Genomic DNA, 142,719 nt, shown 5'->3' with positions numbered 1-142,719 from the left:
TCCAGGAATTACCAGGGGATTGAAAGAGATGATCTAGAAGAAGATGAGCATGCACAGAGTGCACGTGCCTCCAGCACACAGTGCTCACACCCACAGCACCACTCATGAAAATCTAAGTTAAGGAGGTTGTGAATAACCCTTCTGTACAAATAGTATTATTGACTGAAATAGGTTCAAAAGGCTTTTTTACTGCCTTGGAAAGCCCAGCCACATGGGTGTTTTAGACAGATAATTACAAATCAGATTTCTTGGGCCAAGATATTAAATTCAGCCACAGCTGCCCCACTGGCATCTCATGACTTTGTTTAAATTTTTATGAGCTGTTCAATGGTTATTAAACTCGGCGTACTTGCTATTCAGTGCAAAATTGTCCTAATATGCCACAAGGAGAGAGTACATAAGAAGAATAGACTTCTGCAATGTGGGGGAGGAAGGAGCCACCCAGGTCTCTGCAGCACCCGTTGTGCCAGGGAACTGGTGCCATCCTGAGGGTCACCACCTGCAAGGGGACAGCCATGGCAATGCTGTGGTGGCACAGCTGAATCAGGGCAGCAGAAACCAAGTCAGTTTTCTGCAAAACCACATTTTATTTTGATCCAAAAATGCCATGGCTAAGTCACACACTTGGTTCAATGTCTTACCTCTCCTTGGCAAGGTTTCTGAGATTTCTGCTGAACAAATAGAAACGTCAAGGTGACCCATAGACTCACAAACCCATTCAAACTACCCTAACCCCAAGCCCAATCCTGGCAATCTGGGATTCTTCAACTTAATTAACTTTAAGTGCATTAATTCCTCATGTAACCAGCTTTCTGTTGTGCATTGCAGCTCTGTCCAATATGTTGTCAGTCACTTTACATCATCTTCTTTTGTTAGAGTCCATTTCTTCTCATCTTTCCTTTCCATTGAAGTTGAGACATTTCTGCAACTGATGTTTCTATCTGGGCATGGGGCTGGGTTGCCTTTACTCACTTTTAAGGTAATATTTTCAGGCCAGTTTGGAAATAGACTTTCACATTTCACAACCCTAGTTTATTTTAATTGTTTGTGAGTTCCTGTATAGATTTCTTCTGTAACAAGTCAGCTCTGTCATTAATTTTGTGCCTGAATGTTGGCTTTATTCCAGTGTCTTTCTTAGCTTAGCTTTTCTGCTCCAACAGTATCTTCAAAGTCTTCCTCACCACTGCCTTCCTCAGTTGTTATGTGGCCAGCTTGGATTTTTCTTAGAGGATTTGTGTTTGATTTTCAGAAGGTTGGGTGACAGGAATTGGGATGTCACCAAAATGTCTCTTCAGACATTTTGCATGCTACAAACTGCTGACTTTAAGTAAAAAGATGTTTTGTAAGCTTTAACAAATTTATGGAAGCAAAGGTTCTCTGACAAGGAGGAGGTAAATAACTTTCTACATAAGCAGTTAAATGTCCCATTTTAAAATCTTACACCCAAATGTCTTCAGTAAGAGCCTGCTTGAGCCAACATGTGGTTTTGAAATCCCAGTCTCAATACTGCTCTGGACATAGGTAATGAACCTATTTCCTAATATTGCTTTTTCCGTGTTGTAAATACTTGAGACAGACACCAGAGAAAAGGAAATCAATCCAACATGGACAGAAGAGAAGATGAAACCTTCCCACTGCAACTAGTAAAAGGTTTGAGATGAGTTTGGTCTTGCTGGTGGGTCCCACGCAGTACTGTGCTTTGTTTATAGCAGAGAAACTTCTCATGAACCCAAATATGTTGGTAGCGATAGACACAGCATGGGGAGCCTATTCAAATATTCTCTTCCATGTATCCTTTGCTGACATCCATCATCATTTAGCAGAGAGAAGATTAAAATTCCCATTAGACCTCTTTGTTTAATTGCTCTTATTGCTTCTGTCACTTGACGCGAGCTTGAGCGGTGCGTGCGCTGATCCGAGCTGTGCGGGATCCATCTCGCTGTGCTCCTCCTCTCCCACCCCAGCCCCTGGCACAGCCTGCCCATGCCCTAGGACAGCTCGCTGAGGGCTTAGGGTGGCTGTGGGATGATGGATAGTCGTGGTGCAGTCTGCTGGTAAAGGGAACAAAACCCTAGGTAGGAAGAGGGGCTGTTGGTGGTCCTGGTTGGCATGGCACAGAGGAGCAAAAATGGGAATATTTATGGGGAGGGAGTACGAAACACAGAGCTATTCCTTGGTGATCAGCCAGTTTAATGCAGAGTATCAACCAGCATTTATTTATAGGGTCAAGAGCCTGTTTGTGAGACTACTGATGCAGAAACAAAGCTCACCATTTGTTTGCCATTAAAATTCAATTTGTAATCTGTCATTAAAGTACTCTTCCGCTCCTGAAACAACTGTTCCCAGGAGCTATGTGAAGGTACTCATTCCTACATTAATTTGTGTGCCATGGTGGATGTCTGCAAGGCCTGTGGGCACAGCTGTGTGTCAGGGGCAGCAAAGAAGCGGCGGTGTCTGAGCCACAGGGGCACGACTGCCTTCCTGAGGGTGGACAGGGTGCAGAGCATCCATCCCTGTGCCACCAGAGGGATGCTGCTCTGGCGCTGGTCCCCACAGGAGCCAATCTCAGCCACATCTCATTTTCTGCACTTTCTGGATGGTGACTTCCAGGCAAAACACGCATGAAAAATAATAGGTAGCTTGGAGGCCGGGCAGTCCCACGTACACCTGATCTATATCTGATGCTCTTTTAGGTGTGCTGTGCTGCATGCTAAGAGCTTCTTTTGGAAGTCACCGTAGGCACCGTGAATGCTGGCAGAGTAACTTTCCCAGCAGGGTGGAGGGCCCCGTTATATATTTATTTGCTTCAAATAAAAATAATACTGGATTTGACAGGCAGTCGGTGTGGTTTGTGCAACCATATGTCTCTTCTGCTTTGTTTGCTGGAGGCAAAGATCATGATGACCCAAAGATCGTGATGACCCAAACCCCCTTTTGTCAGCAGGAATACCCAGAAGCTCTTTCTGGTGGAGCCACCAAAAGCCACCCTGAAAGACACATCTCTGAGTGAAGATGTCTCCACCTTGCCCTCCTGCCACAGCTGGGAGGGAAGGCACTGCCTTGCCCCCTCTGAAGGAACAGAGGCGATCCTTTCTTCTGCTAAACACCAGCTGAGGTCTCCAAGGAAGCTACGATGAACATGTGGTTTTGATTTTCTCTGACCTCGTTCTACCTAATCAGCTAACTCAACCTGCTGAAGAAATGAAGGTGGGCCTGGCAGGTAGGAGAAGGGGCACTGCCTTTTATTTTTTAATACAATTTGGGATTTGGATCCGAATTATGATCTCTGTGAGTGGATAATCTCCTTCCCCAGGAGGAAAAAGGAACAGAAAAAAACTTTGAGGCTGAATTTCTACCCAGATTTCCAGACCAGCTTAGGTAAGCATTTCTGGGGAGTGACAACAACCTAAGTGACAGGGGTAGCTGTGTGTGGGACAGATTCTGACAAGGGACGGTTGTCACACGAGGACACAGACGGCACTGCTACTGTCTGCAGTGTCTTCTACGTGCAAATGCATCATCACTCACAGCGTAACCTACCCAGCCGTATGAGGAGACAACATATGCCAGCCTACATCTTGCAGGGCTTTTGAGGCTTTCCAGCCCTGCTGTTTGTCAGATTAGAGCTGCTCCCTCTTAACCTCTTCCCTGCTGGTCTCCTACGAGCTCAGCATCAGGATCTCCTGGCAGGCTGAGGTCCAGGCTAGAGCACTGGGGGGACTCATCCAACCAAAGATGTGCCTTCTCGGACCAAATTGCTGGCATTTCCTAGGTGCTACACACTTTCTGGGGAACACATTCCCTATAGTACTCATGAGATGTTCAGGTACTGTTCTTCTAGGTGAAAAAGACAGGTTGGGAGACAGAAATGGTAATTTGTCTATGCTGGAAATAAGAAAAAAAAACACCACAGTGTTTGACACCTGAGTGTTTGTCCTTGTTTCTTTTTTAAAGAATCCTGTCCCTCTGTGTACATCTCCCTGTTTGATTTCTCTGTCTGAGAAACAGAGCCCCATGCAAAGATACATAACAGGCACCAGAAACAGAGCGGGTTTGCAGCAGAATTGATGTCTTCCAAGCCTGGAGCAGATATCACCAGGACCTGCTGAGTGACTGCTGCATTCATGTGGGAAGGCTTGTGCCTGACAAATGTGTTTGAATTCTCTGAGTACATCAGGGCATTGCTAGATAAGTATGTAATAGAGGACATCATCTATCATGATTTCAGGGAAGCGTTTGACAGTATGCCACAAAGGGAATATGATTTACAAAGTAAGACAAAAATGGTATAAGGAAACTATTGATATCACTTACAAATCAGATTGGCAGTTCGAGGGAGAGGACAGGGATGGGACATGGCGTAGCAGCAGAAGGCTGGGCAAAACCTGGATTTCTCCTAATAATCCTCAAAGTAACCCTAATCTAATCACCCTGAGAACTTGGGACAGGGAGAAACGAGAAAGCAAATGTACAGAAGCCAAGCATGCTGGCCTGAAATGAAATTGTGCTCCAATGTTCAACAAGGCAGGGGAACAGGAGGCAAAAGCAGCTGGGAACCGTACCCCACACACCACCACTAAAAACTAATTTGAGGGTGACTCAGCACAGAGGCTGCCCCAGGACTCTTCAGTCACTCCTTATCCGAGGCAGGATGCTCTGACCCTGCTGGGAGCAGGCTGACCCAGCTGTGGGCAGGGAGGGTACATCCTGATGGCAAAATACTCTGCCGCTGCATTACTCAGAGGTGCACACAAAAACCTTGTTACAAGTGGGCTTTGTCAAAGTATCTGACTGTCAGCATCGCGTCAATGCTGGTCCATTTTTATTTTTTTTTTAAATCAGGATCACTGGGAAGAACGAAGCAGAGAACTGTCCATTTCCTAGGACACTGTCCATCAGGGCAGGATGCTCTTTGGGGTGGGACCAGCTTCTTCTGGGGAGTGTGCTGCAGTTTTGCAAGTGGTCCTCATGGCCCTCGTGGCTACTGAGCTGCTACCAAGTAATGCCTTCCCTGATGGGCTTGGGAAGGTCCCTGCTGGCTGTCTGCAGCTCTGGTTGGGAGCGATGCTCCTCACCTTGCACAGGCTGCTTGGGCAGACAGCAAATGTCACCCATACCAGCAGCATGCAGCCCAAAATGGCAGAGGGAAAGAAGCAAAAAAAAAAAAGTATCTCATTTTCACTCCTGCAAGGCTGGGGGTGTAAAGCCTACAATTTGTGCTTGTTTTCTGTTTTTTTCCACTGCCTGATTATTGCCAAGTATTTCATATAGACACAGCAATTTAGTTAGATTGATGGCCCTTGTCTCCCTAGTGACAAATGCAATGCCTGCCAGACGCTTGGCTCAAAACTGTCTTTACAATCATTCTGCTTTTTTAAAAGTTTAAATGCCCACTAGAGAAAAACTTAGTTTGTCATTTAGATTGGCCTTGGCTAAATTAGTTCATTCCTGATCAACCATAAGACTCAAAACGAGTACAGTACTCCTAGAACCAAGGGGGCTCCTCATAAAAAGCAGCGACAGGGTGGATTTAAATTTCCATCGGGGAGAGCCATTAGAGAAGAATATGGGGCAGGAAGATAATACTGAGATGCAGATATATATACCCCACAGGTGTATCACAGGAGCACAGGCTGCATCACAAGGACAGGAGAGACAGAGGCTGCTGTTGGTGCACCAGGGAAGGATGAAACCTTGGTCTTGCTGCAGTCACTGGGAGCAGTGTCACGGTGTCACAGTGTCACAGTGTCATGGTGTCACGGTGTCACAGTGTCTCAATGAGGTGTTGTGTTAACATCACACTCTTGTGGAGCTGCACAGTTTGCAGAAGAACCATCTCCTTGGTTTAGGGTATGGCTCATCTGCAGTGATGAGCTGGTTTTGGTCAAGCCCTTGGGAAGCGAGAGCAATGTCTCTGCCTTAAATAAAAACAACACTAGAAAGCTCCCTGGGGGGCCTGAAAATATTTATTACTTGAAATAGCATAGCAGCCCATCAACTTTCAATTCCCTTTACTTTCGTGCAACTTAAAAAAAAAAAAAATACAAAAAAACAAACAAAAAAAAAAACAGCCATGCACATTCAGAAATACACTACAGGAATTAATTTCTTCTCAGTTGACGCTTTAAATGTCAGCCCTGAGCCCGGAGTAAATTTTCACAGGCAAGTTATAAAACTCTGAAAACAGGATTTAATAATGGTAATGCTGACAAAGCCTCAACCACAGCAAACCTAGTAGGTGCCTCTGTGTGTACCTTCCAGCCAGATGGGCTGAAAAACAGACAGGGTGGGAGCTAATTTATTATTATCTTGGTGCACTTCTGAAAGTGCTATAATTTGGAGATCTTCCTTTTCAGACTGGTAAAAGCCTGGATCTAGAGGCAGATTAATATTTCTAATTTCTCCACCTGCGTTATTTTATTTGACTGTATGGTGAACTAGCATTGTCATTGTTGGTGGGTCCTGCAAGCCTATTTCTTTATGCAAGGCATGCAGAACGTGTTCCATTGTGTCCGTCAAAATAACTTCGTTAGAGATACAGAGGCTGAGCCTGCTGTGCCTGTTAGTGGAGCTGAAATGAAAAATATCTGGCAGGAATGGAGTCTGGAGCAAACAAGAATTTACTTAGACTGAGGAAGAAAGTACGTTCTGATTTAGCGCTCAGCTCGGGTGCATGTTTTATGCATGTGCATATAGAAAGGGAAAATTCATTGATTTGCTTCAGAGGTAGTTTATGTCTTGATGGAACAAAGCGTGTAAGTGCCTGCTTAAGTCTGTTCCTGTTCAATAAAGTGTTTAAGCAGCTGCCTATGTCCCACTGATATTAATGTAAGATTTAAGCGTCTGCTTAGGGTGAAATGTTCTCAGATGCTTTGCTGTACCGGGGCTGATGCATGCTGCTGTATTCTGGACACGGGCTGAGGATGCAGAGATGAAGGACAGAGTGGTAGGTACTGCGTCACCGCTGATGGCTTCTTCAGATGTTCTCCAGATGCAGCTCTGGAGGCATATTTTAGTCTTATCAGCACACATACAGAGGGATTTATTTTTAAATGTGTCGCAAGTCCTCCCTCATGCGAGTAGTTCATACTCATGTGGGCAGCAGAAATGTGCAGGATCAGGACTGGTACAGGATCTCGCCCCATCGCAGAGATGTGCATGAGAAAGCTGACACCAAACCCCCAGATCCAAGGAATTTGTGTGAAATGATCACACACACCATGTCCCCTTGAAAAAAAAAAAAAAAAAAAAAAAAAAAAAAAACACCAACAAAACACAAACCAAACAAAAAACAACCAACAGTAAATTGGAGTGCTAATTCTGAGGATGAAAGAATTGCAAAATTACAAGAAATGTAATAATTTTCCTTGTAATTTCTATTAATGAAATTTCATCAATGACGTTTTCAATGTTGAGTTCACTTTTGCAGCTTAGAAAGGGCATTTGGGGTTCCGTCCTGCCTGGGGCACCTCACATACAGTCCCCCTGTTTCTTAGTGACTCCAGGAAATACCCCCAGGAACCAGCAGCTCAGCAGGAGCCGCAGCTCTCAGGATTGAATCCCCACACTGATCTATGCAATACAAAACCTGGAATCGATGACCAAACCTAGCTGTTTTTCCAGGCTTTGTAACAGCTTTGGGAAGGTTCTTATTTTTGCTTTCTCCCATGCAATCAGCTCAGAGATTAAAATTCACTGTTGCTGCTATTTCCAGAGAGGAGCTGGGAGCTGAGCTGAGGTTTCCTTTCTTCAAGAGGTTTTTAGTGTTGATAGTGCAGAAGAGTCATCTGTGACAATTACTTTATTCTGTCAGTGTAGCTTCCTACATGGGATTTATTTTTACAGACAGGATCCTTCAGATTTTATTTTTTTTTTAAATTCCATTTTCATTTAGCGAAGTAGCTTCTGTGGGTTGTCCTTACACAGACTTTTTTATACACCCTAGATAGATTAGTTGCTTTGCTGATTCTGGATATGAATTGCCACCTTCTGTACATTTCAATGGGATTATTTTAAATCTATATTAGTGTTGTGGATTTCAATAGGAATTTTGCCTTGGACATTGCCAATGTCAGTTTGTACAGAGGTTTGAGCCTCACTTAACAATGAGATTTTTTTCTGAGGCACGAGATCTATGGATTAACTGACCACAAAATTTCTTTATCAGATAAAACATCATTGGTGCTTCTCTTTTTTCTGGTCTTTTTTCTTCTTCACTTTTTTTTTTTTTTCTTGCTCATTTTCAATATCTCATCTATGTTAAAATTGTAGATAAAATGAAGCAAAGACCATGTTTTATTAGCAATATTACAAGTCAAATTGATTAGAATTTATGTAAAAATGTAAATCACTACATTTTAGGGAAAGGGATATCCGTGTAACAGCAACTTTAAACATTCAGCTGTCCACAGATAGGCTCATTAGTCTTTCCCTGTGCTTCCCTAGAGTCAAATTAAATGCCGATCACTGCTCAGCCCTTACATCATACAACAAAGCTTTCCACAGGGCATGGGATTACACAGTGCCATTTATAATACCAACCCTCTGGTGTGGATATTGCCATGTCTGCCATTATATTTCAGATACCAAGCAAACAAAAACATGTATTTCCATAGAAACTGTAATGTGCTGCAGAGAACTGCCCTTCAGCATGCAAATATCTCTTGTAGTAGACTCAAGTGAGGCTGTTACTATATTCTAAAGAAGAATTGGGTGCCATATGCTGATAAGTATGCCAATCAGTCACATATATCCCAGTGTCTCTATCGCAGCTCTCACTTCTACCTTTGCATGGTGCTTGACGACTTCTGCACTACGAGGAGGACTTGATTAGCACAGGTCTAACACTGCTCCGGTCCCATGAGAAACATGAGAAACCCGGGCTGCTTAAAAGTGAAGATGTAAAAAGGGATGTCAGTGTGGAACCGCTAAAAGCCACAGAATTAAACGCCTCATGTAAGAAAAGCAGAGTGCCTAGCAATGTCTGCTGTAGTTTCTTGTCTCTGTCATTCCCGGGCAGATCTCTAATTTCAAACGTTTGCCACGTCTTTTTATTTTCCCTCATAGAGCAAGTCCAACTGCCATGTGCTGTGCCTGAAGCCCTACAGGTTGAACGGGGACACTCTGTGTGTACTTCATCCCAAGGGCAAAGACACTCAGGTTTAACCAAAATTGCTTGTGTACAGCTGACACTTTTTGTTTGGCTTAGAATTACAAGATCTGATTCACTGTAAACAATTTAATGAATTTCTTTTGTCAATCAAATCAGACTTTAAAAGAAAACAGCTATTCTTTCAAATGAAGTGTCCAATAGCAGTTTGAAAGCTTTGAGACAAAATGCTTCACATTTCCAAAAACTTTGTATTTTAAAAGCTAGACAAAATGTCATATTTTCCCCCATTTTATTCCCTTCCAGTTCTCTTCAGCTGCAAGTTTCACACTTGGGAATAGTTTTGTCCTTCTGAGATGCCTGTTGTGCAGAGATGTTGATAGTTATTTCAATGAGTAAGATCATTTTCAAAAAAAATTATATTTGCAGCATGCAAAATGTTAAAACGCTAACAAAACCCAAAAGGAAGCATGGCCATGGTTTCCACACTTCACTGCCAGGCAACAAATTCTCCATAGGCAGGGACCCCAATCTGCTGGTCCTTGATGCTGCAGTGCTGCAGGTGGATGCTTTTCCTTAATGATTAGAATGGCATTTCCAAATAGTTTACCCTCAAAACTCTTGGGAACACAACGAGGATAGAAATAAATTGCTTGTTGTATGTTTGAGAACTTGCCTTTAAGAATTAAGACAAGAATTATGTTGTTTACTTGCTTCTTTCTAAAAAACTACATCTGTTTTGAAATGATGTTGGGCTTAAATAACTTGAATTTTTGAGTTTGCTTCAGTTCCAAAACCTCTGATTTGAAGGCAGCATTTATAATTGATGACAATGAATAGGCACAGCATGTGAAAATACTCACCAAAATTACACCTTCAGCCACAGTGTTTTAAAGCACCCCTGTTCACACTGCTGCATCACTTCTGGGAGACCAAAGCCAGGGAATCACCCCTTATCCCTCTCCTGTTACTGGAATATTGAAAAGAAAATAATGAAACTCTTACAAGAAGGCTTAGAAAATGAATAGTCAGAGCCTGGACTGCGTGCCAGCTCTCTGTGTGCCATTTTTCATGTCATTCTGGCTTTTATTAACTGTTATAAAATTGGCCTTCGGTGGCAGTTGGATGCTTCAGCCCTGCAGGTCCAGTGGCAGAGAGAACTGGCCTTATTCTCAGATGTAAATAGTGCTGCAAGAGGCTCAGACTAAGAGTTTCACCTCAGCATCGCTCTGCTGCACGTTAAAACTGAAAAAATCAATGTGTATTCTAATAGACAGGAACAAATTGGGTCTTAAAGTGTAAATAGGTCTGTGTGAAATACAATAAAGTAAATTTAACTAGTGAACTGTATTAACTGTGGTGATTATTCTGCATTCAGGGAGGATAATTTATGTAACGTTCATCAGCACTGCCGGAGTTTCCACCATAGATCTTGAAGGTCATCGCCTGAGCTGGGACCTGAACCTTTCCAAAGGTAAAGAAAGTGCTTTCAATTAGATTAAGCCTCATTATTATTTTCCGAGTCATCTCCCCTCAGTCACAGAGCTGACTTTTGGGAGCAGGGCAGGATGGTGCTGAGTTGTCTTGGAGCATGCGAGGCGTTTGCTGGGTCCCTAAGCCAGTCCCGGTGCTGGAGCTGCAGCTTCTGCATCCACGGCTCCTGGGCTTCCTCAGCTCAGGGCTGCTTCCTCCAAGGCAGATGTAGGAGAAGAAATGGTCTGGGAAACTCAGCTCCCTTCCTCTAGGCTGTGCGTGCAAAAGAAGGCTACGATTTTGTGTGAATAAATAACAGTGAATTCATTTTCAAAGGAGTGGTGTTTTTTTTTGTTTTTATTTTGCCTTAGAAATGTTTTTGTAAAGGAGCTTGGTTTTGGATGAAGTTTTTGAAATCTGAACTGAACTCGTAGAGGATAGAACAGAGAAACTCATTTCTCTATTATGTCAGAATACTTTTTTCATAATAGCTTGAAGCTGTTTCACCTGGACTTTGATACAGTAGAATATTAGCTGTAATAACAGCATAAGTACCAGACTATGGCTGTTCTCATGTTATTGAAACAAAAGTTAGTGTTGTATCAGAACTACGTGATCTAGCATGAGTGAAAAGAAACACTCCCATGTTCCCAAACCAAATAAAAAGAAAAAAACATGTTTACAGGAAAATTCTGATACATATCTTTTTTTCATTTAGAATGAAAACAAACCTCAGGATTTTCTCCAGAGCTGAAAACCTGACCACCATCCCCAGTGACTGCCATAATCACAGGTTCAGCTGCTGAAGTCTCACTAGATGAAGTCTTCAAATGCAGAGCACCTCGCCAAGCCCAGCACTAGCCTCCAGTCTGAAGGTGATTTGGGGGCCTTCACCCAGCATTGAATCTGATTAGTGATTTTCATGAATTTATGGCATTCTGTATCACATCTCTCTGACTGCGTGATTGATGTGTAACACAAACAGAAAGTAGGCTGGTAGAGAAAAAAATATTGCATTAAGGAATGTTTATCGTTTTGTTAGCAATATGGGTAGCATGGATAAATACTCAATTGGTTTGAAAATAATAAACATTGGGAGGGGCAGGGGGGGAACTCTCCCTTATAAAATAAGCAAAGGAAATAAGACAAAGTCAGTGACCCCCAAGAGTAAACGGCAGGTCTGCTGTCCTTGTAAATACTGCTGGGAATGGTCCCTGGGGTTTCTAAAAAGATCCACTCATTGTTGCAAGCTCAATATGGCCTCTACAGTTTGTTGATCTTCCAAAAAAAAAAAAAAAAATTAATTAATTGATCAGATAGTATTTTTGAAACTATCTCAGTAACTTCCTTAGACCTGAAGCAATATCTGTACATAAGTAGTACACGCTGTATGAGTAATGTTTTGTTGTTGTTGTTTTGGAATGGTCCTCCAGCACTACTTCTTCACAAAATAAGGACTGCTAAAGGGATTTCCAATTGATAGATCTGACTGCATTTTAGGCATAACCATTAAACTAATTAAAATCCATCATGACCGGTATCTTTCAGTTGAGTTTGATCATAAATATATTCAATTGAACTGTTTCCATTGCCAGCTCTGTAATATCATCCTGGCAAATAGTCCAGCTGGGTTTCAGTAATTTCTCCTACATATTCTTCTGTACAGCCTTACTGTATTATGGTGTTATTTAGATGTATTCTCTTAGGATAAGAGAAATTTACTCAGGGCCATATTCTTGTCTGGTGGCATCGCCCATTTGAATCCACTGGAGTCAATAAAAAATAAAAAAATAAATAAATATGAAATTGGGAGCTTACAGGTGAATAAGAAATTTTGGGGTGAAATTACCCAAGGATTAAGTACTTCCCCTCTGGTAGCTTGAAAGAAGGGTTCGGTTTCTATCATCAGTGTGCTGCCTAGTTCCCCCAGACTCTAACAGAGTGATTAGCTGTATCTTAAAGTAATAAAATTCAGGTAAAAATACTTTTAATAGGTTTGTTTGTAATGGTTTTCTTACACAGGAAATTACATGGGAGCTTGGACTAGCCCACAAAGGTAAAGAATAACACCAGATTTATTTCCATCTAAAATGATGTGCATGTGTTGTACAAGTAATGTCCTTCTTTTAACTATTGTATTCCACCACCAGGATTGCCAGTCAAGGCAAAATCTGAGAATCATTAAGGCTAGAAAAACCTTATTTTCCAGATATCTGTTTTCTTGTTAAAATGTTAACTCAAATCTATTTTTTTCAATCATCTTTTGCATTCCCTCAGTGCCTGAGTGCCTTTGCCAGCAGCACAAGATGTGCCATGCTTCAGTGTCTTTGGGCAGCAGGACCGAGGCCCTGGCTTGGTACAAATCTCATGTTATGGCATTTTTTGAGTGATTTGGAATGAAAGTAGAAGGACCCAGACAGATCCAAGGAGTGAAAGTCAGCATTGTGGGGAGGCTTCAGCGGATAACTGGAGGATCTTGGCAAAAATGAGATGCTTTAATAACAGATGGCAGGGAGCAGGCTTAGCCCGTTCTCCTTCCATCCTTCTCCTGTGAGAAGATCCCTCCACATGACATCCTGCACTGTCTGCTTGGCTCTGTAATTACACAGCCTCCCAGCACCCTGGCCAGAGAAACAGCATTGGGCCTGAAGTCCCTACAGCTGATAGCATCCTGCATCCAGATGGAGCGCCTGGAATAGTAGCCATGCCCTGTTATGCCAGAGCTAAATCTGGGTCCTGGGGGTTGAAAAATCCAAGGGTTTTGTCCTAGCAGCAAGTGAAGGAGAATTTCTCCATGATTTTTAATCCTCAGGTTTGAAACCTTGAAAGGAAATGTGCCAGCCTTGAGCTGGAAAGGACTTAATAATGCCCCGGCTGGTGAGAAATAGCCCATATATTGCTGTGAAAGGTAATGCAGCCCTTTGTGAACGTCTGCACGCAGGAAGGTGATTGAAGTGCTGCTCCACAACTGCTAGTTGCTGCAGGCAGTAAGCAGAGGCTGCACCGTGAGAGCTGTGAAATTCCACTTTCAGAGGAATCTGAGAAAAGCAGGTTTAAAAATAAGCGATCAAGCTGATTTCCTTTGTTAATGACTCAGTGATTCACCCAAGATAAAGCCTTTCACTTTGAAGGGTTCCACTCCTGGGAGTAGCTTTCTTTGGAACCAATTGTTTTGAATGAAAATGGGAGCGCAGCTGAAACCAGTACTGATGAGACCATACCCACTATGTCTAACTTCATTACTTCATCTTCTTTGCCCCTTTTTCTCCTCCTCCTCCTCAACCATAGACCTCCTCAATCACTAACAGCTCCCAGCCCGGCTAAATAGACCTTTTGCTCTTGGCTGACCATTTTAAATGCTGACAGCCACCATCACCACTATGCTGCCTGCTTCAGCTGGGAAATGCAGAGCTCAAGTGATCCCCCACCCTCCTGTCAAACAAATAAACTGGTGAAACAAACTGCAGCTGGGGGAATTTCATGGTGGCTTTTCTCCTGCAGCTAGCACAGGAGCAAGGCTGGAAGGGATGAATGTGACGTGCCAAACTGCTGCATACTTACTAAGCTGTGGTCAAGAGAAATTTGGTAAGGAGTGGTAGTGCCTGCCCTGGAGCAGCTGATACAGCTGGAGCTGTCAGGTGTTCGCTCAGACACACAACCCATTCTGGGCTGAAGATTTAGCTGCAAAGTCCAGTACAGGAACAATGTGAGAATAAAGGTTCATTTAAGGTAGGTTTCACTTCTACTTTTCTGTATTCTCCTTGCAGTGCTCAACCCACACAGCCCTCTATCAGGAAGATTTTAGAGCTGAAAAAGAGCTCTCGTTGGCTCTTTATCCAGCTATTAGAGATGATGTAAAGCAAGATGTAACCTCTTCCTAAAGGTCTTGCCCCTTTCATGTCCTTAGAGAGTTAAAACACAGGAGACCCAGGTACTTCACCCTTGGTCATTGCAATAACCAGCTAAAGGAGCAAACGATGGGCTAAAATCCAGATGGTGCTGAAGTCCCTCAGGTGGATCTGCTGTACCAAAATCCAGGGAGCCAGCAGCCTCTAGGGCTGATCCCTTTGACAAGCACCATGGTCTCACTCTATTTCACGTTCACTTTTAAAACCGTCTCCCAAGTTTCCGCCCACAGGGATCTCACCCTGTGATAATGGAGGAAATGCAGAGTTTTGCAGAGGAACGGTGATGCACTAAATAACCCCTGCCAATAGCAGGCTACTTCACTGCCAGCTCCAGATGGGTTTTTTAATCAAGCAGAGCAATATTGATGGCCTCTGCTTGAGCTCTTTCACTAATTGCCTTCCAACATGAACTCAGCAAAAGGTATGATAAATCTGAATTCCCACCAAACATAAGGCTGGGATGAAGATGTATTTTGCCTGCACATAGGCAGAAGTCAGCAAACAGTGAATCTTTACACTTAAGTCTTTCTTTTGAAGATGTTTTCACTGACTTCTCTGGATCTTGAAATGCATAATTTAGCATCTTATGTTTTACCTCATTTAAAAGAAGCTGCCAAGTCCTCACCTCCTTACCCGCAGCTTTAAGGCAGTCTTTAACACTTACAAAGGAGCTGTATTAAGTATTCAATGTTCTCTGCTCATTTCCATTATGTTTACTAAGCAGTTAGTATTATTAGGTTGCTGCTATTTCTCATACTACAATATGTGCTATGCAAGTTCTCAGATCTTCAGTGCTCATCTACAGAAATATCTAATGGGTTTTAGCTTCAGGAATTTGTGTTTAAATTGGTATTTAAGAGGGATTATTAGCATAAATGTGAACATAGCTCTAAACTGGTGAAATATGTTCAAACATTACAGAAGACTTGGAACCCGCCAGCAGACCTTTTCCAACTTACCTGCTGTTTCTAATAGGAAATATTCATTAAACATCGACCTGTTGGTGAAAAGGAGGAGATGTTTTAGCTGATATTTTTACCAACTGAGTTAACTCTGCTCTTTTCTCTTACTGTACTGAAGATGACGCTGTTTTCAATTATGCTTTATCCTCTGTTCTTGAGGGTTATCACTAATCCACTGTGTCCTTGCAGAATTTTTGCCTTGGACTCTGCTGCAAGTTTGGGAGAACAAAGCTAGCAATTTTTTATACCCATTTATTCCTATTCTTTGACATTTCCACCCAGGGACCTTTTCGTGTCCTCTCTCCATTACCTTCAATATTTCAGCCAGGAAAGAGTAAGGCCCTTTCCTTTCAGCAGCTGTAATCCCTTGCATAATTTCAGACTAAAACTGCTGATGAGTTGAAGGGTCAAAGGAATGCTTGCTCTGCAGAGAAGGTCAGAATGGGGTTGGGGTTCAGTGCTGCCTTGTGCCAGCTCCTTCCCTTTTTGAGGAAAAAAGAAAACCTCATTCTGCAGCCCCTCAAATAAAAGCTCATTCTGCAGGTCCAGAAACAACCCCAAATGCATGGTTGTGTGTGCTTTTGTTCCAAGGGGGAAGATGCCATCTCTGCCCCATGACAGAGGGAACCAAACACATCAGGGCCTCCAGGGGCTGTGCAGGGATTGTCACCTCCTCACACCTGATCATCACCCTTCTCCCACCAGACTCCATCAGACAAATGAAAGGAGGCTGAGCTGGTGTTTTGGATGTGTCTGTGACTCTGAGCAGTCAATGATTCACTGGCCAACTGTGTCTGTTTGCGTTGCCTCTTGAGAAGTGCTTGAGCTAGTCCTGAGCATCCCCTTTCCAAACCTCCCTGTGCTCAGGGCATCTACAGTGCTCTGCCCAGCCGCCTTGGGGCCAGGCTGCCTAACTGTGTTAGGGGACAGTAATTTCCTGTTGAGACAGCCAACAAGCTCCCTCATTTCAAATTTTATGCTTAATTTCATTTTGAGCTTAAATTAATGCAGTTTTCTCTGTGCTCCTCTCAGAGCAGTCTCCCTCCCATAGAGGCTCTCTGGGATTTCTGCCTTGGGCAGGCTGAAGGCACCTCTGCAGCTTTTGGTGTGCTCAGACACCAGGTCCCTGGGTGACGCTGCTAGCAGGGGGATGTGGAGGTGATGGCACCTCCCTACCTTCCACTCCTCACCTGGTCTGGAGAGCCAAGGCACCAGGCCCTTGGCTTTCACCATGCAAGAGGCTGATTTTGACACAGACCTTGGGCATGTTTGAATCCTGCTGAGCGCAGGCAAAGCACACTCTCCTTCCTGGCACGTCTGTGTTGTGTCCTCCCAGCAGCTCTGCTCTGCCTTTTGGTTCTGCAAATCCTGGTTTGGGGAGCAGAGGCCTCAGCCCTCCCACACAGCAGGGATCTGATTTTCTTCCTGCAAGTGGCCCTGAAACCAAGACAATACTGCAGAGCCCCTTTGGGTGCATTTCCCAGAGGCTCCCAGGTGCCTCTCAGGGAGGTGGTGGCACAGATGGTTCCCAAAACACCCTGGTTTGAGCTGTCCCACAGGTGAGTGCCTCAAGGCATGTGCATGCACCCTAGCTCTCCTTGATTAAACCAGCAGCTGCCACTTCTTCCCGAGCAGAGAGGAGAGCCTAGCTTTGTACATCTTGCCTGCAGCCTCTGATGATTTCCTCATCAAGGAGAACCTCGGTGTCAACCCATCTCTGTAAATATCCTGAGATGTTTGGCTACAATAGGAGCAGTTAGATGCAGGCACCAGGTGTTTTCATTAAGCACTATGTGGTGCTATAATTTTCATTATGTAGAAACTGCTTAAATGACTCTGCAAGGAAGAGAATGCAGTGCCAACAGGGCTTTCAAAGAGTGACAATTTATTAATATTACTGAAAGCCTTGGAGGTCAGCCTTCCATTGCTCTTGATGTTCCATGGCACAGCTGCAAATACTGGGTCTCTTGCAGGTATTTTCCATTTCAAGTTACTGGCAGAGAAAAGTGGGGAAAAAAACTTAATGCACAAACAGTAGAATGGATTTGTCGCACCATACCATTTGCTTCAGCAATCTGAACAGAGAAATAAAATTTCCAGAAGACATTTATAAGCATTTCTTTGTGTTTTAGGACTAACAGGTTTATGTGGGATGAGTCACGGTGCCATATTCTGTTTTTAAGAACAGTGACGCATCCAGCGTAATTCTTTCTGAAGTTGCAGCTCAGGACCTGTCTCAGGAACCCAATGCCACCTAGTGAGGCAGTCACTGTCTGCTGTGTGTACAGGCCAAGTTCCCAGACAGCTGGGCAAGGCTCCCTCACATATATCCCCTCCTGGTCTGCCCACTTATTCAATCTCTTGCTTAACTTAATGAGATGAAGACCAGCTAAATCATCTCCGGATGTTTTCAACTGATTAATCAAAAGGAAAACCTACAGTAAGGAGCTTTCCAACAAAAATAATGATGGTTTTGTAGTTGCTTCCATATTGCATTTGGATATTCAAACTACAACCTTGATTTTCATTTTAAAACAACTTTAATTCTGTAATTTCACATAATTTTTCACCTCAGCCTTCCCTATGCAGAGATATTTTTTTAAAATGATTTCTTTTTAGAGAAAACGAATTAACTTAGTTGCTCTGAATTGATTTGTGCTTTCAGTTTGACAAGCCAAAAATGTTTTCATTTGGATGAAAACCTGAAAAACATCATGAGCTGGAGCACAACTACTTGGCTCTCCAAAATGGGAACCACTTTGTCCATCGATTTCCCTCCCAATAATTGCTGGGTGAGTCAGAGTGAGGTCCACCTCAGACAGATGACAACTAGGACAAGAGAAGAATTGATCAAGTAAAAAGGTAGGAAAATCCCCAATACTTCCGTATTTGCAGCAAGCACTGGCTATTCCCACAATAAACATGCCCACATCCCTTAGAAGAGTTTAAAGACATAGTAAGCATTTTTTATTAATAAGGGGTCATCCCAGAATCTTTGCTGAGCAAATGGAAGATGCGTTTGGATTTCCCATCACTGTCCGGTCAGGGTGAAGGTCCCACCAGGAGCCCCAGGTACCCACTGGTGCTGAGGGAAGCTTCAGGATGCTGAGCTGGGCCTCTCGCTGCACAGCGGGGTTTTCTCTCCCACACGCCAGCGCCAATGAATCACAAAGCCTATTGTTTCTTACTTGAGATTCACCTCCGGGGAATTCAGATGAATGCAGGCGTGGAGGAAAGCCGTCTCACTGCCGTGGGAGTGTGTCAGCACTTCACTGCCACTGGCAAAGATGAGCTCCCCCAGGTTAAACCTTCGTGGTGGGGATCAGCCCATGCCCTGAGGCAGGGTATATGGAAAGTACACAAACCTCGGGTTCCTTTCTTTGCAATAGAGGCATATGAGATCTCTTTGGTGTTAGGAGATGACCTGTTGGTTAAAACTAGGGTGCCCAGTCAACCAGCACCAGGCTCAGGGCAGCTGCTCCTCTCTTTTCCCCTTCAGGTATCCCTGAGGCTCAGCTCCTGCAGCTGTTTCAAATGTGCCAATATGATGTCTGTCCTATGAATCACGGCATTACATATAGAATCTCATTCTGTTTGACATTCAATCCAGTCTCTAGGCCAAAACATATGGCAGCATATCGAATGCCTTAGCATGGTCCAAAAATTGAGCAGTGAAGGGCTTTTTGGCTGCTCAGGGAATTGCTCAGATCTAATTGCAGTGACAACACAGCAGTTGTTTACCTCTGGATATTTTTTAATTCTTTTCAAAATAGCATGAAGGCTGGTAAGAGGTGGCCAAGGAACAGTAACATGCAATGGTCCAAGTATGTCCCATAAGCAAGGTACTTCGTTTAGCCTAGGGCTTAGCAAGAGACCTTGAAAAGAACAAGCAGCCAAAGTACAACACTATTTTTTTTTCTTCTGTTCAGGACTTAGCCATGTTCTCAAATATTGTAGAGCTGGTTGGAGCTTGGAAATACTTTCCTGGGCTTTCAACTTGTTCTTGCCTGCTTCATTATGTCAAATTATCCAGAAAAGCTACAAATGACTGAGATGCAAGGAATGGTCTTGGTACCAGTAAAGACTGAGCAGATGCTGGTCTCCTTCCTGTTGCTGCTCATACATGAGAGGTTCTCCTGGCTAAAGGTTAAACAGCCATTACCTCCATGTTTCTTAATCACCTCATTTTTCTAACAAAATTTAGTATTAGACTTTAAAAAAAATCTGTGGAAAACAGGCCTAACATTTTTTTTCTTTCCTTTTTTTTTTTTTTTTTTTCCCCGCATCATCTCCGTTTTTAACAGAATTGTCTCAAAATACTGCAATGAGCACCTGCCTCTCACAACCACTGTGAAGATTGCCTAAAGTTAGAGCAATGCCTTGAAGACAAATCGTATGTAGGAAGGCTAACTATCATTGCTGTGTTGCTAATAAGGTTATTTTAAACTCAAAGTAGGTCACTGAAGGAGTTTCATAAAAAAAAAACCTGCAAAACACAGTATTTAAAAACATTATCTGAGAACAAAAGACGAACAGTCTCAAATGAAAGAAACAGACCAGGAATTAAGCAGTGCCTTTTACCAGGCAATGGTGCAGCAGCTGCCACAACCTGGGTGCTGTGAACCCATGGGTGGCACAGGGTGCAGAAGGGTTTGTATGCCCACCGAGGGCATTTTGTCCCCTGCAAGCCGCTCATCCCGAGATGATCGCTGGAGTGATTAGCAAAGAGTTGGGATGAGGTACATTACTGACGTAATGATAATAAATGGAGGCTTTCACTAATCTGCAGGGTGCAGATTGTCCTTCCATAAAACGAGCCAGATGCTGATGGTATGATTTAAAAAGGGGAAAAGTACAGTTTTTCTGTTCAGCCAGGGTTTGCAGCAGGACCCACCTGCAAGACATGGGATTTTTTTCCCCCAGTAGTAACCTATCCACAGCAGGCTGCTCGATTATATTTTTATTTATTTTTTATTTATTTTCCCACAAAAGCAGTGATTGCTGCAACATCCCTCTCCTGGAAAGCACGGAAATGTCCTTACTGAGCCAGAGCAAAGGTCCAGCACACCCAGCCATGGCTGCAGCAGAAAAGCCTCCTCCACTGGAGCAGCTAGTCCCATTTGAAGCCTTTCATCTTGGGTAATCAATGACTATTTCCTTATGAAATATCTGAAGTGGAGCACAGAGATGTCACTAACAACTTGCTGAGTTAAATCAAAGTGACAGCAGACAGCTAAGATGTGAGTGCAGCTCCCTCTTTTCTGTAAGAAAAGTTTGTATGTGGAGTTTGGAAGGCTTCCATCCATGATTCACGTTGGCCTTCCAATGCTCTAATGCTCCTAATACTTGCCCGTGAGTGTACCTACCTGTAAATAAATTAGGCTGAAATATTAGACTGCACCTGAGCCAAGTAATTTCTTTCCCGGCAGTGAGATCCTCCAGTTCTGCAGCCCAGCATTTCCCGGCCAGTGCAATAATCACCATATTTTACAGGCTCAGCTGAGGTGGCTTGCTGGGACTGTTTGGTATCCACTCTTGTTTTCACTCACTTCAGCTCAGTGTCCCCCAATTTATGTCAGAAATGGGAACCCAAAACTTCAGCAATTCCTCCTCTGAGTTCTAATTTACAACTATTCATGCAAGAGGGAACTCAGATTTCTTATTTCTGTAAATAATTTATTATTTTTTTTTTTACGTTTTTTATTTTTATCTCCATATATTGTTTGCAAACCAAAATATTGTGACAAGTTGGGAGCTCCTTGTTTTATGATCAGCATTAAGGAAAACAACTCGCAAAAACCTTGTAAAACCAGAAAAGGGTAGACTTCTATTTCATCCATTCCTAACAAATCTGTGCAATGTAAGTTGGTTTTTATGTAATATAATTTTTAACATAATTTTCATTTTAAAAAGCAGTAATTAAGAATAAAATCACCACTGATTGGTGTGGCAGCAGCCTGGGTTAGGCACAACGAGGATGAAGTGAACATTAGGAAATGCCACAACAAATTGGACCTAAATTCCACGAAGCTGCTAAAAATACAAACCTTTAGTTATTATCTCATAACGCCAAGTGAGAAAAGAAATTACTGCTGTAGTGACAAAGTGCAACACCAGCACATCTGCACGCGGTAATCATCCTCCTTAATTACGGTGGCACACGGTGAGCATGCATCACACAGATGGGACCTCATTTTGTTGGTTCCAGCCCTCGCCAGCCTTCCCCATGTGCATGAGGGCTGGTGTGCAGGCAGGTGGAGGAGACCACGGTGCCCAAATGTGCCCTGGCTCCTCTCCTGCACCGTGGGGAGGACCTGGGGACCTTGCAGAGCCACCTCCTCCAAGTCCCTCAGCGAGCAGGAGCGCAGGACACTGCCTAATATATACCTGGAGAATTTCACATTTGCATTTCACACTCCTCCGTACACTCAGATGGACGTATTCCCAATTAGCTTAACTTCTGCTCAAGCTGGCAGAACTGAGACAGGAGGAAATATTATCTTTAATGTCAGGGACTTAAAATATAACCTTTTCAGAGCACGGTCAGACTCTGACCGCATCTGAGGCCTCTAAACGATACTTTAAAGGAGATAAATAATATAATAATAGATAATAATAAATGTCAGGTTTGTCATAACTTGGAAATGCAATTTACCTTCTCAGCTGGAGGGAATATAAGCTTCTATGTTGTTCTTTGCCATTAATGTTCTGCCTGTTAATATGCTAGGTTTCTATAATTATCAACCCTCCGCTCATTATATTGGTGGTTGATTGAATGTTTGGAGATACGCACTTGCACCTCAGCCCACATCTTGGCCCTTGATTTATCAAATCTGAGCAGCCAAGGCTCTGTCTATTTAATAAAGATGGAATGGCTCAGGGGAGCTCTGGGTATTGTTGCTGTTTGCAACAGAAAAAAATGAATTACTACAGCTTTGATCTGCAAGGTTACCCCTGTCCACAGTACAAACATTAATTACATCTAATGATGGGGTGCTGCAGACAGATTTTAAGAAACTCCTTAATAAAGTTTGGGAGACAAATGCTTGTAATTGCGTTATCTGTGCGCAGGGCTGAGCAGCTCCGGGAAGCGTTGTGTGTGCTCCTTGGCACTGCCACAGGGTCCGCAAGGTCCTGGCTCAGCCGAGGGCAGGGATGGTGCTGGGGGGGTACAGTGTGTTGGCTGGGGTAGGAATATTGCCTTCACAGAACTTCACGTGCAGTTGTGTCTTATCTCCTGCATTGCCAAGAAATCTTGTTCGTGCAAGGACCTCAGTTATCGTGAGAGCTCAGAAGATAATCAATGGTACAGATAAAACCAGTGAACAAATTGATCCAAGGCAAAAAGACAGGGGAGATGTCAGCTGTCAGTTAGGAAAATACCCTGCTATCTGCAGGCTTACGGGAGAGCAGCTGCAGTGCTTTCAAAACAAGGAAAAAGGAGACAGAAAACCACTAGAGAAGCATTAAGGTGGTTCAGCTGTTAACTGCAGCATTAATAGCCCTTTGAGAAGCAGAACTTAAAATACAAGATTAAATATTTTAACTGTGAAGTCTTATAATCCATAAAGTGGGATGTAAAGGCACCTCTGAAAGATAGGAGCCCTCATAATGCAGAAAAAGCAGTACCTAATGAAGAAGGCCTAGCAGGCAGGTCCTATCTTCAGGAGGATTGTCTTCACAGCACTTCATGTGCAGTTGTGTCTTATCTCCTGCATTGCCAAGAAACATTGTTCGTGCAAGGACCTCAGTTATCGTGAGATCTCAGAAGATAATCAACGGTACAGATAAAACCAATGAACAAATTGATCCAAGGCAAAAAGCAGGCAGGTCCCATCTTCAGGAGAGCAGAACCCTGCCTCACAATTTTTACAAGTGATTTGAAAATGGCTATACTCAAGGATTCGCTCCGGCAAAATAAATAAATCTAATGAAGCAACTTCTCCAGAGCGTGTCAGCTGCTTGATAAAATAGTTTGCAAACTGTACATCTAAATGGAAATCGAGGCCAGCCGTCTCACCATGCTAAGTGTGACAATGAAGAGGTCTTCGTTAGCATCCAGCACGCTGCCAGAGCATCTCTTGCTCACAAGCGCAATCTAGAATACTAAAGAGAGTGGAGTTTGCATCTGATGAGGCACAGCTAACCTTACGTTTCTCCTGAAATTCGGATGATGCAAGATTCCCCATCTGTTCGTATTTGCCCTGCTGAGAGACTTGCTGCATTTCCTTGAGCAGGCAGACAGGCACGTGCCCCATTGCAGGCATCTTGGTGGGGAGAAAGGATGCTTGATGAGGGCAGGGCAAGGAGGCAGAGCAGGGCCCTGCAGCCTGGTCCTCGTGCCTATCCATCCTCGCGCCCTCCTCCCGATGCGTTCCTCATCTGGATAAATAAATTAAATATGAATCGGATCAGAGAGAATCTGTTTCACAAGCACAATGGGGTTCTGGAATGAAATCCCCATTTTTCAGTATTAAAGCCCCATCCGAAGATTATTGCCAGTAGTGGCAGAGCTTGCATGGGTTTCAGCAGCTTGCAGCCTGGGTGTTTGCTGCTGGAAAGAGTCTGCAGCGTCTCCCTGCTCCTCTCACGTCTCCCAGACAATTCCCAGTGCAGCCAGTTGGTCTGAGCACACGGCTTCGATGGGGAGCCGGGCACGGCGGCTGGGAGCCATCTGGGTGCACGGATATTAATGATGCCTGTAACGTCGCAGGGTGATTAAGGCAGAGACGAGGAGCAGCCAGCACCACTGCTCTGGGGGATGCTGCGGCTGCCAGCGGGGAGATGCAGGTTGTGCAAACCCCAGAGCAGCCACCTCGTGTCTGCCCCCTTTAGGGACCCAAATTCTGACTCCCAGGGGGGTGCAGACTTAGAAGGAGACAGGCAGTGAAAATCAGCCTCTGGGAGACATTACATCTTCTCCTGCAGATTACAAGGCATCTGGTCTATTCTGGTTTTCTGAAACGCTGCTAATATTGGATATCCTAGCTGCAAATGAGGGTGATCCATCCATTAACATGAACCTTCGGCTGCGGCGGCTCTCAGGCTTTCAGATACAATTGGTTCATTTTCACCTGCAGACTTTTGAAGGGACTGCATAATCTTTCCACAGGCATCACAGGCCATTTTGGCTCTTTCAGAGATTGTGGGAAAATGGAGCACGGAGCAAGCTGAGGCCCCTGCATTTTAAGCACCTGATGTAACCACAGAATTCTTAAAATGCCATGTACATGGTGGTGATTTTTTTAAGCTGATTCAACAACGCTGTCCATTCATAAAACAGCAGCTATCCAGCTATGGCTATTTCTAGGAATATAAAGTGTAAAAAGATGCACTTTGAGGAAAAGAAATTTGGAGATACAAAGAGAAAAACACCAAAATAAATCAGAGTGTTTTTTATAATTCACTGCCCCTCGGTTCATTCTGGGCACCTAATCCTGACGGATGCTCACAAGCTGACAGGCAATCTCTGGCACAATTGTGGCCTGCTTCCCCTCACGCTGCCTGCAGGGTGACGCAGGGGGTTCCTGTGGGGACCTGAGGAGCACCGTGCTCAGCACCCTGCAGCAGCAGCACATCCCTCACCAGTTCACAGATTTAGAAACAGCTCGTGTAAAGGAATTACCACCTGGAGCCTTCTGCCTCCTGAGGGTGGGATCTGGGGAAGCCTGAGCAGCACAAGTAGGTGTGGGGAGCAGCACGAGTCGGGTCTGGGCTGGGACCAAGCTGATCTCTTCACTGGGTCATCCAAAAAGCATCACCATTGAGCTTCATCTCTCCAGTGACCCTAGGTGCTTCTGTACGAAATGCCACGTTTCCCTCCCTGATTTCCTAACCGCACAGCTGTTCTGGCAGCGTGTGTGTGCTGGGACAGGGGAGGGCACAGCCTGGGTGCTGCTGATGCCAGGCTGCTCCCAGGTCACCCACATCTCTGTGACTGCCTTATGGCCAAACCTGCAGTTTCCATAAGCTAAATCCCTCCCCCTGCACCTCCCAACACATCCTCGGCTCAGTGGGGCTTCCTGCTCTGATAAATCATGACTAGAGAGAAAGCTGAGCCTGCTGTCAAACCTGCTCTGTCCTTATAATGGCATTTCCTTGAGGTGAACTGAAAACCTGTAAGAATAGGAACCTTCTAAGATGTTTGTTAAGTGTAGAGCACTGAGATGACTTAAAGGCACGATCACCTTCTCTTGTCTGCGCAGACACGATCCGTGCTGAGCTCACTGTATCAGCCTTCACCAGACCCACCCAGGCCGGTGCTGTTCCACACGTGAAGCTGTCACATCCCTGTCACGTCAAACACAATCATCCTGTTAAGGGGGAACATTTCTTCTAGACACTGATGACAGGCACCAACCCCCCCGTAGGTCTGAAAACGGAGGCTGTGTGTTTCTGCATTATGTAAACTTCTGCCCTGATGTGCACCCATCATCGTCAGCTCGCAGTGCCAGCTCACACACTTGCCAGCACCGCTGGGCAAGCAGCTTCTTTCTCCCCTCTTTCATTATCATATTCCCCCTTTTTCCCTTTTTTAGAGGCTCTTGCTGTCTCATACATCCTCATCATTTTTCAGAGTGCCTCTCCCCAGTTTTTCCTCCAGTTGTCTTTCACGTCGCAGCTCATGTGGCTGTAGCAGGGTGTGTGTCTCTCCATTTCTCTTTCTAACCCCCTGCAGGTTTTAGGGGTGGTATTTCAGATTCTCTGAGTTGCCTTCTCTTTGTACTGCAGTGTTTCATAAGGAATCTTGGTGTTGTTGAAATTTGTTGAGAGAGAGAGAGATGAGTGAAACAGCTTCATGTGCTCGGGAGGGCGATGACAGCACACAAGAACCAAGTGTTCAGAGAGCCTGGGGATGTGAAAAGACAGAGGCACAGAAATCTCAGGTCAGAAGTGAGGTCCCTCCTTCCCTTGCTGCGGAGGCTTTTGTAGCATTATGTCTTTCTCTGCAGTGTTGCAGAGCCCAAATATATCTGAATAAGGGATATTGGGTAACAGCCGTTTCCCTAAGAAACTCCACTAATGCTTGCTGAACACCTGTATGTATCAATAAATATAAGAAAAACAAAGTAAATCAAAATTTCACAAAGAAGTTGTGCTCTGAGAGGAACAAATGTGTTTTGTGGGAAAACAAAGTAAAAAGTATTTTGCTGTGGATTAAAGTTTGTAGGCACCCTTTGAGCAGAGGGCCCATTTCAGATGAAGCCTTGGTGGTTCTTCTTTTCCCTCTCCTCCCCAGCTGTTCTCCTGCACTTTTTCAAATACACTACACCAGCATTCCTCTGATGGCCCCTCACTAATACATCATGGCTTGGATTAGTCTCTTTGCCAATACTGATGGCAGCAGCAATCGTTCTTAGGCTGTGCAAGGTAGTGAAATGATACCTCTTGCATAATGTTGGTCTAATGAAGGATCATTACTTATTACATGGGGGGAGAGAGCGGAAGAGAGCCAGAAAAGTCTTCTAAGCAAAAAGGGTTTTAATTAGCTTTCCAACCCTCTAAGCCAAAGGAGAGCTTTCAGATCGCACGCTGCATGCTGTTCTTGTAAATTACACCGGACCTTGTTTCAGCCCTGTAGCAGCAGAGGGCATAATTGAACCAAATCTGAATTTCCTGAGCTTTCCTTTTGCATTTTCTTTCTGGTAAGAAAAGAAGAAGTTTGCAGCTAGAAGGCAGAGAGACCCTCTCACCTCCCACCTTCAGACTCTTTCTGTAGCAAATCAGCGTGTTTAAAATTAATGCAGCCTCCTTACGGTCAAAAGATTTCCCCTTCTGCTCTTTCTGGAGAGAGAGAAATCCCAGCAACCCTTCACAAGTCCCACGGTCCTCATTTCTCCGTAACAGCTACTGAGAGGTCTTTTGCAGGGCTTTTAGGCTGTATTTTTGTGGGAAGCAGGCACAAGAAGCTGTCTGGCTGCAATGCTTCCCATAGACAGCAGTCTCGTATGGGAAGTTCAGACAAAATGGAGAACTGATCTGAAACCCACTTGCCTTGTCTGAACTGAGGTATGGACCTGCCCTGGATACATTTTCTAGGAAATTTGTGCAAGTTTCCATGCAAAAAGGGCTTTTTATTTTATTTTTTCCCTCTCTCTCTGAACACAGGCAGGATCTCACTGCACTGTACTGGCAAACATATATAGCCAACTCTAAAGAGCTGGCAAGTGTCAAGAGGTGGCTTCTGACAGACGAGGGAGCAGGAGGAAACAAAACAAAAAGGAGTGGGGAAATAGGTCGTGCTGCTGCTATTTTTGTATGCATAATATTGATTAACCAACAAACTCAAGCAGTGCTTAAACCAGCTATGTGCTCGAGCTCCCTTGACTATTCAGTGATGCTTCACTAAAACAGTCAGGAAAAAAAAGGGAAAAAAAAAAAAAAGGAAAAAAGAAAGGCATTCCTGTATGAAACTCAAAGCCCTGAAAGCCCAGACAATTTGAAGCAAGTGCTCTGTGACCTAACTTCAAGGCTGGCAGCAGGAAAGTTTGTGCAAACTATAAACGAAATTGTGCATTAGCCTTTTACTTTGTTAAATTCAGCACAACAGTACTGCAAAGACTTGGACAAGGTACCAAGACACGTACCAACGGCTGGCCAGGCACCTGGCTCCTGGCCCCTGGAACAATGTCGGTGTGCATTTACCTTTCAAAATGTCTTTATTTCCAGCTCAGTCTGGAAAATGGTACAGTGAAAATCTGTGTGTATCCTAAAATATCTAGGCAAATCCCTTGTTTACGAGACAATTTTGAAGGAGAAAATCGGAAAAAAAATAAAATAGAGTCTTTATTTCAAAGGGGAGTCCTCTGCTTGTGCTCTTAAACCCACAGAAAGTCAAAGCGCTTGGGGCGGGCTGAACACGTTGGGCTGGGAGCTGTGCTGTGCTGATAAGAGCCTCTCCAGATCTGCTGGCAGCGCTGCCTGTCCTCGTGCTGGGGCTCCCCGCACCCTCCTGCTCCCAGCCGCGGTGAGGAGGAGCGCGGGAGGAAGGCCAAAGCCAGCGGCACCGTGGCAGGGGCTTTGCTTTCAGAGCCCCACACACACTGCTCTCATGGGCTGGATGCAAACATGCTCGGATAATTTCCCTCTCTGGGAAATCCCTGTGGGCTCACGCAGGCTCCCTGCAGGTGACGGCGCAGTTATGTGACCCTGCCATGTCCCCATCCCGTGGGGACAGACACGGGGGGTGTGGATGAGGTGCTGGCTCTGCCCCTCTCTGCCGAAGCTTCAGCTGCAGCCATCTCTGTCCCAGAAAGTTAATCAACCAAATATTGTTCTTTGGTAGTAAACCTCCAGCTGCTTGTTTTTGACAATTACCCTAATTTCCCCAGTGCTGGCAGGCAGCCACGAGCCTCCCCACGGGACACGCAGCCCCGTGGCCAGCAAAGCCCCCGGGTACCCCACAGAGGTGCTCCCAGGCATAGAAGGTAGGGCAAGGTGAGGTGTTGTGCCATGCTGTGCCACCACTTCTGTCCCCTGCTGAGGCAAGGAGCCCTTTTTTGAGCTGAGCAGGTCCCATGGGCACCGTCCTGCTCGTGGCCAGGACCACTGGGTGAGCTCAGCTTCGGTTTAGCTCAGCTGAACCTCCTGCAGAGATCTCCGTCGATATCAATGTCAGCATTAGAAGAAGCTCTCAGCGACTACACGCCTGGATTCCCGTTTCCCTGATCCCAACTTCACGTCTCCCCGTCTGTCAGCAGCTGATACAACGAGAGAAATTGCTTCCAAATAACAAGCTCTCAACTTACGGCGGAGTTGCTTGTTAAACGCGTTACCTGGTGCTTCGGTTCTGTTCAATTACATCCCACGTTCATTCCCCAGCGGGCAGACCTTCTCTGTGGTGAGAGTGCCTCCAGCTTTCTTTCCTTGCTGAACTTTGTTAGCACACGCTGCCTGCAGAGGCTGCCAGCACACGAAGTGGGCTCAGTCCTGGCCGGGTCTGTGAGGAACACCGCCTCTGCCCCCCCTTTGGCCTGGTGTTCTGCTGAAAGGGTGCCGAGTTCTCGCCCTTCCTGAACTTTTGGAAATCGTCTCCCAGTTTCCACAAGCCCTTTCTTAGCTATCAAAACTAATAATTTCCCCTGGGGACACCGCAGCAAGTGATTTGCTGATGTCCAAGCCTGCTAAGCCTGCCGCACTTCCCCTGGTTCACAAAACAGCCATTTATTTGACTGACAGAGATGACAACCTCTTTAATGCCTCTTTTCCCCAGTTCCTCGGAGACTTCAGAACAATTCACTGCTGAGTAGTTCAAGGGAATAAACTTTGGTGGAAGCAATTAGAAGCGCTTGGCTGCAAGTAGCTGATCATGTAGGGAAGAAAAAGGCCTGTTTGCTCCAGCCCTACGTGATTCTTGGCCTGGTGGTACTGCTGCCATCCTGCCTCGTCCTTCCCCTTGCCTGGTAATGAGCTTCGTTCCCCGTGCTCATCACACAATGCTGGTTCTGGTGCTATAAAAAGAGCTCCATGGTTTACCTGATATTCAGAGCTGATGCAGTTTAGCACACTCCTTTGCCTGCCAGCATAGAGCATGCTTGCACAATAGAAGTTTTGTTTTGTTTTGCAGACAGCAAAGCATTCAGGCTGTGATATGGGCCCCCTTGGGTGGAGTGCTCCGAAAGGGATGCCACGTAACAAGCAAGGCGTTTGAAGCCCTCCCCCTCAGCCAGACCATGGATGCAGAACGGTAAGTCAGGAACATGGAAAAGCCAAAAGGGTGTGCGAAAACATTTTGTTCCTCTCCCAAAGCCAGTGCATGGATACTTGTCTAGTTTCTTTTTCCTCCAAGTCCTCACATGGTTATTCTTTATTAACGGATCCTATGATGGCCATACATTTGCCAATTCAGCCAAGGAGATAATAGGTTAAAGCACATCTGGTGAAATATTGGCCAATATTCCAACAACATAAGGAAATAGTACCAGCTCGGAGTTATTTCCCAGTGCTGTTAAACCTTTTCTGCAGTCTGCTTGCCTCCTTCAGCAGAAAACAAAGGATCGTGATAACTCAGAGTGCCTCTAAGTTGAGAAAATGCCCCCCAGCCCTCTTGGTACTTGAGGGTGGTCCTTGGGGGTGCCCGCTGGTGGAGGGGATCACCCCAGACCTCAAACTGAGGGGGGAATCTGTGGCACCACTGGGAATAACGAGGGCAGAGGTGGAGCTGCATGCCCTGGGTCAGGCAGGCACCTGGGGTTGGTCTGTTCTCCTCCTCCTCGTTTGACACTCACAGCTTTTTTCAATGGGGGAACCCAAAACTGGGCCATCTGTGCCAGGTGCATTGAGGGGAGGGGAAAATTAACTTCCCTTGGCTGCTGGCTGTTTTCAGATGTGCTTACCCACATTTTAGCGAGCAAAGTCACTGCTGCTACTGTCCTTTTCCTGGGGCAGAGCAGAGAGATTTAGAAAGAAATTTTATCTGCAACCACGGATTAATGCAGAAAGAGGCAGAGAAATTGAAAAAGGGTGACAGGCTCGGGAGCAGGGACTCAGTCGGGCAGAGGGGGGTGAGATGTGGCTGCTGCCCTGCCTGCCGGAGCCTCCCCAGCGCCAGGGCCTCGGGAAGAGGAGGGCAGGATCCTACAAAAGGAGACGGGCGGCCCCATCAAGTGGCAGCTCGGCAAATTGCAGGGAAATGCAACTGAACGGACTGTGCTTCAGGAGGATGGCTAAATATTGAGGTATTTATTTTTCCCATTGCACTGAAACAGTAAGAGTTATTGGTGTTATACTCTCTTTCGAATAAAGGGCGTGCCGCCTGTTTTTAGCAGCACAGATTTAAGAGGTTACACTTGCTAAGGGGGGAGCTTAGAAATGGTACGTTTCTGTGCAACAAGAAATTCAGTTAATTTTAAAAGTATTAAATTCTTTTTTTTCCAAGTGCCACCATTTATAATAGCTGCTCTTCATTAGCAGTGTCATCAGGTTTGTAAGATTGTGTATAATACGCATGCAATTACTTAGCGCAATGCTTAGAAATTTGGCTTAGATTAAAGTATGTATCTGCATCACACATAAGAGCCCAACCGCAGCGCGTGCTGCATAAGCAGGTTACAAATGAGACACTTTTGGTGAAAAGCAAATGTAATGCTGGCTTTTAGCTCCAGCTGGGGGTGCAAACCACCACATTTCCAGGCCCTGCAGCTGCAACCCCCTACCCAGGGAGGGCTCTGGGGAGGTGTTGTACAAGTGCAACCTTGCAAACACAGTTTCCTGCTATTGGAAATTGCAAAATGAAATGTGGATTATTAGATCTATTACCTACCACATGAGCTTAAGAGACCACAGGCATGTATCTCAGCACTGGAACGTTACCACAGCAGTAAAAAGAAATGAAATGTTGCTGTTACTGGCATTGAAGTGTTGTCCAGGGTTATGAATCCTATGGCTTGCAGTGAGCTAACAGATATTTGAGATACTTGATGTCCTGATTTCTAATGCTGCCTACATGGGTAGGGAAGAGCGGAGAACAGGCTCTGCTGTCAGCACAGCCCTATGTCTCAGCTCCATTTCAAGTGCACTTAAATATTCATAGGACAGAAATTCATGGGAAAAAAAGCTATGAAACTTGCACATGAGAAAAGTTTCTAGTGGCTCTTGCTGTGGCTCACGAGGCATTCTCCTTCCTCCACATGCTGATGTGCCAGTAAACAATAAAATGGCTGCTTGGCACTGCTCACAGCTGGGAAAGCTGCTCCATCTCCAGCCAGAGATCCCTGGTTTAAACCGAACCAGTCTGAGACCATTTGTGATTAACATCAGCGTGCTCAAAATGTTCCCATCAGTTGGGTGCTTTGCTTCTCTAGTACCTGTGAAGAGCTTTGAAAGCAATTCTGTGATTGAATCTGCTAATCATTTTCTCTCCTCCTCACCTTCTGTTATGTTCATTTAAGCAAATATCAAACTAAAAGCTACTTCTTCTGTGCAAATTAATGCAGACACCTAAAGGAAAGACCAGCTGATTCGCATCTACCTCAGCATGAGGTATCCCACAAGAAAAAACCTGCAGCTCCGCTACCGAAAAACAAAAATCTAATTTCTTTGACTTCAGAAGCAGCACTTCGCTGGTGGAATGGGCACAAGGAAGGCCACCATGCAATCCCCTGGCTATAAGGACACTTGCTGATGCCTTGGTCCCAGCATTCCCCCAAGTAATTCAATATAATCCCAATAACTTGCTGAAAGGTCACCACGTAGTAATTCAGCGCGCAGCTGATAGCGAGATGATGGCGGTGCTGGCACACGGCCCATGAGCTCTCACAGCTAACTTGCTAAGTGAGGCCATTTTCCCTGAAAGACAAAACTGGGGCTAGAAACACAGCCCTCACACTGGGAGCTGGGCTTTTTACTTTAATTTCACGATGGAGGATCTCTAACTCCCCCAAGGCACTCAGCTGGATCCTGGAAAGAGAAAACTCGTGGGTGCGGAAGCCCAGCCGGCATGTCAGTGAGTTTCAGTGTGTTGGAAACAGCAGCCAAAAAAAAACAGCATCTCTGGGGAAGTCATTTGTCTGGAGAAAGGAAGCAGAGACCCTGTTTTGGAGTGTGCTTGTGTAAAGGAAGTGGAAGGTGTTTTCGGGGTGCTGCCTCTGGATACTCCCTGTGCCGTGAGTCCGTGGCAAGGAGGTTTGCAAAGTGCCTGCTGGCTGCTCCCACATAGAATCATGGATCTCATGCTCATGGCACATCCACCTCTGGGGGCTCTGGGTCACCCAGCTGCACCCCTGTGTCCTTCCTGCTGGAGAGCTGCGTGCTGGCACCTGAGCATCAGATTCTGCACTCATGGGTGGTGCATCCCCAGTGCAAGGGAAAGAGGATGTGCCCCAGCCCAGCCAGCTGGCTGTATGTGAGGCATTTGGGGTCGAATTCTTGGCCAGCATGAAAGATTTCTGCTCCCGAGGTCGGTTTCTGAACAAGGACTCATTTCAGCCTGAGAAGACAGCTGAGTTTTGTGTTGAGGCAGGAGAAAATATGCAACTGCTCCTTTGCTCTAACAAACTCACTGTTCTTTACATTCCCAAGGATCTCAGACAAGACCTCTGATCTACTGCAATAAATAGAGCATGAAAATCAGGTTTGGGCTTCAATTTTATCCATGACGTTAGCTCTGCCGTCCCTTTTTTCCTCCTGCAGGGTGAAGTCCTAATGAAAAAGGCAAAAGTCACTGCTAATAATCTGGATAATATTTCTCCCTTCCTTTCTTTCAAACCTGAGCAAGGTAGACTTCAGTAAGAACGGATTTGCAGTTGGAGCTCTCCAGCAGACCTTCACCTCCATGCTGGCCAAGTCACTACTACCTTGGTGTCTTCTAACTGCAGGAGATGAAGTTCCACTTCCCAGTGCCAGCAAGGATCTGCCTAACACACAACTTCTCACCTCCTTCTGCAGAGAACAGGCCGATAAAAAGTAAAATAATTTAAAAAATAATAATCATCATCATCCATGGATCAGCTTCTTTCCTATCAAGAAGCCCCATTTTCTCAAAACAGTAGGGTTGCACAGGAATTCTTGACATTTTGTACTTTTTACAAGTTTCTGGGACTTGGGAGAGCACTGATGCTAAAGGCCCCAGGTCTGCGTCACTCACACAGGATACAGGACGTGTCTCCTGCCTCCATCCCAGCAGGGCAAGGATTTTACAGTCTTGTATCAAGGCCAATAGTCCCTGGGCATCCGCTGTGGGAGGCAGTTTGCAAGAGAGCTCCTGGCTTAGGGGTGCACTGGGAGCATCCCCAAACATGCTCAGCTGCTCAGGAGTTGGGTTAAAGCAGCAGCCAGGCCTGTCCAAAGCTGTGAAAAGCCTGACGGACGTATCTTGCTGTGTATCGTGCTGTACTTGCTTGTCAAAAACAGAGCAGAGCGCAAAGGCATCTTGCTCTTGAAAGGGCCTGGCAGCAAGCGTGGGTGGAAGCGCAGCCGTGGCTCCGATGGGGTTATCAATCATCCCTCCACCGCGTGGCCGCTGGTGCCACCCAAACGGTGCCCTCCTGAGCACCCAGCATGTGCCAGAAAGCCACATGGCCCGGGCAGCTGCTGAGCAGTCAGCCCAGCAAATGCCGGGGAAAAGCAAAGCACTCAGCCACTTCTCCCGAGGAACTGCGTGTAAATTTGATGACAGGCTGGGTTATTGCCCCCGGTTTAATTGCCTGGGTTGGATGGCTGCTGGTTGGGGCTCCATCCTGGGAGACAGCTTGGTGCTTGCTTGCGGTCCCTCTACCATGTCCCTGTCATGTCAGGGAGCACTGCAGGGCCACAGGCAGCATCCCAGGGAAGGGACAAGCCGAATGTGACCCACATTTGAAGCTCCCCGAGCTCTTCTGGGGCTGGTAAGAGTGAAGTGTGGTGTGACTGCCTGTGCCCAAGCAGGCAGCAGCCTGGCTTTTCCAAGAGGCTTGCTGTAGAGATCAGAGTTATCTTCTAAGTCAGGAGGTGAGAAATAATCGCGTTGCTTAAATAATATTGCACAGTGGTGAATTAATAGTGCCTGGATTGTAAAACACTCCCAGGCTTGGCAGAAGTCTCCTCTCTGTGCTCATTTAGAGGAAAAAATACTTCCCAGAAATTCATGAGCAGCAACTCTTTTGCATCACAAAAGTCTCCTGTTCCTCCAGTAACATTTTCCAGGGGATTATTTTGGAACACCATGTGGGATCAAGGCCTCTGTGTGGCTGCATGGTCTATTTGCCAGTTATAGTCCTATTAGCACTTCTTTCAGCTCTGCTTTCTGTGGGAAATCTTGCCTGTTGCTAATGCTCCTGACCTCCCGAAAGGCTTCGAGATCCAGCGCTGACAAACGGTGTGCAAGAGCAAGATGTTACCACAATTAGCCAGACTCGTTAAGCATATCCTGGCAGGTAACGAGTACATGCCATGTGTTTGTGCAATAATTCAGCAGCTTAAGAGTGTTGGGGGAAAAAAAAAAAATGTTTCTGTTTTCTAAATGCCTTCGGTTTTGAAGGAGGGAAGGAAGCCACAGCTGCCTTTGCAGGGAGGAGCCACGTGAGGGTGAGGCTGAGAGATGCTAGGGCTGTGTGAAGGACAGAGGGAGCCCAGCATCCCTCTTCATTTGCAGACATTCAGCACCCTTCTCATGCAGAAAACCTAACCGGGGGCTGTCACACGGTGAGCTTTGGCCCTGGAGGTAACTTTCAGGCGATGAAACCGGCTGCCTGCGGAAGCTGGGATGTCACCACAGGAGGGTGGCAGAGCACCCATGTCCTGAGCATGGCCACAAGGACTCACCCAGCACAGCGGGGCTCAAGGTGGACTCCTAAAAGCCCCAGGACGGAACCATGATGTGAAGCACCCCCAGCTCCTGCAGCCACCACGAGCTCCCTGCTGGCCCTACGCTCCCCGTGTCGATGGCAGGAAACCCTCCTCTCCTTAGCTTTCCTGTCCAGGCTGATCCCAGCAGCAAACACACAGCCCAAGTGTGAATCAACGTCGTGATTCATCCTGCCTGCAATGTATCCTTTCACTGTGATTAAACAGCTATTCTGTAAGACATGAACTTCACTTAAGACTACATGGTTTATTTGGGTTTGGGAATACAGATGCGGTCCTGTTCAAACTGCCATGCCCGGGAGCCAATGACAGAATATAAAAATAGCTTATGCTGTCAGCATGGCTTTTTCTTATTTGTATTCTGAGTATCATCACTTTGGCAGGCACAGGAAGCTCTTCTTGTTTGCATTTTATTTTGCCTGCAGAAAATTTACAGTTCAAATGACTTCTCTATGCTTCATCAGACTAATCGGATGACAAATTGCTTGAGCTACAGAGAAGAGACCTCAGACAACAGAAAACTGTAATGGAAGAAAAAATTAAATGCATGCTTTTGGTAGGAGCAAAGATTTTGTTTCATGGCACTCTCAATTTTCATTTTTTCCTTCTGTGTTAGTGCGAAGATTCGTGAAATGGAAATCAGATAATTTAATCTGATTACAAGGATCTGCAGGCTTGACATCATCACTTTCTTCAGTGACACAAAACCTCGAAAATGCCCTTCTTTCTTACTTAACCAGAAGAAACAGCTATGTTCTCTATTTATGCTGCGTCTCCTCCTTCCAGTGAAGCCTCATAAAGCATCAAGAGAGAGGCTTGTTTTGTGCTCATCTTCTGTATAGTTTTTGATGGCTTGCTGCTCCCCAGGAAGAGTGTTTTAACAAATACCCAAAGATCTATCCCTTTTTCAGAAGGGAACGGGGAGATGGGATGGGTTTTCTCTTCCTTGTCGTGCTGGCTGACCTTGCCTGGAGTGACACAGAGCAAAAGCAATAAAGATACATTGCCCTAGTTTTCAATAAGAGCCTTAACACAGACTAAATGTCAGTTTTGGAGCTTTGAGCTGCCCTTGAAAATAAGTTTACTCTTAAATTTCGATGAAGTATTATTTTCTGTGCAAGGACTCTCTCTGGTCTGGCATTCATTTTACAGGCAGAACTGTGGCACCATCTTCTGGATGACTCTTTAGACAATAAAAAATAACCCACCAAAAGCGATGTTTCTTTATCATCCCTAACAATGAGAACAGCTTGAATATTCATTGACTGTGCACTCCTGATTACAGCAGGCTTTAAATCATTTAATTATGCCATCCATTTTGGAAACACGAAGAGCTAGTCAAACTCTTGATTGCTGAATATTGTTGCAAGGGAATACAGATTTTGCTTCTGAAAAGAAACTTCTGCCTACAGGGCTGGGATGAGAAGGGTCCCATATATTAAACACGGGCATAACACTCCTGATGTGGGGTTACGAGCTCAGATTATTCTGTAAGGAAACAGTTGTGAGTTCTTCTGTGTCAGAGTGGTGTTTATGAAAAGTTTACATTTTGTGAGAGGAAAATTGAAGTAAGAGGTGCAAAAGGAGACTTGAGAAGTAGCCTGGGACTACCTGTGAATGTAACGCACAGCACAAGCTGTAAGAACCTGACACAGGACTAAGGAATTAGAAAAGTGTTTTCCTGAGCACAGCTTTTAGACCAGTATTTACAGTTAACCCCCTAAAGCATTTTACTACCTCAGGGCACGGTTCGCCAGCAAGTTAAGCAAGCAGTTTTACAGGCACTGAGGAGTTTGGGGAAGATGCTGAAGCACAGCAGTTCCCCTGGCACCACAGCTCCCCCTCAGGCTGGCTGTGCTGTGCTCTCCCCCCCCCCCAGTGCAAGAGAACTTCAAAAAGTATTTGTTACACATGTACTTTTGTGGTATTTTCTTTTTTCTTTCTTGTATTTTTTATTTGGTGGGGATCATTGGGAACTCTGCAGCAGGTGAGATTAGTGGTAGGATTCCAATTAGTGCCTGTGGGGGCATCTGTCAAGTTCATCCACTTTGATACTTAGGACACTTTGATGTCTTTTTGTCTAAAATAAAGAGCTTTTTGGATTGTGTTTTGGCAGGACATAAAGGACAGAGGGGTGCAAAGGCTTCTCACCCCTGTTGACTTTTCTTCTTCCATTGGAAAGATTAACTAGGTGGGCTGCAGCTCTCCCCTGTGCCTCCCCCAGACACCTCCTGGGGAACGCATTGTACCAGGTATCCCATAAATCTTGTGTGAAAGGCAAACCCAAATGTTCACAGCCTAGAAGCTGGCACAAGAAATCATTTTTGGGCCTGACACTCTGAAAATTATCTGTAGTCCGAGATTGTACAGTACCTGGTGATCTCTGTCCCTTATCCTCAGGTTGTTATTGATGCTTTTCCTAGTGATTTAAATGCATTGGGGATATTCACTTGCAGCACTGGCCCTCATTCTTAAATCCAGAGTACAAAGGCCCATTCAAAGAATAATTTTTTAATTTCCTCAAAACCATGCTCTGTGCATGGGGAAGCACAAACACAGGGTACTTTTATCAGGATGACTGTCCACCTCACGGGGACAGAGAACCTGGGCTGTGAGCTGTATTACCTCCTGCCTTTTGATAGCTCCTGTACGTTATACGTGATAACAAGTCATGCTGTTTATCTTGGATGAGTGATAATTGGGTTGCTCTTCATAGGTCAATATCTTGACAAACAAAATCATGATCAGTACAAAGGAGAGCCATGACTGGTGCACCCTGGCATTTTTTGCCATCAGCCAAACCTGCTACAGTTTCCAGAACCAGCAGCATATCACCACATCAGATAAGACTTCTGGGGTCAAACTGCTGTAAGTACAGGAGGTGACTTAGGTTGTCTCCTTTGGTGGCAACTTAGAGGTGCAGTATCTTGCTTGAAATAATGCAGGAGCTCAGAGCCCCAGCCTTGCTCCCAGCAAGTTCATGGGAGCCCTGTTGCCAGCAGCATTTCTGGGCTTGTGCTCACCCATCCTGCAGGGAGGTATGCAGCCACTCGGGCTGCACATAACGCTTTCCCTCCCTGCCTCATCACTGCAGAAATCAGCAGCTGGAACTGCCCAGCTCACCCTGGCATGGGGAGCAGGACCATGGCACATCCCCACCAAGCTCACAGCCCTGCCTCCTTCAGAGCTCAGCTCCTGGAGCTGCTCCTTGGTCCCCCTGGCTCGCTGCATGCTGCCAGCCCTGACCCCATCAGCAGCAGTTTTCCCATTCATATGTCCAGTAATTGAAAGCACTAGGATTTCTGACTTGCATGCTGGTTTATAGAAAAATACTGTGCTTAGGCATTACACTCATGCTGTGAAATACAACATATGCCAGAGGATACACTAGATATTTCTGCTCCTTTCCCCTCGAGGTTGTGCATGATCAGGGTACAGCAGGGACTGGAGGAATAGGGGTAAGGGTTGACTCTCAGCTGGCACAGTAGGTGGGAATTTTCAGAGAAAAATCAATGCTTTGGTGTCCATTCTCTCTCCCCCAGATTAAACTCTGGAGCTGTAAAAGGGAACGCAGACCTCTGCTCCATTTCTCTCTCCTCAAAATTAAACTCAAGCTATGTAGCGGAGCACAGATGTCTGCTCTGTTCCTCTCTCTCCCCAGAATTAAAGCCTGCCTGCACAAAATAGCTCCAAAGAGAGGTTTGCATGCCATGCTTATAAAATGCATTAGGGAAAGCATATGCATGGTGTGATTAGGGAGTCTATACAATGAAAAATGAGGTATACTTTAGCTACTTATTATCTCTGGTGTTATTTTGATGTCTTTCTATGTCTGAACCGAAGCAAAAGGGAAGTTCATTTGACATACAAGTGCTTTGCTCTTCAAAGCCTCTGAAGAATACAGGTCCAGATGTTACACTGGTGATTAGAGCGGGACCAAGAGTGTGGAAATGACATGCAAATGTTTGCAATCTCTAAATCTTGATGATATCCGGTCACGTTTACATCACCTTCTCTCTTGCTTTTCTCCCAGAATGTGCATGTCAGGGTCTGACTGCAGAGATGCTGAGCAAGGAGCTTTTCTCTGTGCAGATTCAAAGGCTTGTTCGCAAAAGGGTGCATTCCTCCTACAGAACCATCTCTCCTGTCTCAGCCACCACACAATCACCTGTGCCAAAAACAACTGAAGAAAAACAAACAGCAGATCTGCTAAAAGTCCACTATGTACTAGGCTTTCTAGGCAAGGCCTTCTAACAAAGCATTTTTTGTTCTCTGTTCCTACAGCTTCTAGCACATGACCAGGGCTGTAAATTACTCTCGAGTACCAGTAATAAATCCCATCTCTGCTTCTCTCAGAGTTAAACGCAGCCAGCTTTGAAACTGGTATGCCCATGCAGATTCAGGCAAGGTTCTCCTTTATTCGGGAAGGAAAGATGACTTGTACAGGCAGTGGCTTTGGGTAGCATGAGGATGGTTTTGCTCATGTCCTCCAGGAGAGGCAGAGCGGTGCTCCTGGTGGGAGCTGGGGCCTTGGGTTGGTTCCCTGCTCTCAGAGGGTCTGCTCAAGGGGAGAATGCAGCTTTGTGCCATTGAGGCCAGCACCACAGCTAGTTAAAGCAGATGAACTGCAGTGATTGTGTTTGGCTGAGTCAAGGGGGTGTTCTGCATGCTCTGGTGCTGATAGGTCTCAGGATTTAATCAGAAGCTTGGCAATATTTGTTATTGTGGTGGCTCAAAGAATAATTCAAATCAAAAATGTTGATCCCTATGCATCCTAAATCTGACTGGGAAGAATCTCAGCTTTATTTTAGCAACTCACATTTTAATGTGCCATAATAACAGTTACAAATAATGAAACTGAGCTCCTGGAAAATAAGGTAGAAGAACAAGAAATGGCTGTGAATTCTCCCGCTCTGAAGCTAAGGAAAGTGCAGTAAAAAGCTGAGAAAAGGTGCAGACAAGCCATGCCCCCACTGTACAAGAGCTGTCAGCGGCTACAGAAAATGACATCTGGCCTGGGATAATCTGCCTGCGCACACAATGGCTTTATGCGAGGGAAATGCCACTGATCTCAGAGGACTTGTTCCAGATTTAGCTCCAGGATCAGGAGAGTGGCTGCAGCTCAGCCTCGCCGGGGGCAGCTGCTCCAGGCTGCCTGTCCCGAAGCCTCGAGCATCCTCCAGGCTGGCTCTGGGTTTCACGGAGCAGGGCAGCCTGCTGGCATCATGCCTTGTGCTGCACTGAGCTGGAGGGGGGCAGGATAGGACCTTGTGTTGGCTGAATGAACCGTCTCCTTCCCAGAGCAGAAATCTGGCCTGCTCCAGCTTCTTGACACGTCCCAGCCTGGTGCTGATGGCCAAAATATTACCAGTGGTTTTGCACTAAACAGCACTGAACAGACTTTGCACTAAATGTCCTGCTTGACAGTTGTGAAAGATCTTCCTAGGAATCTACTTCTTCTTGCTATGTGAACATCACTTTCAACGCTATTAAAAGTTGTACCAAAAATAATTTATCCTTTAAAAACAGAAAGAACAGGAATCTGTTTGTGTTTAGTCAGTGGCTAATTGTTTTCCTTATTTTGTTGCATGGTTGTTCATGGTAGTAAGGATTTCAACGTAAAATGGAGCAAGTTGTTAAATCAATGTGCTTTGAAAGAAATTTTAAAAAGCATTTTCACTGCCTGAACTGTATCTTTTTGCATATATCCAAATATTTCAATTGTTAGAAGGATTAATACGACAATGTAAAGGCTTTCTGGTCTTAGGTATTGCCTTGCTTTTAGATCAGTATGTCCCAATAACAAGACATTTAACATCAACAGGTAGTCTGTGTTAAATTCAGGAAGAATAGGAGACTCAAGACTCTTTTGCTTTATTTATATAGCATCCAAATCCAGATTTTTAAAAACTCTGGTGTTATATTACCTATCCAAGGATGTACTTACACAGTAAAGGCATCTTGGCCAAGGTGCTTGGGAATAGCTGTTCCTGGCAAAGGAATCAAGCTTGAGCCCTGAGCCTTGAGGACTCTTGCATAGCCAGGGCATGCAGATGGGCACAATGCTCCCTTCCAGGCCTTGCTTTGCTTGGATAGGCAGCTAAACTCTTACACTCTCCTTTCTACACCTTTGCCTATGATTTCACTTCTCTTGTTCTTGGGTGACCATAACATCACATGACATCCCAAATTAAGTAGTGATACGAGCACTCCATTATCCCCACTGAAAATACCACCCTTAAGAGGGTTCTTCACTGCATCTGCCTTTTCATGGCCACATCACGTGGCTGGCTCATAGCTCTGCTCTGATGAATACCCAGACCTTGGCCTCCTTTTCACACATGCTGAGCTCCTTGCTTAAGGCCAGAACAGCTGGATTTTGTTCTGTGATTGCACATGTCCTTACAGCTCACATCCCTATGCGGTGGCACTGCCAAAGCCACTGTTTCTATAAGGTGCTAGGACTGTCACCTACTAAGGCATGCACACACGCTCACACAGGACTTCTCTACAGATCTCCAGGCTCACAAGGAAGCTCTGGTGTACATGGGTCATTAAAACAAACTAAAGGGACTTCATAAATATCAGGCTGCTTGGGAAGTTGCTTCTGCCAAGGCAGATTCTGAGAAAATCAGTACAGTGCCACTACGTGAACTTTGTTGACAACAGCCTGGGGGCAAAGGAACCCTCTATTTTCTTCTCTATCTGCCCAGCCTTCCTTAGGCCTACCAAATGCTCTCAGACAGCCGGAGCTCATCATTTCTCCTGGATAAGTTATTTCAGAAACTCAAGCCTCTTTTTTCCCCTCCATTCCCCAGACTGATTCTATGAGAGCTACCATAGCCCCCTGCTCCTTCTGCACCTAAAGGGAAGTTCTTGAAAGATTTCAAATACTTCTGAAAACTGTAGCAGAAGTGTAGACAAAACCCCAAAATACAGAAGGGAGACAATAGGTGATAAAACTCAAGGAAGAAAACAAAAAAGATACTGCAGAACTCCCTTCTGCTACTCTCGTTTTAAAGGTCTCGAGATCTCTCATATTTCTAAGAAAAATGAACTTCAGCAAGAAAAGAAGTTGTCTTAAGAAGTATGCAACTATAAAGAAGAACGAAACAAGAGATACTCTGCAGATTTTGCCAGACTTTAGACTCACCTAGTGCTTTACTGTACTGCTGCTTCAAGAAAAGCCTCACCTGTCTCCTCTTCCCCCAAACCCTCAACCTCTATCAGACAGAACTAGCCATTAGAGGGCTATACATAGCCTTCCTCACCCATCCCTAATTGACTTAATAATGCCTCTGGGAGGGGCTAACTCAATAGAAACCCACCCTAATTACAGCTACTTGATGTTCTTGCTCTGGGCTGTATTCTTTTTCTTTTTAATTGATCTTTTGGATATTTTTTTTAAGTTGCTTTTTTTTTTTCAGTTTAGTTTTGTGTTTTAATTTGTATGCTAGTTCTTGTTAGTCAGCATCCCTTTACTGTGCTTTGTTTTGATGTTAGTGGTCTTTTCCTGCTCTCTGTACCGCAGGGTCTTGAATTGGTGGTAGAGTCTCTTAATACTTCAAAATAAAAGGTATGTACTTTCGCTGTTGTTCCAGGGACTTGGAGCTCTAGAAGGCTATTTTTAATCAGTTTGGAGAACTAATTTATCCTGATGAGATCTAGATATTCTTTAGTAAGCTTCCATTATCCACAAAGAAAGCAGGTAGCTTTCAGTGGTGCTATAGCTGGTCTCATAGTGTAATGATAAAACTGAGCGGGGGCGAGGGAGACATTGGCAAATGCTGGATAAGGAATCTCTTCCCTTCCTGGGAGAAAAGACAAATCTCGAGTTTCTTGATGAGATCCTATACGATGAAACAGAACTTTGAAAAAAGTGGCTTGGGACGAGGGAACCAATGTTGATGTCTCAACAGCTCTACAGATACGTCGTATTGGTTGCTGATGAACTGTAACAGCTTAAGCCACATCGCAGAGCTGAAGAAAATTCAGGGAAAGTGTAACATGAGAAAGGGATGTTGAGATACTTTTTGGTGGTCAGCTATTGTTTTAAACAGTCTTCTTTGTGATGGATAATTTTGTTTTGAGGTGCTACTGGTAATCTGATTTCAGCACGTACATGCAAATTACTCATATTTTTTTTTAGAAAAAAACGAACAAACACACACAAAAAAAGATAAATGTAGTAAAGCTTCTTATGAAAACCTGGAGGTTTGAAGCACTGTTACTTGCTCAGCCCCATAGCCTGAGAAGGCAGTTGGAGAAGCGTAGTCAGCATGAGGAAAGCAAAGATATTGTGTGAATTGTCTGCAAGTAGCAATGGGTGTGACATTAAGGGATGTTACAGGCAGTCCCTTGCTGAGATCTTTGGGGTTTTGCTTCCCCATAATTTACACTTGTCCGTTTTCTGTTTCTGATGCCCAAAAAGTGGGATAGAGAACTGCTTGCTCGAGTTTCTCAAAATCCCATTGCAGATTACAGGAATCAGCACCACTCTCAACTCTTCTATCCGCCCACCAAGTACTAATGAGATTTCTCTTGCAAGAACATCCAAGTGGGTCACAGTCTTTAATGTCTGGCATGGCCAGGCTTTCCCCAGTGAAATCTGCTGAGTATTTCAAGTTTATTTGGAATATCCTGCTTGCTGCTCTGACCTTGCTGGAGCTGCACAGTAGGTGTTTTGCATCTCAGCCTGGGCTTGTCTGCAGCCCAGTGCTTGGGGCACCCTCTGGAAAGGATGATACAAGTTTGAACTTTCCCTGAAGAAGACTGAAATTTCATCCCATGCTTTGTCAGGCAGCAGGGTAAAAAGCAAGCAACAGTTTTTAAGGAGAAGGAGATATTGCTGCTGTCTTGCTCTAGATTTTGGTTGCATGGGGAGTTGGTTGGCATGCCTTGAGGAGCAGAGGTGTTTGAGAAATTTACCCTTCTCTGCTTTTTCTATTAGCTATCTTACATAGCCAACCATTAAAAATTCCTTCCAAATTCCAGAACTGTCCTAGTGTGCGTTTGGGAATTTTGGTGAGTTGTTTCCATATTTTCCACTTCTTTGGGCGATTTGCACCTGCTATGCTGCCAAATTGCAGGGCTTTAAATCCCAGAGCAAGGGAGGCAAATAGATGTTCACCTAGAGAGGGAAGGAGAAGGGAAATACTTATTGGGATACAGGTGTGCATGCAGTATACCCACCTCATCCTTTTCTGAAGATGTAAATCGTGTGTGTCTGCTTTACACCAGCACTCAGAGACAAAGCTTGTGGTAATTCTCATTCAAGCATCAATCCTAGAGCTGGCAAGGTGGTGGCTCTTGCTCTGGAGCCCTGTGCAGGGGTGTGGATACAGGGCATGGACTCATCCCTTATGGGTCTGGGGCAGTTGAGGGCATTGTTTCCATGCAGGGCTGAGAGCAAGCCCCTTCCTCTGCAGTTACCTTAGCACAGCTCTAGCTTCTGGAGCTGTACCGTGGAGGCAGTGCACTGACATTTTCCCCTCTTCCTTTAAGAAAATGCAGCATTTAAACCTTTTCATTGGTAAAGGATGCAATGGAAAAGTAGGTCGTATTTGAAGGATCCCAGCCCTGACAGCGTCCCTTTTAGAGCTCCAGACCCAGGTTTTCGGAGAGAGACAGAATCTGACTGCAGCAGTGCTCCTCACACTTGTCTCTGCTGTTTGTGTTCCTGTGTACAAATCACCCGTAAGATGCCCAGGATAAACTGCATTCCTGTGCTTTTAAGGGAAGGATTTTGTTGCCAGCAAAATAATTATGAATTGAAGCTACCCCTGCTCAACTCCTCTGACACTCAGCTGGGTTTTACCAGGAAGCAGGGCTATTTTTCACTTTTAAATAGTCTAAGTTAAATTAGCTGGAACCTAATTACAGAATGCTTTTGATTAAAGTCAGACAATACACTCCGGAAGTCAGGATCAAAAATGACAAGACTTGATGTCAGTGAAGGATTAAGACAGAAAAGGAAAATGACTGATTAATTTTTTAAATCAAACCAGAATTGCTTTGTACCCTGAACAAAGGTTTCAGCACAGTCAGACAAGCCTTTTGGACTCAGGAAAACTTGACTTTCAATTTCATTTCAAATGCACATATCTGAAATCCAAGAAGACGCCACAGATGATTGCTACAGCCACTCTTAGAGATCATGAGAGAAATAATTGTAAGTCTTGTGTGAGATCTAAGGACTTCATTAAGATAGTCTGACTTGTAGACATTAATACTTCGGGGTCAACATCAGCCATGCAGCTAAACATCTGGTGCTTGATTTAATCACCAAACCTTTTTAAGGTGCTCTGTAATTATCTGCATCCCACACTATGAAAATGACCCCGCTACCTGCTTAAAGGAAGTGTGTTACTGGAAAAACAGACGCTGATATAACAAAATTAATTTTAAAGAAAAAAACACTTTTGTATCTTTAGCGTAATAGTGAACCATTTTAGTCCTGTAAACTTTGCATTGTATATGGCGATGTATTTAGGCATGTCTTTTCTGAGCTATTCTGCTCTGAAATGATCACACAGGGATTTCTGTTTGGGAGCTTTTTTCAGGTTCTGAGGGTGGAATATTCTCCAATACCATGGCCTTTTAGTTCATTGACTTTAACATGCTGGGAGGCATTGATGTCCCCACCTGGTGCTGTTCTATGGAGAAGAGGAAAGGAAGTTCATTGGGAAACAGGGTTTCCTAGAGACGATTTGTATGCAGGGATGGACACCTAGAATTTGGAAATGGGCCAAGGCTTGAAGATGCTGGAAGATGGGCTAGAGGGAGCAGTCTAGGGCAGAGATGTTTGCTGCTTTTCCCACTGTTCACCCATGTGTGGTTTCTGGTCACTCGGGAGGCAATTCTTATCCCATAAACCCATATTTTATTGCCTAACTGTTAAATTTTAGAGTGGAAACATCAAATGAAGTAAAACCATGAAATGTCTGGCAATTCCCATTTGGATGGGAGAGTGGTCTCCCCACTGACAGGAAGAGGTTAAAAGCTCCCTGGTGCAAAACACAGCCGCGGGGAAAAATATTGTAACCTGCTCCAAGGGGCTGCTAGCTTTAAAAACAACAAAGATCCAAGAGACAACTCTCCCTTCCTGGGGATAACGTGTTGTGAACAAATTTGATGGGGACCCCGAGAGGATGAAATGACCCTCCATAGTGTGGATCTTGGGAAGAATGACAGGTAGAGTGTGAGACTGAGGCCTGGCTGGAGCTGAGAAATCTGGTGTGCTAAGCACCATATGGTCCTCCTCGCGCCTGTGCGAGACCTCCTTTCCACACCCAACTGCTCACAAAAAAAAATAGTGCTGGTGCTATCACCAGTTGCCTTCAATCCCTTCAAATGGGGTGACCCCCACCGTCTGGCCTTCACTGCTGCAGCCTGGATGGGCCCACGGGCCGTAGGCTTTGTGCTCTTTTACTTACAAAGAGAAACGTATTTTCAGCTTTTTTGTTGTTGTTGTTTTGTTTTTGTAGGTTCTTGTTTTTGATAGGTGTGTGTGTGTGTGTGTGTGTGCGCACTTTTAGTGTCCAGTCTAGCAGAACGAGAAAAACTTCCCTGTTAGCAGATGGTTATAAGATTTAAACCAAAGATGTCCCAAGCAAAGCTAAAACCCCACTGTGTGGCAGTGACTGCAGCAGAGGCAGTGCCACCAGGTCCATCCCTGATGTTGGTGTCCCCCCTCTCACAGTGGCCACTGCTCAGCTCCCGTGGGTATCACTTAATCCTGAGCCACGTGGAACCTCTTCCAGGAAAGGGAAAGGTGAGAAGCTCCTGTCTTTTGGGAGCATGTGCATGGTGTGAGATCTCGTCTGGGGAGAGCAGAAGTATTTTATAGGGACAATTTTTCATTCGTGTTGTTTTCTAATTGCACCTTTTATAGCATTTTTTGATTAATGCATGCCAAGCACAGTCATCCAGGTGTGAAAACAATGAATAAAATTTAGTAAAAGAAGTAGTCTTAGTGTGCAGGTTCTTGCTGTTTCTCAACTAATTGCAGACCTACCGTGTCTGCTGGTTTGAACATACGTTTCAGTGTTTTATATTTTACCAAAAAAAGTATGGATCTCTAAAAACGTCACATGCAGAGCAAGTTGTGTAGTGTGAGGCTCAAGAAGTGACAAGAAGATGCTCTTCTAAGCTAACTGGGACTGCATGCAAAGAGAGCAGCTGTGAAAGCCAGAGAGACACGTTTTGCCATACTGAAGGACAGATGCTAATAGTCATCGGGAAGACTTACTGAAGGCTAGAAGAGGCACCGAGTGCTGAGTATAAAATCAGGTTACTGCCACTGTTCTGCAATGATTTCTGGCCAGGGGGGAACTGAGGTGGGGATGGCTGAGTGCTGAACAGCACCAAGCCAAAACTCAGCTGGGATGGTGGAAAGGGGATGGAAAATGCAGCACAAGGAGCTCCTCAGCTCCTGAAATGTGCCAAGTTGGAGAGCAACGGGGAAACCATAATGGTTGTCAAGAGAGACCGTCCTGGTGGTGCTGAGGGTCTTCAGAATGTCTGCTTTTGTGTGTCTGAGACTAACAGTTTCTGAAAACAGAAGCTCAGGTGCTCCTAAAAATCTTAGGATTAAAAGAAAAGGTAATTAATGAGAGAGTAGGTGAATAGGCTTATGGTCCTTCGTGGCAGTCAATGGAGATTCAGCTTTCATTTCTACCAATAAAATTAAGGAAAAAAAAAAGCCCACATCTTCCTGGTCTGCTGCTCAGTTATAACTTTACTAAATGTTTCAGTATTTTGTGTGGCTGCACTTTTTGGGCACTGGACTGGTTTCTGGTCCAGGTGTGTGAGCTGCAGGCAGGTGGCTCACAGGGACCTGGCCCTGGTTCTCTGCAGCAGTGGGGGAAGCTGTGGCTGAAAGGCAGAGGGTGGCTGGGTGTCACCTGCTTGTGCCCTCTGGAGATTTAGGGGTGCTCTGTCCCTTTGCCTCAGCCAAGGCAGTCTGCCTCCCATAGCACTAAGCCACCTCCAGGCAGTTACTACAATTGCTGAAAAGTGTTGTGGTACCTTAATATATATACAAGTGTAATTAAAAAAAATATTCCATAATACTTCATAATCAATTTCTTTCCTGATTCTTATTTCAAGGGCAAGAAGAAAGGAGAGCTATAAACTACAATGGCTGTGTGTGTTTCTTGTTTTTGTTATTTTTTCCCCTTGAAAAAATGAAATGTAATTTTGACCCCAAAGCTATTTTTGATGTTTTGTTTTGTTTTTTTTTTAAAAAAAAAAAAGTTGGGTCCACTCCCTTTGCTGTCATAGGATGTGGCTGGGTTCCTTGCAGTTCCATGATTCTGACACAGAATCTTCTACATCAAACTCCACTTAAACCTTCAGAAATTCACTACCCCCACATGCCTCTTGTTTGCTCCTAGAGCACATATGGATTTTTTAATTGAGCTTTGTTTTGAACAAAGCTAATTAATGTAAACTCCTGCAGCTGGTTGGTTGCTTACAGAGAAATCTTCAGGTATTTTTGTGGCAGGTAGTGCTGTCTCTGACCTACTTAGGGCCCAAATCCTGTTAGAGCACTGGGGTCCTGGTGGCAGAGCTGTTTGTCAGGGTGGTGGTGAGTGAAGTACGTAAGTGCTTGCAGAACTGGGGGCTAGATCTTGCTGGACATGTGCTGTCACGTAGGGCCATGGGTTTATGCCCTCAGTGCCATCCTGAGCCCCTGCTGGGCAGGATCTGGCCCCATCACAAGCCTCTCATGGTGCTGTTTAAAAGCCACAAGGAACTGGAAGAGCTGTCAGCACGCAAGGGCAAGGCAAACACGGACCTACGCAGGGAACTGCTGCTCCTGCCAGGCTGTGCCACCCAGGATATATTCTAATACTGGGGTTACGTTGGGAAATGAGGCCAGCACAACGACAACACACATGGAAAACGCTGCTCTGCTGTCAAGGAAATGCTACAAAAGCACGAGGGAGCGCTTAGGGAGCGGGACAGCAGCGGGGCTGCCGCGGGGGGCCGGGGGCGGCGGCAGAGTTTGCCTGGGGAGATCAAGAGGGGAAAGAAGGACACGGCCCTGCTGCTCCTGCACAGATACGAGTAGCTTCTTGGCAGGTTGTTTTTTTCTTCCTTTTTTGCTTTATTTTTTATTTTCTTTCTTTATTTTTTCTTTCTTTTTTTTTTTTTTTTTTTTTTTTCCAACGTTTTCCTTCTGAAATAAAAATGTTTAAAAATTAAAACAACTTTTTTTTTTATTTTTCTTTATTTCTTTTCCCAACGTTTTCCTTTTGAAATAAGTGTCTAAAAATTAAAATACATATATTTCAAAATAATAATAATATGATAAGTGAGTGGTGGAGTGAGGGGCGAGCATCAGCCTGTGCATCAGCCAGCAGACGGAGGTCAGAGCGGTGCGGGGAATCTTTTACTTATTTAACTCTTTCCCCGACCTTTTCCTTTTGAAATAACAATATATAAAAATAATATATACACACACACATATATATATGTGTTTTAAAAAAAATGATAACAATAAGTGAATGGGGGAGTGAGGGGCGAGTGCTGTGCACATCAGCCCGCGGATGGAGGTCGGAGTGGTGCAGGGGCGCGGGAAACCTATTAATTAATTAATTAATTAATTTTAACTCTTTCCCGACCTTTTCCTTTTGAAATAAAAACGTTTAAAGATTTAAAAAAAAAATAGAGATTTATGTTTAATAATAATAATACGATAACAATAAGTGAGTGGGGGAGTGAGGGGCGAGCGCAGCGCGCATCAGCCCGCGGGCGCAGGTCGGAGCGGTGCGGGGGGCGCAGGGAGGTGCGGGGGGCTCGGGGCGGTGCGGGGGGCTCGGGGCGGCTCCGCGGGGCGGTGCGGGGGGCGCGGGGCCCCGCCCGGCTGCTCCGCCCGGCGTGCGCGGGGGCAGCGGCGCGCAGCGCATCCCCGGCTGGCGGGCGGCTCCGCTCGGCTCCGCGGGGCTGCGGCGCCATGGAGGCGGTGGACCAGGTCCGCGGAGCTCCGCGGGGTGCGGTGCGGGGCCGGGGGGGGTGGAAGGTGCGGAGCGGAGCGCGGTGCTGACCCCTTCTCTCTGCCCGCAGCTCGCCTCCGCGGGGACTTTCCGCGTGGTGAAGGAGCCGCTCGCCTTCCTCAGGGTGCTCGAGTGGGTGAGTCCCGCGTGGGGAGGGATGGGGAGAGGTGGGGGGGTCGCCGTGGTGGTGGTGGTGGGTTCTGGGGGGGTGTCCCCAAGGTGAGCCCCGCGGAACAGGTGGGAGCCGGGCTGGGATGGGGTTGCCGGGCTGAGGATGGGGACCCGTCGTCCTGCGCTGGTGGGATCGGTGGGACGGGCTGGGGGGGGTTTTGGGTGCTTGTTATCCTTGTGCTGGGTGTAAACAAATTTTTAAGAAAAGGGGGGGTAAAAAAATCCTCGTTATGCGTTGAGCAAACTTGTCTCTGGGCCGAGCGGGGAAGGAGGCAGATAATTGGTTTGCGGAGCAATGTCACTGTTGGTTGCTCTGATGCTCATTCGTAGTGAAGTCTGCAGGTCAAATGACATTCATCGCCAGTAGGTCTGCGGGAGGAGAGAGCCTCTCTGAACGGAAAGTTCAGAACATGTCATGGAGGATTAATCACATTCCCCTAACGCCGACTGGCTGGGGAATTATGTAAGCCGCGTATTTTGGGGGGCGCGTCCGTGCGCGGGTGCCATCACCCGCACGTTGGCACCCGCTGCGTGCAGCCTGCCTGCGGGGTGCTGCTGAGGGGGAGTTTTGGCATGTGTGGGGCAGCTGCTCTCCCCGGAGCCAGCTGCTGGTCCCTGTACACCGCCAGCAGCTCTTCTCCACTCTGAGAGCCCCAAAGCCCATGGCACAGGGTGATGGGGACATGGGCTCAAGGTGGCCCTGCAGCGGGGTGACCTGTGTGTGGTGGCTACGGAGGGTGGACAAGGTCCCCAGAGCTTCTGCAAAGGCAGCTGGTGCTGCTGCCCCTGCCTGCAGGAGAGGTCGGGGTGCTGAGGGGCTGAGCACCAGACACGGCTCTGGGGGGCTTCAGCCACTCTGCAGCACGCCCTGCCACTCATTGTGAAACTGAACGTGAAGCAGAACGGGGAGCAAAGCTTTTTTCTTGGCAAATAGCTGCTGGGAGTGTGGTGTCTTCAATATCTGCCTGCTGAAGCTGTGCTGGTGGTGGTTGGGCAGTGAGCACTGGGGGGCACAGACTGAATCCTTCCAGGAAACTGTTCCATCTCTCCAGCACGTTGGCGTCTTTGGGACACGAAGTGTGGACTCTCAGGGCTCTTTTCTTGATGATTTCCTAGTTCTGTAACTTTTTCCAACACCTGAATATAAGTCTGCCTTTGTCATGGTTGAAAACTACATGTGAAACTCCTGTGGTTGTCTGTCTGTAAACACGTGTGTCTGTGTGGGAACAGCTCTGGCACTGCTGGCGTGGATCAGTCCCTTGGGAAAGGGGAAGGAGGATGCAGAGTGCATTAAAACTTAAGATGGTCTCAGAAATTACTCTTTCCCCCTTTTGAAATGTATCTGCGAGTAGAATTAAACACATCTTAGTGCAAGGAGTGTGTAGGACTGTATCTAGCTATACACTCGACAGGTTTTTTGGGTTACACAAATTTCAGTTCTCCTCAGCTCCTCGTGCTGCTCCCATCATCCTCCTCCTCTAACCATGCCCACTGACTGCCATCCACCTCTCCCCACCGTCTCTGGTCTCAAATAAGTGGCCATCTTTCCCTCAAACTCCTTTCTTTTTTTTCTTTTCTTTTTTTTTTTTTTTTTTCCAGCCTAATTGTCATTTTAAACTTTACAAAAATCTCCAGCAGATTCTGTGGCAGCTTTCACATCCCCCAGCAGCCTCGCAGCCTTCAGTGCACTTGATCAGAACAGTCAAATTACACCACTAATTGCTGAATTTACAGCTGTTTCATTTCGGGTGTTAAATGATGTGTGAGTGGGGTTTTTATGCAGAAAGTGCTGGTGACAGAGGAATTTATTAAACCTGCTCTTGTTAACGCTGATGAGTTTCTCAGAGGTTCGCGGTAATCACCTATGGGAAGGTGTGACCGGTGACGTGACAGCTGAATCATAACACAGCTTTACGTGGAGTTTTGGGGCTTGGGAAAGCAACAGCGAGTGATTGTAACATTGCCTTCTCCTGGCTTATTTACCATCTCACAGGGAGGTGTTAACTCGTGCTTTTGGAAAACTTGCGCTTTTTTTATTCATGTTTCCCAGAAAGCCAAGTTTTTGATTTCTAGTGTGAAATCAAGCAGGTAGGATTCAGGAGTGGGGAAAGCCCTTTCCACAGTCTAAGAAGGAGAAAAACTGGCACTGCTCCCCTGTTGCCTGTGTGCTGTAGCCCACGTGCTACTCGTGGCACCTCTGAACGCCTCCCACCTGGGACCTAGGTTGCATTTGGAGAGAAGCAAAGCTCATGGCCCAGCTGGAGACACGCTGGTTATGGATGTTGGGTGGTGGCATGGGCAGGGTTACAGCACAGGTGGCAGGGCTCCTCGGACTTCCTTGATGACTTCCTGGGGCTTCCTTGGAAAAGTTGGTGACCTGGAGGTGGTGTGGACCAAGAATGTCCTCAGCTGGTCCAAGCAGTCCAATTTTGGATGCGTGCTTTTGGGCAATTTGGGTAGGCCCATGGAGGAAGTGACTCAGGGGTCCACTTGTCTTGTTATTAAACCTCTCATATGCCAACTCCAGCAGCACTGTTGTACAAGCAAGTGCAAATATTTGCAGGTCTGGAGACAACTGGGGTGGCTGTAGGCTTCTCAGGTATGAAAGTGTGACTGCTGCAGGAGCAATCTGTTGGTGTGCGAGTTGCAGCTTCTGTGCAGTCACTGACTGGTGTCTTGAGGAGCAGGGACTCGGGCCTTTTTCAAGCTTCTGTTTTGATTATCACCCAGAGAGAAGATGCCGAAACAGGGCTGAGTCTTCTTAATATTCATGGTACGGTAATATGTTTTCATTTGTATTTCTCATGTACGTTGCAATCTTATTTCCAGCCAAGAAATTGCATTTGGAAGCCATGTAGAGACAATGTTGGCTCAGGCCCAGGAAAGGTTAAAAGAAAAAAACACGGGACTTGTAGCAATTAAGCCTCAGAGTTGCATATTTTTTTAAAAAATCCAGAGCTCTACCACTGTAATAGTGTACTTACAGCATACAGATCACAGTTCTGGAGTTGGAAAATTGCACACAGCTGTACAAGATAGGCTCGGGGTGTTCCCAATTTTGAGTCAACTCTTGCTTCATGGCACACGTTGGGGGCAGGGGAAAGCTGTTTAAGAGCCAAGTTTGTTCTTCCTCCTCTTCGTTTCCTTGTCTCACTTGAAGGTCCATGGAATAACAGACAAGGATACACTGCTGAAGTTTATTTCTCATGGCTATCTACTGTGGCACTACAGTCCTTTGTGACCAGTTGCAATGCCATGGACACTATTAAAGCTCTGCTTGAGAAATGACTCCCCTATATGTGCACCTGACAGTAATGAGAAAGGAAAGATGGAAGAAAAGAAATATGTTCATCTTCCTGGATTAATTTCCATCATGTAGATACCTGGATATGCTTAGGTTGCTGTTATTGGGTCCGTGAAAAGTAAGTAAGAAAAGCAAGTTTATCGAGTGTGTTATATTTGTCCCACAGTTGTTGCCTCTCTGGAGCCCTACAAAAGCAAATCAGCTGAAAAGCAGGGCGTTGTGCATCTGCAGTATGACATGTATACGACATACTTCATATAGATTCATGGGGTTACCTGCAAAAAAAAAAAATATATATATTTTTTTGTAAATATGGATACTTTCAGTCATTAGGCTGAGGTTTTTAAGGACTTTGCTGCTACTTCACAGTGATTAACCACAAACAGCTCCATTCCTGCAGATGCAACAGAGCCTGGTGTTTGCCCAGTGACCACATAAAATACCAGGAGCTGCGGTGATGTCCGTAATGCATTTCCCTGGAATCCTTGATAAATGGCAGAGGTGCAGAGCCTGCACTGCTCTGCAGGTGGAGGGGCACTGGCTTAGCCCTGATGACTCTGCAGGTGCTTTACAGCTCCTCATCACAAGCTCCTTGCTCTGGGCAGGAGCTGACCACCGCCCTGCCCAGGCATGGGCACAGCCAAGGGGGTATTTGGGGCACAAAGACCATACAAGGAGCTCTGTCTAAGCCAGTGCTGCTTTCACTGGGACAAATGGGAGACATTTGTGTTGCAGGACAAGCCTTATGGATGCATTCACAAGAGTGAGTCGTGTGTGCCCTCAGCTCTGGTTGCTTACAGGACTGTCCTGCTACTGTGTCCCTTTCATGTTGGTGTGGATGTACCTGGGAACAGTTTTATAGCTGTGGTTTTCATCTACCGGTGGTGTTGCAGTCTGAAGAACACTGCTGGAGCTTTTCTTCATAGGTCAAGTTGGATGTGGACATTAAGCCGTTTAACAAACCTGAATCTGTGCAAGTTGTTTCAATACTTGCTTTGTGCAGAAAAAAAAAACCTACATTCCAGTTTTTGCATGACTGTAGGTACTCACCACACGTGGTCCTTCATGGGATGTACTGAAAGTTTTCAAAGCAGTGCCTGGCATTTGGACAACAAATCCCCATTCAGCTCTGATGGAAACTGGACAAGTGAAATGCCAATGTGGTTTCAAAACTCTGTGTACGTGGACTGAGCTGACCTGGCTTTGCTTCCTTGCCTTTGCAACATGATCACTTGACTTGGGAGATGAGAAGAAGGTCAGGCTGTTATCATCTTGGCAAGAATCAAGCTTGCTTTGTTTGTACTGCCTCTGAAAGGTTAGCACCCTCGTCTCACAAACAGATGTGTACTTGGAAGGCAAAGGGTCTCTCAGTCTTAAAAGACTGATAATAAGTCTTGTCTTTTGCTCTATGCTTGTCTGGCCATAGAGTGCTTTTGTTGGGTTATATTTGCATGCATATGAATGGGCTGAAGTAGCTGCATGCTTCCAAGTGTGTCCTGGAAAAAACTAGAGATCTTGGTGATGACAGTAAACGGGGGGGGACAAGGTGACTCCTGCATGAGGCATTTGTGATCAGCAGTTTGCTCTGTAAAGTGTACTATGGGCCAAGGGTGTATTAAAGTTGTTTGAGCCACTTTGTCAAGTTTGCTTGGTTTTTGCTCAGCCAGAAGGCTGCTGTCTGGCGTGGGCAGACAGCGATCCCTGAGGAGTACTGCAGGTGATGGAGCAGGGCAATCCTGCTGGACCTTAATGCTCCTTGTAGATGCAAGGCTGGAAGATTGGAGTGTTTGATCTTCCCTGACCTTGTTTTAGGAGAAAAGACTTAATAATATCTTTGTATTGTTGAAAAGTTGACATTGCTTATGCTCATGCAACACCAGGACCAGACTGTGCGTTCTGTATTGGGGCTGTCCGTCTCCATGTATAGGATACACAAAAAATATTAAATAAATAAAAAAGATTGGTTTTTGAAAGTCTTCCTCGTAAAGCAGGCTGTTTTTGCAAACCTGGCCCAGTTCCTATCTCACAGACCTTGTATGTAGAGTGTCAGATCAATAAAATGTGCTACTTAATCAAAAAACTGTAAATCCATTTCTATGGTATTTTAACGTTAGAAAGGTAATTACTGTGTAACTAACCCTTCTCAGTTAAGCTGTCATTAATTGGATGATTTCTTATAGGCAGCTTAGCATAATGCATCCAAAATACACTGCGGTTCAGCACGGACAAAACCTGCCACTTCAAAACAAGGGCGTGTGAGTGGCTGCGAGCAGCGAGCCCTGCAGACGGGCCCTGGAACTGGAGGCACAACTTCTGGACACGTACCAGGGCACTGCTGCTCTGCAGGCAGCAAACTCTGTTGGAGAAGTTATTCTAATTAGGAAGAACTGGGAGGTGGTTTTTGCCGTTAGACATCAGGCTCTGTTGCACATGGTATTTCACAAACGTGAAATTTAGGAAAGATTTGGAAAGTTTTTGCTGCAGACAGATGTGAGAGCGTATGTCACTGTCGGTGGGACTGGGGCAGAGGCAGCAGAAGCTCTCACAGTGCCTGCACAGTGTTTTACCTTGTGGTCCTAAAGCCTCAGCTTCTGGGAGCCTTGTGATTTGGGAACCTTTGGCTCCGACAAGCCATATGCTGCCATATGGTAGCAGGAGAGAGATGGGAGCCCTAAAGACTGCAAACTCGGAAGACAAGTGGAGGAGCAGGAAATCTGTTCTGTGATCCTGTGTTTGTGCAGATTGTGCAGAGCTGGCCCTTCTGCACGCTGCTCACATGGATGTTTGTGTGCATAGATCCCATCAGAAACTGGGAATCGTGTTGATCTTGTTTCTGGAAGTTGTTTTTAAAATGGTACAAATGCTGGCATAGGCAAGGAGGGAAGGAGAAAATGTCAGTAATGCCTGAACACGTTGGAAGTAAATAGCGTCTTTCCTTCAATATGTGCCTCATGTTTCCATTTGGGCTCGTGTTATAGTCATGGAAGTATCAATTGTAAAAGTCACCCAAGTATTCATTTAAATCTTGATAATTCTCAGGCAGGTTGAGCCCATACTGAGTGGGACCAGGCACGCAAGAGTTACGTGTATGTTGGGTTAGCGCGTGTGGTTGAGGAACTGTGCTCAAGGAAGCGTGAGTTTTTGGAGTTAGAAAGAAATCCAAGTGAAATTGGTGAAATCTCCTTATGGTAAGCCACCTTCTTGATGGCAGAATCAGATGGTATTATCTGAGCGTGGCTGCTCAAAGCATTAGGAATAGAAGATGAGGAGAGAGACTCATTAATGCTAAATTTGATTATATATGCAAACCAGGTTTCTATGAAAGGAAGAACAAAAATGATCTGACTTTCAAACTAGCAAGAAGATGCACGGAGATAGAGGGCTGTGCCATTAGACATACACAGTTAAAGGCTCCTTGCCAATTTTTATGAGGGAGATGTTTCAGTCATCACTCCTGTAAATCAGCATCTGCATAATTGGAGCCCCGGGTAAAAGCCCTGCCTGTTGCCATCTCCGGATCCAAATGTTGCAGGCAGGGAGGAATGTGCTTGTGATAAACAGCTTCCATCCTTCGCATCCTGTGGTCCCCACGTGAACCTGAGCTCGTGGCACCCCACGTGGTCCCCAGGGGCACGAGTCTTCCTGATGATGACCCGAAACCCATACTCAGGGAACCCCCTCGTGCTGCGGGATGAGGGGTGCAGAAGGGTGATGTTGAGCCCTGTGAGGGCTGGCCATGAAGGGCAGAGCACCAAACCTGCACCAGCTTTCTCCCCTGGCACCGAATGAAAGCAGTTACACGTTTTATAGTCATGGGATGCCCAGGGGAGAACAGCACTGGGCTGTCTGTCTGTCCAGCATCTGGCCAGAGGGCTCTTAAAGGCTGCGACCCCCCAGGGGGATCCACAAGGTGCTGTAAAGAACATTGTGGAAAGGAACAGAAGGGTGGAGGTGCTGCTTTTAAGGTGTTTGTTCGAAGTGACATATGTACTGCAAAGTGTGACATAGTTGCTAAGGTGACAGCTTGCTTTCTTTTTGGCAAAAGCAAGGGAATACCGAATATAGACAGACTGCCAGCTTTTGCATTGTTTAATTTGCACAATTTTTTATCTTTTGGCAGAAACTTCTCAGGTTTGCCTTTGGAAACAATGTTTTTTCCATTCAGAATACTTCACTGCTCAGCTGGAAAAGCTAATATTGCTGCCTGTTTTTAAGGAAATGCTTAAGTAATGTGAAATGATGGATTTTTCAATGGTTCTAACTGCAGACACAAATTATGGCATTAAAAGGGTTTGGTAATGGCATTCAATCAATTAGGGAAGATTTCCAGAAGAGAAATCCAGGAGATTTTTGCGTGTTCTAGTTGTATATGGTAGCTAATTGCTCAAAGCTGAGCTCAGACACCCAGAGAGGTGAGAACTCCTGGTGGCCATGCTCGGAGGCGGTGGCTGTGATGGGAAGGAGTGATCCCACACCAGACAGCTCGGGTACTGCCAGCACCGAATGTTTTTATAATATTGTAATGGGAAAAAGCTCGGCAGAGGGTTAGCCTAATGTGAGCCCTCGAGAGAGGGGCTCTCCAGAGCAGCAGGCATCTGCAGTGTGAGGCAGCGTTGTGGTCCTCAGAGAGCAGAAAGGGCTCAGGAACCTCGTGCCAGCTTCAGTCCTAAAGCAGTGGGGAAGGTGCATGGTGCAAGGAAGCTGCCTGGGAAAGGCTGCAGCACTGCGCCTATTGCTTTTTTGTTACACCTTTCCTTCTTCTGTGATGTTCTGACGGATGGATAAGCCTTGCTGTGAGCAAGCTGTTCCATCTGTGCCTCTTCCAAGATGCCGTAACACCTGGGAGAGAGCTGTGTTGGAGGTGGTGCCTGTGGGAGCTGCTGAGCTCGTGCCCTGGGGAGCAGAGTGTGAGGCAGCTGGGGGCTTGTTGGAGAAATTGGGGGAGCTCTGGGGGCCGCCCAGCCTCTGCTCAGAGATGCCATTACACAGCACAACTCTGTGTGGGTATTGTCAGAGTCAGAGGTCACCACACCCTGTATAGAGGGACTGGGGACACCTCTTCGCTAAGGTCCCAGCGGGCATCCTAGGCACTGAGGAGACAGTTTCCCATGCCTCTGTGTTAAGGAAGCAGGCAAAAAACTGGAGCAGGAAGATTTCAATAGCATGTTATAAATGTTCACATGGGTGTATGGTCCCAGAGCCAGCCACTGCCAGAAATAAATCTGATTTGACTGTCCTGCAGAACTCCCGGCCTGTCAGCTTGATCCTTATTCCACAAGAAGCACCCACTGCAAGCGGCCTGGCTGAATATTCTCTGGAAGTGCACAGGAACCCGAAGTACCAAGGGTGAAATTCTGCCCAGAAGGTCTCTGAAAACAGTGCTGCCTAACAGCTGTGTGGTCACTGCTACCTCAGCCACTGACTTAGAGTAGCAGCACTTCAGCAGCTCTCTGAATTTCAAGCAGAGGTTTGTGTCTGTCCTCAAAATTCATCTTAGATGTCCATGCTCTGCCCTCCTGTGTTATTCCTCAGGTAATGAAAATGCAAAGTATCTTTGGTTTGAAGTGCTAAGCCTCGGCTCAAACCCTTTGGCATTTGCATGTTGGGTGCTGGTAGTGGTGCCCCATGTGTGACATTGTGTTTGCTGATCTCCGTGATGCTAGGGGAAAAGTCTCTCTGGCACCAGAAACATTACCATAGAAGTAGCAAACCCATCCTTGCAGAGTTCCCAAAACTCCGTGTTCCACAGAGGCACCTGGCCTCTTGGTTCAGCCTGCCTTTTGGGGAAGCTGGCAGATGAGCTGTGTTATGGTCCATGGCTGCTTTCAGCATCCAAGTCAAAATTCAGGATTTAAGAAAATATCTCAATTTAAGAAGCAAACTTGAGCCTTGCATGGAGTGTTTTCAAAGTGATCTTCTCCCTGGGTGTCTGCTGGGGGTATGCTCAAAGTAAAACAAAAAGATAAAAAAAATAACAAATCTGTGAGCAAATTTAAAAGCAGGTGGCTGCTTCCCCTGCTACTCCTCGTGTAGATGCACACAAAGAAGTGCCGCTGCTCTGCATCAGTTTTTCCCCCCCCATTGAAACAGTTTTCCTATGGAGCTGGCTCTGGGGGAGACTGAAGAGGGCAAGGTCACAGCTCCCATTTGGGACTCTAAGGGGGAATTACACCTGGGTATGTATTATACATATGGGGTTACAATGGGGTTAGGTTTGATCCTGGAAATTGCCTTATTACCACAGAGTGTGTTCACTTGCATAATTACCCTTCAGAGTGGAGCAGTTTCTCTGGGTGCTTTCTCTGAAATTGTGCTTTGAAGCCTCTCCCCACCAAACCACAGCGAGCACAAGACTCCCCTCCCCACCACATCCCGTGGCCAGAAGCCCGCAGAGCTCTGCTGGTCGCCATCTCCAAGGGCAGCTGGCGTGCTGGAGTGGAATTAGGTTCTGCTTTGCAAGAACACGCCTGCCAAAAAAATTAAACAATGGATGCCTTCCTGTTTAATTTTAACATTTTAATTAAATTCTGTGCTGCTGTGTGCCTTTGATCTCAGCGAGCTGATATGCACAGTGTCTTTTGTTGTGTCCTAGCAGCTTTTTATTCTAATCTTGCACGCGGATGCAGGAATGCATTTGAGTATGAATAAAAGTGCAAAAGCTGCATGCTGTCAAGTAGTGAGTGCATCCCAAACAGACTTTGCCAGCTGGTGACCAAAGGCACATGGACCAAGAGATTATTTGGGAATATTTTAGTGATGTCTCAGTAGAGCTTTTTAAATGTAGTCTCTCTTTTTTTTTTATCTACTTCTGTGAATGGTATGGGAAGAAAAAATGTCATGGGTGGAATTATCCACTGAAAGATTTGAGGCTTAGAGTGGTTTATTGCAAAACAGAATCAGCTTCAAGCAGGATAATTAATAAAAATTAATAAAGTTTGATCCCTCCATCAGAGCAGAAGCAAGGCAGCGCTGCCTTCCTTGTGCTCAGGGCATGTTCATTGACTCGTCCCAGCCAACTGCACAGTGCGAGAGTGTTTGGCAGGCTGCTGCTTCTCCGTACAGAAACACGAAACGTGCATACCGAGCGGCACGTGGCCAAGCAGCCCCGCTGCGGCTGGTCTTCAACGTGTGGCAAAGCCCTCAAATAAAGATGTGGTTACACGTTGCTTCCTCTGCGCTGCTGGTGATGGGACTTTGGTGATGACAGGAGGTGAGTGAGGTAGGAGCACGTGGTGCTTTTATGACAAATGTATCAAAGTAAGCTTTCTGCTGTTCTGTCGCTTGGGGGTGATGACTGAGGAGCTGTGGAGTATTTGGCCTTTGTGATTCGGGCTGTACCTAGGTGTCAGGGAAGCAATGGTCATTGCTGCATCAGAGTTGTTGGTAGAGCTGGTTGGAGAAACGAACTTCATGTCATGGGGGGAAAACATTTTTTTGTGTAAATTTCCACAGGAATCTTGGGCTTTCTGGTGAGATAGCAAATAAAGAAATATTTTTTGCCAGAAGCTACAATATTTCAGTTCAGAATAATTCCATTAAGAAGCAGCGGCTGGGTCATGTTCTCCTCCTGTCCACAGCCCAGAACGATGTGCCAGGCTCACTCCTGGTACTGCACCATGTCCAGCATGGCCTCATGCTCCAAAGCCCTTTGAATTGGGACTTGCAAAGGAGAGTTGACATTTTTGGAGCAAAGACAACAATTTTTTTGGGGAAAAAGGTGAGTAAGTGTATATGCAGAAAATGGCTTTGGAAAGTTTTCAGCTGGCAAGCACTGAATTTTTAGACAGTGTGTGTATCGGTGCCACAGTTTATGCTTATGCTTTGTGCTTAGCCCCCCCCCCCCCCTTTTTTTTATTTTTATTTTTTGGTCAAAAATGAAGTTTTTCAGAGCTGCACCGTGTCTGGCAGCCCTTCTTCTTTTGCACCTTGGCTCCCTGGGTGCACACGCTGCCGTTGCAGCCTGTCGCATGTGGCAGGCGGCTCTGCAGAGGGGTGCCCATCCCAGCACGAGATCCATCCATGCCTGCCCAGGTTGTGATGTCCTGGCAGGCAGCAGAGGCTGGCTTTGCTGTGGCTGACATATCGACATACGCAGGGGATGCGGGGTGGGCGCAGCAGAAGGTCTCCCTCTGCTGCCGAGCACGGTGCCAGGGTGCTGTGAAAATTAGCTCCTTGCCTGTGGTGCTCTGCGGCTGGATCAGTGCTCTCCCCACCACAAGGACCAAGTGCTGGCAGAGGTGGTTATTTTTGTTTTTGCTTTTTTTTCATCCCCTCCATCATGGTTTTCATGGCAGAATGGCAGCAACAGGAGACCGAGGAGGGGCTCGGAGCAGAACCGCGCCAGCACAGCTTGTGCTGCTGAGCAGCGAAATGGAGAAGCTCTTTCTGCCACAGCATCAAAATGCTCTGCTCTTTTATACAAATGCTTTTCCATCTTTTTGTTTCTGTGCTCATTAGCACTGGCCACTGTGGATGTTGTATGGGTTGCTAATGCAGCTGAAGAGGATCTGACAAAACTAACAAATATTTTTTTTGTGCAGCTCGGTGCCCAAAAAGTAGTGACTCAGCAATGATCCAACATCCCTCATGGGACGAACAGTTCCCAGCTATTCCCAACTCGCAATAAAATCTGCGTGTTACAGGGCTGCCGGGAGGCAGGGCTCCAAGTACCCCACATCTGTACCGCTCCTGCACAGAGAGATTGCTAAGCAAGTACTGGGTGTTAGGACAAGAGTACTCTCTTAAAAAGAGATTTTCTGGGGATTTTTACACTCCATCCCGTGATGCGCTTTGGGATGCATTCAGCTTTCTCTTCTGAATAGGGCTCCAGATGATGGAAATAAATTATCATAAATTAGAATAGATTGCACTCTTCAGCATCTCTACATCTGTCATTATGTTTCTTTAACAGTTCAGTTTAACATTTATACACACTCTGACAGCAGCTACTGGTGTGTATGCTATAAATATTGGCTTGCAGAAGACATTAATGGAGTTTAGGTAAACGTTTGATGACGCTGAGATTCTGTTCCATATGGTGGCACGCAGCAAAATCGAATGCAATGCACCATGTATAGCGCTTCTGTGTTCCTTAGGCACTGGCCTCCCGGCATTTTATCGGTGTTCCTGTGTATCGGTCTACCAAGAAATGCAGGTGCCCCCAAAGAGTTTCCTGCAATCTGTTCTGTTGTTTATCAGCTGTATTGTTTGTGATGTTTGAAGCCAGCACGTGGCATGTACGGATGGGAAGGGCCCAGGGAAAAGAGATCTCGGAAACAGCAGGCAGGAATTAGGTGAGGAGCTGCAGGAGCACTCTGCTTTGAATGCGTGGGCAGAAAACCCATGAGATTTTTCTGGCCAAGATGCTATTTTATTAGTATTTGAGCGAATCCCAGAGGCAGGGCAAAATCTTTGCATGTTGGTTAGTCATAGTTGCTAAAACACTCTCTGAACAAAACTGTCCCCAAAACCACACGTGACTGGAGAGTCTGACTTGCATCCCACTGCCTGATGAGAAGACATAGCTGAGGCCATCGTGGCAAAAATTAGGGAGAAAGATATTCTGTGCGCTCTGATGTTCCTTGCCATCATTCAACAGAATTAGGACGTCTCCAGCAACTTTTTTTTTTCCCTCCTCTAATTGCACCACCTTGATTAGTGCAGCCTGATGATGTGGCTGCCTTCTCCGCAGCGTTTCTCTGATTTATCCCGCTTTGGAGCTCCAAGGGTACAAAGCGTTTTGTTTGGCTCCACAATGCAGAGGAGCTGGGCAGCCCAGATGTGGGGCCCTGGGAAACATCTGGCCAGGGCTGGCCCTGGGCACGGCTGCCCCGGTGTAATGCAATGTAAGTAATGGAGTGACCGTAATGTACGGGCTGGCTTGGAGCAGGGCAGTCTGCAGAGTGCTCTTCACACTGTAAATTGCTGAAGGTCTTCATGATGCCAGTGAATTAAAAATCCGAGGAGAAAAAACCCTGCAGTGCTGCATGTTCAAGACACTTCTTTTAAAAGCTGCTGGTGGGGAGGGGAAGAGATAACTTATCTCAATGGAAATGTATTTAAATTGTGTCTCTGGCAGCGCACTGGGTTATTGCAAAGAAAACTGTGCTCCCTGTCACTCAGCTGCAGAAATTCTTGTATAGGCCAAATGGGTAATGTGGTAATGTTAGCTCTTGTGAGCGGAATTGTTAGTGAGTTTTTCAGGCCCTTGCAAGTTGTTTCTTTTAAAAGAAGCTGCTTCAGATGTTTGGTGAGGCACTCATGCTTATTTGCACGGGCAGTTTGGAGGAGCCTTGTGTGCTCCTGAGCTCCATGAGGGACGCTGCTTCTCTCCATCCTGGCTGGGCAGAAAACCCTCTCTTACAGTTTCTCAAATTTACAGTTTTTGACACTGTTCTGACTGGATGTGTTGTTGTTCTGCCTCAACTTTCCTGTTCTTGCTGCTTCCTGCAGAAAGAAATGTGTTCACGAAACCATTAGCAAAAAACCTCTTCCCTGACAGAGTGAAATCTTGCCTGTGATTTTCCTCTAGGCAGCTAGTTGTGTCTGTCGGAGCTTGAGGCTTGTGTTTGTCTTTTGAATGATGCTATAAAGCAACTAAATTGTGTTTAAAGAAAGGCACTGTTTACATTTGCCTGCTCTTAAAGGCGTTTTATCCTGAATATGATTTCAGTGAGCCTTGATACAGTGGGGACCCACTCAGCTCTCTCGAAGCTGAAGGAGAACCTGGACTCCAGGGAGTATTTTCAAAGCCTTTAATTCCTCTTATATTCCTGTTTCTTGTATTTATTTTTGGGGACTTTTGGCCCTTTGAGACCAGCAGTGAGACTTGTAATTTCAGGCCCAGAGGCTGTGGGTGCAGCCCCTACCACACAGCAATGGCAGGCAAAGGTTTCTGTATGATGCCCTCATACAAGCACAGTGAATTTGAGAAGGGATGCACAGCAAAAGAATATTCATGGGAACAAGCCACGTGGGTGCATGCATCTTGAGAATATCTCCTTAGATTGGTTATTTAATTACGTTTTTTTATTTAGCTCTGATCTCAACTGTAAAGATACTCTTGTGTGGAGGGAGAGAAAGGAACCCTTGTTCTGGCTGGATTTTTTGTTTATTTTCCAATATACATGGTGTTCCCATAGAAAATGGGTTTATGTGCTTCTTCAAATCTGCCAAGTTTTAGCTTTCACATGTGACTGATGTTCCTAAATGGAGATGACCCATTCCCAGCTCCTACCGTCATCCATACCTGGCTGAAAGACCCTTTAGGGTAGGATGGGAGAAAAGTTGCACTTTTTGCACTCAATCAGCGCGAGTTCTCAGCTTTTAAAAATATCACAAGTGAAAAACATGAATGTGAGTCATACAGGCAACCTCCATTTCCAAGAAAATATAAATATCAGAGAAACACATTCTTCAGATGTTTGTTCCTCCTGACAGGTAGGAAACATCCAAGGTTTCCATATGAAGTGTTCAGTCATCGACATCGGTTCCCTGCTGTCAGAGTGACCACTGGGTACAGGAGATGCCTATTAAATGTTAACAGCTAATGTTCTGCAGGAGCTAAATTAGTCACAAGGGTCTGAGTGAGCTTTGTGTGAAGGCAGAAGGCAGAGCAGGCTGTGACTCCCCTTCTTGTGGCAAGGTGCTCCAGCATTATCTCTGCAAATATACCTCACTTCTGCATGGGTTGGTCCTCACTTTGGACATGAATGCTCATACACATCTCACACATCTGGTGCTACACCCCAGGGCAGCACATCTGCAACCTTTTTGGGGGGCGAGTCCCCAGCTTGCCTCTCAGCAGCTGGAAAACCAGGATTTTGTATCATCCGTGCTTACTGGTATTTTGATGCCAGCATGTGTTAAAATGCATATGCATTTCCCTGTATTTTAACAGGATTAATATTTTTCAAGGCTATTTGATCAAAAAAATCCAGAAAATTATTTAAAACTGAGGCATGCTGCAGAGATCAGAGAACTCTTATGAACTGTTGAGTTGGTAATGTCATATTAGATATGAGAAAATCCTTTTCGGCTTAAATGGTGAATAGGCTTTTCTCAGAACTTTTTTCCATGTTTAATATCTTCATTCATCCTACTAATAAATGTTACAGATTTGGTTTTCCCTGTGTGTACGTGCAGCGGTGCACAACAGACACAGTTCGGGCCCTGATCCGTTCAGCCAAACTGCACATCCCTAAGGGCGTCGGGGAGCCCCAAAAAACCCATCTCAGGGGTATGTTTTCCTCCTGTGGGTGCTGAGCCCTTCATGGCCAATTTCATGCTTGTATTTGAAGACCCTGCTTGTGCTGCTGTCTGAGAGAATGGAGCCCGTGAGCACTCTGCAGTGCCGACACGTCAGCATTGTCTTCTAAGAATCCTCCAGATTTGAACTAGAAATACCATTTGTGTAATATTTTGCGAGGAAGCTACCACGAGGCTCTGCAAGGGGAATTGCAAGCATTACAGTATTACAAATACTGCTTTTTTTTTTTTTCCTTAACTTTTGGAGGGCCCCCTCGGTAACAAGCTGCTGCGATAGCTCAAGAAGGCAGCGCGCGTCCTGCTCGCACCAGATGGGGCTCGTTTGTGCTGCCACTCGGAGTCGGCAGCGGCAGCAAATGGAGTGGAGCCCGAGGCAGTGCTTTGCTGCCTGAAGTTGGTGCCTGATGAACTACAGAGATAAAATAAGGCGAGAGTCTGCCTCCAGCTTTTCCCTTTGAGTGTGCGCGTAAGTGTTAGGTGGCCCGTGTTTGAAGAGACAACGTGAAATGCGCTTTCAAATATTTTCTTGAAGTTCTGTTAATTATTTCGTTATAATGGTGAGGAACAAAGCAGGAGAATCAATACGCCTAATTATTACATCTAAATGCAAGAGAAATTAGCCAGTGAACTCTCTCTTCTCTGGGGAGGATTAATCTTCCTATGCTGTATTTCAAATGTCTTCCAGAAAAATGAAAGGCTTATCGCCTAGGAAACACACGGCCCTAAGCGCCCAGGTCCGGCCCTTGGATTTACGGGCAGTGAGGGGACTCTTACTTAGTTGGTCTTCCGAAGCACAAAATTAGATTGTTTTGCTTGCGTTTAACCATTGTAGTTGGAGTTTTGTGGCTGGGTGATTTGAACGACAAATGTTCACAGTGCATGCACCACGAGTGATCTGGAGATGCCTCAGCCAGCTCTGGATGCAGTGGCGGAGCTGCATGTCCCATTGGAAGGGGACGGGATGGGCCTGGACCTGACCTTGTCAATGGGGCATTGCTAATTAGGTGAGCTCAGCAATGAAGTTCTGTGTTGATGGGTCTATGCTGCATTCAGAATGGCAGTAGAGTCTGGTTCTAGCTCTTCCCTGTTGATGTGGACCAAGCCAAAAATATTTCATGGTATTTTCTACTAGGTTGATTATAATAATATTAAGCTGTAAGGTGATTTCAAATTGAGTGTTAAATGAATAAATGCATTTTTATATGAAAGATGTTTAACCTCAGTCCCCCAGTGAGGTCTGGTTTTCTGTAGGTTTTGTTATTTGTTGTCACATGTTGTCCCGGTGGAAATCCAAGTCTGGAAGCACAAACTGTACTTGTCCAGAATATCACCACATTCGTGCACATGCAGATCATGCTCAGGAAGAGATGGGTTAGGTTTATCCCTTGCCTGAAAACCCACCTTAAAGTAAAGAAGATGAAGCAGCTAAAAAAAGGAGTCTAAAGGACAAAAAAAAAAAAAAAAAAAAGGTCAGTTCCTTTGCATAACACGGGGGAAATCAGCCTTACAATTCACAAACCAAGATGACAGCTTGCTGTAGGGAAATACTTCAGTCCATCAATTATTTTGCATTTTTGGGGTTGCATTACTCATGGCAGTTTATTAATTAGTTTCTATTTTGCACTCTTCTTTAAAAGAAAAAAGATTTCAGCTCATTATGTATCACCCAGTACCTTTCTCCCTTCCCAAATTACTCTCCAAATCGCGGTCGGTTCCCATCTTTCCTGGCTGTCAAGTTGATTAACTGGGCGATGCTGACTGGAGGGCATGGGATGGGCCACTGATGCACCACCTGATTATGTGGTCATGGAAACCCCCCGAGGTAAGACCTCTGTTATCAAAATAAATTGGGATTTTCTGCCAACTAATGGTTGGCGGAGCTTGCACTAATGCTAGATTCTGCTGGATGATGCACTATGGAAGCCAATTAGCCTTTGCTGTGATAAGCTCGGCTTTGATTAAGCTTTTCCAGGCTTTCTCATCGCAAGAAACATGTATTACTCATTGAACATGCAAATGCATTTGCAGTGTGTAATTACAGAATTTTCTAAAGGAGTGACCTATTTTAAACCGGGCTTTTGTTGCACACTTATTCCTTAGTTGTCCTTACCAACTCGATCACGCGGTGTAATTCAGCAAACGTAATTGACTGGTTTTAGGAGTTAAAATATCCTCTTGTTGAATGTTTTATGCTTCAGATACTGAATATAATGAAGACCACTGCGGTGGGTACGTAAGCTATCTGCAGCCACTCTGAAAGCCCTGCCCTTTGCAAGGAGCTTTTGGGAAGCAGCAGACTGGCGATGCTGCCATCCCCAGCTTCAGCCAATCTAGAAGTGATCTTGTCCCAAGAACAAATCCTTTTTCTGTAGCCGTGGACAGGGATAACTCTTATCCTGCTGAATGTGCAGCTTGTTCCACTTGATGGGAATTCATTTATTGATCCCGACTCATTTGCAGGGTGATTGTGGATTGAACAATGTAATTAAATTTGATTATGGCTGTATATCATGTCTTTAGTCTTTGACACTTGGGATTTGGATTTTATGGTGTGCCTTCTGTAGGTGATAATGGCTTGTGAAGAGCACCAAGGAGTTAATGTATTTTCACACTCCTTAGGAATACATTTTCTGTGTTACTTTCTCATGTATCGTGTTGTTAACTGAGTGACAGTATCATGTTTCTTATCCGGTCATACATATTATGATAGCTTTAGTCACTTCATCTTTGAGACTGTATGAGCTTGTAGATCTACATCTGTGTTCATATGGTGCTGCTTTAGAAAAATGCTTATGAAATGAAAATTTAGCTTCCAAACCTAACTGTCATAGTCATCATGGATAACATAAGCCTTCCTATAGGTGCCTTTAATTTATTGCCTGACTGTTTTTTGTGTTTTTTTTTTTTTTTTTTCCTATTCAGAATTATGTACTGTGGTACTATATTTGGGTCATATCATATTGGCCTGTTTAGCACTTTCTGATTGAACAGCATTGCAAAATCTCACGTCACAGCAGAAGGAAGAAGTACTGCAGCAGGCAGTTCAGTGCTCCAATCTGTACTTTCCCAATTTTACGTCCCATCTCCTGTTCCGTAGCCGCAGGCTCCAAAGTGAGTATGGCCTCGTTCCTCACTTTGTGGTGGTGTTGCTCTTGAGGGAACCAAGGGCTTGACTATTGCAGAAAACTGTGGTTGAGAGTCATTATAAGCCCCAGTCATGGGTGGTAAGCTTGCGTGTGAGAGAGGATTTGTCCCTTTCTGCAGAGTGTGGTTGATGACTTCAGTGTCTCTTGCCTTACCGGTGGGGCTGGTGGGTTCAAGAAGTGCACGGTGTGGGGGTGGTGTAAGCACATCCTTCACTTGTGGGGCTTTGCTATCCCAGACTGTGCTCTCTTGTTGAGTTCTTTCTTCTGATAGCATAGATGCTCCCAGGGTTCCTGCTGACACCACAGAGCAGACTTCTCTTCTTGCTCTAAAATACTGTATTTATCCTTTTCCAAATTAACAGTTTTCAAGTGTCCCACTGGACACTCAGACTAGAATAGTCTGAGCACTTCTGCTGTTTTATTGTACTTGCCAGCTTTTATGCATGTACAGAGGCTCCAGTGAGCCTCTCCTAAGCATTACTGTGTCCTTTATTTAAATTAAATTCCATCTATGGTAGTAATTTTGCAAGGGAAGGTCCCCGGACTCAAGTTTGATTTTGATTATCTGAATTGTGTTTTCAATTCTGCAGCGTTTGACCTTAAACAGTTTTTTTTTTTTAAATCTTAGGAATCGTAATTTTTTTCCATTCTATCAATAGTAACTGCAAACTTGAGCATATGCTGCAAAAAGCATGGAGGCAAAGCATTCAGTTAGAGAGAGAACACAAGTGCCTTTTTAATCTGAGAAAATTAGCAGAATGGATACAACTTCCAGCAAACTGTGGCTTCAGATCTGCAAGCTGATAAAATCTGCATATTAGTCACAAGTTATTTTTCCAGATTTCCAGTTCATTCTGTTTTCTTAATTAAAGATGCTGCAATTCCCTTTCAGCCCTTTCAGTCTCTGTTTCATAACCAGTACGCTTGGTGGGTGAAGGGGAGAGCCAGCATCATCACCACCACCTTTATTAGAGCTCCCTTCTGGCAGGTTGTGGTTTGTTTTTGTTTCTAAACCAACAAAGATGCCAGGCTGTCTTTTATTCAGGAGTAAATCTAAGGAAAATACATTCTTCTCTTGGGACCAAATACTGTAAAAGTGAGATTTTGCCCCAAGGGAAGATGTTGCTTTATGACACACAAACAAAAAACAAGAAGAAGTTATTAAATCCAAACCCATCATTGTGTGTTTTTGTTGTTGTTGGGTTTTGTTTGTTTGTTTTGCTCAGCATCTCAGCACAATCCAGTATTTGCCCACTGTATTCTTCTAAACCTGAGGTAGATCTGCATGTTTTATGCAAGTGTAGAAGCTTATAACCTTTCTGATTCTTTGCAGGGGTAGATGTGTGTCTGTCTGTGTCACATGGCATCCATTGCTTTGAGAATTAATGGTACCTCGCTGATTTTACCTACCTATCAAGTGTTCTAAGTGCCATAAAGTTCTTCTAAATACAAGAACGGTGCCTGGCCCGGGGAAGGGGCACCATCACTTGCCTCTTTGTCTAATTGCTCAGGGAAACATTTCCCTATCAGAAATGGTCCCTTTTGGTGCACCAGTAATGTCATCAGAGAAGGAGCTTTTCTGCCAGAAATCTGTTTTTTTTTTTTTTTTTTCTTACTCATGGCAAACTCTTAAAAGTTAAACGCTGAATTCACAGTGGACTATGTGTTCACTTTTCTGCCATTGTTTTGTACTGAAAATGTCCTCTTTATTTTCTGTTAGGGCAAACTGATTGATGTACTCCTACAAGATTTTACCTCCTCAATGTCATGTCATTAATAAAGACAATGTTTACTAATAGCTGTAGAATTTTGTCTTTTTAAAAAAATATTTATTTCCAGCATGAATTTCATATTGGATTTATCTATTGTTAGGTTGAAAAAGTAACAATATTCTACAGTGTTGTAATACTATCATAACAAAATATGTAACAAAAGCATTTGGGTATAAATTGACTGTTGTTGCGGTACAATTATGTGGTTATGTGGAGGAGGTTGGTGACTTCTTTATTTCAGGATACTGCTCTTCTTAAAAGGCTGCTACAAGTGAAGAAGTGATGTGTCTCTTGGCTGCAGGAGGATTTGGGGGAAGAAAAAATTGCAAAGAAATGTTTCACATGAGCAGCCTCTGCTGTAGGAGCTGGCTTAAGCAAACAGGCTCAGCTAACACCTGAGTGGATGCACCTGAGAAATCCTAGTGGAAATCCTGCAGGGATGGCTCTAGAGGGCATTACCATGGATTGTAACCATCATCTTGGCTTTGAAGCAAATCTGTGATTCACCATGGGTAAATGTTGACTTTTTCATGTTATTGAGGTGAGAGTTCAGCAGCCGTCATTCTGGATGCATGGAACAGACACAAATAGGGACTGTGTGTGTGTGTGTCCAGTGCAGGGCTGGGCTGTTATCTGTCACCCGAGCAGGGTAAGTGCTGCTTTCTGGAGCAATTGCAGCTGTGATATTGCTGTGCTGATGCTAGAATATTTAGATCTCCAGGAAAGACAGTTGGGTGCTATGGATGTTGGATCCTCTTCAAAAATAAGCTCAAAGTCGTTTTGGAGGGTGGAAGAAACAAAGGCATGGCTCAAAGGGGAGCAGCAAAGCACCTGATATGGTGGTGTGGGTGATAACAAGCCTTTGGCAGCCTCCTTGACCTGCATCTCCTGGAGGCAAGGAGGCTTCTGCTTGGATGCTGGGGTACAGAAAAGCCTGTAGGAAACCCTCGGTGCATGCTGCAGAAAGTACAGGGCTCATTTTGAAATTGAACTCCTGTACTTGCAATTTAAATTTATTTTTTTTTTTGGCCTTTACATGCTTGAAACCTTCATTACCTGAAATGAGCAATGGAGAGCCATTCTTCAGGGCTCTGTAGGTAAGAAAGCAACACATTTCTGTAGGCACACTGATTTCGTACTTCCACAGCAGAGGCTGTGATCACAGCCTGTATCCCCCCCTAGGAACACGCATAGAGCAGATATACCCTTTAATGAGTGCACTATTAGAAACATTTTCCTCTTGTTTCACTACTATTATCTTTTTTCTTTTCTTTTATTTTTTTTTTTTTTTAAGTGAAAGCTTGTAAAACATGGGCAAAATGTAGAGCTGAAAGGAAGAGAAGCCAGGAATACTAAAGAGAGAGAGAGAGCTTGCTTGAAAGTGTTGGCCAAGCAGCTGTTCATGCCTCCTATTTAGCATGAATGGAAGACATAGCCCTGATTAAAAATGGTAGGTAGCAGCTGCACAGCCTGGGCTAAGGATTACCAGATGGTTAACTGTGATTGACTTGTCTCCATGGAGCTCAGTGGGGAGGGAGGAATGGAATATCTGAAATGTGATGAACATGCTAGGTACACAATTTTTTTTTTTTTATAATGAATGTGCCAGATTTGTTTACATGCTTCTTGAATAAAATATGGCTGCTAGTTTGACTTAAGACAGACATCTTTAGTACATGCTATGTTGCAAAACCTTGCTCTTTTGATTGTAGGTGTGATGATTTCCCCCCCCTCCTCCCCACCCCCCGGTGCTGTGATACAGCATAAAATAATTGGTTGACAGAATGTTGATTCTGCAGCACGGGGAGGATTTGCACAGATGGGAGTCAAAATATGTCTCCTTGCCTTATGCTAATGCCACCACAAAGGTTAGGGAGAAGTTCAGAACCGAATGTGGAATCCTTGTGCTGCTTTAGCTGTTGCAAAGTATTTAAAGTCGGTACCTGAAGAACGAAGATCTGGATCCAACTGCTCTGGTTGTCTGCTCACTCTGCTTTACAGCGAGAGGGTGACAGCACTTGCTGTGTTCAGAGCACAGTGATACTAACTCAACTGCTATTCCTTTCTGTGTGCCCATCGTGGCCAAAGCAGATTTATATATTTTTTTTAAGCCTGGGAAGGGCCAGTGCTCAGCAGAAGTGCAAGAAATCACAGATCACTCTAAAAATACTATGGCAAGGGGATGATGCATCAGCACGGCTCCAAACAGCGCCTTCTAATGGGGCTTGGCCAAATTTCTTCCAACTGCCAAACAATTGGCATTTGTGTAAGCAATATGTTCTGCAGAGGCTGTAGCCGTGTGTGTGGTGATGTATTCATCATACAACCAATTTGTTGGGGCAGCAGGAGAAAGGAAGTATCGGCCGGGTCAATGGCCAGCACATCTCTCCCAGCTCTTCTGGGCAATCCCAGAAAAGCAGCTGCCCCATGACTCAGTTTCCTTTCCCCTCCCTCTGACCTCAGCTTTTTTGCAGCTCTCCTGGTGTGTTTTTGGAGGATGCCCGGAGCCCTGGCACTCCTGCAGAAGGCCCCAGGGCTTGCTCAGAGCATCCCGTGTGCTTCCAACCTTCTGCTCCAAGCGACCGCCGCGACTTGGCTGGCAGGTGGCAGGAGGTGGGAACTGCAGCTAACTGAGAATAGAAACCAGTCATTTTGGAAGTAATACCTTGGCATGGTGTTAGGAAAAAATAAATAGTAAAACCAGCAAATACTTTAGGAAGGCAAAGATAAATATCGTGTTTGAGGGAATGCGTTGCCTCCAGCTGAGGGGAGTGGGAGGCTTGGGCTGTGTGTTTCTTTATCCTCTGCTGTGAATGTTTTTACTTTGTCTGCATTAATTTTTTATATCAAATTACAAATATGTCAAAAAGATGGAGCTGACAATTATGCCAACTCATTCCCTCGGATTTGAGTATGAATGAAACTGCAATACAGATTTGTCTTTGTAAGTGCTTTGTTACCTAGAAAACACTGCTTGTGAGCCTGTGGCAATTAGTAAGGGCATTAGTCTCACCTGAATGTCATCACTGCATATAAACACAAATAAAATGATAGTTAAAGCTTCCAGTATTGAAATTGAAATGGTTTATTTCATCTTTGTTATGGGGTGTGTGAGTGTTTTGACAACATCACAGCCTGCCTACCTTATCCTTCACTAAACATAAAAGCAAACCAAGACGCCATCTGATTTATCAGAAAAGCATCAGTCCCGTGAAAGCAGATTGAAACTCTCCTTGTCCTCAAATCTTACCTGTAAGTGCCAAAGGGAGGAGGTGGGCCTGGAGACGGCAGCCAGGCCCTATCCCTCCACGTGGGATGAAATATTTGGCTGTGGGTTTCATGGTACCGCTCAAGTGTCCTGGCTGTAGCACTAACAGCATCTCCTGATCTCAGAGGCCTGAGAACTGTGAGGTTTGTCATGCCGTGGTGAAGGAGCAACAGGCTTTGGTCTCCTCATACACATCACATCCCCTGGATGCTGGGATGGGGTGGATGCCCATGGCTGGATCGGTTCCTTCTCCCCACATGTGAGAGTCATTTCTTCTTCATTGATGATTGGCTAAGCCATGAGGGAAGCAGCCTTCATGTCTTACCCCTCCAAAAAAAAAAAAAAAAAAAAAGACAAGGCTGCCAAAATTTTGTCTGCTTTGAGTCATGAAGAAATGTTGGAATCTTGAAAGTATACTTGCTTTGAAAAAGATACCCACACCCCCAACCTCAGATCTGGTCAATTGAAGGATTTTGATTTTGATCCATTATACTTTCTTTCTTATATGTGTTACAGTCTTGTAACACAATATTTTTCAACTGAAACTGTTCATTTTGAAAGCTTCAGAAGAAGAATTTTGACAATGTCAAAAATTTCTGTACAGAACATGTCATCCTGCCTGTCAACAGCTATTTGTGACAAATGAAAGTTTTAAAGGGGAAAATACACACTTATAAAAACAGTTCTTTGGGAAATGTCTTTCTGACTGCATTGTTTAATGCATTATTTCAATTCTGATGAAAGAGAAATTGGTTAGTTTAGCGTGTTGTGGGAATTGAGGGCAATTCCTCTTGAGGCTCCACCAGAAGGTTCCTTGTTGTCAGTGGGGAAGTTTCTTCTCAGCTCTGCTGGGAAGAAACATCCTTCACATCCTTCACAAGCTGGTCTCGGGGGAAATGCTGGGGTTTGAGGTTTAAAGGTTCATGTGGTGCTTCCTTATGGGTCCCTCTCTTCCCCTCCAAAACCACCAGGAGCTTCTTACCGGCTATAGGGACACCATCAAGAGTGACAGCACCATACCAAAGGCGTCTTCCCAAGTTGCAGGAGCCTCCTGTCCCCCAGGGTGAACAACACATGAGGCACTGTGTCCAGTATTAGTTTTGTAATTAAAAAACGCACCTGGCCATCACCATGGTAAAAATGAGGGGAGTTGAGCTGTCTGCCAGCACTGCTGCAGCTCAGGCTTTCCTGTTTGCCTTCAAGACGGCCGCCAACAAAGGCCTGTTAATGAGATGGCAGCGAAGCTTCCCTTCGAGGTAAGTGTCTACAACCATGCTTTTTAGGTTTACTGCTGCATGTTGTAAATACTACTATATGTGAAGAGAAGTATTTATACCATTTTACTCTTGCACAGCATTGTCTTCTGCTAGTGCAAAGATGCTTCTTATAAGACATTCCCATCTTGGTGAGCTACACGTCAATAAGTGCTTGGTAGCAAACAAAAAATATCCGACTGCCGTTGTAAACAAAACAGATGCAAGTGATTTTTCTTCTTAGCATTGTGTGCTGACCTCCAGGGTTTGGAAAACACAGATTGTCCAACCCCATCTATGCTCTGTTTTGCTATTTCACTCTTAGCACAAACCCCATCGTTTCCAAGCCATTCTGTCACGGATACCTCACTGTGTGACATTTTCCTGGTGATATTTCTAAGCAGACTTTTTGTCCCCGGTAGCATAAACACCATGGACCAGGACTTTTTTTTTTTTTTTCTGGTAACTCAAGGCCTAGTGCTTCGTACTGAGAATAGCACCTCGCTGTGAATAAAAGCTCAGTCACAAAATGTCAGGTGGCTACGGCATCCTGCCTTTCATACTGCTAAATTTGTCTCAGAAAGGGTGTGATGAATTAGTTCTTTGGCTAATTACTTGGACATATGTAGTCTGCTTTGTGGGTGCTTGGGTGGCTCACTTGTACTCACACAATATAAATCAAATGCATCTCCTGCTGGCTGAACGCTGCCTTTAATGTAGACGGTTAATTCAGAAACTGCCTTTTTTACAAACTGCACTGTTTATCAGCTTAAAATTAACTTCTAAAATGAATTATTTACACTTATACAAAAATGTGGACAATTAGTCCAATTTATTTTGCAAATGTAAAGTAATATAAAATTGGCTTTTAAAAGATTGTGTACATAATGTGTGATTTTGTCTTAGCCAGCTTGACTGAAGAAGTAAAATCTTGATGTTGATTTGCTGCAACATAGAATAGAAATATATATAAAGTTCAAAAGTTACACGTATGTAATGAGAATATATATTTTTGCACACGTATATATGTATATGAAATAGTGTGTGGGTGGCCGTAGGCATCTGGACTTGAAGCATCACCTCTGAGTCTGAAATCTGTATCTTGATGGGGCAACCTGTCACTCTGCTGTGGTTTGGATTCGTGATGTGCCAAGAGCAAGCTGCATTAAGCGAGGCTGGATTAAACCTCATCTGTGCTGTAAAGGTCATTAGCAACAGGGGTCGGCCCTTTCTCCCTCTCCTTACCTGGGTATCCACAGTTTCTTTCAGCTGGATGCTTCTGTGTAATCATCCTGAAGAGTAATCTATGGCTGGAAAATAAAAAGTCTTTCTGAGCTGGCTTGTGAATATTGCTATGGTGCAAGCCCTGCATTTGCAGTCATTCCTGATGAAGGTGCGCAGACATCCCAGCACTATTGTCCCAAAGTGTGTGATCCCTAAACTTCATATTTAAAACTTGGATAGCTTGGGGAAGCCAGGCAGCAGCTTCTGCTTGCATCTGTGCCTCGTCTGCCTGCATTTTTAGCCGTGTCTGCAAGATGAGGTGGTGCTGGGCTCTAACACTGGTGCTGGAGGAGTGCTAAGCCCAGGGGAGCACAGTGCTGGTGCTTCAGGACTGTGCCTCCCAGATACGTCGTCTCCTCTCGTGGTACCCGCTGTGTTCATACAGCACAAAAATCTCATCACAGAGGATTAGGGGGTTTAGTTCTGCACTGTGCAGTTGAACCGGTTAAGCTGCACTTGGTTTATCCACGTGCCCAGATATCTTGATGAATTCATCCTGCCCTACAGCACGTGCACCTTCTGCTGAGAATTAGATTTATATTTTTTAATTTCTGGACAAAAAGAATCTAAATAAACTAACAGAGTTGGGCAATTCATCTGGATTAATGGGGACTGACTCTATTAGCCTAATACAACACTAATCTGATTCCAAACTGTTAACATATTAAAGCCGCTTAATTATATGTTTGTTTGACACAGTGTGGTAATCCTGTATGATTTAGGGTATATTGTCACAGTTCTTGACTTGCAGTGACTCACCATTGATAAAAACACAATTAAAGCCCTTCAGTGTGGGTTAGGCACTCACTTCACCCTTTGCTGTGTTGAAATGTGGCTCATAGTAAGCGCTGCAAACCATCCTCACAGCTTGTACAAGCAGGAGGGAAGGAGAAAGAAAGAGTTTCCACCTCTGTTTAATGCATGGGAGGGCAAGAGGACAAAAAGACTGGTTGCTTGTGCAGGAAACCAGTGTCTGAGCTGAGAAGTGATTCCAGGGTTCCTGAATCCCCTTTGCTGATTTAATAATATGACAAACTTCTTCCTCTGCCGATGCTGCTAATGAACCTGGGCTTCATCATCATAAATACAAAAATTCAATAAAGGAGGAGGTCTGGAATTACTTCTAGATTAAGCAGGAGGTCAAGGGATAAGAGGATATAGCACTTGGATGTATTTGGACAGTTGTCTGGTATCACGCAGTGTTTTCTACCCAGTCTGCAGATAGCAATGCTCCAAAAAACGAAAAGCCTCCTCACATCTGCTCACTGTGAAGAGTGGGATAATGAAATGCAAAATCAAAGCAGAACACAAGGCCTCTGCTTGTTTGAGCCAGGCTCTGTCGGAGGAGAAGATACCCACCCCGAGAAAAACACTCAGCTGCTGGTGAGTACTGCTTGTGCAAGGGGCCTCATCCTGGCTTGTGAGGAAGATGCTGCCCTGATCCCCAGCAGGAGTAGGGCCAAACCTGGGACATTTCTGCATCACCCACCACACTCCTCCATAGCGTGGTGTTTTTCTCAGCAGAATATGCAATGTGTTATGTGCTGTGGACTCAATTCCCTTGTGTGAAATACAGCATCTTTGGGGCTCTGCAGAGAACCAGGAGCAGGTGCAAAATGTGTAACTCCTGATGAGAAATGAGCCCAGCACACCAAGTCACTCACCGCTGAAGATCCTGCCAGAACTGCTCAGCTAATTCCCCTGTCCTAAAACCACAGGTGGCACCTCTGCTTTTCAGTCGGGCAAAATCTCTGCTTTGTTGTCCCAAATGACAAGTTTTTTTTTTACACCTTGTGCAATACCTTTGAGATTTTATGTTGCTATCAGGCAAGGTAGGGCTGCAAATCTTACACAACATCTTTGAAATCAATACAGAACAGAGGCATGTTTACCTGCAGTTTTGTATTTAATTGAAAACTTTCAGCTTTTTAAATACAACTGACAGTCTTTCAGTGTTTCTTGCAGCTTGGTGGGAAGATCTTAGCTTAAGCCTGATGTAGACGATATGGGGCTTTGGTGGCCCTCTAAGGCTGAAGTCCTTTGCTTTGAAGTCCAAGGCTTTCCAGTCCTGATGAAGTCTCTGTATACCTCTCAGAAGCAGTCAATAAAGAGTTTTCCTGGTCTAAAATATTCCGTGATGTCTTTTTGAGCTCATCTGGCTTTTGTAATGGACAAAGACCTGGAATGGGTGACATATAAAGTTGTGCCTCAAAAACAAGTTAAATCACTTCTGATCTTGTGTCTCTCTCAGATTCAGCATCTGCACGGCCTAATGAAGCAAATGCAAAAAATTCAGATTTCAGGGATGTTCTTATATGAGGATGTGGACAACAACATCCCTGAACTTAGCAGTGCTGCCAGTGGTAATGCCTTTGGTGGGCAATATGGGGACAGTCTCAAAGGGTTATGGTGAAATGAGGGCCACCCAGAGTGATGCTGTGAGTTCTGGGGCATTTGGCCAGGCTCCAAAGAACAGAAAGTTCTAATTTCCGTCTGATTCTGAAGGTTTTGAGTCTGCTGTTAGGTTTTGTCACCCTCTGAGGGTTTGCTTGCTTCAACAAAAGGACCTGGGGCTCATCAACCAGTAGGGAAGGTCTGTTCCCAGTTAGAGAAATTTGTATCCATGGCAGCTCAAATCAGAATAAAAAGAGAGCTTTGAGCCCCTCTGGGAGTGCCTTTCACATGACAAGGCAGTGTCTGGATGCTGCGGGAATATTTCCTCATTGATCATCTTCACAGCATGGCGATGCCTGTGAGCTCCGAGAGCGGTGGCAGCGTGCCTGGAGTTGGTGCTGGGGGCTGCTTCTGTGTGCCCCTGCCTCCACCTTGTGTCCACCTGGCACTGCAGTGGTGGACAGTACATCACTGGGTACAGTACCTCCTGTGATACCTTTTCTTTATTTATTTTTTCCTTCCAGGTAGTTTTCTAACGGATACAGAGGTATCAGTAACTCATGTTTTGTCTCCAGTTCTCACTCTGAGCTGACTGTAGAAATGTCATGCCTGCACACAAACATATGAGACTGTTTGGAAAGATTTTTTTTTCCCACCATCTGAGCTGTTTTCTTTCCATTGCTTCCACTTCTGTGTTATTTCTGATTGACATGGGAAGTCGTTGTCCCAGCACCGTTTGCTCCAGCTATCAGGACCGTTAACTGTGCTTCTTGCAGTTACCACTTACCCTTTCCCAAGGTGCTCTTTAACCCTGTTTTTTTATACCTTTAGCCCCAATATCCTTCATGGGGATGAGTTAAATCCAATGGTCGGGTTAAGTTTTCTTTTTCTAAAAGGTGTCAGGCTGCAGGAATGGCTGCAGACATAATGCCATTGGCAGGAGCAGCCGTAATGAAAGCTTTGGTACAAGAGTGGGTCTTGTGCCATCTGATTTTGGAGGGGAAGGTGGGCTTCTTTTCTGGTTGCTGGTGGTATGCGTGAAAGTCGTCCCCTTGGGAAAGAAATATCCTGATAAAGGAGCGTTTTCAGATCAGATCTGCGTTAATCAAGAAGTTAGTGACACCTGGTGGCAGGCTCTGGCCGGCTATGGAAAAACATGAGCTTTTCTGGTGACCCAGATTCAACAGCTGCCCTTCCCTGCAGAATCTGCTGCTGTTTACTAACGAGTGCAAAAGGCTCCAAATTATGGTGCTTGTTTTCCAGGGTTTTGCAGAGAGGAAAAACCTGGTAGGTAATTGTGTGTAGTGATGGGAGCATCCCCACCAGGAGTTGTGCCCTGGCTGTGCAGGCAGGATTATGTCCCTGAGCTGTCCCCAAGTCCTTGCATTCAGCTGGTCCCCTCCTCTCCAGTCACCCAGAGCACGTTTTTTGTAACAGATGAAGAATTTGGGGAAGAACAGGCTGCAGCAGGGACTAAGCTCAGCTGAATTCTTATCCAGTTCAATTTGGATCAGTTAATTGCATACTTAACAGGATGCATAAGTTTGGTATTATTTTTATCTGTCTCATCTTACAGAGACATAAAGGAATGCATTACTGACATGACAATAGCATGCTTGCACTTATCCATACTTGCTAAACCTGCCAGCACCTAGCTTGGCAGAATGCTTTTACTCAGTTAGGGGAGTTTTGGAGTCGCTGACCGTTTGGGTGCAAGCACCTCTGTGCACAGGGCCTGCCGGGCTGACATGCTTGGGGAGCAGCAGGTTTGGATGAGCCCCAGCTGCTCTTTGGGGCCGGCCCTGGGTGCTGCTCCCTGCTGCAGAGCCAGCAGGACAGCCTCGGGGAGGTTGTGCTGGCTGCAGGAGGGATCCTTGCTGCCCCTCGAAAAATAGAGTGGCTGCAGTTCCAAAACTGCAAAAAGAAAAAAAAAAAAGTTAACATATTTATGAAGGCTTCTTGAAAGTAATTTTTTATTCCTTATAAGCACATCTTCTAGTCAATGGAAGTGTAACATCATTATATCAGTGAGTGACATGAAAGGATCATTCAGTAGGTATTGCTGCTGCTGTCCTTCTCCAACAATGGTTTCACGGCAAGAGATTAACAATCAAACATGTTTCCTGAATGCTCTAAGCTCCCAGTGTATCAAGATCAGAAGAACAGAGACTTTGCTGAATTGCGGTCAGTTCAGTTGTACTGAGGTGTCCTTCCAGCCCTCATTTAATGCTTTAGAAGTATTTTATGCTTTCTGTTTAATTAGTTTCCTCTGGATGTGGTTGGATTTTGTATGTTGTCTAAATGGTTCTTCTCCAAACTGCCTGAGGTGTCAAGTTGATCCCGACAGAAATGCTGAAGCAATCGGTATTATTTGGGAGCTGTGACCATGCGGAGCTGCATCGCTGGTGCCGAGCTGCTCCTGGCTGTGACAGCTCATTATCTCTGCATTCCCAGGCACTGTGATATCAAAGTCACTCTATCTGTGTTCTACGGAAACCTTTTTGTTTATCCTGGTGGGTGGAAGATACATTCACGTGTGATTTTGCACGTATTGCTGTTTGTGCAGTAGAGCAACTGTGTTTAGTGAGCGGTCCTGCAGCTTGGTACTTTCACTGGTGCAGAGGCCAGTGGGGAGGCTTGTACTGCTGTGAGTTTGTTTCATGAAGTCTGTGATATTATTTATACTCATCTTTATATACCATGATATATACATTTACATATATATTACATTTTTAACAATGTGGAAGCATGGATGAAGATGACAGCTGTTTCCAGTCCTGACAAAGTCTCTGTACACCTCTCTGAAGCAGTCAATAAAGAGTTTTCCTGGTCTAAAATATTCGGTGATGTCTTTTTGAGCTCATCTGGCTTTTGTGATGGACAAAGACAGTAACGTTAGCCACTCATGGTGAATTTTTAAAAAACACTTACACCCAAGTGTATTTGTTGTGATCTGTGGGGTTCATTGGAATCACTGTAAACCTTTGAAACTGTTCTGAATGTGCAGCAGGTGGTTTTGTTTATTTACCTTTTATTTTTTTTTTAATGTTTAATTTCAATAAAGGTGAAAATATTAAGCATTCAAACTCACTTTTCTTCGTATTGCTCCGATGGAATACGAACATATAAAAGCCCACCATTAACTGACATTCTGTCCATCTTCTCCTTCGGTTTGGCAGACAGCCTTTCATGTGCACACATCAGGAAAGTGGAGTACAGGGAAAACTGATGTATCCTTCTCTGGCTGGGGGCTGTGTTTCCTTGTGCTTATTGCAGCTGGGTCATCTTAGCAGTTGAGCTTATTTTTAATTGGAGTCTCCTGGTTTTGCACAGGTGGCTCTGTTTACATTGAATCCCATAAAATGTGGTTAAAAGCAAACCAACGAGACATATTGCTCTTTTCTTACATATTAGAGGGGAACAGTGATGGAATCATAACTGCAGAGACTTTCCCAGGTCAGAAATGCTGTGTCTGGGGATGGAGGACCGTTAGCATCTGCTGTTTCAGATACCAGGTACAGAATATTTTGGATATAACATCTCTCAGCTGGAGCAGCTGATTCAGCATCAGCAGATTGAAGAGTCACAAATTTTCATTATTTATGAGAAAACTTAAGGAAAGATGTCTATTTCTCCATGCCCTGTGACAACCTTGTGATACTGACCTTTTTGACCTTTATTAATGTACTCAGAGCCTGTAATCTGCATTATATGTGTCAGCAGATCATGGTGCGTTAGAAAAACAAAACAAACACAGATCTCTGGTTTTACCTATGCAACAACCTACTTCATGCTCCCATCAAAATCAGGGAGGGATCCCTCTTGAAGCCCAGGAGCTTGCCTGCAGCTGTGATTTAGAAAGCTACTTCAAAATAGCCACCAGTTGTGGCTGGTGCTGGGAGATGCCACTGCAGGGGAAGGATGTTCTGCTCTCAAAAAAATAAAATCTCACCCAAAAATCTCTGCCTTGTGCAGATCCCAGGTGTAATACGGTGAAATTTGCTGGCAGCCTGATCTTTCAAGGCTTGACTAAATGGATTAACCTCTTCCGAGGTGCTAGGCTGAGGAGCTCCGCTAACAAGATCTGCCTGGGTATCGAGTCCTTACAGTGATGTCTGTTGAAGCAGTAATGTGATTTATTTAGTCAGATAGAGGACATTGCTCTCCCAGCTCAGAGATGCACAGCTTAATGTGCCACAGATGTTTGTGGCGGTGAGTCAGGGCCCTGGGAAGCTTGCGAAGAGGGAGGCTTTGCTGCCAAAGCTCCTGCTGAACACCAGCTCATGCCAGAGAGCAGCCCCAGCATCCTGGGTGGGGGGCTGTTGTGCAGAGGTTGGTCATTGGGAGGCTTCTCTGCTTCAATCTGTATTTGTTTTTTTTTTTTTTTTTGTTTTGTTTTTTCTTTTTTTCTTTTTTCTTTGTTTGCAATAAATTTCACCAATGAAGGAAACAATGAATAACTTTCTGAAGGTGCTGACAGTTGTTCCAGACTGGAATATTTTTCCTAAATTTTTCTCATTTCCTCAGAAACGCTTGCCTTTTTCTTCAGCAGGACAGATTCATTGCATTATGTATGTAACTTGTCATAAAAGTGCTGACAAAAGAAGTTGCCAAAGTGGCATTTATTTGCATAAATTTAGCATATAAAAACCTACCCATGATGATCTTGAGTGCAGGGAAAAGCTATTTGGTACAAAGAGCAATGATCCCCACTTGCTGTACTATGGGTTATAATTTCATCATCTGAGACAGCCAAAGGTACATGGATTAGTGCACAATTAGTGTGTTATGAGTGATATTTTAGTGGTATTTAAGGTGGTTTGAAAGGAGCCTGTGCTGCTGCAGTGAGACAGCAAGATGCTGATGGAGGAAGGTTTGCATACAACTCATCCCTTCTCGAGGTGAGCTCCTGCTCCTCGTGCTGTGATCGAGTTGAGGCTTGGCAGCAGAGTTGTAACGATTCTAGGAACTCACGATTTCCTGTGCTTGCCTCCTATAACATCCAAAATGTGAGAAATCTCCACTCCCGTGTCTGTTCACCTGCTGCCAGTTTATCTCACCAGTGCATGTTGTCTACGAGAAAAGGATATAACAAAAAAAAAAAAAAAAAAAAAGGAATATGGGACAGTTTGAAATAATTCCCTGTGAGGAGAATCTGTGTTTATCTGGGAACTGCAAGCACCCTAACATTAAAGGCAGGTATAAGGATTCTCTTTGCAAGGGACTAAGTACAAAGTGCTTGGAGGCAAGAAAGGAGGCAAGCTGACCTTCTCCATCAGTGAAGACTGATGGCAAATAAGTGCCCGTGTGTCAGAGGCAGGATCACACCCAGCCGTTCCCTGACAGAGATGTGCAGGTTGCCTTCAGAGTGGTCACACTGGCAGCCCAGAGGGGGCTGTGTTCATGGATGAAGAATATAAAAAGAGCAAACATCCAGTGCTGGTTCCTCAGCAAAGTGCTAGCAGCATGGGCTCGTCTGCTCTCAGTGGCTGCTGCTGGCTGTGAAGCAGGGAGAGAGAAATCAGAGCCTGTGAAAATCCATGGCTCTGGGCATGCTGATGCCCTGGGGCTGGCCCTTTGGGGCAGAGCAGGGAGGCAGTGCCTTGTCCTGAGGGCAGTGGGCAAATTGGTATTGAGATTGTAAAGGATCTTTGGTTCAGCATTTCAACTAACCTGTGGTTCTTCCCTGTAGGCCAAGCTGGAATTCCCCTCTGTTAGTTTAAGGTGATTTTTTTTTGCTCATATTTTGTAGAGATAGCAGCTGCACCTTCTCCTTCTGTGTGGAGAAGGCAGTGGGTGACCTGGGCAGGAGACAAGAGCCGAGTCCTGCACCGTTCCCTTCCTTCCTTCTCCTCCCTATAGGTTTGGAGGTGTTTTTCCTGGAGGTTAATTAACGTCTTGCTTGAACTTAATAACTGGCTCACTTCTCGTTTCTGGCTGCTGTATTCTCCCACAGCCTTCTGAGGATGCAGTGTAGATCACAGTAGAATTGAAATTAAATTTATCGTTTTCCTAAAAGATCTGTAGCCACTCCTCCTTTGTGAGCATTACATAGGAGCAAGTATGTGACCCAGAAAGTGGATTTGGGAATAGGATGCTTGAAATGAGCAATTATTTCCTCAGCAAAAGCAGTGTGGTCTTTCTAAAACCAAGCCCACACGTGGCTTTACAGAATCTCTTGTCATTTAGAGACATAGAAAGGTAATGCAGTAATTACTCAGCTTTATCCATCCAATCAGTAACATTTTTCCCGTGTGATTCAGTTATTTCTCATCCTTTTCGATCCTGAGAGTTCATTGAGGCCATTCTCCTGCCCCAAGGCAGGATCAGCCTAAACTGTTCCTGACAAGGATTTATCTAAATTATTCCTACTCTGTACCACGGTAGAGACCCATAACCTCCTGAAAAATACAACAGTGCCTCAGTAACCCCAGCTACTCATTTCCGTTCAGTTCTCAGGAACACCATGCTATGAAGATGAGAGAAGCTTGCAGCAGAAGGCTGCCAGTCTTAGGGCAGCCTGCTTTGACGTGAACTGAGCTGAGGAGCTTTTGGTATGGTACATAAAAAGTGCACGATAAAGTATGTCAGAAGAATTACAGTGATTCACTTACAGACACAACCCCACAACTACTGCTCTTGTTGCTGCACTCTGTAATGTAGAAGCCTTCAAATGATGCAGAAAACAAACATTTCTGTGCCTAAACTCAAACGTGTGACTTGGGCCTTAATAGCAGGCAACGGTGATATTTATGAAACAACAGCACAAATCCCTCTTGAGCTGTAGCGATAGATGTCATAGACATGGAGGAAAATATTCTTAATTAGGTAGGTGTAATTTTCAGGTAGAGATTTGCACTGCCGGGACGTTTCTTCCAGGGCACTGGGCTGCCACCGAGGCTCAGCTCTTGGCTTGGCTGCAGGCTTTCGGTGAGAGGCTGGCAAGCCATTTCTTCTTGTGCCTTTCTGTAAAGGAGAAGAGTTCCTTTTTGTCTGCCGGGAGCTCAAGGCTGCTCCTTTTAATAATGCAGGGGCCCTGTTGCTGTGGTATGAATAAGGCTTTCTCTGTGCAGCGTCTGGATTCATCACTTCAAAGTTATCTCCGGATTTTTCACTCTTAGTGGTATTACTCTGCCTCACGCTTTCATTCGCATTTGCCTAATGCTGTGATGAAGAGGAGAGGCGTAGGGACAAAGTGCAGCTGCTGCTGTTCCCCTGGCAGGGGGGGCTGAGGCGAAGAGCTCATCTGCTACGAACCTCCCCTGCTGTAATCCTGACTCGGTGCTGGAACACACAGAGGGCTCTGAATGATGGTGGAGGCAACGTTTGGCTCATAAATATTTGTGTTTCATCACCACATCAGCGAAAATCTGGCAGGCTGTTACACCCAGTCAGGTCTGCCTTCGGTGACAGTAATATTTTAATTGGTTTCGCTTCTTGTGCTTATTAACCCAAGCATGATGTCTGCTTTGATGTCAAGTTCAAGAGGAAATGAAATCCTCTCCAAAATTTTGGAAAGAAATTGCTTAAATAGAAGTCTGTTTTTGTGATATTTTTTTTCAATAAAATATTTTTCCCCTGCTCTTTGCAGAAGAAAAACCTCCCGCTGCCTTTATTCATACCCTTAGTTCAGCCAGCGTGTTTACAAGGGCTGAGCGTTAAAATCAAAGCCCCAGAAGGACTCAGCTGTGACTTTGCCTGGATTATAGCAACAACAAGATCACTAAATATCTGTATTATGTTCTTACCTGCTGTAAGCTCCAGGGAATATGCAGCCTTGGCTTTTTCCTTTGCATGCCACCTCCCCTAGAACCCCCTGGCTGTTGTCCTGGTGATACATGGAGCATCTCCATTTATTTTTGGACGCACGGGGGCATGCAGCAAGCACAGCCAAGCTCCACGGCGGGGAGCAGCTCTCCCTTGCGTCTCTGCCCAGCAGAAAGCCTGGCCGAGCTCACAGGAACCTCAGAAGTGACCCAGGCTTCAAAGTGCCTTCACTTTGGAGTGGCTCTCACATGCCTTTAGCATTTCTTCATATGTTTCTGCAAAGAGGATGGGGGCCTTAAAATAGCAGAGGCACTGAGGAAAGCCACATCTGCTGAAGTTGGTGCAGGAGCAATACCATGGAGGCTGCTCGAAGGCCCAGGTGAGTGGTGTCACTGGAAGGATGTGGCGGTCCCATCCCAGCATCATCGCTGGTGGTGGAGCTGGGGGGAATGGAGAACTGGCAAAGAAATAACTTTGTTTTCCTAAGAAAAACACTCTTCAAAGAGGGGGTTGCTGAGAACTTCGTGTTTTGTTAGCTTGTGAGATTTCTGAACAAATTCCTCTGCATCAGATGCCTCCAGGGCTGCTGCTGCTCAGCCGTGAGCAGGCACCAAAATAACCACGGCTGGCAGCAAGGCCAGCCTCGCCAGAAGGAGTCCTGGACGTGACAGTCTCAAAGCTTCTCTGCTTTCCTGAGTCCAAACCTCAAAACAAGGGAGGGAGCAAAATTGTTTTGCGATAGTTCTTTAATTAGCTAAAATCTTGATTCAATGCAGCCAGCCCAGCTTGGAATGGATCGACTGAACTTCACCCTTCCAGGATAATTGTGCTCCAGAGAAACAAGGAGAAAAATACAGAAGCAGCCAAAGATTTCTTCCAGGGTGTGAATACCTGGCCTTGGGTTGGCCACGCCAGGCATCTCCTGAGGGAACTGCATCTCGGTGTCTGTGCTAACATGGGAACGTAATGTCAACAGTGGGCCCTAGGCATGGCCTCGGGAAATTTTATACTCAATTTTTAATTATATGCCCTGTAAATAATAGCCTGTTTCCCCCATCGCCTCCCAGCACTTTATACATGCAAAGGTGAGGGCAGATTGTGACCTCTGTTCGATTTTGTGTCGACTAGTTTTAGCCACAAACAGTATCAATTACCCCAAAGCTGACTGGATGTGTTTGTATTTTAGTAACACTGCCTACAAAGCCTCCTTTAAGCCTGTGTACATCTGAGGTTATGTACTGCACAACATTGTCAAGCTTTGTCACTGACAACCCTACTACAGCGGATTTTTCTTTCTTTTTTTTTTTTTTTTTTTTTACAAAAACAAGGAAAAGAACATTTAAGAAAATAACTAGAGGCTTCATGATCAGCTGAAATAAACATGAGACTAGTGATTTTTTTTTTTTTTCAATTTCCCACTCATTCCTTCCTGAGGTACAGAGAAGTACTTGCAGTTTTGGTTAATCCAAGGCATGGGCCGTGGTGTCACCTGCTGGCAGTGACCTGGCTGACATTTCTAAGCCTGCCCCAAATTGCCTGCTGCAGATGGGAGGATGTCACCTCTGAGCTGGGTGCTAAAGTCACAGCTCAGGTAAGAACCAGCAGCCCATTTATGCCTGCAATTATTAATTTTAACAGAAACTGGCAGGCTGGAAATGCAAAGATCTTTCCGGCATTAAAACATCTTCAGGCAACAGTGGAACTTTGCAGAACTCTATAAAACCTATCAGCTCTAATGAAATCACTCTCTTTGATCCCAGTCTCTGTTTTGGTTTTCTACAAAATTAAACAAAACTATGCAAACATCATAAAAGAGAATCAAATTGTTATATTACAAATAAAGAGGCTTCTTTTTTCTTTCTTATGGAGCATGTTTTTATGAAAGCTGAATTTAAAAATACTTGCACGATACAAGAGGAGCAAATGGGTACGTTCGTTATGTGGGTTTGCAGCTACAAGGTGATTCTCAGTTTTTAAATGTCACATTGGATATTCTTTGGTCCTTTTTTTTTTTTCCTAACTGGTGAGATACCTCTTCAAAATAAAAAAATAAAAAATAAAAAAGGCAGTCATATGAGACAAAATGTGAGCTGCAGGTACAAGGCAAAGAGATCCCAGGCTGCTCAGTGTGTTCCCCAGCCCAAAGGTCCTGGCCCTGTACCTCTGAGCCCCTGTGCCTTTCCTGCCCACTGCAGGAGACAACACCAGGAGAGGGAGGCTCTGTGGGCATGGAGAGCATCATGGGGGTGAGAATGGGCACAGGCTGCGTGAAACTGCCCCATGGAATAGCACCTGCATGCCCCCTTCACAAGCTCCTCTTGGATGTCCAGCTATGCCTGGATAGTACCTGAGCAGGTATCGTGCCCATCACATTTAATGTGATGATTGGCACAGCCAAGTGACAGCGATGCTCTGATCTTAAATCTGTCCAGGCCCTGGGGTTCTCTGGCTCCTTGATGCTTCTCAGGTAGCAGTTTGTGTGTGTTTTATTTATCGCCTGATGACAGGCCCCAGTTTTGCAATAACAAAAAGGCTGCTCTACGCTTAAATAATTAAATAGTCAAACAGCTTCTGAGCAGGCACTGAAAAACTGTCTAAGCTAATTGAGCATTTATGATTATCATGAGAATTTGCTTCTGCCGTTCAGGTATTTTGCTGCACAACCACCATATGTGCTGCCACAAGCAGATTTTGCAGGTACGTGTGGGCTACAGTCACAAATTGCTGTACAGTAAAACCTGGGGGTGATTTGAACCAGGTTCAGCCTTGGTCATGGACATCAGGGGGTGTTAGCTTTGTAATGCTGCTAGGACCTTGTCTGACCTTGCTTCATTTTATGTAGGGTGCTAGTATTTTGTGTTCTTCTTGGTACGGGGCTAGTCCTTCTGTATGGTTTGTGAGTTTATTGCTCATAATTTATGACTTTTTAATGAGACTTGCAGCAGACCTGGAGATAACATGTAAATCAAATGAGTAAATGTAAGTATTCTACGAAATGAGCCCAGCACAGAGCTGGACCACCACTGCCCATGCCAAGCACAGTCACAGTTAGACAGCAACCAGCCAGCCAGCCAAAGAAGTGGATCTAATGTTAGGATAATATAATGCTGCTCCTTCCAGCAGTAATTTGTTTATAATCATTTGGGGAGCAGGAACAATATCCATCTTAATGTTCTGCCTGACTCTGTTTGAAGAAGATAGCTGCACGCCAAATTGTTTAGTGCACGATAAGGGGTGAGGGAAGTTCAGCTGCAATCTAAAAGATGCTCGAGTGTTGTGCAAAGCAGAAGGAGGAACCCAGCCACACCTGGCCTGGCAGCTTGAAATAAGCCCACCAGAGCTGAAGGTCTAACTCGGTGCAGGTGATTCCAGGCCAACCAGGCTGAAATTTTAAGAGACCATCATTAATCCCATCTGCAGAGGCTTGTTGAGCCGTGGCTTTCAAGGGAGGAGCAGCAGTTCTGTACCTAGTGGCTGGTATGGATGGAAGCTGAGCAGGCAATGTGTGTGTGTGTCAGACCTAAAGCTGGTCCTTGCTGGTGGCTTCTTCTTCTGCAGCATGTGAGTAAATGGAGATGTTCAGGGTAGGACTCAAAGTGTGCATGAGGCAAGCCAAAGTAGCCAGTGAGTAAGGGGATTATGAGCTCTTAGGGTAATTAAATTGTGGTGCGTAATCTGCCTGGGCCATTATGTAGCCAGTGGAAAGAGGCTGGTGGCTCCTTGAGGTAATTTAAGAGTTGGCTTTGATGTGGAGAAAATATCTGGAGCCATCTGGTTTCCTGTAAGCATCCTCTGGGGAGGTGCAGGAGCAGCCTCACCAGTACAGCCTGGCTGTGACCCCACAGGGAACCCTGAGGCCAGGCTCTGGTTGTGAGCTGCTGCTTCCTAGCCTGAAGGAACAAGGGTGGTGGTGCACAACAGCCAAGTAGGTGTGGGGTATGGCAGCTGCCTCGTGGGGAGGAGAAGCAGTCCTTCCATGCTGGTTAGACCTTGGGAAAGCATCCTGTTTTGGGCTTTGCCTTCAGAAGAAGAGGTAATTGGGGAAGCAGAGCACAGAAAGACACACCAAAAATATTCTGAGAATAGAGGCTGTGAGGTGAAAAAAAGTTGTATGACTAAGGCTGTTTAGTCTTGAGAGGTGGGAACTGCAAGGAGATGAGATTGCTGTGGATGGGTTCTCCAGGACTGCTACAGAAAGGAAGGGAATGGACAGTTTTTTACATACTTGGTGGTAGGAATGAGCAGAAATGATATTAAGGGATGTATAACTTAAATATGAGGGCTGAGAAACACTGGAATGGATTTGCCCCAGGAAGCTGGGGAATTGCAGTTGCTGGGGGTCAGAAGTTGGACAGACATCTGCCAGAAATGGCACAGCTGCCCCTGCCTTGGGCAGGGCAACAGGCTGCCTGGCCTCTGCTTGAGGACCCTGCCAACCCTCTTTGCTGGGTGACGTTAAAAGCAAGTTCTGCACAAAAACAAGTCAATGCGGTGCCTTTTCTCTGCGAGGAAGGAAATGCAGGTTGTGCCTGGGAGGCAGGGATGTGGTGCAAAGTAACTGTGGCAAGGGGCAAAGTGTGACTGAGACATAAAACCAATATAACTATAATTTCCTTCCTGCTCTGTAAGTATTAATAATAGATTTATTTTTTTTTTCAGACTATCAAGATCGCCGGCTTTATTCTATGCCGTCACCTAAGCCATTAATGCACTGTGCTCAGAGCTGTATCTTGCAGGCCTTTCTCTTCCCTCTCAGGAGAGGTTTTCTTATGAAGTGCCATCGTAGGAAGCGGGGCCAGGTGCTCCGGTACGATGCATTACAGTTCTTCATAAGCAAGTTCCCCTGTTCCTGGAACAAACAGTGACTTTCCACATAAGACTCCTCCGCTTCCCTTCCCAGCAGCAGGCAGACCTGCAGGGTGACTGATTTTGATGATAATAAAGAAAAGCACACTGTGTGCGCACTGGGGAAATAATAAGAAAATGATATCTGAGTGGTTTGGAGTGGGGTTCTTAGGACCTGCATCCTCAGCTGGGGTTTCTCAGTGCTCCTTCCCCGCTGCTCTGTTGCTGCCCATCAGCTGGACGTCTCCTCAAGCAGCCGGGCCCTGGGCAGTTGGTTCCAGGAGCACGTCAGCAAAGTGCAATAAGAAAGTTAGGGATTGTTATGACAGACAAAGGCTTTGGGATTGTATGGGGCAAGCAGGCAGGTTTGGGGATTATTGTCCCTCCTGCATGAGGTGCAGTGAGCTGAGAGCTGGAAGCTGTGGTGGTCACTGGTGGAGGTGCTCACCGAGGCTCCTGGCGTGGGTGGGTGGATGTACCCTCAAACAGCCCTGCTTTACTGCCTTGGGGGGGCTCCTACGAGCTCTCTGCTCTCAAAATCAAAGCTAAATAAAGCCTGGAACACTGTGTCTGTTCAGAAGCATTTCTCAGCTGCTGAGAGGCTTAGCTGCAAGCCTGGCCAGGGGAGTGTCGGTGAGGTCTGTGATCTCAGGGCTCTGATCAAAGCTTGCTGATTTGCAAGGTCCTTTTCTAAAATCAGTGATGGGAAGAAAACAGGCTTTGCTATCTGCCCATCGTGGAGATGATTTGGAATTACCCCATGTCCTCCACTGCAAGAAGCCCTGGCTGGCAGTGCTGCCAGCAAGAGGCAGCCCCACACGTGGGGTCTTCCAGGTTTTGGGAAAGCAGTCAGAGCAAGGAAACCCAGGCTTGGCATTGGTTTGTTAATGCCTGTGCTTGTGACTTCTAGAAAGAAATGTGCTGTGTGACTTTTGCATATTAATGGGCTTGCAGATTGGGCAGTCATTTAGAATTCAGATACTGCTGAAAATACATACTTTTAGGTTTTTTACTTGGTGTCAGATATGCTGAGGGTAAACAGCTCTGCCCTCTAGTGCTGTTTGGCAAAGCTGTGAAAACCAAGCACGTAGGTGATGCTGGGAAGGTGCCTGACCCAGAGCATCCCTTGGAGCATGCAGACCCCTGGGGATGCACAGGGAGGGCTCTGGGAGGGCTGGGACCTGGCAGTGCCAGCTGCTGGCATGAGGTCCATCACACAGCGTGGCACGTGGCACACCCTCTGCACGGCACCCACGAGGTAGCATCTCCATTTTCCCTCAAGCAACCCCACGGAGCCTGATATTTGCTTTCCCATAATGTTTATTATGCCTTTGAGAGACATGCAGAAGAGCTAAATGATGAGCAGCCATTTGAGCAGCTTGGCTCTTTCGGCCCCATAAATAATGAATCCACTGGTGTGAGAAAACACACGCCCAGACACAAACCCATGCAAAGCCTTGCAGATGAAAGGGAATAAGAGCACAGAAGCTAGAGATATGAGCGCAAAGTCCTGTGCCGATAATTTAGGATCTGCTTCTTGGAGACAGAAACTGTCAGCGAGTTAGGAGTTAATTGCCTCAAGGGGAGACGAGCACTTAGAGATGCCTGGGAGTGCTAGCTGAGGTTTGAAGTGATGGCTAGAGATGCCTGGCTTCTGGGGAGGGCAATTAGTTTGAGCAGGATGTTTGCTTTATTGTCTGCAAGTCCTGTCTTAAGCATCAGCTGAAATAACTCGGCTGTGAGTCAGCTTGTGTGCGCACTGGCTCCCTGATCCTCAGCAAGGTGCAGAAATACATTTTGAATTTGCTGGCCGGCTTCAGCACAGTTGGGCTGGGTGGCTTCAAAGAGCCTGTGTTTCTGGAAGTTTTCTTTTAAGAAATAATAAATAAGCAATACCTGTGTTGCCTCGGAGAGTACATGCAACCTTCTGTGAACACCAGGGCTTGGTTAGCCCCAGCACCCAGAGCTGCTGCTCTGGAGGGATGAGGATTGCAGAGCAGTGCCTTGCATCAGGGGCACAGCACGTCCTGTGCTAATGGCAGGGAAGAGCTGGCTGCTTCTGCTGTACTGGAAATAAACCAGGCAGGCACTGTGGTGAGAGAAAACCAGGTGTCTGCAAACCTCCACTGTAAGGTAAATGAGATGTGGGGGGCTCACCTGGGCGGACCTAGCGATGGCTTGCTGCCTGGAGAACAGCATCTCTGTGATATCTCTGTTAATTTATCTTCTGGAAAAGAGCAAAGAAAACCATACTGGTTTGCAATTAGTCCTTCAAACATGAGTGCTCCTGGACAGCCACTGGGAGCACGCAGGCGGTGGTTTGATTTATGAAATGATGAGATTTCAATTCTCTGATCCATCTTAGCTTGATCTCTCCTGGTAAGAGCTAGGGCATTTTCATAAAGTTTGATCATCGGCTCGCAGCCTTGTTTCACATGCTTCACGATTCAGCTCCCAAGATGAGATTATCATCTTGTGAAGCTGGGAATTTGTTTAGGGAGGGATGGACAATCCAATTTGGAAGCACTTTACCCCTCGGTGGGTAGTGATGGCGTGGGGGAATCTCATGCAGAGCTTCAAGATACAGAATTTCAGAGCTTAATGGGGGCTTGTGGCTTTCATGTTGGCATTGAAACCAGAACTACTTGACTGCTGCATAAATAGCCCACATGTGGGGTTGGCTGCTCTACTAGTCAGCATACAGTGATTTTTTTTATTTATTTTTTCCCTGAAACCTATGTTTTCTATAAGTCCTGATTGGCTGTATTTTCCAAGTTGATTTTTGAAGTAAATGAAGACTACAAGATCGCATCATTTGAACTCCCTCCTCCTCCCCATGGATTTTAGGCCTGTTAGCCTGTTTAACCAAATTTGACTGTGGTTGCAGGTGTGGTGGCCCAGGTGGCTGGGTTGAGCAGAGAGCTGTCAGTGCCTCTGGAGAAGGAGAGGCTGCTGCAGAGGGTTCCTGCCAAAGGTGTGACAAATGCAAGTGGGGAAGAAGGAGAGACTGGAGGGGATAAAAAAAAAAAAAAAAAAAAAAAGCATTAGTAATTCCAAAGCTGGTGAAAAGTTCAGCCAGAGCTGCTTCTTGGTAACTGTCAGATCCCTCCTCATCCCTCTTTATCTATTCTGTGTAAAGATAAAAGCTCAGATGTAAATGCAAATAGAAGGTAATTTTGCAGAGCATCGTTCCTACAAGCGCTACATTCATTACAGGATGAAATAATATAATTAGAGAGATAATAGCAGAGAGAGGGAAACGGAGAGGTGTGAGCAGAAAGAGAGCAAATAAGTTTACAGCCAAGTTTCATAACGAAACAGAGAGCTAATGAGGTGGAGCTCATCTAGATGGCAGCAGCAGGCACTGCTTTTCTACCAAGAGAAGTGATGTGCCTGGAGAATAAAAGAGTAAATTGCTAGGCTAGTGGATGGGGTAGAAAGAGCTACAAAGAGCCACCAGTAGTAGCCTGAAACAGCTGGGGTGTGATGGATTTATAAATACTACAGCTCATTCAGAAGGAGTTCCTGATCCTGGGCAGCTCACTTAAGATCCATTTGCTGGAAGTGACTGGCACGGAGCTCATAGGTGAGAGCTTGCGTACACTGCATGAGACTGGGCAAACTGGGGTGCTGCTGGGGGGTTCCTCACATCAAGAAATAATAACAAATGCTTGAGTTTCATATTCACAAAAATGTGCTAAAGTCTAAGGACAATGAGCTGACTTGCACAGACACCTTCTGATGCTTGGACAAGGACAGTCTCCTGCGCTCCACAGGGAAGTTCCACCTAGAGGACTTGTGCGGCTGCCTAACGCAGAACTTAAAAAATGCACCATTCCCCTTCGTTCACAGGGGAAATACAGTACCTCAGCACCCGACCCTCCCGAAGCTGATGTTCAGAAGACCCCTGCTGCTGCTGATTCTGGTAAGATATAGCCAGAGGAAAAAAAGGATAATGCTGCTTTCTGTCATGGGCATGGCTGGTTTTATTGAGTGTTGGGATTACACGAGATGCCCTTGTGACCTTCCATGGTCAACGTGTCTTAGAGCTGAAGAGATAGGGCAGTGCATGACCAAGAAAGTGGCCATCTGCTTGGGCATCCCTTAGAGAGGTGGAATCTTTTACCAAATGGCCAACCCACTACTGCTGAGGGAGCTGGAGCAGTGGGATGCCCCACATCTGGGAGCAAGCCTTCTGCTAAGAGCTGGCTGAAAACTTTTAGTCAGATGTGGCCTGCAGACTCACCCAGGCATACAAGATTTGCCAAAGGAAAGGCTCCCTGCTCAGCTGCAAGCACAACAGACCTTGCATTCTGTGCAAGCCCTTAATTACAGCCACCAAGGAAGGCTGATGACTTCTTTGATTGAACTGTTAAATGAGAAGATGATGGCAAGGCCTATGTTTTGCTTTTGCATCTAAAATCCCACTGCTAATTAGGTGCTATTGAAGCAGAAATGTACTTTTCCTTTTCCCCTGGCCAAATCATCAGCTGAAATGCATTTTTACCCATTCACCTACAGTACTTGAATCTGGCGAATAGTGAGACCTGAAGCACGCTTTCTTGCATGCTCAAACCAGATTTTTGAAAATTTGAAAGTTATACTTTAAAAACTTGATTTATGTAGTGTTAACGTGGCCTGTGCTCTCCTCTTCCAGGTTCCTCCCGAAGGACCTGTGGTGATTGATGAACACATTGTGCCACATCAGGGGGAGCAGAGGACAGCCTGGGACTCTCATTCCCCCTTCTCTTTGGGGGGTGAAGAGCTGACAGAACTAAATGGACATGCCACAGGCACTGGAGACTGGGGACACAGAGGAAGAGCAGAGCAGTGTTTGAGGCACCAAAGGACTGCTGCCCAGGGATGTACATCTGGATAAGAGTGATTGCTTTATAAGAGTGATTGCTTTGCCATGTCTCCTCGAGGACCTGGCTGAGCATCCCAAGAGGAGGCATTTGCTGTCGGGTCCAGCAGAGGCAGGCTGGCCTGTACCCCCTTGTCTGCTGTGGTGCTCTGGGTGTCTGCACGTGGTGTCCCCTCACCACTGCTTCTTCCTCTTGGGGTTTTGCTGCCCACATATTTGGCAGCTTCACTTTCCTTTGCCTTTTCCTCTACTCCTGTACTTGGACATCATTAGAGAACTGTGCAGGGACAGTTCTTACCCATGGTAATGGGCTTCCTTCAATCCTGGTACTTGAGCTTTTCCCTCCTTCATCCTTTCTATGTCCTGCAGATGTGGAGGCAGGCCCCAGAAGGTGGGCTCTGTCCCCTGACCCCAAGGCCAGGCACTGGCAGTTCAGTGCCACCACCAGCAGGGCTAACTTTGGCCTGTAGCACAGCTTCTCCACAGCTCTGAGGCTTACTGGACAAGGAGGGCTGTCAGCCTGCAGGTTCACTTGCACAAACATCAGTGAGAAAACAAGAACTACATCAGGCTGTGTTTATTTTAAATCTTTGGGGCTGCTGGCCCCAGCCCCAGGGGACACCCAGGTCTCCAGGCTGGGCTTGCCGGGAGCAGCCCTGGTTTGTGTGAGAGCACCGAGGGACTGTGCAATGGCATAAATGAGTTTCCTTCCTCTCATCTCAACCGGGAAAGCAAAGGTGGTGCTGCTGCTGCTTGGTGGCTCTGCCAGGAGGGAAAACACTCAGCTGAAGCCATCTCCTGTGGCTCCCCTGCAGGCACGGGGTGCAGCTGGAGTGTTTTGTGCAGTTTTGTGCTCTGGGCTGTGCATCAGTCGCAGCCAAGCAAGCAGCTGAATGGGTGCCGAGCTGCTCTAGGTGTGTGTGGAAGCCCTAGGAGAGGGGTTTAGTATTGTTTCCTGTTCTCTGCAGCTCTGTCGGAGGGCAAAGCTGGGGTCCTGGGCTTGCAGGGGAAGCAGCTGCTGGCCAGACGCCTGTGTTGGATGTTACATCCTTTCCCATCTGCTCCTTGCCTGCTCTCAGCAGTTTCTGTGCGTGCCCACCAGAGAGCATCCCTGGCACAGGGCTGGTGTCTCCAGAGACGGAGCTGGGGATAGCAGGGCTGGGTGTGAGACCAAAGCCACCTTCCTTCAGCCTTTCCAGCCCTGTTGCCTCACCCAAACCTGAGCTGGGTGGAAGTTATAGCCCTACTGTGTGTCCTGGGCGAGAGAAGCATCCCGCTGGCAGGAGGATGTGCCGCCGTGTGGAGTCCTGAGAAAGCCTGGCTCTCCTGCAGCAAACACCATTTCTTTTAATGATCATTCATCTCAGTTTCTTTGCTTGAATGTGGAATTGGGTGCCCTGGCACGGTCTTGTGTGTGAGATAAATACCTAGTGCTTGGTGTCTGGGGAAGGCAGAAACCCCATGCACCCGCAGCCTCTGCAAGCATCACCTAAATTTCAGTGCCAGCCTGAAGTCCTGGGGTGGACAGAAAGGTTGGGGCTTACAGGTGGGGTTGCTGTGCGATGTTAAATATCTCACCTCGGCTCTCCTCCTCAGGAGGCAGAGATGGGCAGGAGCTGTCCTGCCCAGCACAGGGGGGCATCACCTCCATCCCCATGCCCTGTGCTCAGCTGGAGCACATTCCTGCAGGTAGCTGTGGGTCAGAGGGATGTGGCCCTGCTGAGCTGCAGCCCCAGCTCTTGTGAGATGGGCTTTGAAGGAAAGCTGAGGAACGAAACAACTCAGCTATTTTTATCCTTGCACCAGCCCGGGGATTTCAATTGACAGGATTAGTTATGAAGCCAATATTATGAGTTTAACTATGAGTGAAATAACACAACTTCTGTGGGAAGCGGAGTAAAAGAGGCAATTATGCAGTAGTTTAATAACAGCACTCTGCTGGCTGGGAAGCTGAAAACTTACAGTTGACAGTAATTAGATTTTTTTTTTCATTCTTCCTGTTAAATAGCTACAAAAATTACAATAGAAATTAATCTGATTCACTCCTGTTCCGTGCTGTTTTCATCATCCAGTTCGTGCCCACTTGGCTTTCAGGTTATTTTTGTTCTATGTTTTTCTAGTCTTTGGTATTTTAGAAGTGCAGAAACAGTACTTAATGTTGAAGACATGGAAAGCAACAAGAAAAAGCCGGCTGGGGGAGTGGGCAGTAACCCCATCAGAAATACAGGAGGTGTTTGGGTGGATGGTGAGGGCTTTCCAAAGGGAGTTGCCAGGAGTAGCAGCCAGACTTCTAACCAGTCATGCTTAGAGGGGTGGGAGCTGCCTGCCAAAGAGCTGGGCTTAGACTAGTTTGGGCAAGGTCCTGTGTGGTCTCTGGGGTCTGCAGGGCCTCTTCTCTTCCTAGTCTTTGCTGCAGAGGGTGCTGGCAGCTCATCTCCCTGCTGTCTCCATCCCAAGTGATGCTCACCTGTCAGCTGCCCTGTTTTTGAGCACTGTCCTCTTCTTTTTCGTGTATAGGCATGGCATGAGAAAAAACTTAATGCTCAAACCTTGAATTGCTTTAGCAACTGTGTACTTCCAGAATTGCAGGGTGGAACTTGATGAGCCAGCAAATGTGTGACATTTCGGCTGCTTATGATCGTAGCTTGAAAGTGCTGCGCAGCATGAAGGAAAGAGCTCTCAGGTTTGCTGTCATCGTTGAAAGCTCAGGATGGGATATTTGCTTGGAGGCTAAAAGTATTCTTCCTCGTGCTTTCATTTGTTTTATAATGCAAAAGAGCCAGGTATGATTAATGACATCCTGGTCCTGATGTTGTGAAGTGTCACGGGATTGAACGTGGGGTTGGGCTTTGTAGCTCTGATGCCTGGCAGGATCCCTGACACGTGTAATAAATATTTTCTGCAGCAGCACACCCAACCTCACAGCAGAGCATCTCATTTCTTTTCCTCTGCTGTGGTGGGAACAGCTCAGTTCAGCTTCACACTTGTGCTTTAGCTTTAAAACACTCTGGAGATGCCCAGATCCATTAGAGGGGTAAAGGCCACCTCCAGGTATGTTGCAACCCCATTTGCTTCTGCTTCTCCGCAGAAATACGCTGTGCTCTTGGCAGATGCAAATGTTCCAGATGGTATTGTGAAAAGTGCAAATTAGAGATTTGATTCCAGCTTATCTTCACTTTAATGAATCCTGTCCAGCTCTCTAGGAGAGCTGTTTTTTAAGGTGCCTTTAAAATGCATGTCACCTTCTTTCTGCTACCCCTGAATTTGCATTGGCTCATCCCTCTGTCACTGGGCAGAGCACTGCTGGGCACCGCAGCCTGCCATCCAACCTGTGTGCCTTCCAGCATGTCATTCTGCTGCTCGGACAGCCTGCAAAGGCTGAATATGATCCATCCATAAGGGTGTCCAGCTGTCCTGGTGCTGGGGCCAGGTGCCAGTTTGGGGACCTCACAGTAGGCTGAGTGGATGAGGTGATGAGTGGTTCGTGGGGCTGCCAAGGTGTGCAAGGTCCTCTTGCAAAGCCATGGTGGAAGAGCCAGGAGGCTAAAAGGAGTCACCCTCTGGGTTGTCCCCTACCTGGACCTGGATTTGGCTGGGGAGGTGGGGAGGGAAGAGCTGTCACCTCCTCCATTAGCTCCATCTGGAATGGCACATGTGCTCCTGGCCGTGTGCTGTGCTGATGCTCACACGGTGCCCCAGTCACCACCCTGCATTAGCTTATTCCAGCATATTTCCATGTTACAAAATTAGATCCATTTTGCAAATTGCTGCTGCACTAGTAATTGAATTGAAGGGTGGTGGTTTTTTTGTTTTTCCACTTTTTTTTTTTTTTTTTTTGCACTGGAGTAAATCAGGAATAAGTCAACAGAATCAAGCCCTCCGTGCTTTCAGCAACATGCTCATTTAAATTGGATGCAAGAGGGTGTCTGTGTTTACATTTGGCCTGCCAAGAATCTCTGTTTCAGAAACTGGCTTACATAATATGTCAAAATTGGTTTACTCATTAGCATTGCAAACAGCGTGAAACAAGGCGCAGATTGATAAACTCGCAGCAATATTTGCATCCAGAGCCGGGCGGCGCAGGGGGAGGGGAGGTTCATTAGGAAGCGTTCCATTTCCATGGGAAAAACAAACGGCCTCCAGTTAGATCTCAGACTTTGTTAATTTTCTGCCTTCCCAAATTTAAATAGAGGTTGAGAGGGACATGTGAAAAAATCTCTGTTGGCAAACGGGCAGCCCTCGTGAGTATTCCCTGGGCTGGTGGGTTATCTGCAGCGGCTGTTTCAGGTATGTTGTCATTACAGCACAGCTGGGATGGAGGCTCTGATAGTGCTAATTAGGTCCTGCAAATGTGGCACAGGCACTGATGTAGCTGCCTGCTCCTGCTTTAGCCTAGCCAGACAGGTGTGATGCAGCCACGGGCAGAGCTGAGGACCATGGTCCCCTATGCTGAAAACCTTCCAGCTCAGGTCCTGTGTGGTGGGATGTGTAAAACAGGGCTGCTGGGGTGATATGAACACCTGTACCAAGAGCAAAGCAGCACGGCAGTAAGAGGGTCTAAGTGTACCCTGTCCTTTTGGGCTCCCTCCTTGCCCTTCCCACCGTAGCATGTGGGCTTTAGGCATCCTGTGCTGGGGGATGCAAGGGGAGATGGCAAAGTGCAGCTGGGAGAAAAGCAGCCCTGTCTCATGCTGTCCTCCTGAGGATGCCTCCTAATTCTGCTTCTGTCCCAGTGGAGGAGGATTTTCTCACTGGGCTGCAGCCCTTGCTGTCACTGCATCCCTTCCAGCTGCTCTGGCCAGGAACCTTCTGCAGGCAGGGGCTGAGTCTCCTTAGACCCTGGAGTGGCGCAGCAAAGCTGGCAGAAATCTGCTGGATGTGTACAGCTCTGCAGTGGTATCTAAAGGAGTTTGGAGCTCAAATCCCATGAAGCATCTTAGTTTGCTCTGAAACTCCCAGCTTAATCAAAAGTGGAAAGCTCTGATACAGCACAGAGAGACGTGTCCTAGCAGTGCTGACACTGGCAGAGCCTGGTTTTATGCTTGGCAATGTAAAGTGTCCCATCCAATATTTCAAATGAAGTTTTCCAAAGGAATCTAATAAAGCCAAAGCAAGCACCAGTGCTGTAGGGCCTGCTGCATCCCGAGGAGAGTTTTGCCATATCAGCAAGCACCAACGCATCTGCTGTCAGCAGTGTTAGACCTGATCCATTCATGGCGTGTCACGGTTTGGGATGAAAAAAAAAATCAAGCCTGGGTCTCCTTCCATCACAGAGCCTGTGTTGCAGCGTTGTTTGAAGGAGCTGTGGGACAGGATAGGGTATTACCTGCTGCCACCCGTCGTGCTCTGGTTAAACCTGCATCCTGCTCCCTTATGTCCTGTGCAGGTGGTACCCAGGTGGGCAAGTGTTTTAGAGGGCCAAGGTCTGGCAGCTCCCAAGGGCATCTCTGCAAAGCTATTTTAATGGATGTTTCTTGAGGTTTTCCAAAGATTTCAGTGAGTTTTTAAGTAGCAACAATAGTGTAGCTGTTGATAATCCAGGGGTGAGGTGGGGAGGGAAGATAAAGTGATCCCACCAAAGAAGGAGGGGTGCTTGCATTTCACTTCTGGTCACGCCTTGCAGCAGGAGGCAGGTCTGTGTGAGATGCAGTGAGTTTCAGTGCCAGCTGTAGACCTGAGCACAATGCAGAAGACCGTGGTTGTCTGATCGGTGTGGCTGCGACTCGGGTGGGCAGCGGGCACAGCAGCAGGCGGATGCCTTCCCCTCCGTTTGAACACACCAAGCTGTGGAGCAGCGCTTCAGCATCTCTCCCTGGAGAACTCCCTCGGCACCGTGATGTCTCCTCGCAGCACTGGCTGGCAGCGAGCTGCCTCTGCTGGAGAGGCAGGGCCGTGGTGCCAGAAGGGACATCTGGCAGTGTGGCGATGTGGCTCCCACTCGTGGGAAACAGGCCCAGAGGTTTGGAGCTCGTCAGGGGCTGTGTGAGCATCCTCTGTGCCTGGGCTGTGAGCATCCAGTGCTGGGAGTGCCAGCCCCAACTGGACAAATTGATTTATCAGGAATTATCAGGTGCATTCAGTCCCCTTGCTTTGTATCTTTATGCTTTTCCCTGTGAATTGCAGATCTCCTGGCACAATCTGAATTCCAAACTGCTATGGAAAAGTGAGTGCGCTCAGATTTTGCTCTGTGGAGAACTGTTGTCACCCAGCAGGTGTTTCTGTACGCCAGCGTGTAACTTCTGTCTCCAAATAAAAGAGAAAGTTCACATTGTGTTTCATCTATTAAGTCACATGCGTTTGTTGCAGAGTCTGGAAAAGAGGGCAAAACAGTGATAAACCCAGGGCTGGTGGGGAAAAAAAAATAGCACGGAGTGTGATTCACGGTCTCACTTACACAAAACACCGCTGGGGCAATGGGCTTGTGATGAGAGCCGGGCTCCTTGCAAAGGGAAGGAGCCGTGGAGCCGTCTTGTGTCAAGGTCTGAAACCTGGTGAGGGGTCTGCAGGGATGGGCTGTGGGGTCCTTGTGGCTCGGTGCAGGGGCAGCAGGTGTGGCAGCATCCTAAGGACCCAGTGTGCAGCTGCCAGGGATGAGTGCTGCTGGCAAGCAGATGCCTGCGTGTCAGAGGCAGTGAGCTAAGCTCCTGCTGTGCTCTCCTCCTCCTGGAAAACAGGGGCACGGTGAAGGTTTTCTTTGGGTAAATTAATAGTGCAGAACTTTTACCATTTGGTAGAAGGGAACCCGTGGGTTCCCCTTAGGTTTTCTCTGACACTAAAGAAGTGGAAAAAGCCCGAGGTTGAGGGAGATGCTCTGGATGTCCAGTTCTGTGAGGGCAGAGGAGAAGCTCAGTGCACATTGCAGTAAATGTGACCTGAAAGGTCTGATCCCCTTTCTGGGTGGGCTCCTTGCTGGAGCTGCAGGCGGCTGTCTGAGAGGCACGGCAGTGAGGTCTGCAAAACACAGCAAAGAGCTCCCGACCTGCAAGTGTCAGGTTCGGAGGCTCTTTAGGCTGAGCCCAACTTCAGCCCAGTGATGGTGAGGTGCTCCTTCCCCCAGAGCGTGCACGCAGAACAAAGCTGAATGCAGGCACCGTGGGGAGGACAGGGCTGCATCTCAGCACGCCGTGGTGGTACCTGCACCACAACAAAGCAATCAGCCTCTTGCCACGGGGAAAGTATTAGATTTCTCCACTTAGGCTGTGTGTAGTCATTGTCTAATAATATGACCATTTTGCTATCCCTCCGCAAATAAGGCTGAGGCTGCTGCCTGATTGGTATATCAGCTCACTTTCTCTCAGCATTGATTTTCTTGCTCTCCTTATTTGCTTCATAAAAAGAGAGGCAAGGAGCTGGTGCTCGCTCCCTCCCTCCCTCCCTCTCTCTCTCCCTCTCCACTGCGAGAAGCTTTTGGGAGCCTTTATTTTTAGTATGAGACAAACCTTGCTTTATTTCAGGAGACGCAAGTTGGATTATAAATCCTTTTGTAAATGTGTATGGTGATATTTGCTCCGGTAAGTTATATGCATATCTATTTATTTGTGTAACTGTGCTGTTTGGGGGGAGAAGTGGGTTTTTTAAGGAATTGCAAAGCCCACCAAATTGTTTTTAGCTTTGGTTTCTTTGTACTCTCATGCTGAGCCCAACTGTTCCATGGTTTTTAGATACATTGAAATATTTTTGGTTTGTATTTTGCATTGCAGGGGGGGGTGTCTGCTTTGAAAACTTGTTTTGCACTTCATTTTACAGCAGAAATGTGGAGAGTGAGGATTAAAGGAATGTTAAACATAACGTTTGTCATGTTTCTTCTGGCACTTTTAACCAAAGGCTCCTCAAAAATAATGCAGCAATATTTGGTACAGAAAAGTCAGTGAAAGCTATTTCGTATCGATCAACCTGAAGCATGAATATCTGACTGCACATTACCTTGGAGGGATCAATCTGAAGTGTGGCAGGTGGGCAGCAACGTGCTCCTCACCAAAACCTATTACTGAAATAAAGAAAATCTTTAAAGTAATTAAGAGCATAGCGTTCTTTTCGGAGTGTAACATCGTTAATGTAGGTCAATAGACTGTTGCTCTGACTTTCTGCTCCCTGCCTCTGCTTTGTACAGCTCAGCAGCCTCATTCCGCCGTGCTCTCGGCTAACTTGGAGACCTCTTTGTTACCTGTAAATAACAGCGAGGTGCAGTTATTTCTCTCTCCCCATCATAGCTCGCCGTGTGCTTTCCAGGCAATGCCAGACAGTGATTGCAATAGTGCGGCTGAGGAAAACAAGATGTGTAGCTGTAACACCTCCAGACTGCATGATAAATATTTGAATTCGCTGCTTTATATTCATTAATTTATCGGCACTTTGATTCTTTCATACTTGAATCATATCCCTGAGAGTCAGTCACATCGGTGCTTCACAAGTCTTTAAAAACTCCACGAGCTGGAGCTGCTGTGAGAACAGGCTCGAGTATTTACCTGCTCGGAAAATTCACGCACCCTACCTGGAATAATCCACCTACTCTCATGATACCAGGGCATGCTAATAGATGCTTGAAGTGTGCTCCAGTAAGGCTGTAACTGGCTTTATTAAGCCCAGAAGAGAAGGTAAGGATGTATCTGGCAGCGCAGGCTGAACTCTTCCAGAGCAAAATTTCAAATTGGCAATAACTGCTTAGTCATTTGAAGCTGCTTTTGGGCAAGCTTAATTGTTCCAATGTTTTTTTCTCCAAATGGAGGAGTTGCACTCGCCTTCCCACCTGTGTGCACAGCAGCTGCAGGCAGCACTGGGGGCTCTGCCCCCTCTGCATCCAGCTCCCGAGCCCCACTGGGGGCTGCACGGTGGCTGCTGGAGCAGGGAGCCCATCCCTGGGGCTCCTCTTCCCACCCCAAAATGGGATGAACGTGTGCCCAGTTCAGTTTTTTTCAGTTTTTACATGATTTCTATTTTGTAAGCACAGTGTGTATTTATACTGCATAGCTTCCCATAAACGTGTGCTCAGCACAGTGTTAGAGGACAAGGTGCGTAACCATAATTATCATTTTCCCAATCTAATCTTTTTTCCCAGTCATTTAATCTTTCAGGTGCGGAGGGCATGAGCGAGCAGCACATACCTCTCACACTTTCTAAGCATAATCCTGCCTGCCTGAGGATTGCTTTAAGCATTTCCAGCTTTGCCGAGCCCGATGTATGTGGCTCAGTGCAGTAACCTCCAGGTGAGCAGGAAGGTGGCTGAGGAGCACATTTGGGTGCCCCTGGAGGGGAAGGGGCTGCCCGATGTGAGCCGAGGAGTGTTGTTTCTGCCTCCAGCCCTGCAGAACAAAAGGGCTGGGGTTTCTGTGCTGCGTAACTTGTCATAGCAGGGGTGCCAGACTTCCCTGAAAGCTAGGCGTGCTGTGGTTAATTAAGAAGATGGTTCGGCTTGTCTTTATAGATGTGAAGCAGGAAAAGTGGCCAGGGCTGGTTGGCGTGACTGCAGGCAGGGCAGGGCTCACCCTCGCCAGCAGCCAAAGGGGTGGAAGGCCCTTTGTGAGCAATGTGGTTATGTCCACCGCTACAAGGCTTTTCCTTGGCAGAGGAGCTTGTGGCTGAGCAGAAATGATCCCTCCAACCCCCACATGCTTTCTCTACAGGATATGACCAAGACAAACTTGGGGAGACAGCAGAGCTTGCCTACTCCCTATGTTGTACATACAAAAGTCTTCCATGCTCACGGTTTTCTGTCACCTTTTGCCCATCCTGGCACTGCAACACGTAGTTCTCCTCCACCTCTTCCTCCTCTTGCCCCCAGAGCAGCCCCTGCCACCTGCTCTTGACCGTGGTCAAAGAGCTTCACACAGCTCCAGGGCTGGAACCACGAGAGCTGTGCCAGTGGGGTGGAGGAGCTGCTGCGTCTTTCTGGCAGGTGCGTTAGGGTTTGGAAGGAGTTATAAATGTTATTTTAGGGGAGCTAAAATGCTATTTTAGGGCAGGCATCTTGGGGAGCTGCTTCTCCTCTGAGACCTGTCTCGTTGGCTGTGTGGCACCTATCAGCTCAATCAGTTCCTAGAGAAATTCCTTAGGCTCTTAAAAGATTGATTTCTTAAATACCTCCTCCTGGATGCCAGATATTCTTTTTTTAGCCAAGTCCTTGGAAGACTTAATGAATACTTTCCTCACCTCTGTTAATCCCTTTCTGATCAATAGGTGCTCCATGGGGGGAAAGGTATTTGTGTTGATATTGGATAGCAGCTGCCTGTCACTGCTGGTGATGGCAGGTGGCGTTTTATTCGTCACGTCATTCTTGATTAAGGGTTCTTGTACAATTATATGACCATTTTTTTTCAGAAAATATTTCCCTGTGTGTAGGATGACAGATGGCAACTTGACCCAGAGGTTGGTCTTTCTCGATTTTGCCTCTGGGCTCTCTTTCCTTCAGCAAGCTGAGCACAAGTCCTTTCAGAGAGCAGCGTGGTGCCCCTCATTGATGCAGCATGGCTGTGTGGTGGGCTGGGGGCTGGGGGGGAGGCTGGGGTCTTGCAGGGGCACCATGGTACACCACTTGCTCAGTTGCTGTTTCATTCGGTGTCTGGTGCAGGTGGGGAGGGGGCTGACTCCTGCTAGTCAAACCAAACCCTTAGTTTGCAAAGTGGTGATGGTCCTTCACCCGAGAGGATGCTCAGAGCCCTGGAGCCCACAATAAAAATCCTGTTTGCTTTGGTGTCTGGTGTCAGAGACATGGCAATACTGTGAAAGTCCTCAGCCTTCCTCTCCTGTCATGTCCAACTATTATTTTGGAGGGAAAAAAAAGGAAAATGAGAAAGATGTGCTGACCCTTCTGTGCATACAGGAGAAGAGACAGGTGATCAGCATGGGGTTCTGTATCTGCAGTATATCCCCCTTTCCTTTCCTTTCCTTTCCTTTCCTTTCCTTTCCTTTCCTTTCCTTTCCTTTCCTTTCCTTTCCTTTCCTTTCCTTTCCTTTCCTTTCCTTTCCTTTCCTTTCCTTTCCTTTCCTTTCCTTTCCTTTCCTTTCCTTTCCTTTCCTTTCCTTTCCTTTCCTTTCCTTTCCTTTCCTTTCCTTTCCTTTCCTTTCCTTTCCTTTCCTTTCCTTTCCTTTCCTTTCCTTTCCTTTCCTTTCCTTTCCTTTCCTTTCCTTTCCTTTCCTTTCCTTTCCTTTCCTTTCCATCCCACCACCTTAAGGACCACGCCGCAGCTCATCTCTCACCAAACTTCCCCAGCACCCTGGCAAAGCAAATGTGCTGCAGCAGGCTCGAAAGCTGTAAACATATGGGCACTAACAACAGATTAACTGAGTGATTTAGTCTAAGGGGCCTGGTAGATTACCATAAAATGTATCTTAATTAGAAAAGCAATCAAACTTGCACAGAGGCAATGAGGACGAAACAGCCCTGTTGGCAGCAGTGAGTGCTCTGTCCCCCAGGCCAGGGGATGGGGTTGTTGATGGATAAGCCTCGTGCCCACAGTGAGGGTTTCACTACTGTTTGCCCACTTTGGCTATGGGTGGAGAATGCCTCCGTGCTGAATTATTTGTTCTCGTACCCATGAGAGCATCCAGCGAGCTGCTCGGAATGAGGCCAGTGGTGAACTTGGACTCCTTCAGCAGCAACAACAAAGCAGAGGCTGCTGAAGGTGAAAGAACAGAGCATTTGCACATTTTTCTTAAAAATGTGTGCAATTACCCAGAGATATTTGAGTGTTTGCCATGTATAGCACAGCTAGTCCCAGATAAAGGACTGGGGCTTCTAAGTGCTACCATAACACAAATAATTAATAAGTCTATCTCCCTCACTGTGCCCTCTTCTTCCTAGCGAACATGACCATAATTAGCTTTTACCTGATCCTGAATTTATAGCATGTTCAATTGCTTTTTTTCATTTTCTGTTTGTGTTTTCTTTGCTTCCTTATTTTATCGGCCCTGGTTTTATTCCACAGGCCTGAATCTGCAGATGTAAAAGCTGGATAATCATCTCCAGCAGTGCAGGTATAAAGATTGCTACAGCCAAAACCATATTGATGCATTTGGGTTTTGAACAAGTGCCTGCTTTTTTCCGGGTTCTGGTAGGATTTGAAGTACATTGGGAAGTGGCACAGAAGATACACAGCAGCTGCTGGCAGTTGAGAGAAAGAAAAGCATGCCTGATTATTTCCGAATTGCAAGTATTTTGAAACACGAAGGAAATGGGGAGCATTCAGGCAAGGGGGATGCCATGTTTTTCTGTTCTCTTTTTTCTTGTGTGTTTAGAAACAGGTACAGCTGCAGATTTCAGGGAACACCAGTGTGAAGGCATGGAAAGAAAAAGAGGAAAGAGGTGTGGAGGAATATGGTCTGGGTGAGGATGGAGAGGAAACAGGGACAGCTTAAGCTGGCCAGATGAAGTGTGTCAAGAGCTATTGAGATGTGGAATATTTATTTATTTATTTTCTTCCAATGTAAGGACACTGTTATTGCTGCTTCCTAAAAACATTAATGTTTTGGTGTTGCTCTTTGTGATCTAGTGTCAGGAAGGAGAGCAGTGCCATCTCTGGGGACAGCATAAGAGGAGTGGAGGCATAGAAGAGGGAAGGGAGCTTTTAATGTTGAAAACTCTTCTTGCTCAAAATGTTCCCTGTGAATTCCCAGAGCTCAACAAGGCAAGCGTTCATTTATAGCCCATCATTTTAATTATTAGAAAAGAAATTATTTTTTACCATGTGTGCTGATAGCTAGCCAGGAGCAAATTCTTCTTCCAGCCCTTTGCATAGAGGCGGGTGCTGAGGTCGGAGCTGGCGCTGATGGAATTTTCCACCCAAAATTGCTCTGAGATGAGGGGATGGGTCCTGCACGGGAGTCTGGGCACAGCTCGAGCCTTCCTCTGTTGCAAAGGGTGCCATGGGGAGGGTGGGTTGGAGCAAGAAGGGCACCTCTGTGATAGTCAGGACACCCACCAAGGGTCTCAGTGTCCAGGACTGGCTGCGCATGCATATTGCCTGGAAAAGCAGCTGATCTTTCCTAAAGGAGAGCCTTGTTCCCAGTGGTCCTGCTCGTAAGAGTGTTGTGAGACTGAAAGACTGAAAAAAAAACATCCAGCCATCATTTCAGAGAGCACTGCTGGGGATATGAGGAGGAAGTGAGGCCTCATTGCTTAGCAGTTTGAAAGCACTCTCAAATCCTCACGGGACAAAGCTGTTGCGCTGGATTATTCGTCCCAAGGGTTCTCTGGATGCCTTCCCAAACGAAATAATTCTCACCCATTTCCTTAGGTCTGCTTGAGAAATGAGACAGAGCCGAGTGCAGGCATGCGTGCTGGCAGGGCGGCGGGTGGAGAGGGAGCAGATGACACCAAGTGGCTTCGCGGCAGCGCGGGGAGCCGAGAGGAAGCTGCTAATGGCCTCTGATGAGCACGGCCGTGATAATAATGAGGTTAATGCCCTTTCATTCACCCAGAAACATCTCAGCAAACGTATAATCCCTGCTAGTCAATGGGCAATCATTAGGTCATAAATAATACAGCGTGATTGAAGGACAGGCGCCTTTCCTGGAGTAATCATGTGGAGTTGCTCCTGACCCGGGGAGGGTTTCGCTGCAGCCCCCACGCTGCGCTGCGCTGCGGGCACCCGGCCGTCAGAGCATTTTCTGGTCAAAGGAGAGCTCCCACCTCTCGTTGCTGCTGCCGCATGTGGCAGGCTGTAATCAGAGCAGGAAGATGCTCCTCCGGCACTCAGGTCTGCCTGGCAGCTCTGGGGCGGGTGGAAAGAACGAAGATGCGAATTGGATAACAAAGCGATTACAGCAGACGGGGAAGGTGCCTTGTCCCAGGGCAGGTGGTGCAGCTACTGTGTACGATACTTTTTATGCAAGCTGCATGTGTATTCCTCTGCCATCCAGTGCTGCAGGAGGTATGGGACCATCATGGCTTTTTCTGAGCCCCTAAGGGACCCCCATTGAGGTGTCAGTGACATTAAGTTCTGGGGCACTTTTTCAGAGTGCTTCATGTGTGGACAGTGCTCAGCCATAAGGTAAATCCCCGTGTTTATTGGAGAGAGTAAATCCGACTTAGTAATGGTTTGGATCACGCTCCGTGTGCAGTTATGTTATATGGTGGGCTGTTTTAAACCCAGATGTTTTTAAACCCACCAGGCAAGCGAGGAAACGAGCAACCGTCCAGCCTTTTTATTTTTATAATTAAATGTTTACACTCATTACACAGTAAATCCCACATAATCAGACTCTAAAGCCTGAAAAAAAAAATAAAAATCCCATGTTTTCAACAGGGAGCAGGGACAGAGTCGCATTCACACATGAACTGGAGCAGCCTGGGGGTGGCCACTCTTGGCGCTGGGGCTCCGTGGCAGTGAACATCCCCGCCGAGAGCATCACAACTACCTTCTTGTGCCAGCAGGCTGGAAAAGTCTTCAGGCCCAAAAAGGAGTGCACGTCTCCGCTGAAGTGGCATATGTCACAACATGAGTTATTCAGGGATTGCATGCACAAATTAAACAAATCTGTCTCTCTTTTGCTCCCACCTCCTTGAAAGAAGAGGGTAGGGAAGTGGAGTTAGGAAGGCAGCAGAGGAAGAGCTGTAACTTCCAGGCTACTGGGAGGGAAAGAACTGCGGGCTTTGGCTGCAGAGAACTACAGCTCTGTGTGATACATCCCCGGTGAAGGAGGTGCCCACCCACTAATTACTCAGGTACTCGTAAATCTGTCGGCAGTAAGTATCGGCACATTTAGTTGTGTGGTTTCCTTGCCGACCTGTCACTGCCCATGTGCAAAAGGCAATTTATACAATAAGGCTACTAATAATAGTAATAGTAATAATGAAGCAGGTCCTTGTAGATGTCTTCAATTATCTCAAACCTTTGGCAAGTGGTTGGAGGGGTTGGAACAGTTTAACATCTCTGCCCTGCTTGCGTGAGTGGCTTTGTTCTCTGACAACTTTTCATTTCACCAAGTCCAAGAAGATGTCGAAATATGTCTTTATTTCTGCCAGTTAACTCTTCCGTGCGAGCTGCCAACCTTAGCATTAGCTTTCAACTTTATGGCTGACCCATTAAACACTGGATGAAACATCTCATCAGCTTGCATTACAGTTTGAACTTAATAAATAGGAAAGGCATTACACAGATTCTGTCTGGCCATCTGGAGGAACAATGTTCTTTACCTCAACGAATGGCTATCTAATCCTCTCATATACTGTTGGGTTTTATTCCATTAAAATATAATGAGAAAAGACTACCATACCATTATGTGGCGGGCCTAAATGGGATTTTTAGAATAATCAATGAAAGATGAGTAAAAAAGATAAAGATTTTCTTCAAAGAAAAAGAGAGAAAATTGTCTCCTTGGGATTAAAGTATTGTGGAACTGAATTATTATAACATGATCCTCACTCACTAAAAATACCCCAATTTCATTTCCATAAATCTTTCTATTAAGAATCAAATTAAGTATTTTTTTTTTTTCATTTTAAAAACATGAGGCATTAAGTGAAATGCTGTGCTTTAAACATAGGATGCTGCAGGGCCCCAGCCCGCTGGAGGGCTCCTGCCCAGTGGCACTGGGGAAGGTTTCTGCAGGTGCCACCAAACCCAACCAGGGACTTGCTGCCACAAATGGCCCGGGGAAAAGCCCAGCCACGTGGAGATGTTTTGGAGCCCGCTGTGAGGGTCCTGCTGGCCTCAGGTATGAAGGATGGGGTGTTTTAGGTGATGGCTGTCCTCACCACACTGTGTGAGAGCAGCCTGGGTTGCTTAGCTCAGTGCAAAGCCAGGCAAAATTGTTGATGCAAGTATTTTCCTCGGACACAATTGTAGTTGTGTTTCTGTTCTGCTTTCAGAAGGCACTGGAAATGAAGCCTGCTACCCAAGTGAGAGCTATGAGTGCTTTGTGCGAGATCTGGACAAACCGTGTGTGCCCGGCTTGTCCAGTGGTGACCCCAAAAGTCCTGTCCCAGCTGCCACCACATCCTGGAGGATGTGGGATAGCTACTTGAGTAGTCCTTCACCAATGTGCTAAAAATGAGGCAACAATGGGGCGATATCTGGGCAGAAATACAACATTCCCTGGATAGGGAACATGGGGTTCCTCCAGCCACACACCCTGAGATGTTCCCTCATCCCTGGGCTCCTGGTCCAAACAAGCCAGGTCTGGGCAGGAACAAGCTTGCTTTTTGCAGCGCTGCTGTATATGTCTAAGAGGGCACACTAAATCCTGGCAATTAGTGGACAATTGCTCTAGGCTTTATTTTTCAGCAGGAGGAGAATGTATTTCAGCTCGCTCCCTGGATAGTTGTTGGAGGAAAATGAGCCCTGCTAGTCATCGCCTCCCCCCCAGCGCTGCGTTGGCTGCAGTGCTATCCACCTCCAATTCATCAACCAGTCAAACTGATATAATTAGGAATCCCAAAGTCAATAATCTGATAATCTCCAGTGCACGAAGGCTTGTACGTAGGAGAAGTGATTCCAGGAAGTCTGCAGCTCGGATCCACGCAGGAAAAATGCCAGATTTTAAAAAAGAAACAGGCAGGCAACTAGAGGAGAGAGCACTCCCTGATCTTTCACTGGTGACATATTTTGGGCCATCAGCTCTGCAGTAAATGTTTTCCCGTAGAGTCATTCAGTGCCTTTGAATCTCCCCTTTACAGTCTTAATAATGATGTTCAGTTGCTGGTTGTGCTCCATAAATAAATAATCCAAGCGAAGGGAGGCAGCGTGCAGGGCGATGCTGGCTGCAGGGCACGGGGGTGCTCCCTCCCCATGGCCCCAGCGAGCAGAGGAGGCACAAAGCCAGGCAGCTCCAGCAGACCCTTCGCAGAGTCTATATTATGGGGAAGTCTTACATCCAAAAGCCCTGCCAGAAATACATGTCGTTGTGAAATGCTTTCAATGTGTAAAGTGACTAATGGAAGAGGAGGCGTTTTAAGAATTGCTTGCTGCTCTTCACAAGTGTCAGAAGTTCCCCTCAGCTTCCCAGCACTGAGGCAGGACCTGGAGCTGGGACCTCTCCTGGTGGGTTTCCAGCAGCTTCAGTCCCCTTTTGCCCTCCTGGCACAGCAGAAGCATTGAGGACCAGCCCTCATCATGGGGTGCATCCCCAGCCAGCCCCACTAAATCTGCCAGCGAGCTGCCAAGGTCTGCTGTATGGGGCTGGTGTGCTCCTGGGGAAGACAAGTGGCTTATATAAAAGTTTCATCAATTTTAAATGACAGCGTTATTCTCCTAACAGGATGTTTTAGTGCAATGTGCTCTACATAAGCCTTCTAGCTCGCCTCATCGGGAGCTGCTCTGCTTTCTTCTGGTCCTCATGGCAAACCTGTTGAGGGGACTTGTCTGAAAGCCAAGCACTGAGAAGCGATAGGAAACCGTCCTGTTTGTCCCTCCTGGGGCAGGAGGAGTGGTGCTTGGGGGTCCCGTGCTGTGGGACTGCCACCTTCCTCAGCACAGCGGGGACCAGCTCCTCGGGGTGCCAGCCCCAGACAAGGGGGGCAGGGCTGAAGCCTCACTCCAGGAGCTGCTGAAATGAAAACCTGGATGTGTGAGTGCAAATAGGTGCTTCTGGTTGGGTGGCTGCAGGGAGGACCCGTCGTGGGGTGGCCAGCAGCTCCTGACCACAGAAGCAAAGGAGCTGCTGGCACTGAACTGAAGCTGGAATCGAAGGGAGGGCGTCCAGTGATGAGCTGGTCTTCCCAACTTTGCCTGCCCTGGGTGGGTGTGAGCTGCACGTGCTCTGCTGGGAATTATACTGCTATTTTTTCTCAATGTGCTAAGTGTCCAACTGGTCTTTAAAACATGCTAATCTGATTCAACACTAAAGACATTATGACTGTTCAGTACCATAATAAATTTCTGTTAAGCTAGACTGTGAGATTTACCTGGCTTCCCTACAAAAATATGCCAACAGCACCGGCCAAGGCTGCAAGGTCATGGGGAGAATATCATCATTAGAAAAGCAGGGGATTCATTAAGTATTAATACCTACATCTGTGTGCCATACAGAAAGGCACTGCCATCTTCAGAGACATGCTGCCTTGTTAGAAATGTGTCCAAAATCTTGTGGAGGGTCTTCCAGCTGGGGCTGGGCCAGGGGTGGGGAACATGCATGGGTAGGGATGCGATGCCCCAAGGGCATGGTGCTTCTCCCAGCTGCTCCTCGGGGAAGGCAGAGGCCATATAATAAATAACCAGAGGTAAGCACGCACTGGGAGATTGATCTGATGTGGAGGGGAAAAGCGATGTGCATGCACGGTGCAGATGGGACAAGGGCTGAGCATGGATTTATAGGCAAAGAGTAAATAGGAACATAGGGAAACGCTTTCCCGTTCTCCATAAACTTTTCAATTTCAGAGAGGCTAGATTCAATAAAATTATCTTGCAGATGGAGGTTTTATTGAATCTGGCCCATAAAGCTCCCATTATGGGGTTTACAACTGCCATTTACACAAATCCTGATATAATAAAATACAGTAGTGTTTACAGCATTCCTGCAACTGCTGCAGAATTACAGCACGCGCAGAACCCACCAAGTAAATCTTGGCTTAATGCACCAGGCACTCCACTGGCAACATAAAGCAGCAAAACTTGAGGGGAAAAAAAAAGAAAGACACAGAGTTACTTTGGCAAGAGGAGAATTATGCCTGCTGCTTGGCCAAGACACCCTGGGGAAATACTCAAGATTTAAAGCTTTTGTCCTGCTCCCCCATGAAATAAAATTTAAATGTGCTTCCAAAAGGTGCTGCGTGGCCTCAGCACACAGCTGCAAGCAGCATCTGACCCAGCTGCAGCTCAGAGCTGGGCTGGGGCTGGCACAGCCCTCTCTGGAGCTGGGTATAAAAATCTCCAGCTGGATCCTTTTCCCTTTCCCCACCTGTTCCCAGTGTGGGTGCTGCCTGGGTGCTCATAGCATAGCGTGTGCTGAGCAAGGATAGAAACTGTGGGCAGCCCTGGTGGGATGTGGCTGCAGGGGGAGCAGCAGGAGGGGTTTGCTGAGCAAGAGGAGGCATCTGAAAAGCCTCATGGCACTCAGGGTAGGTGGTGCTGGATCTGAAGGAACTGAGGTTGTGGGGGCCTGAGTCTGCTGCCAAAGATGCTCCTGAAGGAGAAGATCCTTTCTAAGAAGGACTAGTCTGAGCTGTGGGTTTTGGGGTGACCCTTTGGCCCTGGTGAATAAACATGGTGGCACACATGCTAATTTCCAATACTTCACTAACGGAGATGCATTGAATTGCACCTCTTTTCTCTCCTTATCCAAACGCCAAGAGCTGCAGGTGATGGCTGGTCATTTATGGTAGGTCTGTCCTGTACTCTCTTCTTTATTTATTTACTTCTCTCTTTATTTATTGCAAGCCATTAATCTTTGTGGCTCCCTATACATCTGCAAAACACTTGCATTTGCGACTCCATTAATTAGGCCAGAAAGCAGGTCAGCCCTAATCTCTCCTGTTCTCCTTAATATATTGTTTTCTGACATTGCCTCACAAATTGCAGTGAGATGATTAATACTGATTTTAGTGCTCTTCCACATGTAAAGGCAGAACAACTTTGTATTTACAGAGAAAATGTCTGGTTTAGGATTAAGGAACACTACTCAAGTTATGGCATGAAGATTTATTTTGAATTACTTAACAAGCCAATTCATAGTAAACTTCAGCTATCTTTTTTATTTAGTAAGCCTAGCATTAAAAAAAAAATAATCACAATTTTATCAAATTTCCTTATCATTAGGCACCTAAATACCTTTGCAAATCCACCCTAAGTGACGTGCAGTGGAAGTGAGTAGCAGGGTGGCATCTTACCTGATTTTCCCAGGTGTGTGCACTGCTCCATGCTCTGTTATTTGGTTGCCCTCCTTTCTCAGAGCACGGTCTACTCCCTGATAGCTTCAACCTTAGTAATTTTAAGGTGGGTGAGTGGTATTGAAGTGTACATCTGTGCTGGGGAAGCCATGTATCGGATATTTTTCCAGATGCATGCACTCTGTTTCCTTTGGGTTTCTTGCCTCTAGTATATTTAATTGTGACTGGCATTGGGGGGCTACTTGTTACCATATCTGACCCACTGCAGATCTCAGAATAGCTCAGTTAAAGCTGATGGACTTACTTCAGGTCTATACTGATGCAATGGGAACAAAGCCTAGCCTGGCCTTTAATTCAGATTACAACTGTGTAAGTAAGCTGTCCTCACTTCTGCTCTGGATCTTCCAAGGCAGCTTACACTAGTGAAGTTTCTTCTTCCTCTGTTTGAACACCTGAAATAACTATAAATGCTGATGTGTCTGTGGTCTGCCCAATCCTTCCTTCTCCAGCAAGATTAAGATGTGTTATGGGTTTGCATTAGAACCACCCTAACTCTTTGTTCCTGCCCATTTTGCCAGAGCTTGTCCTATGTCTTGATGTTTTTCTTCTGTTTTGCTGAGTTTTAGTTTATGGCATCTATATGTCCATCTTGAGTTGTAGTAGTAATTTAGGAAAAATTATCAAAAAGTTATCTTTTTTTCTCTCCAAGTTTTACATTAAATGGAATAAGGGCAGCTTGTGCGTTTCATCGTGCAATGAGATGATGGCCACAAGAACCGTCTCGGTCTACTATTGCTATCCCTGTCTGCTCATTATAAATAGTTCTGCCCGTGTTTTATTTGTGTCAGGACTGACTCATTATGCTCAGTCAATGTTCATCCTTCTCTTCTAGTCCAAACTTGCCCATCAGCCGGGTGATTTAAATAGCTGCCTGCCTTGTGAATCCCAAGTGGGCTCTGGGACTGGAGGGGAGGGCTGAGATGCCCGACACAGACAAACGGTGACGGTTCTGTCTATGTGAAGCAACAGAGCTTCAATTTTTATGGTTCTTTGTATTGGCTTTTTGGAAGGGTGCAGGAATAATGCGTGGCAAACCTCTGAGTGCATGGTGTGATGGATAACCTGACCCGAGGGGGCAGCTGCTGCTGCACAGATCTGCTTGTGAAATTAAATAAAATAAAAATCTTGTTTCTTTTTTGACAGCTTTTTGCAATCTTTGCATTTGCAACATGCGGTGGGTACTCTGGAGGGCTGCGCCTCAGTGTGGACTGTGCAAACAAGTCAGAGAGTGACCTCAACATTGACATAGCCTTCGCTTACCCGTTCAGGTACGCTTTGGGTCGGGGCGGTTTGGTTGCAGGTTGCTCCTAATGAAACTCCAGTTTGGGGCTCCTGAATTTTGCTCACAAGACTGTTTAGACTCTGGGTGGGCAGGAGGAATTAATTTGGCTGGACCTGCTGTGGATGGGGCTATAGGAACCACTGGGGAATAGGAACTCAGTGAAGAAGAGCAGCTGTGGGCATGGAGAGCCTCATAAAGGCCGGGACAGCACAAGAGGCCATGGCAGGCAAAGGAAGAAAAAAAAAAAAAAAAAGGCACACTGACCTAAAAAAGAAAAAAGGGGATAAAGTAGTCATTAACTGTGGTGCAGCCATTACCTAAGCTGCAAATGAAGGAAGTTTTAATGACAGTTTTGATTTTCTTTTGAAAATGACACTGATTGCCTGTCTGCATCTCTTGGTGCCTTAATGCTTTAAAGTTGGACCACTAGTGACTGAGGAGGTTTTGTTGTTCAAGTACATCTGAAAACTATAGCGAGGTTAAAAATATGTATTTATTGCTCCTGTGTTTTAGGATCCTGCTTCAAAAGAACACCTACAGTCTTCTGTTTTTACAGATGTCAGGACCACTCTAGAAACCTTTCACTTCTGCATAAGTGATTTCTTTAAGGAATTGAGATGATTAAGAAAAAAAATGCATAATCCAATCTCAGACCCAGTATATTAGGACTGAAATTATTTTGGTTTCTTGGGAAATCACATGCTGTTTTGCTTATGAGTATGTACAAACCAGATGTAATAGCATCTATTACTTTAACATGTTCTAAAATGTAGCGTTTTCCAAACAGCAGAATCTGAATTTGATTCCTTGAACTGTTGTTGTCACTTGACACACATTTATTACCCCAGAAGTCCTATTTCCTGGTATTACAAATGTTTACTTTTTGTCTTCAACTTGTCTGTATTTTCTTTCATTTCTGCTTAGTATGCATGAGATGGATCCTGAAAATTGAGTTACATGAATTTGTAATGTGATTCACTTCCAAATAGGTCATTTCTTCAGCATTCATTACAGAATACACCCTACAGTAAAGTGGTTTTAATTTGCATGATTATTAAATAGTACTTTATACAAAAAGTTAATAAAACTGAGAAAAGTAGTCAGCAAATATCTCCCAGTATTTTTACAGGCACATTGACCATTGCTTTTGGAAGGAAGTGGCCAGATCTGCAATTTCCCAGTCTTGCTTATTAGGAAAATAGAGACATTGCTGAGTAATTGTAGGATATGGTACAAAATCAGGTTTATTTGCAGGAGGGATCCAGCTGGGACTGAGGTTGTAGATGGCTGTTGAGCTGTTGGTGTGGCTGCCAGCTGTGGCTGGTGCTCTCTGAGCAGTGTGGGACATGAGGAGGAGCCAGCACCTGGATATATTCATGTGGTATGAATATACCTGCAGTCTGCCCATTTTGTGTGCAAACATGAGGCACATGCAAAAAGCATGTGGGGTAGCAGACATGTGCATGGAAAATCTGGCCCAGTGCTGCCTGTGGAACTTGGTTTCATTGTGTTAAGTTTTATCTAAATGTTTGTGTTGTTTATTTTCATGAATTTTCCACTTTTTTTCTAGTGCTCCTTTCACTGAATGGAGAGGGGATGCTCTAAAAACAGGAGTGGCCTTGGTTGGGAGAGGCAATAACTCCTGTCAGAGCAGTTGATACCTTTGGAAAAAATCAGAAATGCTTTGAGTTCAGGCTCCCTCATCAGGTCTGTGATCCTGAAGCTTATCTGCCTGCATGGGCACGTAGGCTTTGTGTAGGTAGGATGAATTTCCCACCAATTCTCTTGCATCTAAGTCTGAGTAAGTCCGTATTCACATGGCTTTTTCCTTTCCAGTGCCTTCAGTTTTCTGATTATTGGCTGACAACTGGAGCAGGTGTGGGTGGAAGAAGGGATGCTGCCGAGCATCTGACACCACAGCACTGTCACGGCTGTCAGCGGTGGCACTGAAGCAGTCACATACCTGAGCGCTGCTTTTAAAGCTGCACCTTCCCGCAGGACTTAGGATATAGAAAAGCGTGCAGCTGTACTAGCAGCTGCTTTCATTCTCATTGCTGTAACTGTGAGGATGTTCTTTTTCTTCTAGAAGGTACACAGCTAGACCATGGCTAGTTGATAAGTGTCAAGAGTTTCAAGCAAGTAAACTAGATCCAGTATAAAGTGATTTCCAGTTTAATTCTGGGCCTGGATTTGTTTGCTCTTTGAAAAGGAAGCGGGGAAATGTAAATAAGCATGTTAACCTCTGGAGAAGAGTTTTGGCAAAGTGGTACATCAATTCATGTAAGCTTTTTGCTGCCCACATCCACAACCCTGCAGTCATGCTGCAATATGCAAAGAAACCCGTAGTCCAACGCTACCACACCACCAGCAGTGTTTCCTGGAGCTCTGCCGAGCTTTTCCGCAATTCTGCCAACCTCTTTCATGTCCAAGCTGATCTTCATAAGGCTGTTTCTAATAATCACCCTAAGTTTTTTCCTTGTTTCTTCTGCTGGCTTCAGCTTTTATCACAAAGGATTACTTTACGTCTTCACGCTTTAAAACACAAGGCAGCCTTTCTTCTGGATACCTGTATGTGCAACTCAAGTTTTACAAGTTTGTATTTTGGGGGCTGGGACATCTCTGGTCCTACAGTAAGTTTTTCTCAGCATAAGGAACTGTGCTTGGTGCAGTATCTATTGGAGAATTGGCACATATCTGGATGTTCATCAACTTAACCCTCACCCCAGTACTGATTTTTAAGGAAAAAAACAATCAGCTTCTTGGAATTATTTGTTACAGTCGAGCAGCCCGCCACCATTTCAGATTGGACTTGTCACTCATCCAAGTGCCCTGAAGCAATAGTTTTTCTTTGGGAAAGGGTCCTGGTGAAGGTCCTGTAAACTTATTTGTGTTTTTCTTCTGATCTCAGCCACAATTTTGTTGCACACTTGGCTATTAATTGGTTTTGCTTTGACAGAAAGTGGTTGAGTACTACACCTGCTGTGCTTGTATATTTCTTGCTGGTATTCATCTTTTTAAGGTATTTTTTAACCAATCCTCTAAGAAACATTTTTTTTTCTTGATTGCCAGCTTAGTTGGCAGGCTTTATTTACTGAGTTTGTACTGAGGGATTTTTGCTACTTTATTGTTCATGTCACAAGCCTAACATTTTTCTTGAAACTGGCAGAGTTTCACTGAAGTGTTTGGGCTTCAGCAGCTGATTTAAATGAAACTTTGTGAAGGAGCAGAGCTTTCAGGATGCTGTGCTGCCAGGCAGAGAGGTTATCTGCTAGTATCATACCTGCTGCCTTGTGGAGAGCTCACTTCTGCAGAACCCCTGTCTTGACCCAGTGCCTTGCTCAGAGCCTGGCTGCAGCGCGATGATGGGGGTGAGCTCCAGGAGTGGATGGACTGGGCTGGCCAGGTCTGAGTCCAGCTGGGGATGGAGACTAGAAAACTGTGGCTCAGCACCACATTTCTCTGTAATTGCTCTATCTTTCTGACTTTAAATAAATAAATAAATAAAAATAACCTTATACGTCATATACGTCAGTGGGGTAGAGCAGGGTTTCCTACTAGCGCTAATGGGAAAGCCTGATGAGGGGAGATGTCTATGCATGCCTTTGCACTGCAGCATTGAGCAAAACAAATGCTGTTTTCCCTTTTTATTTTAAATCTCACATTATATTTCCAGTGTGCTAGTAAAACTGTCTCTTGAAGTAGTCCCTGTGTCTGAAGGAAAAGGAAATTGTATTTTACGGGAGCTTTCCACTCTTTAAGCATCTCATTTGAATAAAGATGTTTCCACAGAGTGCTCTTTAAAGTGTACACCTCATCTGCATGCGATGGGTAGGCTAGTTTTTCCTTTGAAATATGACAGTCGGTCCTAAATTGCCTACTTAGAAGCTACAGATGATAATTAAGGAGAAAGTAGAAACTTGGTGCTTTACAGCTATCTTTCTTTGGAAAAAGCCTATGTCAATATTAGCACATTTCTGTGCCAGAATGTACCAGTGTTCATTTTTTTAACCCATTTGTAGTAAGCCTTGCTTCAGAATTCAATGGAAAACGTGTTCACCAAAAGATTATAAATGTCGGTCATTGCTGGGAGACAAGGGGCTGCTGACAAATAGGTCTTTAAACTTTAGTAGTCATCTGCAATGCTGGCTTCAGGCAACTATGGAAGTTTCGCCTCTCAGCAGTCTTTGTCAGCTTCTTTTAGCATTGTTTTAAAACCCTGTTGTTCTCCATGCATGTTGGTGGACACTCTGTAGAAATGACCATTGCAGAAATTACCAAAATGTCACTGACTTTGTGGAGGTGGTGTCTGCTGCAGAAAAGGGAGAATGTTGCTTCTTAAATCTTCATTGAGTTGTAGAAGCTTTTCTTTTGACACTCAAAGCAATTGGATTCTCGATGAATGTGGATGGTATTGATCTGCAGACTAGCTTACTTTGCTTTGTAGATGCTCTATTTTATGCTTAACACTGTTTTGGTGCAAGAAAAATTCTTTAATACTTTAACTGTAACTTGATCTTAAAGTGGAAGTCACTTTTGGATTTCTTAACATATGCAGCTTTTTTCCTACTTGAATTTTTAATATATATTCATGAGTAGTCTCTACAGCATTGTATGGTGATGGTGTTTTATCTGTGCCTGCCACAAAGGCTTTTTCTAAAAGTCAAGCTTTTTACGACTTCCCTTGCAGTTTTTTTTGCCTATTTTCATGCTGCCGATGCAGAAGCAACCAAAGCAGAAACCCTTTGGCTTTGCTTGGTGTTTGATCCCATACCCCAGGTGGCAGTGATCAGACAAGTCCTTCCCCTGCTCCCAAATCTGCATTTGCAGTGCAGCAGCCCTGAAGGTTTCCCCAGAACCGTAGGGTCCCTGAGAGAAGGTGCTGACTTCTACTTTGAATGAAAACGTCTTGACTGGGAGTTTTATTGGAGTCATGCTGTAAAACTCCACAGAGGACTGAATTTGATTGCTTCTAATGCCTTAGGACAATATACTTGAAGAAATTATAGTTAAAATACAAAGTTAATGTGAAAATACAATACAAAGGAATGAATGTTGCTGCACCTTCTGTAATTGCTCTCGTATTTATGTCTGCTGGTCCTGAAGCTGAAATTGCTGCTTGCAGGGTTTATAGACCTAGATTAAACTGTATGTGAACCCTGCTTCTTGCAGGGCAAAGAATTTATGGTTTGGGGTGATTCTGGCTGAACACCCAGTGATACCCATGAATTTGGATTGACTTCATGCAGAGTTTGTAGCCTGTTAGATTGTGGGAGGCAAGGTGAGATGGAGCTGGTGTAAATCTCATGAACTGTTGAGAGCAGCCATGGAGCGTGTTGGCAGGGTGCAGGAGGGGGGGCTCAGAGCTCCCACGTTGCTCCATGTGGATGCACTGCCCAGGGTCCTGGTGTGCCCCCTGCCCAGGAATGGTCTCATTAGATTCAGCTGTTGTTTTTTAAGAGTTTGCCTTACGCTTTCTTTTTCTTAAAATATAACCTTGAAAGTTGAGATCTTCACAGTTTTTTTTTCCACATGGGAGCTCTTGTTCAGCCTTGACAGGCTTGCTGCTTTGCGAGCTGGCTCCCATGGCTGGATGGGGGAGAGGGCAGCGTGGGGGGATGGATGGGCTGTGGGATCCCCCAGGTCTGCACTGTGGGACTGGGTACAGTTGGGCAGGTGCAGCAATGCTAACGTGTGCCTGTGACATTTCCAGGCCTCCTAATTTGCATTGCTCCATGGACACAGTGACATTCCTAAAGGATAATCAAGGGTTACTTTCCTTCAGAAACAGTAGCCAAGCTTCCTGGTGGCTAGGAAGCAGTTGGCCCCAAGAAAATCGCTTAGTGAAGGGAAATCCCACCAGCCTGTACCGCAAAGCCTGATCTGAGAAAGTGTTTGGGTTTGCAAAGACTGGTGGAGGATGTCTTTGACTGCTGTGCTCTGCTTGCATGGAAAGGGAAAGTGTGCCTTTCTGAGGAGAGCTGTGAAAGTCTCTCGGGAGATAAATCTGGGTCTGGATGTGGGCTTGGAATTGGGGTTGGGATCACCCACTCAGCCTTGTGAGTGCTTGCAGCAGCATGTTCTATAAAGAGCCGTTTTATTTCCTTTTTGGTGTTACGATGGATTTCCTTTTTGGTGTTACGATGGAGTACTAGGGCTTGGATCGCTGTTACGGGCGCAGTCTGGGGAGGCTCGCTGCTACGAGCAGCGTGCGGCTGGGACATCTTCCTGCAGGAGCGTGTGGCAAGGCTGTTGCTGCTCTCCAAGAACTTTGTGGACACAGCCACTGGTGGTAGCAGGCCCCACGAGAGGGCTCCCAAGCTGTGGACACCACCAGGGACAGGGCTCTGTCTTAATGAGGATGTCCTTATTCCAAAGCCTTTAGACTCCATCCTCCAAATGGTTTTATTCCTTCCCTTCCCGGAGACCTGGGCACCTTGGATGCTCCCCGTCTCTCTGTGTTAAAGAGAAGAGACAGGAGGTGGAGGATGGAGGAGGCTGGAGCAGAGGACATGCATGCCACATGGCTCTGGGCAGGCTTCATGGCTGTCCAGCTGTTTGTGGCTGTTCCATGGCTGTTGGTGTGCTGCTGGTGCTGGGGGAATTGCCACCTCTCTGTGCACACACAGTGTGGTGTTGAGACAACTGTGGCTGGCAATTTGTCCTCTTAAAAACAGTGGCCTAACAATATAGCACTGGCCACATGTTTGCACTGTGAGTGGGGACTGGGAACCTGACAAGTTAAGAAAATGAAAACACGGAGGGGGAAATATTTTCCAGTACTTTGACATAAACAAGAAGAGAACATAGTCTGGTAGGTCTTTAGGATATTCAAATGTCTGGGACGGAAGTTAGGAATAAATGTCTGCAAGATGAAGTGTGTATGTAAGTGTGAAACTACTGATGATGCTGAATAATCCTGAAGAGATTTGGGCTTTTTTTGGAGCAATTGAGAAGACAGAAATTCAAAGTGAAATGCTTTCAAACCCTCTTTGATCAGCAAACTTTTTTTTTTTCTCTAGAAAGCAAAGAAACAAAAGACCAAGCTTGGGTTGCTGAGTCAGATGGAGATATTTTTTTCCAGTTTCCAGAGAAAAATGAACTGATTTTGTAGTGATAGATGTGGTGGAAAATAGTGTCCTGAAGTCCAGCTCTGCTTCCTTAAAGAAAAGCAGCAGGGCTCCCAAGCAGCACTGCAGCTGCTCTGGAAGAAGGGTCTGAAAGCACCTCTGGACTCTGGGGAGACTAAAAGGGGGAGGCTGCTTTTGGGGGACAGATAGTGAGGTATGGACAATTGCTAGGACACCTAGGAAATATGGGTAAGCACCTCACAATTTTTGAATGGCTGTGGTATGTTCAGACAGTGCTGGGATAAGCTATGGCAGATGGGCAGTGGGAAATGTAGGGGACTGAATGCTCAAGCAAATGCTAATTCTCTTATCTCAGGGGAAAAAAAAAAAAAAGCTGTCAGTGCAGGCTAGGGAAGAAACAGTCCTGTCACTCTTAGCGAAGGGGTGGAAAACTCAGCTTTTGCCAAAACATCATAGGTGCAAAAGGGACAGGGAACGATCACCTCTGTGGTACCTGCTGTCCTGCTGCCGGGCTGAGCTCCTCACATCCCCCCAGCTGCCCAGGGGTCTATTAACACTTCAGGTATTCGACTTTGAAAGGCTGGAGAGAACTTTGGTATTAACGGCTTGAAGCAGATCAAATGTGGCATTAATGGGCCGGCTGCCTCAAAGAGAGAGTGACTTCAACAGCTCCGGGAGGCCTGGATACAAAGACTCAGAGCCCAGGGGAATTACTGGATAATGGCTATAATTGGGAAATAAAAAAAAAAAAGATGGAGAGATGGAGGACAACTGCTTAGCAGTGGCTCCCTCTGCATGTGTTCATGGTGTGTATGAGAGCTCGCAGCACGGCTTTGCAGGGTTCCACCCTACAGCAGTCTGTCCTCAGAGCAGATTTGGGGGGAGGAAGAGGAGGAGGAGGAAGGTGCAGAGCTCAGATCCAGCCACCCTCCTGAAGGCTGGAAAGAAACCTGTTTCTTGCCGTGTGGGCAGCCTTTCGGATAGCCAAGATTTAACACCAAAAATGTAGGGATGCCCAATGCCAGGGGAAATGTTCTTTGCAGTGAGGAGCAGTATGTGCACTGCTTCCTCCTTGAGGGCGTGCTGTGAAGGATGGTGTGGCTCTGGAAGAGTCAGTGGACCTTGATTTCATTAAAGAGAAGGCCTTTCCTTCTCAGGCAGATTTCTGCTTTCACCTGAGTATTAAAGGTCACTTTTAAAGTATTTTTCTTCCTGCAGGGAGCATCTCCAGGGAATGATGGGCTCTGCTGTGAGAGAAAAAGGTCCCGTTTATTAGTGTTCTTTAACTAAACCTACAGAAAATCCGCATCTGGCACTTTGAGAAGCTGCATATGTCCAGGGACTGGCTGGCTGGGGATGCTGGTGGGAAAGCACATCAGCACAGTCCTACAAAATGAGGGACCTGTGGTGTTTCTAGGGATGACTTGAAAAAATGCCTTCTCTCTGTATGCGGTGAGAGAAAAACAAAAATTCCCATCACGTTCTTGTCTTGCCAGAGCAGCTTTGTCCTCTGTGTTTCAGCCTTTCACTACTGTATTTTGAAATATCACTTATCCTTTGTTTTGGAGATTACCAGCCAAGATAAACATTTTTGCAACAAATTCCTCCGCAGGCACTACCTGCAGTAACTAATTTCCAGCGGTGTGTTTCTCCGATTGCTTTGCAGACAGTAAATACAATTGACAGTGTGACTACCAGAAATAAGTGAGGGGGAAAAGAAAGCCTGATGCAAGGATAATGGATCTTCGAGCTTTTGCAAGTGCGTGTGTGGGTGTTGCAGATTTTGTTCAAGCATGTCATAGACGGGTGTGGGGGGGTGGATTACAAGATGCTATTTTCAGAAAATAGGACAATCTGCCAAAACAGATTTTTTGTCATGTTTTTTTCACCACATCCTAGTAAAGAAATGGAGAAACACTAACCCCCATTGAGAATTTTCAGAGGCAGAACTTTATCTGTTATTTATTAATCTAGGCACTGATCAGAGCCCGGGAGAGGAAATCTCTGCCTGTTCATCAATAATACTTGAGCACGCACTTGCTGTTAATTGCATGTTCTGTTGGTTTCAAGGCTCAGCCCTGAGTGCATTGCTGAAGGACGAGATTTCCTGAAACAGAGGAGATCAGATCGCCCTGTACACACTCCTGCTTGGGCTCTTGTCCTGTGTCTGCTGGTAGAATGGGATGTGGGATGAGCTGGGCCCTTGGAGCAGTTGGCTCTGTCTGCTTTTGTGCTCCAGGATCATCAGGTGGCCTAGGCTGCTGGAGAAAGAGAGGGCCCATAATTAAAAGCAAATTGTCTTGAATATTGTACTAAGGAAGTGCAGCAAGGAAAGGCAGCTTCACATTTACATGGAGGGAGCACAACTTCTGTTCCCCACGCACATGTAGCAGCTGTAGCTTTGTTCGGCGTGCCTGGCTTCATGTATTGTTTTCGGAGTATGAGTAATTAGTGTCTGAAAACCTAACCGCTCTTTGCTGTCGGGGAACAATGTAAAAATCCTTTTTTTCCACTGTAAAACATTCCTACCCTCTTCTGATCTTGTCAAGCCAGACAATACAGCTGTCTTGTCATCATATTTCCCACGGCAGAGGAAAGTTTGCCAAGTGGTAGAAATCTCACAAGCCCTTAATTACCGTGACTTCATCAGTGCGACTCGACTGCCTTTGGTGGACTCTGCTTCAGATTCATGTGAATTGGAGGGAAAACAGACCCAGAAAGCCTGGTTATGGTGGTGCTGTTAGCAAACAGCCCCAGCGGGTGAAGGGTTGGTGTTAGTAGCGATGAGCTGCGAGGCTGCCCCTAGCAATGCCCCGCTGGATGCGGGCTGTAAGGTCACGTTCCTGAGTCACTGTTTTTATTTCTCAATTAATAACACCTAGCACAGCAAAAGCCAAAAAGCACTGTCCAGCTCAGGTGTTGAGGAACCTAGGAAGAAAGGTTTCCATGACTTTTTTCCCCTAATTAGGTAAACAGTATTATCAGTCAGTGAAAATCACTTCTGCTAATGCAGCCCAGCAGCATTGCTCAGATGTTAACAAAGTGCAAAGGATGTGATTGCAGAGAGTTGCTCTCAGGGCTCCTGATTTCCTCTAGGAAATGGAGAGGTGAAGATGAAATGCAGGGGCGGTGCTGGAGATGGAAAAGCAGCAGAAGGAAGACACTGGCCAAGGATGACTCGGAAGAAAAGGTGGGGTGGAAAGAATGAGAAATGAGAGAAGATGAAAGAAGAGTAAGTCAGAGGAAATAGGAGGCATAATGGGTAGAATCACATTGAAAGTGGGAGGCAGAGGTAGAGGCAATTAATTTTTTGAGTCATCACCAAGCAGTCCTGCCCCCAGAAAGGCTGACTCAGCAGCACTGGTGGAAAAATTCGAGCTTCCAGATCAAAGAAGACTTGATTAGTAAACCCAGACTTTTTATCACTGACCCTCCTCTGTCTTAAAGGAACTTTCAAAATGCATCTTGAAAAGCCAATGTCCTCCATCACCGCCTCAGGGCCTCCCTCACCTCCCATCCCTGCCACAGCCTCCTCTTCCCAGGTCTGTGTCATGGATTATTTTGGGGTCATTTGCACCGAGATCTCAGTTGTCTGGGCAGAGGTGTGGTGTCCCCAAGAGACACCAATTATCGCACATACTCTTAGAGGCTAGAGAAATCTAAAAAGAAAAGCTAGTGAATAAATATAACTTGTTGGAAAAGTTCTGCTGTGATCACAAGGTATCTGGTATCACTGACAGATGCTTGGCCAGAAAAGCACCGCTGGGAAGATAAGAGTAAGATGTTAACATCGTGATTCAGAACTAAGATGCAGCCCAGAAAATAGGGAATGGAAAAGGAAAGTGGTGCTGGTTCCTTCGTTGGGTTGCAGCCAGGCTGGTGGTGGTGGGCAGGATGGGGCTGTGGTGACCGAGGGCAGCCCAAGGGGCAGGGCTGGGCAGCAGCTCCTGGATAGGAATATTCCTTAAGTCATTTCACCTTTGGTGTGTGCAAAACATTGTGTTTCCAAGTGTGGTATTTCTGGACTCCAGGTCAAAAATAAAACTACCCTAAAGATCTGTTTTACTTGGTAAAATATAGTCAGAGTTGCCTTGTTCCCCCAGAGCAGTAGGATTGTATTTAACGTAGCTCAGCCTGGTTCTGTGGTGTTTGTGACAGTAACTTGAGGGCCAGAGCAATTCTCCAAAGTCTCTTTGCGGTGTGAGGTGGTAACACAGCACCGTGTGGCTCCATCAGCATGGCACGGCCTGGCCTTCCCACATCACATCATGCATTTCAAGCCTTTCTGTAGTCCTGGCCATGGTTGAAATGAAGCCACTTTCTCTCCAGGCTGCAGAATGGGCATGGCAGGCACTAGGAAACCTTCCTTTTACTCTTCTCCGTGTTTAGGAAAGGGCAATAAGACCTAATAAACTGTGCGTGCACTGATGCCACAAAGCTTTGCAGCCACGTCAGGAAGCTGTCGGCTGTGTTTGCAGACATCAGTCTCACATGTGCAGCTCTCATCAGACTTGGCTGCATTCACAGGGAAGATGAGGCAGCCACTGCTTGTTTCCGTGATCTAGGCACACGTTTCGTGCTTCCACGCCATGCTACTACAGCGACAGGAGCTCGGGGAGGGAAGTGCCCGAGGCAGATAACTGGCGTTATGCATCAGCCACTGATGAAAAGGTTCTGCCTACACATTTGGATACATTTAGTTCGGACCAGGAAATAAAAGCCATGCAATCCTCCCATGTCCATTAATCCATCCTCAGTGATTCCTGCCGTGGGTTCTTTGTTTTCCCCTAGGGACCAAACTTTTTATTTAGTCATACATTCACAGCTGCTGCCGCCGGTGGCTCGCTGCTGCGCACATTAATTGCCCTTGAGCAGGAGAATGTCTCCCAAAAGGCCTCATCCTTTCTCAGCACCAGATCATAACTTCTTTAATCGCTGATGTTGACTTTCTGCTGGCTTTGTCCCTTCTGCTCTCCCAGCTCAGAGCAGAACTGCAAGATCCCTCATCAGGCCCCATGTCCCCACTGATGCTAATCTGGGACATGCCGTGGTACCAGGCAAAGCACACACTCACGTACACCCAAGGGACCCCATTTCTCTTTCTGAATCAGAAATTAGAATTATTAGAGCAAAGAAGGCTCTGGCAGGAGCTGTCAGACACCCACAAATCTATTAGCTTGGTGGCTGATTGCGAACGGTGTGTGAGCACAAGCTTTGATTGCTAAAACCAAGGCATGCAGGCTGTTTCTTTGACTTGAGTTGTGTATTTTTGCTGCAGCTCGGCTTTAAAAACCTTCAGCATAGAGGGCTCTGTACAGCTCACAGCCCCATGACCCAACAGCTACTGGTAGCTGTGCATTAAACTGTTTTACACGAGTTTTGAGATTCCAAAAGTAGGTATCGCATGCTACTGATAGAGAAGATAAGACCTGTTCTCTTTTTCCTTGACTGTAAGAATTCAAGACTCAAATGACTTCTCGTGTCACCCTTTTTCAGTTGTTGCCATGGCAAAGCCCCAGAGCAGGTGAGTTGTACCAAACCACTGGAACAGCAACTTTTCTCTCAGATTGATTAAAAGTCTGATGAAAACATGTGTGCAGGTTCTGGGTCTCACCCAGAAGCAACCTCACGTGTATGAGCAGCCCCGAAGAGCACAGCCCACGAGACTGCTCTCGGGGCCAGTTATTCAAGCAGGAGATCCATGCGCATCAGGAATGAGACAGGGAAACGGCAAATATCAATGTATTTTTATTCAGATAATGGTTCTCTATTTCTGTGCTTCACCTGCTGCTCTTTGGAATATTTTCCAGGTTGCATCAAGTGAATTTTGATGCTCCCACTTGTGAAGGGAAGCGCCGAGAAAAGCTCTCCTTGATAGGGGACTTCTCCTCTTCTGCGGAGTTCTTCGTCACCATCGCGGTCTTTGCCTTCCTCTACTCGCTGGCTGCCACCGTGGTTTACATCTTCTTCCAGAACAAGTACCGTGAAAACAACAGGGGACCTCTAATTGTAAGTGTGCAATTACTGCTGGGTGCGGCTGATTGACTTTTCTTTGAAGAATTACATGGTTGTTTTTCCAGAATTACCACAAGCACCCAGCGCATTTGTCTCAGTGCTGGTTTAGGAGCTTCCTCACCTTCCAGTTATCACTATATGCACCCATCAAGCTGTGCCTGTTTGTGCCTTTATTTTTGTTTTTACTGATTCTGAAAGGGTCATAACAAGAAACAAGTGTAGTATTCATTTTCTTATAAATCAAGGCTGTAAAACCCATGACAGCTATTTTGTTCGAGATCTCCCTTACCTTTTAATCCATCGTGACCTGTGACAGACCCCTTGGTCTTGCTTGTGCACCAATCCTCAGCTGCATGAAGTTTGGCCAGGTCCCTGCATCCACAGGTTTTAGGGGCACGTCACACTGCTAGAGGGAATGCTCTCCTCGACCATGAGAATAAGGTTACACTAAAGGAAAGGAAATACCTTGCTAGAGCATTGGTGTGAAGAGAGCAATTCAAACGGAAAGTGAATTTTTAGTCAAGACTTGGCTAAGGAAAAAGTTGATTCTCTATTTCAGAAAATATGAAGTTTAACACTCCCAGAAACGAGGCATTTGGGTGAGACCTGTTTCTCAAATGACTGAAAGCCACCAAAAAATAACATCAGAAAAACATAATAGGAAGGAAAATAAATCACCAACTCAAAAAGTCTGTACCTGATAAAGGAAATAGCTCCAGTAACAGCAGGTGGAAGATAAAACTGTAGGAAGGTAATCTTGGCAGTTTTGAGAGATTTTCCTGCTGCAAGAAAATGTGAGTAATTTAAGGTTGCATCCTTTGAAACTGATGAATTGATACAGAAGTAAAGGTTCTCAGTCTGCATTAAAGGGAATGAAGCCTCTTCCTTTGGAAGTCTTTGGGACTTTCCCTCTCACCCTGAAGAATTAAGGAGGAAGGAAGGGAAATCATCACAGTAAAAGGAGAGGTAAACTGGGCAAGATGAAGCGGTCCCTATAGAAACAGTAAATAAATAGTGCCTTGCTTTGCTTGATTCAGTATCTCATTTCAAACTGCCTCATCAAGGGATTAGTTGCAGAGATCTGCCATTTTAACTTTCTTGTGGAAAATAATTCTTTTTTTCTGACCAACCAAGCTATCCTGCATAATAGAAAAAGGAACAAGATAAATAACACTAATATGTCAGCTTATGATGTTGCCATTTGCCATTGTCTAGGACTTTCCTGTCACAGCTGCTGCAGCCATGTTTGTCACAGGATGCACGCTGCAATCCGCTACAGCATCAGCGTGGCATTGATTTAATTTGTTCTGTGTAATGGATTGTAATTGAATCTACAGGTTAAATTTAACTGGTGTCTGTTACCAAAGCCGCTGTTTGCAGTTTTCCAGTCTTTAAACCAAGCCTAAGTGACCTTATTTGTTCTGAATATAAAGATGCTTCTGTGCCCTACAGCAAAAGCAGCTCCTGCTCGGGCAGGAGCCAGGCTAAGAGGTGCTGAGCAGTGGCTTAGGGTTATGTCCAGTCACTCCTGCCAGGAGGGGAGTCCCATGTGCTCCAGCATCTCCTCTGTGCTGCCAGTTTTGGTTTGTTTTACAAATAAACAAACAAAAACTCTTCACCTGGACCACATCCCCAGTGGTCTCCTCAGAGGCTGCCCACTGCAGTGGTTGCATACATCTGCAGCCTGCCTGGGGCAAGGAGTAGGTCCTGTGCAGTGGAGATTTAAGGAAAATTCAGGGCCTAAAGCAGAGAAAAAACAGCTTTAGCCGGAAGGGATTCAAGAGCGAAGGGACACTCAGAGTGCAAGCCAGCTCCCCAGGGCTGCAGGGCTCACTTGAGGGATGTAATGTGTTGTGCAAGGGAGGCAGGCGATGCATCTCCCAGCTCTGGGAAGATGCCACCCTGCAGTGAAGCACCCATGAGATCACACCTGTAACAAATCAGATCTTTGATAGAGATTGTTCCTGCCAAAGACAATCTCTGCGTAGATCTGGGTTACTTTGTGCATGCCTGAGCCACACTAGCAGTCACCCAGCGCATCAGCAAGGGAGGCAGAGCCGTCCTCTCGTCTCTCCTAAGTAGAGCAGATCAGTGGGTCAGGCACTGCTGCCAGGCTACCAGGTTTTTGTCTCTTAGTGATGAGCTTGGGGATGGTTTTGTCTGTCCTTGCTTCTGCTGCAGAGCCTGATCGCAATTTTGTATTTAAAACCCTTCCCATTTTAGGCCTTCTACTTCCTCTTGGCTTAGTAGCTGCTCAGTCTGGGGTGGCATCTGCCTTTCGGCTGCGCCCTTTCAGAGCTGGCTGCCTTTCTTCCTGAAGACTTCTTAGGATTTGAAAAATAAGTATGATAGAAGTAGAGAGAGGAAAAAAAAACAAAATCAAAAATCCCTTGCACAGGCAGTAAAGCACTATCAATGCATCCCAAATTGCAGCAGGCCTGACTGAATGCAGACCATATGACTGTAAAGAATTAAATGACCGCTTGGTCACAGGAAACTCATGGAGAGAATTTCAGTCACAAATGTTTTACATTCACCTTGCTCACACAAATACAGGGAAAAGCAACTGCCTGTGCTGAGAGCTCAGCTGAGCATCACTTTAACTGTGGAAAAAATATTTTAATGTTCAGAGAGGAGTGAGACATCACGGCAGGGAAATATTCCCAGTACTTGGAGCTGCTAGCTCCTCCTGTGGCTGTCAGGACGCACTGTGCAGTGAGCAACAGTTGCAGATAACGTGTGTACCCTCATCTTGCCTTGCAGCCTCCACAGAGGGACAATTTGGGTGGCTTCATCCTGGATAGATAAATCTGAGAGAAGACCTTGGATTGCCAATTCCTAAAGGAATGAGCAGAGTTTACCTGGGATTAAAGTTGCAGAGGGAAAACAGAGTTGTGTGTACGTGTATATCTCTTGATTAGCATCCAATCAACTGATACAAAAGCGTAAAGTGATTTAGTCAAAAAAGTGACTGACATAACCCTGGAAAGAGATATTTCATTTTTGTAGTGATTATTTGATAATCTCATTATTGCAGTGCATAAAGATGCTTACAGGTAAGGAGATGAGGTCGTTCGCATCTGGAGTCCCGTGAATAATCACATTAAGCAGAAAGCCATTTGGTTCTTTACGTATGTTGTGGACCAAGTGAGTAAAGTATACTGCTAATTCTCTCTTTGGAGGTGTCTTTGGTTAAACATGTTTAATTTCCTCTGCTTTGCCCTGCCTTCTAGAAAATAAATAGGCAAAGAATAGAGGGCCGCCTGTAAAAACAAAGACTGATTTCTTTTTAGTAATGTACAAAACAACAGCAACAAAACCAACAAAAATGTGAATAACCTGAATAGTTCTTTGCATTTCAAAGAGCTGTGTCAGCCCACTTCTGTCATCTCTTTCTCGAAGCTCTGTGACCTTGCTGCAACCACTGGTGCCTCCCAAAGAGCCCTGCGTGTCTCTGCTGTCAGAGAGCTCCCAGGGCTGCAGATTGCAGCACGAAGCGTGTAACTGGCTCAAAGCTGGGTTCTGCAGGAAACCCAGGGTGGGACTTTGTGCAGACCAAGGGGCAAACATAGAGCAAGGGGAGCCCAATGCTCTGCCCCGGGATGCAGCAGCGTGCACCTCGCCTGTGAGCTCAGAAGCTCCTTGGGGAGATGCACAAGTGACATTGGAAAAGATGAAGCAGGTTGTGCTACCAAAAAAGAGCTATATTGTAAGAAGGTGTTTGTCACCTGCAGCTACTGGCTGCTTTCCCAGGCTGGGGCTCTCGTGGAGGGGGTTGGTGGGGTGGTTCCTGTGTGACCGTGAAAGCCAGGCTTTGGAGTGGTTTGTCCTGCCTGGTACCATGCTGGCCGGGGCAGCAGGGAAAGCAGGGACATGCATTACAGCTCCCTGGGGATTGCTGAAAGTGCTGAGATGCTCAGAGCAGGGAAAGGCACCTGCTGCTTCATGGAGCAGTGCCTTCTGCAGGCGGGTTTGGCTGGCTGAGGGCATGCAGGGTGCTGGGGTTCTGGATCCACTTCTCACTGCTGCCCCAAAGTCAGGAAATTGGCAAAAGTTGGTGGCTTGATAGCAAAGAGAAACGTTTTGATTACCACGAGAGGAAAAGGCACATTGACAGTTCTATTCTAAATCATATAATAGATAAAATTGTCCCAATTAGGCATTTTTGGCAAAGTTGGTAATAGGAAGTTTCAATGTGAATAAGGCAGCAAGATTTTTTTCTTGTTGTGCATACTTGAAGCTCTTAAAAATTCCCTCCTTGGATATTCTGCATATTTTAAATCTTGTTTTCTGCTTTCTCCTACATGTTCCTATTTTGCTTTCTTCCCAAAGGCACCTGTAGGCAGACCAAAGTATCTCAGCTGAGATCTGAAAAAGAAACTTCACAATTAGAAGTATAGAGTAACCATACCACAATACACACCAAAGAGATCTGTAGGCATCGTTTCAAGACAACAACTACAAAAATTACTTTGTTCCAAAGGAGGGAAAAAAAAAAAAAAAACATGCTATGGGGATATTAAACATTCAAATGCTAGATTTGTTTTAGTATGCAGGCACTCTGGCTTTAATTACCAAGGAGAAATTCCCCAGATAAACATTAAGCCACAGAACAGCTTAGCTTGAAATTCACTTTTATTTTCAGCATGTCATTATCTTGTAACTCTGTTCCACCCAGAGCTGTGAAAATGTTCAGCCAGGAATCCAAACCCACTTGAAAACAAGAAAGGTTCAAGTCCCAGCCAAAGCTTGAAGGTTAGCAAAGATTCAAAATAAATAGGGAAGACACAAGTTTGCTCTTGTCATATATTTTGTTCCTTGCACAGTGCGGAAGAGATGCAGCAAATTCTCCACAAATTCTCCAGTCACAGAATCGTGGAAGGGTTTGGGTCGGAAGGGGCTTTAAAGACCACCAAATTCCAACCTCTCTGCCCCACTTGGAGCAGAAAGGCTTGTGTTTGTGGCTGAAGACCACCCTGGCTTTAGTCCCTGCAGTTTTTAAAGTGGTGTGAATCCTTCAGACTGCAGCACCGAGGTCAGTGTGTGCTACATGAAATGCTGGAGCAGCTCACAAGTGATGCTCGTGAGCAGGATGGGTCCAGCCAAGAGCCTGACGGCGTGAGCTGGAGAGAGGGTCTGAACCCCTCTGCTGTAGGTACTTGCCTGGAGAGCTTTGCTCAGTTTAAAACTTTCCTGTTTTGTGCAAGTTTCATCTTCCGTGTTACATTAGTTTTGGTCTAATTGTCTCTCCCTTGAATTTCTACCTACTGTTTATTTTATTGTTAAGGCACTGATTCCAGAGCTTTATTTCACTTGGAAAGCATAACAGCGTGGTGATGTTGGGAGATAATTCATTATTGTTTAAGAAAAATATTCCCCAAACCCCTTGTACATCCTAGTCTATTGGGTTGATGGAAGCCAATATGTGGGCTTGGCAGCCAGGTACGTAACGCGTCAAGCCTCATTGCAAGAAAAAAGCATATACCATCATAATTCATAGCTTAGCAAGTATTTGGCATTTCTACCAGCTGGAATTTTTAGGAAAATATTTTAAATTGAGCTGTTGCCTCTAGGAAATCCATTTCTCATTCTGTTAGTGCGAGGACACAAAGCGTACGATAATTTTTCTTGCTGGAAATCTCCCTGAGAAGAGAACACACCGTGGGCTACGTGCCTCTGCCTACACCGGGTCCTGCTGGGCGCTAAGATAGTCGTCAGCTCCCAGCCTTCGCAGCACGCCCTCCCAGAGGGCCTGTTTGGGCAGCACCAAGGGAGGTCGGAGGAACTCAAAGCGCTGTGGCAGACACAGGCCTGCAGAGAATAAGTTGTGGCACTGTTTAAAAAAAGGATGTATCCTTTGGGAAGCATCCAAGCACGCTTAATTTAATCCCATCTGCGTGAGCGGAGCAGTCCTTTGTTCAGGGCTCACTCGAGTGGCTGGTTCATCTCCTGCTGCCTCTCCCATCGCAGAGGCTCGCGTCCACATTTCGTGCCATGGAGAGCCCAATCCCCAGGGTGTCTGTAGACAAGGAGACTGATTTTTCCCAGAGGATCCCTTATTTCTTTGGATACAGACCCTTAATGCCGTGTTCTTACCAACCGTTTTCTCCTCCTTTCTCGCACACCTTTACTTTGTAGGGGGAAAGGGGAAGCAGCCCCCACCAAGCTGGGGTATCGAGCCGCAGCAATGCAGTCAGCGGTATGTTAGACTTTGGCACCTCCACCATCTGCTGTGGGCTGACAGATGGGATGAGAGATGACAGCAGAAAGGCTCTTCTGTTTTAGCAAGACACAAGAAAGCTTGAAAAATCACACCTCCTCCCCCTTCTCCCCCCAAACCCACACAGCAACAGTGTCACTTGGCCACTTGTTCTGGCCAAGACAAGGAGAAGTTTATGCCTGTGCGTGCTCCTGAGAGCCTTTCGAGGGAAAAGTGAGCAGAGTGGTTCAGAGCAGAGCTGCTGGGAGTCGCTGCAGCCTGGAGGCACCGCCGCACCTTCTCCCCTCTTCTCTCATCGATGGGGATTAGGAGCAAAAGCGCTGCTGGGACAGGGGAGCTGAGCAGTCTCTGTGCTTGGCAAGGCTTTCTGTTTATTTGTTTGCTCGTCATAATTAGCGGCTGCACAGTTCATGCAACAGGGACATTTGGCCTTACCTGTAGCTGGTGAGAAAGCTCCTCATCTGGTAGCTGAGGATTAGCCAGTTCCAGGTTCTGCCTCAGATGCTGCCGCCGGTGGAAACAATTCCCATTGGAAACCCACAGCCCTCAGGAGAGCCAAGCTCCTTCCTTGGCATCTGAATTTTTGAATTGCACCAGACATCCCAAACAGACAGATTCCCAAGGCAGCTCAGCACCCTGCATATTGTCCATGTGCTTGTAAAGCTGCCCTCTGGCTGGAGATGTTGATGGCAGCCGCAGGGCACATCAAGTTCTTCTGAAAATTAGTGCTGTAGGCGATGACAGTAATCATGACCTGCTGCAAAATAACAAGCTCTTATTTGTTTATTTCTCTCTCCTCGGATGCAAGCTTTCAGTTTTCTGGTGATTTTTTAACATTATTTTTCTTCTCAATGGACACACCAGTATAATGCTCCCAACTGATTTGTCTTTTAGGATTTCATTGTGACAGTGGTCTTCTCATTCTTGTGGCTAGTGGGCTCATCTGCTTGGGCTAAAGGACTGTCAGATGTAAAGATTGCGACCGACCCAGACGAGGTGCTATTACTGATGTCAGCCTGCAAACAGCAATCCAACAAATGCTTGCCTGTTCGCAGTCCTGTTATGTCGAGCCTGAACACTTCGGTTGTAAGTGAATTTGATTGTTTTCACCATTACCTTGCAAATGTACTTTCATCTCTTTCACCCGTGTGTTGATCCAAATTAGCTAATGTAAACCTGTTAGCTGAAATGCCATCAATGGAAATAGGAGCTTGCCGCAGGGAAAGGCAGAGCCTGACTCAGAGCAGGTGCTGTGGAGCAGCAGTGGGATGGGTGTGAAGGGCAGGAGCTTGGAGGAAGCAACGTGCCTTTCCAAGCAAGTCCATCAGCCTGCTTGCTTGTAAGCTGCCCAGCTTTAATGCTTTGGAAAAGAAGTCTGTGCTGTACTTAAGGAAGGAAAGGTTTTGTGCCTGACAGATTCCTTTAAAAATCCTCAAAAAAGAGCAGTATAAATCAGTCTCTGTGTTTAAATGGCATGTTTAAATGTCATTTCAGTACTTAGAAAATGTTTGAAGAACAAAATAAATTATTTAAAGTCAGCTGAGCAATTAATTTCTCTCTTTTAAAAATATTTCCTTCCCATTTTATCTTTCCAATGTTTCTTTAAACTAAATTATGTTCTCAAACAACAAAAAATTAGCTGAAAATGCCAACCTTGTTCTAAAACAGCAGGGGAAACGCACTTAACCTAGCGAGCTAGAGCTAAGGGAGGTGAATTTAGGTGTTTGCTCCACAGCTGAGGAACCTTTCTGGCAGATTTGGGGAGAAGGACTGACTGGGAGCAGCCCTGCCTTCTCCAAGGACCACGCAGGGTCCCAACCATCAGGCTGGGCGGTGACACCACAGCTGTGGGGTGACGAGATCCTTTTCTCTCCATCCAGGTCTTTGGATTCTTGAACTTTATCCTGTGGGCAGGCAACATTTGGTTTGTGTTTAAGGAGACGGGCTGGCATTCCTCGGGCCAGCGGCACCCTCCAGACACCATGGAGAAGCAGTCCAGCAGCTACAACCAGGGTGGCTACAACCAAGACAGCTACGGGCCGGCCGGGGGCTACAACCAGCCGGGCTCCTACGGGCAGGTGGGTGACTACGGCCAGCCCCAGAGCTACGGCCAGAGCGGGCCAACCTCCTTCGCTAATCAAATCTAAGGTTTCACGCAGCACAAGCTCTTACATCCCTCACACACAGAGCGTTTAGCAGATCTCGAGTTTCAGCGGCACCAGGTTTTTAAGGGTTTCACACAAATTAATACTACAACACAGTGTTCAATGTCGATTGAAGATCTTGCCCTACCTTCTGAGGTGGATGGGAGGTGGCCCGTGGCTGGGGCTGGCATTTTTAGCCCCTGACTAATGTCAGGAGTTGCACATTGCAGGTGGTGACCTGGAGTCCGTGTTCTAGTATGTTCTGTAGAGATAACTTTATGGTAGTTTTGTATGTGTTGAGATGGTAGAAGCATTTTGTAGCCACAAGTCTGTAGTATTTAATATGCATAATATAACTGAATTTCCTTCTGCATTTTGGTGACAAACAGAAGTGTTTTACTGTTATTTCTACTGATTATTCTGTATATCCATGCATGTAACATTTTCAAAACTGCCTGTCTGTGACTCTTTGGAGCATTTGTTTTGATTATATCTTCCGTTTCTTAAGGTTTTACTATTATTTCAATTAACCAAGTCATCTGTAATTTAGTGCATGGATAAGCAGTTTCATACTACCAAATGTCTGGACTGTGAAAATGGAACTTCTCAATTTCTGCCACTACACTTTGTTAAATGTCCGTTTAAAAGAAGTATGCATCTTTTATATATTTTGCAGAGTTGAATATATGGCTTACCCAAGTTCTGAATGCTTTGTAACAAAAATGTTTTTCCTTGAAATGGCATTCAGTAGTATATATGGTACCTAACCAATGTTTATTCCATTTAACTGAGCTAAGTATTCATTCTATAAATCACTATTTCTATGGATGTTTTGTGGATCTTTTAATGTGAGCTGTGGAGAATAAGGACCAAGTAACTGTGTTATATGTTTACAAAGGTATTTATTTAACTAAGATAACAGAGGTGCAGATATCAGTATACAAAACCACCTGAAGATGCCCTGTTGCTCAGTACAGCAAAACATGAAAAATGCATGTACTGTTGTGACTTCACAAAGCATAAATATTCCTCTCTACCCTCTTCTCATAAGACAGTCTTTCTATCCTTGCTGTTCAAAGATTGTTAGATATCCCTCTGTTCTGTTGCTGCTCTGAGCGCTAGCTTGGTGCCACTGGAGAATGTAACTGGATTGACCAAATAACCCAAGTTCAGAGGAACTCACCCGAAAATAGCCAGAGCCAGGTTCTTAGCCAGTTCTGATTTCTCCCTGGAAAATTCAGCCTGTCCTCACTATGGTATATGGGATGCATTGACAGAAATTAAAGCCTGAAGCACAATGTACTAATCCAAACTGATCATCTGCATTTCTAAATAAAAGTGTATCAGTATATAATCTTATTGTATGAGCTGTAATGTTGAAAGCATATTAGCTTAAAACAGCTTAGTTTCTTCTATGATTGTTGTAACCAGTTTATGGCTACTCGGTGGATGAATCTATATTGTGATATCTATTTGACCCTAATAAAGTTATTGCATACAATGCATGTTTTCAGAGTATGATAATATTAAAATGTCACTGCAAAATAACTAAGAAGATGGATAGAATATTATCTCTGTGCTTGACCTTATTGGTCATATTCTCACTGTTTTCCAACACCTTTATGAGGTTTGTTTTAATGTTTAGTGGAGTACAACACTTCTACAGATGCTTGTCATTAAAGGTCACTATCACAAGTTTAAACAAAAATTAAACTGCAATTTAATATCTGCCCACCTCTATGCCTCTCTTTCCATCCGTCAGTAGGACTAGCCCTGTGCCGTGCTAACTGCACCAGTTCTGTGGATTGCTGGAAAAGCCATTTTTCAACCCGAAGAAAAGACAAACTTGAGTAACTAAATGTCCTTGTATTCCAAATAGGATCAAAATCCAATTTTCTGGGTCAGTGAAAAAATTTATTTTGGCTTTCTGTTCTTTTGTTCCTTCATTTTTAAGTTTGGAAAAAGTTAAATATAGGCAAGTAAAAAGAAATTGAAATCTGTGCTTGTGGGGAGGGATGGGAATGCACTGTAGATTCTCACATGTCATCCTGCTTCCCCTCAAATCATTTTATTTTTTTTAATCCACTTTTTATTTGTTGATCAGGACTATTGTAAACTGTGTACTCAACGCCTCTCTCTTAGAAGTAGAGGAGTACGCTTTTTGTGTGATCCAAATTTTTCTTCATCAACTTTTCCACCTAGGTGATTAGGGTCCCATTTCCAAACTTTTCTATGCTGAGTGTCAGAAACTTGAGTTTTGCTGAGGTTTGTTCCTGCGTTTCCAACAAGCTGAAATTCTTGTGTGACCATGTGAGCACAGGAACTGCAGTGTAAGACCAGAAGTGTGAGACATTGATTTATTTTGGGTATTACTTGTGTAACTCCTAATCTGAGCAAAGATTGCCTCAAGAAGGGCAGAACTGGTGCTACAGTTGACAAGAGTAGTAAAAAAGGTCCATGTTTTCATGGAAGATTTGCCTTTTGCTTTACTGATTGGCCACAGGTACACTATTACCTTGCTGCCACGCAGAACAGATGAGCTGGTGGTTGTCCGATAAATCCTTCAGGGACTAGTCTTCACTGTGAATTAGAAGGGATGGAAAATCTCTTCATCTACAGCTTTTCAGATTAATATACTCTGGCAGTAGCACAAGTGAAAACAAAAATGATACATGTACTTGTCTGTGTTACATAAGAAAATGTTTCTGAATGCTTCCTCTGTGTTCATCTGGATTCAAGTCTTATCACATCCTTTGGCAATCGCTGAGGAATTGGAAGTTTATTTGAACTGGGAATAGTGACTGTACAGCAGAATGTCAAGCAGCAAGACAGCAAAGACTTTATTTGATGTATCCTGGTTTTAAGACAAATAGCTAAGTAAACTCTAGCATCCTCTGTGAAACTGCTGCTGGCAGACCGATTGCTTTTCTTCTCCATCATTAGTGAGTATCTCTGCCAGTTAGTTAAGTAACTAGGTCAGCCTGGAAAAAAAAAATAATATGTTACTTGAGCTTCTGTGCTGTCCCTCCTGTTTTCCCATGTGTTTCTCTTTATAGCCCATTTCTCAGTCACCCTGGATGGG

General features: G+C 45.7%; 1 protein-coding gene and 3 long non-coding RNA genes across 8 annotated transcripts; all 4 read left to right on the top strand.

Annotated features, from left to right (window-relative positions):
• Window positions 1-14,002: 14,002 nt before the first annotated feature.
• LOC106018236 (uncharacterized) lies at window positions 14,003-20,845 on the top strand. 2 transcript variants are annotated; one of them, XR_002403823.4, is made up of 5 exons: window positions 14,003-14,311; window positions 18,118-18,314; window positions 19,382-19,598; window positions 19,757-19,845; window positions 20,448-20,845. It is a non-coding gene; the product is annotated as an uncharacterized lncRNA (long non-coding RNA). The 2 variants fall into 2 exon arrangements; XR_001192220.5 differs by lacking the exons at window positions 19,382-19,598; window positions 19,757-19,845 and having other exon boundaries at window positions 14,043-14,311.
• Window positions 20,846-30,729: 9,884 nt separating this feature from the next.
• LOC113845094 (uncharacterized) lies at window positions 30,730-37,512 on the top strand. Its single transcript, XR_003500349.3, has 2 exons — window positions 30,730-31,129; window positions 32,387-37,512. It is a non-coding gene; the product is annotated as an uncharacterized lncRNA (long non-coding RNA).
• A 13,080-nt stretch (window positions 37,513-50,592) lies between these two features.
• On the top strand, window positions 50,593-141,138 carry SYNPR (synaptoporin). Of its 4 annotated transcripts, XM_027467758.3 has the most exons (6): window positions 50,593-50,712; window positions 50,805-50,870; window positions 118,032-118,156; window positions 131,069-131,267; window positions 138,388-138,579; window positions 139,374-141,138. In XM_027467758.3, exons 1-6 carry the CDS (start codon window positions 50,695-50,697, stop codon window positions 139,638-139,640), a joined length of 867 nt encoding a protein of 288 aa, XP_027323559.1. In that variant the 5' UTR covers window positions 50,593-50,694; the 3' UTR covers window positions 139,641-141,138. The 4 variants fall into 4 exon arrangements, with proteins under 4 accessions (XP_027323559.1, XP_021130612.1, XP_012958598.1 ...); XM_021274937.4 differs by lacking the exons at window positions 50,593-50,712; window positions 50,805-50,870 and adding an exon at window positions 104,147-104,580; XM_013103144.5 differs by lacking the exons at window positions 50,593-50,712; window positions 50,805-50,870 and adding an exon at window positions 115,895-116,060.
• On the top strand, window positions 90,939-92,761 carry LOC113845064 (uncharacterized). Its single transcript, XR_003500286.3, has 2 exons — window positions 90,939-91,393; window positions 92,020-92,761. It is a non-coding gene; the product is annotated as an uncharacterized lncRNA (long non-coding RNA).
• Window positions 141,139-142,719: the final 1,581 nt, after the last annotated feature.

Source organism: Anas platyrhynchos, chromosome 13 (genome assembly GCF_047663525.1).
Source record: "Anas platyrhynchos isolate ZD024472 breed Pekin duck chromosome 13, IASCAAS_PekinDuck_T2T, whole genome shotgun sequence".
Lineage (NCBI taxonomy): Eukaryota > Metazoa > Chordata > Aves > Anseriformes > Anatidae > Anas > Anas platyrhynchos.
The sequence above is the reverse complement of the archived record's forward strand: the minus strand, read 5'-3'. Positions and strand labels throughout refer to the sequence as shown.

Bases quoted from the DNA above. Each gene is read 5' to 3' on its own strand.
- SYNPR (XM_027467758.3), top strand. The intron at 50,871-118,031 runs GTGAGTCCCGCG...CTTTTTTGACAG, and splicing joins TCCTCAGGGTGCTCGAGTGG to CTTTTTGCAATCTTTGCATT. The intron at 138,580-139,373 runs GTAAGTGAATTT...CTCTCCATCCAG, and splicing joins CGAGCCTGAACACTTCGGTT to GTCTTTGGATTCTTGAACTT.